General features: G+C 43.3%; 3 protein-coding genes and 1 long non-coding RNA gene across 7 annotated transcripts in view; 2 read left to right on the top strand and 2 right to left on the bottom strand.

Annotated features, from left to right (window-relative positions):
• zc3h18 (zinc finger CCCH-type containing 18) overlaps positions 1–9,104 on the bottom strand; it is a 21,313-nt gene extending 12,209 nt beyond the window's left edge. Inside the window, exons 1-9 of the mRNA XM_053426109.1 lie at positions 8,939–9,104; positions 7,061–7,971; positions 6,596–6,680; positions 5,375–5,523; positions 5,134–5,229; positions 3,587–3,729; positions 3,019–3,048; positions 2,671–2,785; positions 1,658–1,929 (exon numbers count right to left, since the gene is read on the bottom strand). Of these exons, the coding sequence (XP_053282084.1) occupies positions 1,658–1,929; positions 2,671–2,785; positions 3,019–3,048; positions 3,587–3,729; positions 5,134–5,229; positions 5,375–5,523; positions 6,596–6,680; positions 7,061–7,960 (1,790 nt within the window). The 5' untranslated portion in view covers positions 7,961–7,971; positions 8,939–9,104. The remainder of the gene's footprint in view (positions 1–1,657; positions 1,930–2,670; positions 2,786–3,018; positions 3,049–3,586; positions 3,730–5,133; positions 5,230–5,374; positions 5,524–6,595; positions 6,681–7,060; positions 7,972–8,938) is intronic.
• A 6,224-nt stretch (positions 9,105–15,328) lies between these two features.
• On the top strand, positions 15,329–24,712 carry trhr2 (thyrotropin releasing hormone receptor 2). The gene is made up of 5 exons (XM_053426348.1): positions 15,329–15,711; positions 16,614–16,746; positions 17,419–17,570; positions 19,582–19,705; positions 24,137–24,712. The coding sequence occupies exons 1-5, from the start codon at positions 15,329–15,331 to the stop codon at positions 24,710–24,712; spliced, it is 1,368 nt and encodes a 455-aa protein (XP_053282323.1).
• Positions 24,713–38,988: 14,276 nt separating this feature from the next.
• LOC128443883 (NACHT, LRR and PYD domains-containing protein 12-like) lies at positions 38,989–140,157 on the bottom strand. Of its 4 annotated transcripts, none has more exons than XM_053426085.1 (18): positions 140,081–140,157; positions 139,712–139,819; positions 138,823–139,009; positions 138,603–138,722; positions 137,950–138,152; positions 135,858–137,721; positions 124,196–124,369; positions 123,485–123,658; positions 122,932–123,105; positions 85,055–85,228; positions 84,345–84,518; positions 83,799–83,972; positions 62,035–62,208; positions 61,321–61,497; positions 42,401–42,574; positions 41,688–41,864; positions 41,143–41,316; positions 38,989–39,678 (listed from the first exon to the last, which is right to left on the bottom strand). In XM_053426085.1, the coding sequence occupies exons 3-18, from the start codon at positions 138,864–138,866 to the stop codon at positions 39,663–39,665; spliced, it is 4,167 nt and encodes a 1,388-aa protein (XP_053282060.1). In that variant the 5' UTR covers positions 138,867–139,009; positions 139,712–139,819; positions 140,081–140,157; the 3' UTR covers positions 38,989–39,662. The 4 variants fall into 4 exon arrangements, with proteins under 4 accessions (XP_053282060.1, XP_053282061.1, XP_053282062.1 ...); XM_053426086.1 differs by having other exon boundaries at positions 135,858–137,718; XM_053426087.1 differs by lacking the exons at positions 122,932–123,105; positions 123,485–123,658; positions 124,196–124,369; ... (4 more) ...; positions 139,712–139,819; positions 140,081–140,157 and adding exons at positions 86,113–88,045; positions 88,274–88,473; positions 88,920–89,039; positions 89,140–89,326; positions 105,078–105,199.
• LOC128443903 (uncharacterized) lies at positions 73,379–75,076 on the top strand. The gene is made up of 3 exons (XR_008339093.1): positions 73,379–73,665; positions 74,066–74,142; positions 74,398–75,076. It is a non-coding gene; the product is annotated as an uncharacterized LOC128443903 (long non-coding RNA).
• Positions 140,158–144,179: the final 4,022 nt, after the last annotated feature.

The following is a 144,179-nucleotide window of genomic DNA, read 5'->3' as shown; positions in this document are numbered from 1 at the left end:
AAAGCATTAAAAGAAAGACTCAGCAAACAAGTGCATGTTGGTGCATAATTAGCTTTTTGGGGAACTTTGTTAAAACTGTAAAAAAGAACTTCTGAATTATGAGAGGATAAATAAACTGTACGGTAGCATTTGTAAGCTTCTGTGTGTTGAGCTGATGTTATTGTGTGAGATGTGAAATTCTTTGATTTGCTAGTTATCCATAATGCATGATTAGGAGTAGTGAAAAATCATAAAAATAAAAACACAATAAAAACACTCCACCTTCTTTCAGTGAAGGTGGATTTAGAACTTGTCTTCACAGCTTCAGGTGCAAACACAATGACATAGGAAGCAAACCACCAAAACACAAATACCTGAGCGTCACAGCAAATTCAGCAAATTCAGATTCTTATTTGCCTGTTTTCACAATTTGGATACAATCGACAACAAATGACTGCAAATGTGTTTGGACGGTTTTTGTGTTTTTAAACTTCACAGGATAACACAACTATCGGGTTTAATCAGACGACCTATATATTTATGAATTTTCAGCCTTAAAAATCCATCCATTGAGACCTGATGAAACGTACACGTGTATCCACCCTGAAGACCGGGTGCAACATTTGCACACGTGCGTGTTTCATATGTCATGTTTTTCAAAGCCTGATGCAATACGTCGTCATTTGCTGAAATACTCGCGGGAAAAGGCAAACTGCATCGTGGGAAACGGCTCCTATCCTGCAAAACCATCTGAGGCAGGGCGGCGATATCAAAGCAGGTTACGACAGAGTTTCATTGACAATTAAAATACCTGCTGACCAAGGATCAGTTAATAGTTAACATGTTGGAGAAGGAGGTTCAATTATCAACAGATTTCTGCTTCAGAGGCTGAGGATTTAAAGTCAGCTGTTCAGAAGGGGTGAGGTCTCAGGTGAGGTTTTAAGAGTGTGATTCTATTTGGTGCCTCAGGTCTTAAAGGGTTAAACTGTGTTGACGTAGAATGAGTGACGACGACACCGTGCAACATGCAAACTGGAGGGTTCATTCATTCATTCTATTCATTATGTAGAAACGATGCCTCATCAGCACAAACAATCAACTGGACTGAAACTCTTCTCCACCAGGATATGGAAAATACATTCATAAGAATAGCGTTTGGTTGCACAACGATTTCGTCAACAACCGATCCCAAACAGAAAACTATAGAACGGATGTTTTCACATGTTCTTACTACTCAATGAAACCCGACTGACTAATCCGCTCTCATTAGTCAACAAAGGCTGTGACAGAGTTCCCACAACAACATGCAATGTGTGTGTCCCTGACATGGGGCTGACACACGCAGGTAAAACTTCGGCATTGTGCAACCTTCCCTTCACGCCTCAATAAGCGAGCATACTCCAATTTTCCATTGTTAAAATGATTATTTAACCCGGGCACACACATCAACATCTTTAACTGACTGCTTCAACATAAAACGTCTGTTTGAACATGTATGACGCAATAACAAAATATCTGACAAAGTGACGCCTGTCGGTCAACCACACCCAGCCGTTACAGCTGTGTCAAAACAAAACCACTAATGATTAATAGGGTTATTCTCTTGGCTTCTACCTTCTGCTTGGACACTTCAAATAACTTATTCTGAAAAACAAAAAACCAGCAGCTCAACACGTACTTGGGCGGCAGGTCGAGGGGCGAGCGAGGTTTCAGTTTGTCCTCCTCTTTCTTCTCCCTGGGGTCTCGAGGAGGTCTCATCCTCGGCCTCTCCTTCTCGTCACGCTTCATCCGGTCCTTCTCCCACTCTTCTTTCCGCCGCATCCGCTCCTTCTCTCGCTCGCGCTCCCTCTCCCGCTCCCTCTCTCGCTGCCGGCGCTCCCGCTCGCGGTGATCTCTCTCCCTCTCTCGGTCCCGGGGCCGCTCCTGAGGGTCGCGTTCACGCTCTCGCTCCTGGAGAGACGGATATTCACAGTTATTATGAATTCTATGTCTGTGGCCCCATTAATCCTGATATACTGAATGATTGATTGGGAGAGGCAGTGGACTAGTGGAAGAAAAACTTGAGCTATGGGCAGAAAATTGTGAAGACATCAGACTGGAAGGTCTCTGGTGCGACTCCACGGAGTAACAACAACAACAACAACAAAATGAACCTGGATGGACAACATTCAGATCTGTCCAAAAATCCAAGAGGATTCTCCCTACCCCACTGTCTAGTGCCCCTGAGCAAGGCACCTTACTCCCCCAACATCTGCCCCCACAGGGCGCCGTACATGGTCCTGCACCAGATGGGTTAAAAGCAGAGGACAAATTTCCCTCAATTGCACGATTGTCTGTGAATGTGTTTGGGATAAATAAATGTATCTTGATTATGAATCACTAAGATGACAACCTGTGCTTCTCACCTCTGCCAACAAATCAGGTCACAGAAAACTGTTGTTGACCTTTAGCCTGTAGTGTTAACTAGTCATAATTAGTGGATAAATTCTTGAGTTGTGATAAAAACCAAATCTAATCCGGTCGTCCTTGCGTCTTTTTAAATCAGTGACAGTTTCTGGGCATTTCTGGGGGAGACTTGCAGGAAGGGGCCGGGTCAGACCAGAGCCTGCAGTCGCTGCTGGAGCACTTTAAACTTTATTTGTGGCTGTTGAAACAGAGAAAGCTTCTGAGCAGAACCTGGAGGATACTCACGTTGTAGTGGTAGGGAAGTGGAGCCTCTGTGTACTGCACTCTGAAGTTCTCATACTGGCCACCTCGCCACAGCGCCTCCATCTCATAGTCGTAGTATGGATCGTTGTACTGGTCCCTGCAGAGGGAAACACGTTCGAGAAATCATGCAACAGCTCACAAAGGATCCTTATATAGTGATTATACAGCATAGGAACAAAGAACTGGTTTTAATGGTTAGTTTCTAAATGACATTTTACAGAATGTTCCACAGATTTGGTTCCACATGACGTCAAACCATGTTTTAGTAAAGATTTAGCTTCTTAAGTGTTAAGAGTTTGATTAAGATCGTCCATGTGAGTGAACACTCACCCATATACAGGATCTCTGAACTCCATTTCACTGTGAAAACAAAACAGACGAGTATCAGTGCAAACAACTCAATCATAACACATTTTAATTAAGTTACATTCAACCATTCTTCAGACTGAGGCTGTGGATCAGGTGGAGGAGCAGTGAGACCTCAGGCTACCTCCATGAGGTTTCATCGTGGTGACTAAGTTTGAAAAAGTATTAGTGTGGACGTAGAATAAGTTCATGTTTCTTTCTAGTTCCATTATTCATTTATCAAAAAATAAATGAGTGTCTGACTTTTATGAACAGGGGAAAAACGTTCGTGCTTCAGACTGGGTGGTGCCCAAAAAAATGATTTTGCTAGAGGTCAAGTTTGAGGTGTGACTCTTTTGTCACGTGAATTTAGGGAAACTTCTGAAAGAGGAATGTGTGAGAAAGAGCCAATAAAAGAGAAATGGGGAATGTCCGAGCAGCGGGGACAGCAGAAGGCCGAGTTGAGACCGGGTTTCACTGGCTGATCGATTTGCTTCAACCAGCAGAATATTCCACCCAATGTAACATGACAGAGAGATTCTATGATTCCTACTCTCTGATGATGCGGTAGCTGCGTTCTCTGAAGAAATCGTTCTCCTTGTCAAATTCTCTCTCGTCCTCCCCGATGGTCACGTTGAAACGCTTCTCCTCAAAGTCCGGCTCCTGCTCTTTACGGATGGTGGCCTTCTTGAGAACCTGTGGGAAACACAACCAGGTACACGGGGGTCGGTTTAACAGTCCACTGGAGGTGAAGTGTCACTGGGAGCTCTGGTAAAGACAGAGATTTACTACACAGAAGTAAGTGTGTTCTCATGGCACGTAGCGAAACGTATTGAGGTCATAAAATCATATAATGTGACAGGGTAGGAAACAGACTCGTGCAAAAAGAATGAATCGTCCTATTATTATTTATTTCTGATGAGTTGACCAGGTTCATGCAAACAATAAAGTCTCCCACAGCCAGCGAGGGGCCGACCGGGGGGGGTCCGTTTTCAGAGGAGTAAGAAAGACTCAAAAAGTAGGACTGTTTATTCCTAACAAACAAGCAACAGTGTATTTTACCATGAATGTTTCATCGCCTGTAAAACTAAATAAAGCTCAATAAAAATGCAGAACCTCATCCCAAGTCTCTCTAGACCAGGGGTTTTCAACTGGTTTTGTCCCAGGGACCACCATTCTGACTAGAAAGTAATCCGCGGCCCACTGATGTGCCTACGTGTGCGTGTGTGTGTGTGTTTCTGTGTGTGTGTGTGTGTGTGTGCGTGCAAGTGGATAGAAGGAATTTTTAACATTTTTTTTCCCATGTTGGTTTTATTTAAAAACCTCAAACAAATCTACAAAAATGTGTAAATTACAAAAAAAGGGTTGATTTTCAGTGCTTAAGCATTGAAAACAAAAATAAAATGCAGTTTGTAGTTTTACTGCATCTCAGAACCATATTTACGTCAATATATAACGTTCATGACTTAAATGTACAGACATGTAGCTGACATGTTGAGAGAACGTTAAAGTAACGGTGATCAATAACAATCAACATAAACTGGGGCTACAACTGATGACAAAGTAATGCAGATTATGTCACAAATGATAATCAAACAATATCACACAAACAATTGAGGCCTACTTAAATTTAACCTCATGATCACCAGCAGCAAATCCCACCTACTGCGTGAGTAGTTCTTCTGTGTGTGTGTCTAGAGCTCTCCTAAGAAATTGTTTCTCAACCAGTGAACCTGGTAAAGTTGACTGTTATTGAAATTAATTGTTTTGGCTATTATGCAAATTTATTTTACTTATTACAAAGTATTTTTTTCCCGCTATTTTGTTTTATTTAATATTTTCATTATTAATTCTGCCCTTTTAGGCCGTCTTTTTGGGAAAATAAAAATTCCCATCATACAAACTACATCTCCAAGATCTCCTGAGAGTTTTTCTACCTAGATCAACCGAATTTCGCGGACCCCCTGCAATGCCGTCGCGGACCACCAAGGGGCCGCGGACCCCTGGTTGAAAACCCCTGCTCTAGACAAAGTTCTACTGAGGCTCAGCATCACGACAGCCCAGTGGAAGGAAATGGAGACGGAGGGGGGGGGGGTTTACCTCTTTGGCGTGCCGCAGTCCTCTCTCCCATGCACTCTCCACAGGGGGCTCCACTGGGGGAGGAGGTGGAGGGAGCTCCTCCACTGCAGGTCCGGCCTGAAAACACAAACAAACTAATTCAACAGATGCAGATGTTGTGTGACACAGTCCTGGTTTCATCTTCAGAGTGGATTCAATATTTATGTGTTGTATTAACGTTAGAGCACAAAGCAAACATAGGATCTGCAGAAGAGAGACGTACCCAGGGGTTATTGGGTATGAGAGGGTGAGGTCCACCAGGGGGCGCTCCATTAGGTGAGAAGACGTCTGGTTTACTGATGAGGGAATAGTTGCCTTTGTCGTTGACTCCGGGGTGGATGAACCGACAGTTCATGCCCCAGGTACAATTTCCTGGAAGAAAAAAATAATAAAGTTTTACCAAGATTAAGGAAAAAATAAAGAATTAGACGCAGAATATGTTTTTATTATTGATTAAATAATGATTTTGAGAGAGAAGTGTCAACAGGAGATAAGATAAATAACATCAACATGTATTCTTGCACTAATAATTTTCAGTCCTGGTTCAAATCCAGTTGTAAATCAGGTGAAACTTTAAAGATGCAAAATACGTTCCACATTGACATAAAATAAAATATAAATTAATGTTCATCGTGTATCACCTTCAATTTCTCACTTTAAAATTGGAAATAAATTAACCAATGAAAAGTTATATTTGTCCCTGAAACCTTCATTAATGAGAATTTATAGTTTTTTGTTAAGTTAATGTTTTACTCAGAGCAGAGGGAGAATACATAGATCTATAATAAGTACCATGACTCCCCCTGCTGGAGAGCAGCTGCCATGACAAGAACTTAAACCAACTGACATTCCTCACATGCTCTGCTTCCATCACACTGTTTACATCACAGTGCACAAACACAAGGTCCCTCAAATCATAGAAAGCTCCACACAGCTCGATAGCATCGGGGATAATTTCAAAGTGGCTGAGAGAAGAAACTCTGTGAAAGCCGAGTGGTGCAGAGCGACAAAGACCCGAAATATCAAAGTAAATCTACAAAAAAAGACTCGGAACAAAGAGAATCCAGCTGTTGGAGGATTCCAGTCAGAGACCAGATGTGAACCAGCAGAGACGCTGAGGATCAACACACCAGACAAGCTAAGAATGTGCTGAGCTAGAAAGAACCAGCAGAACGTTGTGCAGGTCTGACGTACAGATTCCTTGAGGCTACATCCAAGGTTCACTTCTTTTCTAATGACCTTGTTCAATTAATACACAAGATATTATATTGTGTGTAATAATCTTAAGTACATTGTGTTTGTTTAAGCTTCTGGTTCAGTTGATTAGATCACACTTTTACACCCAGAGCTTCCTTCTCTTGCCACAGATGCTGAGAAGTTTTCATAAACACACGAGTTCTTCACCGGTCGAGCGCTGGTTCACGATCTGCTCTCCATCACCCACCTTTGATGAAGAACCTGCAGATGGGACGTGGCCTGATCTTCCTGTCTGAGGGATCTTTGACTTCCCCCTCCTCCAGGTCATCGTCCTGCCAAACACACAAGAGGGTTTATCAAATCTGACTTTAAAAAGGTATTTGAGACACCATTTATTGACACGACAGAATTTAAGGTGAAAGGAATGAAAATGGGGGGTGTAGTGACCACAGACACAGGAGGAGCAATTAGAAAAATAAGGAGTACTCATTATCCAGATTAAAGAACGATTAGTCACAGGATGTAGCTTCTTTAACGAGCTTTAGTTTGACACACACTGTTTGACAATGACTTGCAGTATCTATGTTCGACAGATCCTATATTCCAGAGTTTTGTAATAATGAGAAAATGTTCTGAATATGACAATGGATGCATTATTCCAATCACCTCCCACTGATCAACATATCACTAAAAGCCAAACCATGACACTTACATCGATCTCTCCTTCATCGATCTCTCCGTCGTCCTCGTCCTTCTTCTTGTCCCTGAAGGAATCTCTGGACATCCGGTCCGGCCCCCTGAAGTCGTCCGATCTCCTGGAGTCACTGTTCTTAGGAGACGGGGGGAGAATACGCTTCTTCTCCTTTTTCTTAACGATCTTGTCCTCACTCTGCTCCTCCTCTGCTTCCTCCTCGTCTTCCTCCTCCTCGTGTGCAGGGACGCTGGGCTCCTCCGGGACCTCCTCGTCGTAATCCAGTTCATGCTCGTCTAGCTCCCGGGAAACAGAAGCTGAGTCCACGTTCGGCTGCTTCACGGTGACAGCTCTTCTACTCTCCCCTTCTTCAGCTCTCATCCTCTTGGCCTCCTCCGCCTGGATTTCTTCCTCCTCCTCCTCCTCCTCCTCCTTTTTATAGTGACTGTATCCTTCCTCCCCATCTTCTACATTGTCGTCATCAGTGAAGCTCTTCACCGGTTCGAAGTCCGGGGACTGTGGCGTGTCAATGACCCTGTCCTCCTCTTCCTCCTCCTCCTCCTCCTCTTCTCCATCTAACTGGTGCCCCTGTGGACCATCTTCATCCCCCTCCATCAGAACAATATTCTCATCCTCCTGTCCCACCCCCCCAGGCTCCTCATCCTCAGGGTCAGAGACGAAGTCAGGCACCACCTCGTCCTCCTCTTCGTCCAACTCCTCCAATTCCAAACCTCTTCGTCGGCTGTCCACTGGCTCTTCGTCATCATCAAGCAGCTCTCCATTCTCCTCCTCGTTGATGATCTCACTGCCTGAGACGACCCTGTCCTCCTCTTCGTCAGAAGAATCCAGCAGAGAGTCGGAGAAGCCCTTCTCCTCCTCGGGAGACTGGGGGGACTGGTTCGGGCTTTCAGGAGAATCCATTAGAGAATATTCTAGTGGAGAGAAAAACACAGTTTGTTAGAAACAGTCAAGAAGTGACTTGTTGAGTTGGTCTGGTCTCTGACTGTCACTTTATACTTCAACACGTCTTGAACAGAATTTATAAAATCCACCTAATATCACATCAGTACAAACAACCAGGTTATTCATCAGTATTCATAAGATTTAACAGTATCATTACTGACCTATAACATTATATTTAATTAGAAGATAGAATCACTACTGGATATACAACCTCCAGTTCATCCTGATGGAATCTGGAGGATTTACTGACCAGCCACTTCTACTTTAAAGTATTTGTTTATAAATCAAGGTTATTTACAGTCAACCTGATGTTACACACATTAGTTTAGACTGACTCACACACAAAACAGATGGGAGAGAAACTTTGAAACTTCTTGGGAAACAATCAGAGGCGGTTCCGAACTAAAAGTAAAGCCTCGTAACTTTTCTTTTGTTTTCAATCAAACACAGGATGAGGCTCATGGACGCGCTGGTGACTGACAGCGGGATTTGTTGTGTTAGCTTCTCTGCTAACTCACAAACCTCCGCTCCCATCAAGCTAACCTCCACAGCGGCTAGCCCCCGGTGTGTGTGAGGGGTTGTGTGTCCGCAGCAACACAACACGGCCGAGTTGTGGAGCGTTACACACGTTCACCTGCAGCAGCCGCGAACTCTTCTGTGCGCTGAGTCGCGCTTGTTGGCAACAAGGCCCCAGAACTTCGCAGCGCCAACACAACGGGCTAACGGGCGAGCACCGAGCCGCCACGGAGCGGTGGCTCCCCCGCAGAGAGGACACCCGACCCCCCGCTGCGGGACGCCACACAGCCGGCAGCGGGGAGCGGACTCTGCAGCGCACCGACCCGGGTCTCTGGTAACAATGCAGCCCTACCCGGAGCTAAGCTAACCGCTGCTGCCGCACTCATGCTAACCGCTAACTACCCCCCCTCTCTCATTCACCTGTCCGACCCGGAGCTGTGTGACGACGGCAGCGCCTCGGTAAGAAGTCCCCTCTCCGGCGGATCGCGCTCCCGCGGCCTCAGATAAACACCGATGCGTGAGTTCAGCTGCTGAGGCGGAGGAATCAAAACTGCCCGCACCGCACAGCGACAGCGGCCATTACAAGTGCGTCATCAACAAGCGACGAGCTGAGGGGAGGTGAAGAAAAAGAAACATCATGTTATATTAAATTATAATAAAATATATTTAATCATTTAAAATGATTTTACTTTATTGCATGAACTAGTTTATATTATAATATTAATTAAAAAATATATCTTAATAGTTCCTCAATGTGTAATTTTTCCACACTTACTTTTATGAAATGATGTTATGACTCCAAAGGTGGGGTTACATGTATAGTTAAGTTATGGATTTCAATATGTCAACAGCATTTCAAGATTTAGTCCAAACAGTAGAAATAGAAACTCTAGAGTAATTATAAATCTCTATAAAATATGTTACTGCTATCAGTATTAAATCTATGAAGAACATTTTGAGTAACTGTAAATATGAGGATCAGCAAGTTTAACATAGCATCAACAATTATTTGTTTGAATTAAAATATGTATATTTTCTGGTCCTGACGCACTAATTGGTTCAGTTACTGACGTATTCTGAATCGGTTTGCTTCCTGGTTTCTGTCACTAGATGGCAACACCGACATAGGTTCACACCCACTGACGTGTCGGTGTTTCAATGTTACTCATTTACCATTTTTTATCTTCTCATGTTTCATATTTCATATTATTAAATCTTTGAACAGTTGGAGGAAACATAATTATGGGAAAATTTAGCAAAAGAGCAGCAGAAGGACAATAAGCATTATGCTCAGTCAGTCTGAGGCCAGTGGACATATTAAATGCAGAATTTTACAGTTTAAGTGTAAGTGTGAGTTATTAGAGACATTCTGGTTTGTCATCTGTAGTTTACGAAGGTTTCAGTAAAAGCTTTATCTTAAATGTAACATCCTCATCCCTGAGGGTGGAGGTGAAACAAACTCTTTGGACATCTTCCTCTCGAGGCCTCAGGATCTCAGCTGTAAATGAGGCTTGATGGTCACGCTTCAGTGGAACACATGAGCCCTAACAGGAGCGGGAAACCAGAGAGCACTGGAGGCTCCCTGAGGAGGAGCCGTCCAGCTGCAGCAGAGACAACCATTCATTTCCTCTCATACATTTCAGAATAAAACTAGGATTTAAAGTGACCCGGCTCAGTTTGTATGTTCTTGATCTTTGCAGTGAATGAATTGCATCATTCAGGATTTCAGGTTTCCCACAATTTACCTGTTTTTGTTCATCACAAATCCTTATTTTAATGTTTCCTTTGTTACTTTTTGAATAAAAATCCTTTTTGTATCTCGACCCTTCTAATGCACAACATGACCTGTACGGTTTGGATTCACCATGAAACACCGGCCGTTCATTTATCACATCTGATGCATGTGAGTCTCATTTTACATCCATTACTAGTGAGAAAGAGAAATATGTACAATACTAACGAGCTGTTAGTTTGCCAGCTTCTTTTCTGGCTAGCTAACAATGGCTAGATCAACAAAATAAAACTTGAACTATAACTTAATAGACTGCATTTGATTTTGTTTATCCAGAGTGTGAGTATGGCTGGTATTCCATTTGACATGGTCATCAAGACGCTACAGGATCAAGCTGGAGTTGTGGGTGTGTCTTGGAATCCAACTCCAACATGGAGAAGGCCCTTAGATGTCGTAGAAGATTCTATTTCCAAGGAGCCCTCTTCTCGAGGAAGAACGAAGGATAAGCTTTTAAAGATTAAAGCAAAGCAACTCAGCCATGCATGAAATAACACAGGGAATGAATTCGGATCTCTTTTGACCCAGGTTGTGCATCAGAAAGGGTTTAATGCATCGCTCGTGTATCGAAGGGTTAAAAATATGACCCCAATACGTCCCAGCCCCCCCGATCTTCGGTGGCGTATTGACACACGGGTCAACCAGTCATTTCATTCGGTCTTGTTTATTACAGTCCTGTGAAGGAAGTCAAGACAACACATCTGCGTGACCCCCTGAATGTAAACATGGGCTGAGACGTCATGATTGACAGCTGACACTGACTTGTGATTGGTTGATCGCGTGTATCGGTGAACCACCGGCACTAAGGCACAGACAGTCATGTCCTGTCACATGGTTTTCTGAGGCAGGCTGTTCTCCTCCTTCAGGAAGCAGATACTGAAAACATCTGGATTTGGATCAATGATTCAGTCATTTGGAGTCGATGCAATTTCATGAGTTTGTTTAGGACAACAAACAACTGTCAAATCAAATGAATCCACTGACAATTCTCTGATTAAACCAGAGTGTGTGTTTTATAACTTTGATCCATTTAGCAGAATTAAATAGTGAGATTTTATTCTGAACGCTGACGTAATCCCAAATTAGGTATCGCACTTTTATTTTGAAGGTGCAGGTGCTGCTTCCCCTGTAGGTCTGTGCAGGAGTGACGAGGCTCAGTCAGAGAGAGAGAGATGCTGTGATGTGTAGTATCAAGACAACAGTTTCAACGTGGCTGTGCAGGCTCCAACTGACATGACACACACTCACACAGACAGACACACACCCTCCAACACGCACACACACACTTATTTTGCGAGGACAGCATGAGGCAGAAGATTCCTGAGGATGTGAAGACGCAGCAGGTAAAATCATTTTTATTTTCTACAGTAGATGTTGAGATTGATTAGAAGTTCATCGTCAGTCATTTTGCTTCTCATCAGTGAGACTGTCATCATCAGGATGAAGCTCCAGACTCACACTCCACCTTAAGTCATCATCGAGTCACTGAGCTCAGAGAGAGGAGAGGAAAAGTGAAATAAATCATGTGTCACTTTATCTTTTTGATATTTAAACATCAGATAATTCCCATTGTGTCAAAAATTCCACAGAAAATAGACATATCGGTGTTTGATATTTTTATTAATATCTTTTATACAATTGAGTCACTTGTAAAGTAATTTATCCTCTTTTCATGATTTTATTATCAATAATTAAAACATCTTTGTTATCCTGAAAATGCAATTTTTTTCCCAAGCAATCTTAAGCTTTTCTTCCTCCTGACGCCGTATAATCCGTTTTTATTTCCATTTAATTAAGTGGCTATTTTGTAATTGGTTTTATGACTTATTCACTTGCTCTTATTCTACCTCTTTTTGATTATCTGCTGCTCTTTCCTCTGATCTTATCTGATCATATAATTCTGTCAGCTAAGGTCCTTATACCTCCGATATCTCACAGGGCCCCTGACACCACATTTCATTTCATTACTCACCAGCTGTTATGGGTTTGGTGCCCTGCTTTGCTCAAAGGCAGCTCTACCACAGGGCACAATCCCCAATTTGCTGCCGTTAATGAGTCATGGACCAGGATTCAGCTGAGCCCATGAGCGACAACGCACTTTATTGTAAACGTTAACGACTGAATTATTAATGACTGCTCCTGAGAGCTGAGGCAGGAGGCGAGAGGAAATGAGACCATCGACTGGACGATCACCTTGAGCCTGGACAGTGGACAGATCGTTGGACGTGGTGGTGGCTTGAAGGGTCGAGGCTCCGGAGCTCAGCGAGCGCACATCCGTGACCTTTGAGAAGCTGCAGGCTCGTGTTGGTGACCTTCCAGACAGAGTTCCTAATTGCCTCATTTTACGTAGAGAAATTAATCTAAGCCAGAGCCACTGGTTTATTTCCACCACAGGTCTGATACTGTGCAACGACCCCGGACATAGGCTGCATCCACACTAACACCTTTTACTTTAAAACACATCACCTCTGCATAGAGACTAAAGAAAGATGGACGCAGAGGCTCCACCTCCTTCCTCTGCTAAAATGAAGCCAAATCAGTCCTGATACGGGCGCCGCCATCTTGTGCTGGTGCCGTCATTTGGAGTCCGTCTCAACACGTGAACATACATGAGTGTAGAACTTTACCTAAAATGAGAGAAACCTTCCGTTAAGTCTACTTTGGCTTTTAAGTCTGTTCAGTGTCTCATTTGCCAACATGGAAGAGCTTATGACCCATACTGCAGCCGACCACCAGGGGGTGATCCAGATGTTTTGGCTTTGCTTTTGGAGATCATGTCATCAATCTTTATTTACAGTCTACGCTGCCGTCTACAGATCGTCCACATCCAAAAGACTTTTTGGAAATGGTTCGAGTCCCATTGACGAGGACAGTTTCTCATCCTGATTGGTTCTTATTAGTCACATGACTCGACTAGCAGCGGTGAATGCAAAGCTTCACCGTCAGTAACTGTTTCCACCTGAAAACGTTCTCTGTCCACACAAGTGTTTAGTTTTAAAACTAACTCACCTGAAAACACACAACATGTGACCACTCCTAGCTGCAGGAATGACTTTTCACAGGAAGCAGCAATAGAGACGAACTAAGAGCAGTTGTATCGTTGTCATATTATAAATTCAGGATTTAACTACACAATAGCAGCACAGAAAGACGGTCATGTGATAGGAGCCTGGAGGCGATCGGGTTGTGTCCAAACATTTCAGTTTCTACCCTCTGAGTTGCCTTAGTAAATAATAAAGTGTAGAAATTACAGATTGTTTTTACGCATTTATCAAATGAGATAATGTCTTAATTGTTTAGCTGGAGGTGCTGGTAGGAGGATTTTGTGAAAGTTATTTTCCCAAATTATAAATTATTCCTTAAGACATTTTCTGGGACTATTACTTGTTAAGATAATACAATAAGATCTTCAATTGATGGGTTGCTTTTCATATGAAAAATGAAATTGTGTATGTAAATTACACTACAGCCAAACGGCGTTCCTGTGTGAATCCTCAGGAACCTGCAGGAGATTAGTTCTACGAGCAGCCGACCTGTGATGGAACCGAGAGTGGAAGCAGTCACTCTGACGACAGGACAGTGGAACTAAATTACTTTTCATTTCATGTCCACCTCAATTTATTAGAGGCAGCCCTCAGGAGGGGCGGTCCGGGATGTGTGAGTGCCGGGGCCGGGGCCGGGAGACGAGTGAGCCGAGCAACAGATGCCTCGTTCAGCTCCACAGTGTTCCGCTGGTTAATTAGCTTTCAGCAGAATGTGAAACCTCCAAACAAACCTCTGGACTTTGAAGAGGAGAAAACACTTTGTCCTCCAATAACCTCAGAATCTATTAAAGCAGTTAAGGTTTTAAGAAATGACTTTGAACAGAGGCTCTTGTGCGTCGGATTGGAGGAATTTAACGGACATGCAGAAGGGGGCATCATTAGTGGATCGTTAGAGGACAAACAAACCTCACACTTATTAGAATATTATGTTTAAATGATTTTAATGGGCTCATTTGAGCTTGTTTACTCCTCGAGTGCAGCATTAGAGGTTATTTGTTACGCTTGCACGCTCAGCAGCACCTAAATGGCTGATTTGAATATTGTCTATTATTCCTCATCCTCAGTGAATCTTATCAGAGCTTCACCAGACGTGGTTTCAGATCTGGTTTCTAAAATATGTGAGGAACCTAACGTGTGACGCATTGCACACAAGGCAGCCATGTTGCAAATGTGTGTATTCATTCCGAACGTGTAGACCACGAAGGCTGCGTCCTCTGGTCTCCTGCCTGTTCCCTCTGGCGCCACCATCAGGACAAACTATCTACTTCAACACAGGAAAAGGAAAATAACTTATAGCTGATCTTCTTTGTTTGTAATTTGTGCAACAACATCACTAAACTCACATGCAGCTTCTTCTCAGTGTCACTTGAAACCACCGGCTTGCATTGTTCTGCTCCTCTTTGCCTCCTGTGTTTCATCCACTTCTCCTCCTCTGTTTGCACAAGCACTTTTGTTTCCTCGCATCATTAATCACCTGATTCCAGACCGACCTGCAGATGAGGGATTCTCAGAGAGAACGTCCCTGTAGTGCACGTGTTCATGTTTGTGTTGAACGAATGAAAGTCCAACGGTTGTTGTCCGGTCATTTCCCCATTCGTCCAATTAATGAAGCCTCTGCTCCTCCTAGGTGACTGGATGGAGGCCCGAGGGGGGTTCGGTCATCCTGGGATCATCATCTTCAAGATGTTAATATTTATCACTCTTTTAAATTAGTTAAAAAAGAGACAGGAGGCAAGAAAACAAGGATTCTGCTTATTTCCACATCTCTGTAATGAACTCAGTCCAAACTGTGACGTTGATGTTTGAGTCGATATCAAAACCTGATGGTTGAAGTAGAATTAGAGTCACTGCTCTAAATGAAGAGGAAGAAACATGGCGACATTTCAGAGTCACGACCTTGATCAGCTTTAATCCAACAAACATAACCTTTGCTTCACACACACATCGGGGGGGTGAAGTCGTCAACACGTTGCAGACATGGCCGACAACGCGAGCTCCAGGATCGACACCCCGACCAACATCTCCCTGAGCGCCGGCGTCGCCGTGTCCGAGCTGCTGGAGTACAAGACGGTGTCGGTGTTCCTGGTGCTGCTGGTGTGTGGCGTGGGCATCGTGGGCAACATCATGGTGGTGGTGGTGGTGCTCACCACCCGCCACATGAGGACTCCCACCAACTGTTACCTGGTGAGCCTGGCCATAGCCGACCTGATGGTGCTGGTGGCGGCGGGGCTGCCCAACGTGGCCGACAGCCTGACGGGCACGTGGGTCTTCGGCCACGCCGGCTGCCTGGGGATCACCTACCTCCAGTACCTGGGCATCAACGCGTCCTCCTGCTCCATCACCGCCTTCACCGTGGAGAGGTGAGGAGGAGCAACCGCCATCGCTCTCAGATCAGTGTTTATGAGCTTCTCCTGGAGAATGTTTGCTTTTTAATGACCTCTGAGAATCAGTTTGTTCTTTGTCTGTTATTTAACACAAAACCACAGACGGGTTATTAAGAAACTTGGTGGAAGGAGGTGATATTGGTTTGGGAAGATGTAGGTTTTTAAGTTTTCATGGTTTACTCAGGGAATAATTCATGGATCTTGCTGGATATATTTAGAGGACGGATATCGATGAGCAATTTGCTGCAGCTTGATTGAATTGAAGGAAGCTGTTGAGCCTTTCAGGTCGTATGAGCTCTGCTAAATGCCATTCTGATATGGTACAGGAGACTATATACAGTATATATATATATATCTATATGTTCCACACTGATGACAGCTGGTGTTTGATGACTCGTGTTTGGGCCCATCTGTGGAATTTCTTAGGACAGAAAAATAAATCGTCTGTCGTCTTACATCAGTTAAATGAATTCAGTCTCTTGATCAACATCTCTAAAAGGTAAACACACAGTGAAACACAGGGACAGAGGCTGTTTAGAGTCTATTCATTTGTCTCCTGTCATTACAACTAGGGCAGGAGAGAATAGAAATATAAAACGCTTGTGCAAATATAGTAATAGTTTGACCACAGTAATAATCTGACTGAATATCTAGTATATTGCTTGACAAGCATAGTCTCTGAATAACGTTGAGCCCAAGAGGAAGGTCCCATCACCCACAGCCACTGCTTTACTGGGAATATGTAAGAAAAGATGGGTTATTTGATAAATGGGCTGGGACGTCATGATTGACAGCTGAGACTATAATCTGTCATAACATTCTCTATACTCACAGAGCAGGTGTGACCTTGTGTTCCACCTCCTTCTCCTCCCCTGCAGGTACATAGCTATCTGTCATCCGATGAAGGCTCAGACCGTGTGCACGGTGTCCCGGGCCAAACGCATCCTCGCTGGGGTTTGGATCTTCACCTGTGTCTACTGCATGCTCTGGTTCTTCCTGGTGGACATTCAGGTTGGACAAATACCCTGTGATTGATTAAATGTGATTAAAACCATCTCTTGTAAACGTGGGTTTTGTGAAACACTAAAAAGGGGACTGACCTTTTCTCTTTGACGTCAGGAGCGTGCCGGAAACCCAGAAGCTCAATCACAAAACAGAGGAAAGAAATCCCTGTAGCACGTTAATCCCAAGATAAAAAGAATGAAGTACACAAACGTCATGTTTTCTGATAGAAGCCTGTGTTTACTGCAGAGTGGTTTGGGACAGGAGCCGGATGTCAGTGGGTGTTTGACCAGTGGAAAAGGAACTAACCTTCAATTACAGACTCAACAACCACGATTGTAAACTGTGGCCACTTTCCAGACAAGTGTAAAAATACGTTGAATGAGTGTGAAGCGCAGAGATTACAGCTTTCTACACACACACACACACACACACAAATTGCTATTGTAACATAAGAGGTGAAAAACAAACACATCAGCTCCACACAGTGTTTCAGTGCATGAGTCACAAACAGCAGCTTGAACGTTTGTTATCACCACAGCCTCTTTTGTAAAGAGCCGGCGTTTCGGCTGCAGGGGAATGTGAACAGCTCTGAAGAGCTCGGTGGCATTTCTGATATTATTATGTGGAGATGTGAGAAGATTATGAGATTCAGAACGTCTGGGACTGTGTGCTCCTCAGGTCGGCCCGGACGGACACGTGCAGTGCGGCTACCGAGTGAAGCGGGAGCTCTATCTGCCCATCTACCTCACCGACTTCGCCATCTTCTACGTCATCCCTCTGCTGCTCGCCATCGTGCTGTACGGCCTGATCGCTCGAATCCTCTACCTCAGGTACGGCAGCAGGTCATATTAAGAAATCATCTCATTAGTTAAGTGACTCATAAGGGTCACGGCTCCCGTTTGACAAAAGATCGGTTCATTCAACCTGTTGCATGAAGTCTCCTGAGCCTCTGAGCTTTGTGAAGTCTGAATGAATAAGACTTGATGTTTCTCAAGGTTTTTTCTATCTTTTAAATCTCAACTTGTTTTACCTTGAAGCCTGAATATTCACAATAGAAATCCTGTGGTATAAACTGGAGGCATTTACGAGACAAGAGTAGATTTATAAAAGGAAAAACACAGGATGCAATGGTCCTGGAAATGTGGAATCTAGGAGAACACCTTTTGAATTGGCTGTAGAACACATTTCAATGTCCCTCTTAAGTGAGGCTGAAGGTAAAGTTTATTTGAACTGTAGGGGCCGGTGGACATTATGGGTGGAGACCAAAATGGAGCCAAAAGGGCACAATTTGGAAAAAAGATGGATTTTGAGGTTATAGATTTTCTGAATGTCGCGATTCTTCACGCTCACTTAAATTGTCGACAAACAAATGACGTTCAGAATTGACGTGAAATAATAATGGCAGCCTTGGTATTGGCTATCAAAAACCAGCTGAACCTTTTTAAGCATTGTAAAGAAAACATAACAGCATCGGTCAAATCACCTCACATGTACTGATCTATTAACCAAACCAACCAACCAACCAACCAACCAACCAACCAACCAACCAACCAAACACCCCTAAACAACCAAACAAGCAACTAACCAACTAAACAACCAACCAACCAACCAACCAAACCCCTAAATAACCAACTAACAACTAACCAACCAACCAACCAACCAACCAACCAAACCCCCAAACAACCAACTAAACAACAAAACAACCAAACCCCTAAACAACCAAACAAACCAACTAACCAACAAAACAACCAAACCCCTAAACAACCAAACAAGCAACTAACCAACTAAACAACCAACCAACCAACCAACCAAACCCCTAAACAACCAAACAAGCAACTAACCAACTAAACAACCAACCAACCAACCAACCAAACCCCTAAATAACCAACTAACAACTAACCAACCAACCAACCAACCAACCAACCAAACCCCCAAACAACCAACTAAACAACAAAACAACCAAACCCCTAAACAACCAAACAAACCAACTAACCAACAAAACAACCAAACCCCTAAACAACCAAACAACCAAACAACCAACTAACCAACTAAACAACTAACCAACCAACCAACTAAGCAAACCCCTAATACCTAAAACCCCAAAACAACCAAACAACCAACTAAACAACCAACCAACCAACCAACCAAGCAAACCCCTAATACCTAAAACCCCAAAACAACCAAACAACCAACTAACCAACAAAACAACCAAACAACCAACTAACCAACCAGCCAAACCCCTAAACAGCCAACCAACCAACCAACCAACCAACCAAACCCCTAAACAACCAAACAACCAACTAACCAACAAAACAACCAAACAACCAACTAACCAACCAGCCAAACCCTAAAACAACCAAACAACCAACTAACCAACAAAACAACCAAACAACCAACTAACCAACCAGCCAAACCCCTAAACAGCCAACCAACCAACCAACCAACCAAACCCCTAAACAACCAAACAACCAACTAACCAACCAGCCAAACCCCTAAACAGCCAACCAACCAACCAACCAACCAACCAAACCCCTAAACAACCAAACAACCAACTAACCAACAAAACAACCAAACAACCAACTAACCAACCAGCCAAACCCCTAAACAACCAAACAACCAACTAACCAACCAAACCCCTAAACAACCAACCAACCAACTAACCAACTAAACAACCAATCAACCAACTAACAAACTAACCAACCAAACCCCTAAACAACCAACCAACCAACCAACTAACCAACTAACCAACCAATCAACCAATCAACCAACTAACCAAACAACCCACTAATCCTCGCCCTTCTCTTGTCTTTGGGACGTGACCCCCGGCCTGTGTGGCTGCAGCCCTCTGCCCAACCACCCGGACGCCAGCGCCACCACGCTGCGGCGGAGTTGTCGGGAAACCCCTGAACCGGGGAAGGGGGGGCGCCCGGGCCGACCGAAGACGGCGCTCTCCTCCAGGAAACAGGTTTGTGGCTCTTCCCTCGTTTCCCCCCCGGTTTCACATTAACCCCATGTTCCGCTCTCCTCTTCCTGTTGTAACATCTCGTCTTAACTCTCAGGTAATTGCGCTGCGATAGCTTCGGTCACATTTGACCCCGGTCACGTCTTCGGATGTGTCTGTGATCTGGTGAAAACAAAGAGGCCATGATTCCCTCTTAAAAGCATCAGAGGAAGTGCTCTGGTTGATATGAGGCCCTGAAGGCAATTGTGATGGTTATTGCTCCTTTTACTCAGACGGAGCCGTCAAAGAGCTTTTAGTGAGAAAGCTCTCTCTCTCTCTCTCTCTCTCCCTCACTCTCTCTCTCCCTCTCTCCCTCTCTACCAGGTATTTCTCTTCTGTATTATTCCTTTGCTCTTGGATGTAGAAATACCGTCTCAGGCGTTTTAGTCCTGAAAGCATCAATCCATCTTCATAAGCTTTTATCCACTCTGGAGTTTAACAACAAGCTCTTTTTATTCCACAGGAGATTGGTTTTATGTCCACGTTCTAAAAGTTGTGTGTTTGAAAGAGTCATAGCAGAGGTTTCTGTTCCCTGCAGAGGACCTGTGTGGTTTTGAATTAGCTCAGCGAGGATTTGCTTTCAGGGATGGTTGGTTCCCTCTGCTGTTGTTTGCAAAGACTGAGCTTCATGAAATTAGTTTCAAATGATTAGCAAATTCTTTTTTTTACTGATTTATTCCAACAATCAACAGCTCTGTACCAATTGTGATCACATCATGGAAGAGCGACTTCGAGCTCCAGCTTTGACTTCTGGGTAGAATCTCTCCCAAGCATATATGAACAACTCATTCAATAACAGACCAAACCCTGAGGCTGCCCCCACCTTTCCTCTAACACTTGTAATCCAACCATTACTTCACTATATAGTGATATAAAATAAGATAATCCTTCAGTAGTTCCACAACAGGGAATTATTTCAGTCAAGGTGAATAAAGATTTTGTTATATTTGCTAGTGTGACTCAGTTCTGGGACATCCCTGTCTCCCCTCATGTCCTCATGTCCTCATGTCCTCATGTCCTCATGTCCTCATGTGGAAGACAGGGAGCCGAGCGAGCAGCAGGCGAAGGGACCAATCCCACAGGAGAGGCGTCTTTTAAAGCAGCTTATATAAAGCGCCCTGCATGAGATTTATTGAACTGATTGAAGGGAATCAGGCTGCTCTGAGATCTGCTGCTATTATCTATAGTCCTGCGATTGAAGCCTGAGTTTGACTCTGTGGCTTGATTTCTATCCTGTGTCATTTTAAAAGAGACTGATCACCATGGCTCAGGTGTTCTGTAAAGCTTTATGAATACAAACTGTTTAAGAGGTGTGCACCAAACAGAAAGGGAAGGGACGAGGGAGGTAGGGAGGAGAAGGATGAAGAGATGCTGGTTAGGGATATGGGGAAGAGGATGAATGTATAAGGGATAGGGATGAGGGACGAGGGATGGGGGGGGAGATGGGGTAAGGAGGATGAAGGGATGAGAGTTGACAGGTGAATAGAGGAGTGGTTGAGTTGTGCCCCAGCTCCTGTTAACTTGAGTTATTAAATAAATAAATAAATAAGCATTGTCAGCATCGCTCCTCTTTAAGATTTAAGATCTTTAAGACCGGATCCAGAGTCTGGAGTGTTCCTGGTGCAGACCCAGAGTTTCCCTGTGTCAGTGTGTTCGTGTCTCTGCATGAACACCGGCCTCCACTGAACACTGAACCCTCGTGCGGCGGCGGTGGAGTGAAGATCGTTATCTGGTGCGTTCAAGGGCCCCGTCGAGGAGCAGCAGATTTGCATAATGTGATTTGGGATTTACGTTGAAGTGTGCAGATGATTCCACTCGCTCAGTTCTTCAATAGGCCCTTCATGCCTCTTTCATTCATCGTGTGATAGGCCGACGTAATCTGATGGCGGTTTGATAAACTTGTGTGTTGCCGAAGAATGGCACTTTCATGATTGGAGATTAACACAGTGTGGTGTTAAGATTACTGAAAAGTTTGAATCTGTGAGAGTTTGCTCATGTCTGCAATCCCCCCCCCCCCCGGTGAGGAGGAGGGAAGCTCGGTCCCCGTTTGGTCAAATCATCAGAGGCTGAATGTTCGTGCTTTGGCTCAGTGTGAAGCTTCAGGGACGTTTCTGTCTGTTATTAACAAAAATACACAAAACACACAAACAAATCTGTTTTTAATGCGGGAGTGAAGTGTTGTCTATACTCAGAACGCCACCCGCTGGATTCCCCCCCTTTATCGCCATGCACGGATAATTAAAAAGCTCTAGTCTCCGCCTCTTTTGTGTCCAATTACACGCTTTGTTGTGCAGAGATTTCACTTTTGTGTGTGTTACACCTGCTGAGCCGCCTGTCACTGGTTCCCAGTCTCCGCCACGGACACAGAGCTTTATCTCAGACAGCAGTTGGCCGGGAGGAGGCGTGTGCATGATACCTGCTATCAACCTGCCACACCTTGTGATGCTATTTATTTATTAACATGTTCTGCTGTGGTGGAGAAAAAACTGCTGAGCGAGCGGCAGCCACGCTTCAGCTGAGTTGACAGGCCTCAGCGGATGTGAGGTGTCGGGGACATTTAGAGGAGCTGCAGAGGGACGTGGAGGACGAGGAGGACGGGTGGGGGGGGAGCGGTGCCGGCTCCTGATAAACATTAATCAACCGAGTCACCCAGGCTGAAGGCAGATAGGGCCATCACCTCATCATGCGTTGTGTCACCTGCTGAAGATCCTGTCAGAGCCGCCGCGGCATCATGAGCTGCTTTCACAAGGGAGCTCCAGAAAATGTCTCCAGAGAAAATTGGGTCTGGACAATTTCTGGCATTTGTGTTTCTCATCTGAAGAAGCAGCAGGAGATTGTCCGGGTTGGTGATCGGCAGATTGTTAAAATGCAGCTGCTAACTTGGAATTAGACCAAGAAGCTGGTGTAATGTTGTTGTTTCAGGGGAATGATCATTACACAAAGCCACAGTGTGAAATAAAGTGTGTTGTCATCGTTTGCTAAACTCTCTTTCTTACACGTGCACGTGGATACGTTTGGGAAAATCTGCACGTTGGGTGCACACATGTACACACACCTATACACACACATGTAATCACACCTATACAGACAAATTTACACAAACCTATACACACACATATACAGACACATGTACACACACCTATACAGACACACATACACACACCTACACACACACCTATACACACACATGTACACGTACACCTATACACACACATGTACACACACCTATACACACACATGTACACACACCTACACACGCGTACACACACACCTATTTACACACATGTACACAAACCTACACACACACATGTACACACACCTACACATGTAGACATATCTATACACACACACATGTACACACACCTATACACACACATGTACACCTACCTACACACACACATTTACACACACACCTATTCACACACATGTACACACACCTATACACACACATGAACACACACCTACACGTGTACACACATCTATACACACACACGTACACACACCTATACCCACACACGTACACACACCTACACATTTACACACACATGTACACACACCTACACATGTACACACACCTACACACTCTCATGCATCATGTGTTGTGTTGAAGATGACTCAGATCATCATGAAGCCATCAGGGGAGTTGTAACGAGGCTTCAGATCTTATTGCTCTGAGCCGTGGAGGCTCGGCTCTGACTCTCAGCTCTGACTCTCAGCTGCTCTCAGACCAGCACAGAGAGTCCATCGCTGTGGACGAGCGTCAACACGATGCATCCGAGCTCCGGCTCCTCATGAATCTGTTTCCACTAATTGATGTCATTAGAATGAGTGTGCTAATGAGCGTCTCATTAGGAGAGGTGGTGGTTTTCACATCAGTTAATGATGAGCCACCATCAGGGGACAAGAGGCCTGAACTGGGGGCCGTCCCACCAGTTCACACACAAATGAAGAAGTTGGTAATTTAACGGTGTTTTAACCCCTTGTAGACTAATGTCGCGAATTTGCCTAGGAAGGTATTGGAAGCACTCTGCCGCCATCTAGTGGTCGGAGTGGAAAGTACATACCAGCCCCTTGTGACTGTCCAGCTAAGTTATTTTGAGGTATTAAACTGTACTTGAAATACTGTTATTATGGAACAACAATGATGTACAGAAAACATATGTTGTTATTCAATTTCAATCAAAAGCAGCATCAAAAACAACGTTATGCCTAATGTCGCTAATTTGCCTCATACCTTAATTTGATATCTACTGTATATGCTATATTGAAATTAACAATCGCCACTCAATTTAGCAACTGTATGACAAAAACAAAAATACTAATTTTTTATATAATTGGATATTAATTTGGGCACTAAGGGGTTAAAGAGGCGTGTCTCTGCTTCTTCGCCCACAGGTGACGAAGATGTTGGCCGTGGTGGTGATCCTCTTCGCTCTGCTGTGGATGCCCTACCGGACTTTGGTTCTGATCAACTCTTTTGTGTCCACGCCGTATCTGGACGCCTGGTTCCTCCTGTTTTGTCGGACATGCATTTACGCCAACAGCGCCATCAACCCGGTGATATACAACGTGATGTCTCAGAAGTTCCGCTCGGCGTTCCGCGGCCTCTACCGGTGCCAGCGGCCGGAAGGAATTCAGAGGACACTGTCCACGATCCAGCCCGGCCTCAGCTCCAGAGACCAGAGAACATCCCACGCCAACAGCAAAGGAACCAGTGAAAAGACAAAGATGATCGTCCTGAGCACCACCACTGAGTTAACTACCCAGCAGAACGGAGGCAGCCACCAGGGGGCGCTCAGCGGCGAGAAGACAGAGCAGTCGTCTGACGTCACAGCCGCTTCGTTCAGGTTCTGTGTGCGTCCTTCAGAGACGTGTCCATCTGGAGATAAAGACGTGGATCATCCGTCCTCAGACGATGCTCCGGGGGACGCTGCAGGCAAACAGACACCAGACAAACTGGAAAGCATGTAAATATTCCCAGTTCCCCATTTTGTGGGAAATGTAGATTTGATCACATGACGACAAGAGAGAGAAGAAATCTGTGAGAGTTTCTTATTTCATGATTCAAATGGTGGATTCCAGCCATGATCATAAACAACAACACAAACAACATAGACAACATAAATCTCCTCGGCCAAATTTAGTTTTTTAAATGTCTTTGTCGAAACATAGAAAAGAGTTTCATTAAAATACTTTAACAATAATATATATTAACCAGTATGTACAGTGGACTAGAGTTCATAAATTAGTTTATTTATTACAGGTCCAGTAATCGGCTCAATCCAACATTTACATTTGATATTACATAAGGTCTTTTTGCATCAGTGAATAATTTCCAGTCTGTGAGTCATGCTCATGTTTTCTGATCAGTCATCTGTGAGTTAAAGAGACAAACGGTCGATGGAGGGAATTTAAACACGAGTTTAATATTTGGACACACACTCGATGTCACGGTCTCAAAACAGAACATTAGAGCGTGCAAACATTTGACAGTAATAACACAGATTTATGATTATAAACCTGAACACGTTGGTCCTGGATTATGAAGATTTTCTGTTTCTACAACAGGATTATTTAAACAAACACAGCAGCACAGGCATTAACAGAACAAATATGGGACATTATGATGCATCTGTTGGAGAAAATACTAAATAAAATGTCCTTATAAAGATGAGTTGAACTCTCCACATAATCATTATACGCCAATATATACATATGCAGTATATTCTATAATAAAAATTTGCATTAAGTACAACTCACAGATTTTGTTGGATGTTAGTTCGCAGCTCGTCACATTTAAATGGTTTGAAAACCACAGAGACGTGTTTCTGTTTGTTTGATAAACCTGTGATCTGCACACGTCACATGGTTCCACAGGAAGAACAGTCTTTAGCTCATTAACAGCAGGTTATCCACTGTAGTATATGACAGAGCCATCAGTTTATAGCATGTGTACCAAAGACATCATGGTCGGATATGATTAACCATATAAAATACTATGTAGCCTGTAAAATACTGCATATAATTATTTAAACTTGACAATCGCTTTATTTTCTATTTATCTGAGAGACGACTTTTATTTTGAGTATTAGGGCCAAGAACATTTAGCAGATTTTGAGAATAAGGTGATGATACTACGAGAATAAAGTTATTATATTATGAGAATCAATTATTCTGTTAATATTTCGACTGCATTCTTGAATTCTCAGCTTTGTTTTCCTTTAATAATAATAATAATAATAATAATAATGACCTAACTTTATTTCCAAGGCAACTCACAAACTTCTTAACAAAGAAGACAAATAGGAACAAGAATACAAAAGACAAGAAACAAATGAAGACAATGTCTTTTAAAATCTCCTCAAACGCTCGGTTGTATCTGGAGGCGACAGTCAGATGAGACATGTTAGTTACTAATGAATATTACCAAGAATTATACATTTTATATAAAGTTAGAATATTTCTGGTTGGTTCTGTCTCTGGACCAGTGGAGACGAACGATATTAAATTTATTCTCTGTGGATCCAGATGTTTGTTTCCTTATCTTAACTCATGATATGTTAAACAGGAGAGACACTGACAGAGGTTTTATTTAATTTAATAATTTCTGTAGATAATAAATTAAAGAAGGTTCAAAAGGAGAGTTTAGGAAGCAACTCTCTCTGATGTGTATTAAACATACATGTGGATGTATATGTTCTGTATGTTCAGTTCACTGATAGATCCATACTGGTCTTATACTGAATATCACACCAGGTTCTGTGGAACTGGAAGCAAATCATTATTTGAATCTTATAGTCGACTGAATGTCTAATATTTGTAAATATATTATTATTTTGAACATCCAATTTCTTACTTTTAAACGTATAATTTCTGAAATGTTGGTTCCATCCCTCATTACCATATTCCTCTGTTGTGGATTCACTGTGTTGGTTGATATCAACTTCCTGGTTCTCTTGTGATAAAGTGACTGTAAATAGCCTTTTTCCTTTAAATAGAGTCAGTACGTTTCTCTTTTCTTATAGTTGCTCTAGCTGATGGTAACGTGCTGTAGTTGTTGTGTAAGTTGTGTGTTTCTGGGTTTCCCTCAATGCGCTGCACGTACACACTGATCCTGCCGGCCTTTATTTTGTTGTTGACAGTATTTACAGGATATTTGAGCTATTTCAAAATGTGTTGTGTAAATATGTTCATGCATGCAGCCGTGCTGATGGGTCATTTAAATAAATGGCCTTAAATATTTGCAGCCATAAAGAAGTTAAAGCTGCTTTAAATGATTTGTTGGGGCCGTGAAGGTGCAATGCAAACAAACTGTAATAAAACGTACTGAGCACCTTCCCTCGAACACAGTGCTGGTTCCACATCCAACTGGTTTCACATCCAACTGGTTCCACATCCAACTGGTTTCACACATTTCAAACGAGAACATGAGTGAAAGCAGCAGGTGTTTTCCCAAACCTTCAAAAGCACAATGTTATTTGTTATTTTCTAAGTGAAAAAAGATTCTGAAGGTGGAATTGACCAAAACTTCTTCTGCTTTTCTCATCGTTCCTACAATTTGTTCCCTTTCTGCTGAACCACTTTCCCTCAGATTCATGGTACAGATCATGGTATACAGTATATCATGGTATAGATCAGGGTATAGTTCATGGTATAGATCATGGTATAGGTCATGGTATAGATCATGGTATACAGTACATCATGGTATAGATCATGGTATACAGTACATCATGGTATAGATCATGGTATACAGTACATCATGGTATAGATCATGGTATACAGTACATCATGGTATAGATCATGGTATAGATCATGGTATAGATCATGGTATACAGTACATCATGGTATAGATCATGGTATAGATCATGGTATAGTTCATGGTATAGCTCATGGTATAGTTCATGGTATAGATCATGGTATAGTTCATGGTATAGAGCATGGTATAGATCATGGTATAGATCATGGTATAGATCATGGTATAGATCATGGTATACAGTACATCATGGTATAGATCATGGTATAGATCATGGTATAGTTCATGGTATAGCTCATGGTATAGTTCATGGTATAGATCATGGTATAGTTCATGGTATAGAGCATGGTATAGATCATGGTATACAGTACATCATGGTATAGATCATGGTATACAGTACATCATGGTATAGATCATGGTATAGATCATGGTATACAGTACATCATGGTATAGATCATGGTGAAGATCATGGTATAGTTCATGGTATAGATCATGGTATAGATCATGGTATAGATCATGGTATACAGTACATCATGATATAGATCATGGTATAGATCATGGTATAGTTCATGGTATAGATCATGGTATAGATCATGGTATACAGTACATCATGGTATAGATCATGGTGAAGATCATGGTATAGTTCATGGTATAGATCATGGTATAGATCATGGTATAGATCATGGTATAGATCATGGTATACAGTACATCATGGTATAGATCATGGTATAGTTCATGGTATAGATCATGGTATAGATCATGGTATAGATCATGGTATAGATCATGGTATAGATCATGGTATACAGTACATCATGGTATAGATCATGGTGAAGATCATGGTATAGTTCATGGTATAGATCATGGTATAGCTCATGGTATACAGTACATCATGGTATAGATCATGGTATAGTTCATGGTATAGATCATGGTATAGATCATGGTATAGATCATGGTATAGATCATGGTATAGACTGGGGCTGCAGGGTGGATTGTTTTTAATTATTTTTATTTTCTTATATGGATGTAATAATCTGTAACGCTTGTTGTTTGGTGATAAATTGTTTACAAATTGTTGTATTATAAGTTTAAATATTATCCGTTACCTTATGTGTAATACGACAGAGTATCAGGGAGGTTTTTAGAATAAAGTCGCGATATTACAAGAATGAAGTCATAATATATAAAAAACTAATTTCATTTCTGAAAGAACTACGAAACTCCTTTTAAATATAAAAGATGAAATACTTTGTTATTTATGAAACTTATAGTTAAGTTTAAAAGTAACAAGTTGCTTCCTATTCTTCAAATTATGGTTTTATTCAAATAAAACTAGAATTGAATTCTCATACATTAGGAATGTTTTTGCAATTTTAGGACTTTATTCTGAAAATCTTTGAAATTTTGTTCCCCTGAAGTGGTTGTTGATGTAAAGTCGGTGTGCATTGTTGTGTGTGTGTGTGTATGTGTGTGTGTGTGTGTGTGTGTGTGTGTGTGTGTGTGTGTGTGTGTGTGTGTGTGTGTGTGTGTGTCTGTGTATGAGACCGAGAAACACACAGCAGAGAATACAATAAGTTTTGGTGGTTCTCAAACCCCTGATGGTTTCATACAGAGTGAAACTGGTGGGATGAGAATTTTTAATTGTTTCCATCGAGTCAACAGACGCCACAGTGACTCATTCACGTCTGTTGTCTGCACACTTTGACATGAAGACAGCGTATTTCCATTTTTGTCTTTTGCACCAATAGTGGCGTTGTAGACCTGCCTTGGACAGGTGTGTGTTTGTGTGTTTGTGTGTGTGTGTGTGACTGTGAGTTTATCTCTGCCTTTCTTTAGCCCTGGAGAGTTGCTGGTTTGTGGTTCTAACGTGTTGTGATCACAGATTATCAAATGTACAGATTTTGAAAAGTGTCTTTCTCTTGTGTTGCTGCAGAAATATGATGTTTGATTCTGTGGTTTATTTGTTCAGTGTCTGTGGTTTTTCTTTCAGTAATTTAACAAAAGTCAATAAAAAAACAATTTCGCATGTTGAATCATCACTGAGTCTTTTCACTGTTTGCAGTACTACGGTGACAACTTGTACTTTGACTGTAGTAATCTGTGAAAATGTACAAAGTAAATATTATACAGAGCAAGAACAATTTGGACTTTTAGGGGCTTACGTTGATATTGATATTAGGGAGTTTAAATTTCTGATATCAATATATTGGACGATTTATATATTAAGCATTAATTACTTAAAAATCTACAATATTATAGATACATTTAATTTTAAAGAAAAAAAACGAATACAACTAAATATATAGAATTAGAATTAGGTAATGAACATATTATTGAGTAAAATAAAAACTTTAACACCAATATATCGGCCAACAGACACAGGTCCGACTCTAATATTGTACAGATATTATGGTAAGCTCCATGAACTCTGTCATCATCTGACCGTCAGTACAATGTGTGTACAAATACACATAAATATTATTATTCATTAGTATGAGTCATGTCAAATGTTTTATTAATTAAACTGTATCTGAGTCACTGCCCAAGAACCACAGACGTCGCTAACATGTAGGAAAATGTTTAAAATATATAACCACATATAATATACTGAGAGAATCTAGTTTCTACTGTTCCACTTCAAAACGTGTGAGAGCTGAATGTGATTCACAGAGGAAAACGCCCCAATCCCATAACTGTCAGTGTGTGTGTGTGTGTCTGTGTGTGTGTGTCTGTTTGTGTGTTTGACTATCTGCTCAGCGTCTGTGCAGAACGAGGTTAGACTTCAGTCTCTGATGCGTCTTCCTGGGGAAGCTCCTCGTCTCTGGTGAAAACAAGTGTCTGGTTTGCTTCATGTGCAGCGGAGCAGACGCCCGTCAGTCTGCGACCTCTGACCTCTGACCTCTGACCTCCGTCTCGTGTCTTCTGCTGCAGAGATTCTCTGGTTTTGGAACATTATGTATTTTTTTATGTAAGTGTCACACTGATGTGTTGATAAAACACTGAAGCTGATCCTTTGCAGCAGATTCATACAGTTATTCTTCAGGCCTGCAGAGTCATGGATGTCGATTCTTTCCCTTTGTGGACATTCAAAGTTCCACATCTCACTGGAACCTTCGTCAAACCTGTGTTTACAGTTCACAACAGACACAGAACTAGTTTCCTGTAACTAGCTCAATATCCTCTCATCAACGTTGTTAATATTGTGTTGATGTTCTCAGCCACAAGCAGCATCTGTTGTACTTGTGTGAGTCCTGGGGAGGATCCTCACATGTGACTCTCTGAGGTGTTTACTCTCGTTGAGGGTGAAGAACTCAGGATATTGCACCTTATTAAGATCTATGAGAAAACTGGAATTTGTTAATATGGGCTACACATATAAAATGTGATTGATTGATTGATTAATTGATTGATTGATTGATTGTTTGATTGATGCCATACATCCATGTTCAAGTGATGGCTGTTTCCAGGTGTGTGGACTGAGTTACTTTTCAAATTAAAACAAAGTGTGGACGAAGCCTTTATACAGTCTTGTCCACTGAATGTCTCTCCTGTTTCTGTTGTTTCCACTTGTCCAGCAAACGTCTTTGTCCTCAAATTGTGTCTTTTACGTTTTCATTTACTTTCCTGCTGCACGTCCACGTGGTTGCATCATTAGATCTTTTCCTTTGTCTCTGAATCTTCTCTGGTTCCTTCACTCAGCTCTGAATCGGATGAATCTGATAAACACTGATCTCATTGAGGAGCGAACACACAGTCTGTTGTTGTTGATCTGCTGAAGCAGCCCCCCCACTCGGCCTCTGACTCACAGGACAACAGCTGTTTTACGAAGAGTAGAAAAGAAGGAAATGTAAAATTATTCCATCACATTAATTAATAAAGCAACACTCGACCATTAGAGTGTGTTTTTACCATTCATGTCAATTCCTGGTAAACTTTGTGTATGAACACTAACTGGGTGGATTTACAATTTAAATGTGGTTGATTCATTTGGCAACCAGGATGAATTAGCATAAGACATTGTGCAGGTGAAGAGGCTCCTTCAGAGCCGGAGCCGGGGACACACACCGGCTTTGAACTTGGGACTCACAGACGCTTTGTTTACTGCGACACACACACACACACACGTGTCAAATGGATTAGAAATGATTAACTTAGATCTGAGAGAATATCATGCATGACTTGAAATGTTGTTTATTGATTATTTTGAGCTTTGGGATCGAGATTTTCAGGATAGTTGAGGGAATTTGAGACGTGTCGACCATGTTTATTTACAGTCTATGTTAAGGACTGACTGGGGGTCAGAGCTTGGCCTCGACCACATCATCATCATACGGTGCTGATGCATCAAACATGACAGCTGAGCTCCACACGTTAAAAGCTACTCCCTCTGTTTCATTTAATTTAATTTCCTTCTCTTTAACTCAGTGACCCCGTCTGTCAGCTGAGAGAGAGAGTGAGTGTGTGTGTGTGTGTGTGTGTGTGTGTGTGTGTGTGTGTGTGTGTGTGTGTGTGAGTGTGTTTGTGTGAGAGAGTGTGATTGTAATTCAATCTAAGTGAGGACCGGTATACAAAGTGGGGACATTTAGGCCGGTCCCCACTTTGTACTCTCGAGGCTGTTTATATGCTTCTCTCAAAGTTTCAAAGGTCCTCAGGAAGATGTAAAACCAAGAAAAGAATTGCCTCAACACCTGTGTGTTTGGACATTGAATACACACACTTTGGCTCTCTACTGCCCCTGGTGGTTGTACAAATGATACAAGGATATATTTAATATTAATAATCCCGGATAATGATCTTTACAAACTGGACACTACTACTATGACCTTAACAGACACACAAATCAAAACAACACTTATTATCACATATTTCATACAAACTAATGTCACTGCAATAAATCAAACTCAAAGTTTGTCCCACAAGCCCCTCCCTCAAATACTCAGATGACTCTGCAAGACTAAGTAAAATCCTCATTTATCAGTAAACTCATTTTAAAGTGCTCACTTCACTTGATTGATATTTTTAAAAGTAATAACTACATTTTTATAATAATTGCGAGATAAAATAGAAAGAAACACAAATATTTTCTGTTTAATTTATATCTATATAGATAAATACACATATATGTTGATTGAGTCAAGGACACATGAGTCCTGAGGAAGCTCCGTGTTCCCGATGAGACGTTCAGGGGGAAGATGGACGGTTGACACTCAGATGAATCTCCAACATTACAGGTGGCAGCAGCGTTCATGTATAATTCATGTGCACTATATATGCTACATGACTATGAATATTACATGATGCTGTGTGTGTGTGTGGCAGGTTCAATTTCTCCCTCCAGGGGAAACATTCACATTAATCAGCAGGTTTACACAGAAACAACCGAACAGATTTCAGTGAAACTCGATGGAACGAGGTCGAGTACGAGGTCAGAGGTCGATCTGCACAAAGGGGCGGGGCCAGGGTTTTCTTTAACGTTGCGAGATGTGATGTTTTTTTCAGACGAGAATAATTAAAAGTAAATCAGACATATGAAGGTGGACTGATTTCTGAGTGTGTGTAATTTGGTGCGGCTCGATTTATGTTAAGGCAATTATAAAAAATCACTTAACATTAATGCAAAACACGTAAATTAAATATAAGGAATATATGTGGGGTGCAGGATTGAATTTTAATTGATTTAAAATAGTAATAAGGTCTTTAATAGGACTATATATCCCATCTGACTAGGGAACGACTCAGGATCCAAAGGAAGCAGTGGAAAGTCTGTCCTCCGTGATGTCACCTCAGATAAATCTGTTTTTCCTTCTGGTTTTATTTTAATTTGTTTTTAAAAAAACCTTCTCACACAAACCTGCTCAGTGTTGCTTCTGCATCCTAATGACGGGAGGATGCACATGCTGAAGTTTTAATGACTGAGTTGCTCTGTGCAGCCGCCACACACAGCCCCCCCCCCCCCCCCCCCCCCCCCACACCTGAGGACTCCAGCCCCGTGTGCAGGCCCCTGTCACACACTCTGTTCTCTGTGACTCACTGTGCAAACACAACCTGTGGCTCCACAGTGACTCACACTTATTAAACCTTATTCACCAGAGAGCATTTCTCAATGTGTCGCCCTCACGTCACTCGGCCTCGCTGCAGAGTGTGTGTGGAGTCAGTGCCGGCAGGAGGAAGGTTCTCTCCTCTCAATATCTTCACTCTCCTGTTGACTTCACAAATCTGAGAGGAGAGATGGCATCGCCGGAGAGGAGGAGGAGGAGGAGGAGGAGGAGGAGGAGGAGGGGGGAGGAGGAGGAGGAGGAGGAGGAGAAGTTTTACTCAAATACTCCACAAACAACGTCAGTGCAGACGTCCAGTGACTGTGTGAACTGTCATCTCAATACTTTAAGTTATATTAATTAGAGATAGAGACAATAGAGGAATAACTACGACGTTTTCATTTGAAATTGCATCAACTCTTCTTCAGATAAGTTTGACGTCCGCTCTGAAACTGAGACGTCTGGAAACTCTGCTTGTTCTGTTTTAGTTTGAAAACTCCCGAGGCTGCGTTTTAATCTGGACGGAAAGAAAACAGACGTTAACAGGAAGTACCTAAATCCCTAGATTACAATGTGAAACCAGTCAGATCCGATGGGAACACTGGAACAGACACATGAAGCCTGGTTCAGACTCTCACACCAGCAAACGTTGTTCATTTTCGTGTGTTTTAAAGAATCTCCCGTTCAACTGAACTCGTACAGAATCCAGCCTGAAGCATTTCCTCTCTTTCTCTGTTTTCTGTGATCACAACACAACATCTGTCGGACACAACAACCCGTCACAACCCTGAGGAGATAACAAGGTCCTCGAGTCGCTCTGCTTCCTTCTTGATTCGGGCTCTGCATTGTGAGAGGAGAGGCAGCGATGGCCTCAGTGCTCGTGTTGATAAGATTATGTGAAACTTAGTTGAACCTCCAGGGAATCGGTTCTGCTGCAGGAACAATCAACCGAGGAGGAAAAACAGCAACAGTAGAAAAACCAAAGGGAGTTAACTGCTCGTACATGTTGGGTTTACAGAAGCAGACGTTCTTCTACACAAATATGTTCTGGCAGTTTGGATGTTATACAGACATGTGAATTATAACTTCTGTCGTCTGTTCATTATGATTCTTTATCGTCAACATATTCCCTCTATACACAGACGTTGACCTTTTGCTTTGTTGTTGTTGGCAGTGAATTTATCTCTGACTTTAGAAAACCAGTCGGTTAATGAGGATTAAACTGAGAAGACGTTGTTCGAGTTCCAGGTTGAAATGGTTTGTGTTTCATTAAAGACTCGACGAGGAGCTGAGGGAGTTTAATGTTGTCCTGCTTCTTTCTGATAAAGATTGTTACTGGAGCTAAAGAAACAATATGTTCAGTGCAATGAAGTAAAAACCTGCTTGAAAGGTCAAGAGATGTTTGTAATTTTTAATTAATGATGTTGTTTTCTCATCATTTCAGACATGCACTGAACTCTACAGATGTTTGTGTTTTCTTTTGTGTTTTGGAACTTCAGTTTATTTACTTTAAGCCTTAAGTTTGAATATGATGAATCATGTACATTTACTAAGAAAAGAAATGAAGTTGCAATATCAGAATTAAAAGAAAACAAGCTTTAAAATATCAAATCATTCAGATACCAACATCTTTGCTAAAAAATTATTCAGATGTAACATTTGGGATAAAAAGGATAGGCAATCAATTCTTAAATCTTAAATCGAACAGTCATTTTAACTGCATTGGATCCAAGCCAGTGATCATGTTGTGAAGTGACGAAGCAACATTCTTCCTCCTTTATACTAATAATGCTGATTCATGTTAAAGATAATGAGCTGCAGTATCTCCAGCGTCCCTCAAACCTCAGATCCACACAAACAAGCTGCTCCCTCACTGCACAGATCTAATTAGACTGTCGGTGTCTTCTCCGAGTCCGAGTCTGACCCCGGGGCCTTTTCTCAGCTCTCACATCGCTCGTTCACTAGGATCAGAAAGAACAAGAATAACCAGGACGTTCCACCTTCTCTGTTCCCCTCGGTTCACATGTAGTCGGAGGTCGTCTTCTTTTTCAGAGCGCACATGAATCTCGAAGAAAAACGCTCTCCCTGCCACCGCCTCCTGTAGATTACAAAGCAACCAGGCAGCCGACGACCGGGCAGAGGAGAGTCGCCCAATCTCAACATCAGGAGAGCAGCAGGAGGAGCAGGAGGAGCAGGAGGAGGAGGAGGAGGAGGAGGAGGAGGAGGAGGAGGAGGAGGAGGAGAGTCTCTGATTTCTCCCCTGTGCTATCACCGGCTGGCAGACAGAGCTCTGAGGATAAAGCCACAGAGGAGCACAGATAATATTGATGTTATTAATATGTGCAGGTCTCTGTGCAACTGTTGAAATGTGAAAAGCCACATTTCTAAACAACAAACTGAACATGAACTCCTGCTCTGCTGCTGCAGCCGGTTTGTGAAGTGATGGAGGAAAGTGTCGTCAGAGAGATGTTCCCAAGCAACACGGTTAAAAACCAAGGTTCTCTGAGGAAAGATCAACTCCACAGCAGCAAGTGGCTCATGCATCACTTCAGTTTCCCATGAATCATAAAATATGATGGAAGGTGTTTGAGTTTAAGTCTCGATAACATCTTGTTGTTTAATTGGCTCATTAATAAACATCTCTCAGCCACGCACGGGTGAGGGATCAGTGAACCGGAGAAATCTAAATCTCTGGAGCTCACCTGCGTATCAACTGCTTCTGGATCAGCGGCTGCTTCCTTCAGACGACCCAGCTGCACATGTCGGCTGCGTCCTCCATCTTCCACGTGGACCACAGACAGTCTGGTCCTCTTATCAACCCCAGAAACTGACCAACAGACCGATAAGTTGATTAAAAACAATGAAAACATGATTATTTAACATGCACACCATCAGCTGTTCGGTTGTGTGATTATATTACACATATATTACAGTTCAGTGAATCGTTCCAACACATTTATTGACTTTATCCTGTTCAGTGTATTTAAAGCAGGAAGGATTTCACTCTGCACCACAGACTGTTTGTAAGAAGCTCCGAGATCCTGCAGCTGGTGAAACACGTTAATTGGCTGAAAATGAGTTTGGTTCTGTAGCAGAGTTGCTGATTGGTTGACTCCCCCCCCCCCACTCTCCAGCTCTCTGACCTGTATGTAATGGTGATCACGTGGTCGGAGCGATCAGTGGCCATCGCACCACTGCACGGCTTAAAAACGGCAAATTATAGGAAAATAAAAGCAGGAGAGTGTTTGTGAAAATGTGTGAACAGCAGGCGGAGGCCGAGCGGGAGCGGGGGGGAAGAGAACGAGACAATGAGTGAGTGACGGTGAGTAAATGTCACGCTTAGTTTGGCATTTACAGTCTCCACAGGGCTGTAAGTGACACAGCTACTCAGCTCTCAGCCGACTCATCACAGTTACAGGCAGTGGGAGTGAATGTGTGTGTTTCTACGATGTAGTAACACAACGATACACTTTTGCACTTTGTATTTCAATTGTTTCTGAATCAGATGGAGGCTGATAATAGGATTCAATTCACACCTGATATTATAATGTGTCTGATATACGCACAGATCTGCACCACAGCCACCACCATGTCAAATATAATGAAATCCCCTGAGGCTGCTCCTGATGTTTCCTGTGCACAGCAACATGAGTTCACTGTGACCTTAACCTTTGACCTAGGACCACCGAACGTGTAATCAGTTAATTATTGAGTCCAAGTGAACATTCGTACAGAATTTGAGGAAATGTCCTCTTTGTGTATTTGAGATATCCTGTTCACAGGGGCAATGGGGCGGATGGATGGAAAACCCTCAAACTGTTTCTGGACGCTGGCTGTCGCCGTCGCTGAAACAAAAAATATGGGGAAAATATTTTTGTGGATTAAATAAAGATTACAGAAAGTAGGAAGAAGGGAAATCGTGTACAAGGCTCTTGAAAATATCCACAATTCATATTAAACTCCACACATCACAGCAATTATCATCAAATACAATGTATGGTAAATAACTAAATAAATATTGTACGGGGTCGATTGTTATTATTCTGACTTGTGTACTTACATAGGCTTCATTCAAGGTAACTGGACCTTTTGATTTCATCACATCAGGAGAAACACACAGTTTGCCCGTCAGCTCAGTTGTGATGCTGCACAATATGAATAAAACTCATTATTATTATAAAACGTATATATTCTTGTTAGTATTTAAAGAGTGTGCTCTCCAGCTGCAGGTCGCTCCATCTCTTCCCCCCTCAGCTCTCTGCTCTCGGCCCAGACGAGGGTTGATAATGTGGATGAAAACACCTCGTTGAGGACGATGGAGGTTGAAGAGGATCCCGGTGTTCTCGGCACAACGCGCCCACACCGATGTCCTCCAGCGTCCTCCAGCGTCCTCCAGCCTCTCGGGCTGTCCTCTCGTCCCCACACTTATGTGACGGCTCCAGCGAGCGAGTATTGACATGGAAATTGCAGCGAAGCCACAACTGCTCCCCTTGAATTCAGAGGAGACGCCGCCTGGTTCAGCAGATAAAGCTGCAGTCACAGGAACAAAAGAGAGAACAGGGTCTCCGCTGCTCGGACGCTGGAGAGGAATCTGTTTATGCTGAGATGATGACTTGTGTAGTTTCATCTGACAGAGAACTACAGATGACTAATGTACAGAACACACACCTGTGCCGTGAAGCAGAAGTTATAATAGAATGTTCATCGATAGTTAATGATCTGACGACTGGAACCACTTGGTTTCAGCTTCATGAAGTCGAGTGTGAGAACATGGAGATCGACCGACTTCTGCTCCTGAGTCGAGCAGATGAGGATTAACAACTGAGTTATTACAGAAACACCACGGTGGTCGACATCATTAACACTGAGATACTTAGATATATATTTTAATGTAATAGAAATGTTAAAAATATATACTGAAATGTTGTTAAAGTAGTATATAAGCCTACATACTATAACTATTTGACTATACAGTATGTTTATTATCAACACACACACAAACATTAAAAGCATGTAGTTATACTAAAGACAAAACAAATCATAACTAAATACTATTATTCGATACTATTTTCATAAGATATGTATATTTGTGTTTAAGTGTATAGTTGTTGTATTCTATAGAGTAAAAACTGTGCTTATATTTTAGTCAGTCAGAATCACTGTGATGCTGCAAACTGGTGATTTTTATTTTTGTAACTATTTTTTTGTGAACAATCTCAAATCAATATCGTTTGTCTGCTTCAAGCATCGGCAGAGAAAATGATTCTCATGATTCTCTGAGAGGCTGAAAAGACCTGGAACATTGAGAGAGAGAGAGAGAGAGAGAGAGAGAGAGAGAGAGAGAGAGAGAAAGCGAGAGAGAGAAAAATAGAGACTTTTGACTTTTCATGAAATAAACATAATAAATAACACTTTGATCATGTCATATTTTATAAAAGAAAACTACATGTCACACACACACATGGAATTTAAAAATGAAGGACCAGTGAACCGTCCTCCTCTATTGAACATAGAACCTGTACAGACCAGAGATTTCCAGGAAGACCAGGCTCAGACCCTGAGCTCCACTGACCCATAAAAAAACCTCACTCTTCTCCCAGTCTTTATATACAGTCACTGATTATCTTTATATACAATATATTTATTTCAATGTGTTTAACTTAGTGTGGAACTAAATCAATTTGTGACGTGAATCCAGGAACTTTAAGATCATAAACAAACATCTACACAGAATGTGGTTCTACACACATGGAGACACACTGAGGGACAAAGGTGGACAATAATAAAGACAAACTTAAACACACTGTATGTGAATCTTTATAGAGGGGTTATATATTCTGCTTGTGTTGTGTCATTTCAATAAACACATTCTTCATGTGAATAAACACAATCGGGGCACGAAGGTTGCTGGTTTGAATCCGGTTCAGATGGGTCTTCCTGTGTGGAGTCTGCATGTTCTCCCCGTGTTTTCTCCAGGTGCTCCGGCTTCATCTCACAGACACATGCAGATTAGGGGTTGTGTAGATTGGAGACTACACACAAGCTGCTGCTGCTTCAGCCTCTGGATCCTCAGGACACAACTCAGCCTCCGTCCACACACACTGTCCTCTTCACACTGTCCTCTTCACACTCACCTTCACATAGACCTCCACCTGTTGAGAGAAGAAGACATCAGTGTCACAGAGACTCACTTCATCAGCTGTGAGTCAGTGATGCAGCTCATCCAGTAGAAAGAGCAGCAGGGACTTCAGTCCTGTTCAGAGGTGGAGCAGCTTCCTCTCTGCTTCATGTTCACGTGTTGGAATGAACACGCTAAGAGCTCAGTGTGTGTCCTCTGCATGTCAAAGTGCAGAGTGCACACCTGAGAGGTGGATTTACTGCTGTTACAGGTGAAGCCATGTTTCACTGTGTGTTGATGAACATCTGCTTCTGACAAACTGGGACCAGAGGAGACAGATGGACCTCAGCAGAGGTTCTGCTCTGTATAAAGAGCTCCTGGTTACCATGTGATGAGGAGAGGCTTCAGTCCCACTGATCTCAGAGCTGTGACAAAGATCCACCTGATCAGTTCTTCACTGATGAAGTGAGAGGACAAACTGTCTCAGATCAGATGAAGACGTCTCTGTCCCTCGTGTGAGGCTGTCAGCTGTGGTCCAGCTTGTGTAAGTTACAGCGCCCCCTGGTGGCATCTGGTAAAAATATATCATGTGACCACGACATAATAACGTGTGAACGAGATAAATAACTCGAGACCACGAGATCTGAATCTGTTGTTTACTAACAAGACAAGTGGAAGACAAGAAGACAAACACTGTCTCACTGTATCTGAGGACACACACTGTCTCACTGTCTCTGAGGACACACACTGTCTCACTGTCTCTGAGGACACACACTGTCTCACTGTCTCTGAGGACACACACTGACTCTGAGGACACACACTGTCTCTGAGGACACACACTGACTCTGAGGACACACACTGTCTCTGAGGACACACACTGTCTCTGAGGACACACACTGACTCTGAGGACACACTTTCTCTGAGGACACACACTGTCTCACTGTCTCTGAGGACACAAACTGTCTCTGAGGACACACATTGTCTCTGAGGACACACACTGTCTCACTGACTCTGAGGACACACACTGTCTCAGGGGAAACACAATGTCTCTGGGGACACACACATGGACCTGTCTCCAGGAAGCTGAGGTCATCTGGTGTTTTGGGGACAGGATGAGTCTGGAGACATTGAGATGTTCTGGGTGAGTTAGAGATCAACTGAACCAACCAGACTTTGATTTAAACTTCCCTTATCCGTCCCTTTAAGGAGAGTGTGCACCACACAACAGTGTAGAGTCACTGTGGTCAGTGGGCGGAGCTTCTATACGGGTTGATCTCCAACTTAACCTGGAGCAGGTTAGCTGTTCATCAGAAGTTACCATGGTGATTGACCTTGTTAAGAAGTGGACGAGCTTCGTAGAACTGAAAAAACTAAACCTGAAGTTAACTTGATCACCACAAATCCTGCTTGGTAGCACAGACCCTGGATCTGTGATACTGACTGTGTTTAGTAACATACTGATGAAAGCAGCGTGGACTGACTCCAACCATCTACTGACCTCAGAATCTCCAGTCGACAGGTTGGACTCTGCTGTAGATCAAGCAGCTCCTTCACTCCTGAGACCTGCAGCCTGTTTCTTCTCAGATCCAGTTCTCTCAGATGAGAGGGGTTTGACCTCAGAGCTGAAGCCAGAGAAGAACAGCTGATCTCTGACAGACTGCAGTGACTCAACCTGGATAAAGAATAAAACTTTGAAGTAAACTGAGTTCATGTGTGAAAATAACAGACACATAATCATTTCACACAGACTCATAACATGGAAGATAAATATGAAATCAGACCAGTTGGACTAAAATGAGTCCTGATTCAGTACAAATAGATTATTTGGACCCGGTCTCTGTCCTGCAGATCAGTTTAGGAAATCCAGAACTAAACTCAGTGTTTTAACAAGTAGCTGAATATTTAAAATGTCACAGATTAATTAATGAATGGATTCAAGTTATGTATGAAGAGGAATTATGTTAAATTAGAATGAAATGATAAATTATGTATAAATGCGTTTTTATAGATATGAGATCTACAAAAGTCAGTCAGTGAACTGACCTCAGAGTCTCCAGTCGACAGGTTGGACTCTGTAGAAAACCACACAGCTCCTTCACTGCTGAGTCCTGCAGGTTGTAGTTGTACCTCAGATCCAGTTCTCTCAGATGAGAGGGGTTTGACCTCAGAGCTGAAGCCAGAGAAGAACAGCTGATCTCTGACAGACTGCACTGATACAACCTGGATAAAGAAATATGAATATTAGAATGTGTCCTCCTGTTGTTGTGGATCGTCATCATGTCAACACAGACTCTCAACATGCTGCTGACCTCAGTCCAGTCTGTGACCTGAAGATAAATATCAGATCAGACATGTTGGACCATTGTTTCATTCATCAGCTTCTTCTCTGTGTGTTGGTCACTGAGCAGGTTTGTGTAATTAAACACTGTTTAAAGTAGAGATGGCTCCTGATGTCACTTCCTGTTTGTTTCTATACTTATCAACTGTCCAACGTGTTTCAATAAGAATGAGTCTTATTTTGAAAACCTGAGGAGGACGAGTGCTCGGCCTCAGTCCACATGTTATTTACTGACACTTTCTTAGTGATCAGGAGCAGGTGAGTGCAGGTGAATGGAGTTGATGAGGTGGACGTGACTGACAGGCTGGGTGAGTGACAGATGACTGAGGGACAGTGAGCAGAGCAGAACTGAGACAATTTAAATAAATAATGACCCAATAAGAAAGAAAGTCTGAAAAGTGAAGAAGGATTTAAGGACCTCAGAGTCTCCAGTCGACAGTTTGGACTCTCCAGTCCAGAACACAGCTCCTTCACTCCTGAATCCTGCAGCTTGTTGAGGCTCAGATCCAGTTCTCTCAGATGTGAGGGGTCTGACTTCAGAGCTGAGGCCACGACTTCACAGTGAGTCTCTGAGAGTTCACAACCACCGAGTCTGTAATTAAAGAAAATATCAAATCTATGAGAATTAAATCAGAAAACACAACATTCATACAAAACGTGATCATGTGACCCTCACCCTGGTAAATCCCCTCTTTGTTACAAACTCCTCAAGAGAATCCTTTCAGATTTGGTTCAAGCGTTCATTCAGACTAACAGAGGAACTCATTAGATTCAGGTGGTCAGAGGTCAAAGGTCAAGGTCACAGAACATGTTCATGACCTCTTGAACATGATGTCTCAAGTCTGTCTTCAGGGGATTTCTTCACATTTTGACTCAAAGATAAACTGATTAGATTTCAGTGGTCAAAGGTCAAAGGTCACAGTGACCTCATATTTTTGTGAAGTCAACATGTCAGGAACCTGGAGGGACGGACACTGCACTGGTTGGTGGTGGAGGACAAACGCAGAGTGGGAACTCTGGTTTCACAAGAAAGAAGAATAAACTATATTTCCTGCTTCTTCAGTTTCAAGGAACCGTCAGTGATTCTCATCCAAACACTGAGTCAGTGATCGTCTCCTCAACCTGTGCTAGCTGTTTGATTAGATATATCAAACAGATATATATATATGTATCTATCTTTATATATATATATAGATAGATACAGTATATACAGCAACCTCCCTTGGACCCCACATGGTCGTTTGTCTGAACCATCAAACTCCAGCACAGTGATCACATTGGATTTCACTCTCCACATCTGATCTAGTTGTTCTCATATGTACATGAGAACAATGAGAATGTATACGTTCATAATAATAATAACTTTATCACAAACACAAACACACACACACACACACACACACACACACACACACACACACACACACACACTGAGTGTATTTGAAGAACGACTCATCTCCACTGATTGAACATGTTATTGATCATGTCTGGACTCACCGAGCCTTCCTGCAGTTCCTCACAGCTGGGATCAGTCTCCGTCGACCCTGGACTGATGTGTTGAACTTCATCAGATCCAACTCATCCAGAACCTCCTCTGACATCTGCAGCATGTAGGCCAGAGCTGAGCAGTGGATCTCAGAGAGTCTCTCCTTTGATCTGTTCTCTGACGTCAGGAACTGTTTCATCTGCTGATGAACTGAGTGGTCGTTCATCTCAGTCAGACAGTGGAAGATGTTGATGCTTCTGTCAGGAGAAATGTCATCACTCTCCATCTTCTTCAGGTTGTTGATGACTCTCTGGATGATCTTTGGATTGTTCCCTGTCCGACCCAGCAGGCCTCCTAAGACTCTCTGGATGATCTTTGGATTGTTCCCTGTCCGACCCAGCAGGCCTCCTAAGACTCTCTGGTTGGACTCCAGACTGAGGCCGTGAAGGAAGCGAACAAACAGGTCCAGATGACCATTTGTACTGGTGAGGGATTTCTTCATGGTTCTCTTCAGGAGGTCATCCAGAGAGAAGGTAGTGTCTGTGTTCCCATATGTTCCCAAGAAGTTCTTGAGTTCTTCTGTGTTCCTCTTGGTGTAACAGTGGAACATGTAGACTGCAGCCAGAAACTCCTGAACGCTCAGATGAACAAAGCAGTAGACTGATTTCTGGAAGATCACACACTCTCTTCTGAAGATCTCAGTACAAACTCCTGAGTACACCGAGGCCTCTGTGACATTAAGACCACACCGCTCCAGGTCTTCTTGGTAGAACATGATGTTTCCTTCCTCCAGATGTTTAAGTGCCAGCCTCCCCAGCTTCAGGAGAACGTCTCTGTCAGTCCTCTTCTTACCGTACTTGTTGTTCTTCCTCTTTGTCTGAACCAGTAGGAAGTGTGAGTACATGTCAGTCAGTGTCTTGGGCAGCTCTCCTCTCTGGTCTGTGGTCAACATGTGCTCCAGAACTGTAGCACTGATCCAGCAGAAGACTGGGATTTGACACATGATGTGGAGGCTCCTGGACGTCTTGATGTGTGAGATGATTCTGCTGCACAGCTCTTCATCACTGAATCTCCTCCTGAAGTACTCCTCCTTCTGGGCCTCAGTGAAGCCTCGTACTTCTGTGACCCTGTCAACACATGCAGGAGGGATCTGATTGGCCGCCGCAGGTCTGGAGGTTATCCAGACGAGAGCTGAGGGAAGCAGATTCCCCCGGATGAGGTTTGTCAGCAGCACGTTGACTGATGACCTCTGTGTGACCTCAGACACAAGCTCCCTGTGGTTGAAGTCCAGAGAAGGTCTGCTTTCATCCAGGCCGTCAAAGATGAACAAAGGTTTACAGACAGCGAGCGTCTCTGCAGTGAGCTTCTGTAACGCTGGATGGAAAACATGGAGCAGCGTGAGAAGACTGTGCTGCTGGTCCTTCACCAGGTTCAGCTCCCTGAACGAAAGCACAGCCAGCAGACCCACATCCTGGTTTTCTAAACCCTCTGCCCAGTCCAGAGTGAACTTCTGCACCGAGAAGGTTTTTCCAACGCCAGCGACTCCGTTGGTCAGGACGACTCTGATGCTGCTCTGCTGGTCAGTGGAGGCTTTAAAGATGTCGTGGACCTTGATGGGAGTGTCCTGGAGGATCTTCATCTTGGAAGCCGTCTCAAGCTGCCTCACCTCATGTTGAGTATTAACCTCTTCACTCTGTCCCTCTGTGATGTAGAGCTCAGTGTAGATCCTGTTGAGGAGGGTTCTACTTCCTGTTTCATCACTTCCTTCAGTCACATGTTCACATCTCCTCCTCACACTGAGCTTATGTTCATCTGAAACCTCCTGCAGACCACGATCTGCTGAAAGACAAGAAACAATGTGAGAGACAGAGAATCTGAGAATCTGCTGATTGTTTTCATCAGATACAGAAAACCCACAGAAAATAAAAGCTTTTTAACTTTGTGCTTTTCTAACGATGTTAAATGTTGATGCTGTATGAAGGAACAAAATAAAACCACATGTGCTGTTGTCAGAAGTGAAGACATCAGCAGACACATGTACAGTGCTGCTCTGACCGGCTGTCTGACCTCCAGCTCCTGTTCTGGATCTTTGTCCACACTGGGGACAGGAGGAGTCTCCTGAAGAACCAGACTGGTCCCAGTATGAGGTGATGCACTGTCTGCAGAACCAGTGTCCACAGCTGGTGGAGACTGGATCCTTCAGGACGTCCTGACACGAAGCACAGCAGGACGACTGCTCCTCCTCAGAAACATGACTCCTCTTCCTCTCCCTGTGAAGACATGTCCTGATAACTCACATGTCACAGTCACAGGTTGTCATCACTTCTGTCAAGGAGGTTTTGTTTTCACCCAGTATGTTTGTGTGTTGGTCGGTTCGTTAGTGGGATTATAAAAAACAACAGATTACCAGTAAACTTGGTGGAAGGTTGTGGTCTGTGAACCAGATCGGGGGGGGGTCCTCTTTCACAGATATGTTCAGAGGACTGATGTTTACCAGTGTGTGGAATTTGGTGGAGATCCAAATCAAAATGAGTCTCTAGTGGATTTCAAAGTGGTTTCATAAGGAGCGTGTTGGTTCTTGGTGGAGGTCTGAGCTCTTTGAGTGATTCTGAGAGATTAGTCACCAACTTCAATGAAGCTGTGTCCTAATGCAGGGGCCACACTAGAGGAAACTAGATCCTCTTCAGAGCAGGTCACAGTAGAAACAGTCTCTTACTCTGTGTGTGAGGGTCCAGGTTCATTACTGAAGTTTAGAGGAGTGTCCATGGACCAGTTACTCTTCAGAGACAGACAGCTGGACCCTGGAGACTCTGCTCTCAGTCTGTGGTCCTGACCTCTGCAAACACAAACATGTTTTTATTCAGAACACATCATTCACTGGTTCATTCTGTGAGGATTCAGTTTGGAGCTTCACATGTTTGTAGCAGGTCTCTTACTTTGTGTGTGAGGGTCCAACTTGCTCTGAAGTGTCCTCGTCCATGTTGCACCGGCTGCGGCTCAGTTGTGGTTCAGGCCACGCTGCTCTTCTAGATATTCAAGGTCTGGTCTATTTCCTTCTGGTTCTGCGCTCAGTTTATAGCAGAACACAGTGAAATGATCTTTCACACCAGTTTCAATGTTTATCTGTTGAAAATGTCACAAACACAAATATTTGCAACACTTCCTGTAGCCTACCCATTTCAAAATAAAAGCACACCAGCGTTTCTGTCGACTGAGTCAATTTATTATTTTTAAATGTTTTATTGTGAAATAGATGCAGGGCTTCATAGTTCGAAGTATTGGTATGTATTTGAGTACACAGGACTACTTAAATACAAGGAAATACAGTGATCACTTCAGAAACCTCAGGAAGGCTGGAGTTACATTAAAAGTAAAAAACTTCAGGTGAAGGACAATAGTCTTACTAATAATCTCTCTCTCTCTCTCTCTCTCTTTCGCTCTCTCTCTCTCTCTCTCTCTCTTGAGCATTTCCTGATCTACACTCAGACAAATCAACCACATTGAAGTGAATTAATACAAGCTTGTAAAAGTTCATGTGTCCTTCAACCACCAGGAAACTCAACATAGTATCATGTTCACGTCATAAAGGCTGGAAATTAATAAATGAATGAGAGCACATCAGTCACAGCTTGAAGCAGCCTCTGTATCTCCACTCAGTTCTATGGCTTTGTGCCCAAATGAAGGTCAAACACAAGATCTTCAACTTTATATTCACTTTAAAACTCACACAAAACCAGTATGAAGTTATGTGTGTGTGTGTGTGTGTTTGTGTGTGCGTGTGCGTGTGCGTGTGTGTGTGTGTACTCACACCTCAGCCAGTGAGTCCAGACCTTTACTGGGATCCACGGTGAAAACACGTTGTGTTATTAAACACTTGATGAACAGATGAAGATAAAAAGTGAAACTGTGAGTTAACTCTGTTAATTAGTCCTTTGAAGGCTCTTTGATCCAGACCTGCTGTTCACATCTGTCTCTGGGATCCGATCACATGACGTCTGTCACCAGGTGTGAACTGACAAACTTAGAGTCATGTGATCAGCAAACGGATGTTAACAGCAGGTGTGAGAGTGAGACAGTGAAACTTTCAGAAAGTTGTGTTCACACTCACCTGCTCACTTTCCTTCCTTCTGCTCATCCAGGTGAAAATGGAGTCTGACCGCTCCCTGTTCTCATGCTCCTCCACCCTGTTGAACCAGTTCACTCTTGAAACCAGTCGAACTGGTTCACAGTTCATGTTTTTTTGTGATGTTATGATGTAGATAACAAACTTAGGATTATGTCTTTAGTGAATAATGGACGGTGTGGGATCATGAATCACTTTCACACTGAGTCCTGACTGGGAGCGTCTCCTGGGACTGAGCCGTACAATGTACAACTCTGGAGTCAAACACGTCTTCATCATGTGAACTCGGTGAAGACGTGTTTCCTTGTGATCGGGCTGATCCGTCTTGTCACGTCATGTCACATCTATACAGTCCTGTCACAGTGTTGGTTTATAGATCTATAGAAATACAGCTGCATTGTGATGCATCATTTGAATGTTGTGTATTTCAAAAACTTGACCACAGCCTTGATCATCTTTTCATTGGATTTATTTGACATGTAAGTTGTCATTTAGTGTTTTATTCACATACAGTATGAAACAAGTTGATCTCAAAACTTATTGGAGAATCGTGACGTTAAAAAACAGTTGGGGGGGCGCTGCTGAGCTTTGATGGAGTAGGACGTGAGTTTGGAGGCTCCTGCCGATTTCGATTTAAAAATGTAATTCATCTGCGCTTTTTGTTCACATACTTGGTCTTGTTTTGCTCATCGGTACTTTTTTGTTGGGAAGTTTAACTCTGAGCTTCCTAATATGTCGGGAAAAAACTCTAAAACCCGCAATTCGATTCAAACGCAACTGCGGCCTGGTCCCCAAGCCGCGACCACGTCCTCAGGTGACCCGTTGGCTCCTGCAGTGGCTGCCTCGACGCACGCTGACCTTGACACCACGGCCCTCAGGCTCGAGTTGCTGGCCTCGCTCAGGAAAGATATTGCTGACATCTTTAAAAAGGAGCTCCAGGATGCTCTCGGTGATGCGTTGACTACTATCAAGCACGACCTGCAAGCAGTGAAGACACAGCTGGCGAATGATAAAGCTGCTACCGATGCTACCATGTCCGAGCTAAAAGGTACGGTCGGGGGGATGGAGCTAGCGCTCACTGAGTGCTCCGATGACATCGCCGAGATGAAAACTACTATCAAGTCCCTCACTGCTAACGTGGCCATGCTGGAGAATAAGTGTGAAGACCTGGAGTCCAGATCACGGCGTAACAATATAAGAATAGTGGGTGTACCGGAGGGTCCCGACACCTGTATCACCTCTGCTGTAGCCGCCTTACTGAAGGATGCGTTCGGGCTGGCAAAGGAGCCAGTTTTGGACCGGTCCCACCGGACCCTCCAACCCAAACCCAAGCCCGGAGATCGTCCACGAGCCATTGTGTGCAGACTTCACTATCACGGTGACAGTGTTGACATTTTGCGCCGCGCTAGAGAGCTGCGACAGATTAAAGTCGGAGACTTGTCAATGTCGGTCTTCCCTGACCACACTGCCAAGACAGCTCGGGCTCGGGCTGCATTCAACGAGGTCAGACGCCAACTCCGTGGCATTGACGGCGCTCGGTATGGTCTGATGTATCCAGCGCGACTTCGCATCACATACAACGGGGTTGAGAAGGACTTCGTTTCAGCGGCGGTAGCCAGCAACTATGTCAAGACCTTGATTTCTGAGTGAGCTCTAATACCTTTTCAGTTCTGTGTCCTTTTATTGTTCAAAGCTTGTGCTCACTAGACTGAATAAGCCACCTGTGCAGTATTAGGTGGTTCTCTGATATATGCACTAACTAGGTTGGTGTCACTATTGTTTGTTTATAGCACGCATTTTTATTTTATATAACGGTTACACCGTATTTGGTATATTTGTACTTCAGATCAGATCAACAATACCTCGTTTTATGCTTTCTGTATTTGTCTGTACAGGGCTGAGGGCCTTCTGTTATTTGTTAATCTATATATTCACGTGCCTTGTTGTATCAATCTGATCTATGTGCAGAGTTTTTTGGAACATTCACCTTTAGTTGAAACGATATGTTGTATTGTGAGCTTCTCCAATTTCAATATAATGGGTTATCATTGCGCACACACTGTTAAATAGTGTCGAAATCGGCGGGAGATACTTCTTCTCTCTTTCTCTTTTATTTTGGTTTGTTTCGCGTAGTCTCCGAGTTGTGCAACGCTATTGTGTACGGCTTTTGGTTATTGTGGGAAACACTGCTGTCTCCTTTGTTCTGTAGTTATATGGGGACTTTGGGTGTGTTTGTGTTAAGGGGTTTGTTGGGGAAAGGGTGTCCCACCTCAGCTCTCAATGAACATTTGCATTTTTTTTTTTTAAATGGTTAATGGCAATATAGATCCCAGCATTGCTGGGTCAGGCACACCTCTCAGATTTATCAGTTGGAATATCAGAGGTATGGGTAATCCTGTAAAACGATCTAAGGTTTTTGCACATTTAAAACGTTTAAATTCTGATTTAGTATTTTTGCAGGAGACTCACCTTCGCACCAAAGATCACCATAGGTTACATTGCCCTTGGGTGGGTCAAGTCTTCCACTCAAACTTTAATTCGTAAGCTAGAGGAGTCGCGATTTTGATTAAAAAAAAAGTTCAGTTCTCATCCACTGATGTTATTGCTGATAGGAATGGCAGATACCTCATGGTTGCTGGTACCCTAATGCAGAGAAAGGTTTTGTTGGTAAATGTATATGCCCCAAACTTCGATGATGTCGAATTCGCTAACAGATTGTTGAGTAACATCCCCTATTTGAATACACACCTGCTGATTTTCGGAGGGGATCTAAATTGTGTTTTTGACCCAAGCTTGGATCGGTCTAGTCCTCGTAATCTGTCTCAATCCGCTATGTCTAAAACATTCCCTGATTTTATGAAACAGAATGGTCTTATTGATCCGTGGAGATTTCGTAACCCCTCTACTAAAAAATTCTCTTTCTTCTCCCAGGTGCACCATTCATATTCGAGGATTGATTATTTTTTTATTGACAGTACGCTTAATTCATGTGTAAATTCTTCTGACTATTTAGGTATTGTAATATCTGACCATTCACCTTTGTTATTAGATATTCAATTTTCTAACTATAAACGTAGCCCTCCACTTTGGAGATTTAACTCTCTTCTTTTGGCAGACAAAGAGTTTTGCGAACTCATTTCAAATTCTATTGATGAATTCTTATCTTTCAATCAAAATGACTCCTCTTCATATTCATTGCTATGGGAGACACTTAAATGTTACCTGAGAGGTCAAATTATTTCTTACTCTGCTCTTTCTAATAAAAAGATAAATGCTAGGCTTAATGTTCTTACTTCTGAGATTAGTAATCTTGATCAAAGATATGCACTGAACCCTTCTCCAGAACTGCTTAAGCAGCGTGTTGATTTGCAAGCAGAATTCGAACTCCTTTCAACTAAAGAGGCAGAGCGCTTGTTACTATGCAGTCGTGGCACATATTATGAACATGGCGACAAAGCAAGTCGTTTACTGGCACATCAGTTACGACGTCAGGCCACCTCCCGTTTGATACCTAGTATTAAAAACAATGATGACACTATTACTACAGATCCCCTGGAAATTAATGTTAATTTTAAATTATTTTATTATTCATTATATAAATCTGAATTTCCTACAGACAATACTAAAATGGATGAATTTCTTCAGAATCTTTCAAATCCCGTCGTTGATACAAATACTGCCAGGCATCTCGACTCCCCACTCTCCCTTGAGGAAGTATTAAATGCAATTAAAGCTATGCAATCTAACAAAGCCCCTGGCCCTGACGGGTTTCCGATTGAATTTTTCAAAACATTTATTGGTAAATTGGCACCTTTACTTTTATCCGTATTCAATGAATCCTTAGAAAGCGGTTCATTACCACCTACCCTGACTCAGGCCACTATTGCGCTCCTTCTTAAAAAGGACAAAGATCCAACCTCCTGTGGTTGCTACAGACCATTATCTCTGCTTAATGCTGATGTAAAGGTGTTGGCTAAAGTAATTGCATCCCGCTTAGAGAATGTGCTTCCTCATATTATATCCGAAGAGCAAAATGGTTTTATAAAGGGACGTCAATTGTTTTTTAATATCCGTACACTTTTCAACATAATTTACTCAAAACATTCTGCTAAACTTCCTGAACTTGTGATTTCGTTAGATGCTGAAAAGGCATTCGATAGGGTAGAGTGGGAGTACTTGTTTGCAGTTTTAAAGAAATTCGGATTTGGTGATAAATTCATTTCTTGGATTCGTCTTCTTTATTCATCCCCTAAGGCCAGTGTTCATACCAATGATGTTTATTCTGATTATTTTGCCCTCGAACGTGGATGTCGCCAAGGTTGTCCTTTATCACCTTTGCTTTTCGCCATCGCTATTGAGCCTCTGTCTATTTCATTAAGATCTTCCCCTTTATTCAAAGGAATCATCCGTAATGGAATCGAACATAAATTATCACTGTATGCGGATGATTTGTTACTGTACATAACTGATCCTACTCTTTCTATCCCTGCTGTTTTAAGTACTTTGGAGAACTTCAGCACCTTCTCAGGTTATAAATTGAATCTGGGGAAAAGTGAGTGTTTTCCCATTAATACTGCAGCATGTCACATTCAACAATCAGATTTACCTTTTCAACTTAGTCCATCAGGGTTTAAATACCTAGGTATTAATGTAACTCGCTCTTTATCCAGCCTTGCATCTGCTAATTTCACTCCTCTCACTGAAAAGATTTCATCAGATATTCAAAGATGGGGTAACCTCCCCCTTTCATTAATTGGCAAGATCAATGTTGTTAAAATGAATATTTTACCAAAATTTCTATTTTTATTCCAGTCGCTTCCTCTTTTTTTGCCAAAACATTTTTTTGACTCACTGGATAAGATGATACGTTCTTTTATTTGGGGTGGGAAACCACCTAGGGTTCGTAAATCTATTTTGCAGAGATGCAGACTTAGTGGAGGACTTGCATTACCTAATTTTCAAACTTACTATTGGGCTGCTCACATTCATAAACTTTGCTATTGGTTAAAATCTCCTGGATCCTCTTGGTGTAAATTAGAATTATCATCCTGTAGGGGGTCTTCTATACCTGCTCTACTTTATTCCTCTTTACCTACAAGACCGTCTTTATATACCGATAATCAAGTGGTTCTTAACACTCTCAAAATCTGGTATCAATTTAGACGGTACTTTAAATTTGTAGCTGCGTCTTCCCTAGGTCCTTTAAATAACAACCATTTATTTCCTCCATCACTTTTGGACTCGACATTTTCAGTGTTGCACAACAAGGGTATTACACAATTCAGATATTTATATGTAAATGGTGTCTTTGATAGTTTTGCAAATTTGTCATCTCGTTATGACCTCCCTGTTACTCACCTGTTTCGCTATTTTCAAACTCGCAACTTTGTGGCTAGGTGTTTTCCTAATTTCCCCTCTTTGCCTACAGAACACCAGTGGGAAACCATGCTATCATTTGTTCCTCATAACAGAGGAATCATTTCAAAGCTGTATGATATTATCTTAGCTTTTAGCGACCACTCTAATGCTAAACTTAAGTGTACATGGGAAAGGGAACTGGGAATACAAATACATGAGGAGTCCTGGGAGCAGGCCATAGAGAGGATACGATCTACCACTTCTTGTGCTCGTCTTGGACTTATTCAATTTAAGGTCCTATACAGGACACACTTTTCTAAGTCTAGACTGTCTGAACTGTATCCAGAAGTGGAAGACAAATGTGATAAATGTTATAGCTCTCCTTGTCACCTTAGCCACATGTTTTTTCTTTGTCCGGATCTGAAAGGTTTCTGGGCGGGTTACTTTACTATTATGTCCACTGTGCTTGGAGTAAACCTCCAACCTTGTCCTCTGATTGCTATATTTGGGATTCCTGACTCTTCACTTGTACTTAACCGTACACAAAAGGACATCATAGCTTTTACATCCTTATTAGCAAGGCGTTCCTTGTTGTTACACTGGAAATCTGCTAAATATCCTTCTATCTCCCAGTGGCTCAAAGACGTAATGTTTTTCTTAAAACTTGAGAAAATTAAATATACGTTGAGAGGATGTACAGTCAAATTTTTCCACAAATGGCAACCCTTTATTTCCTATTTCACTAATTTGAGGGTACTTCCCAACTGAATGTGTGCCTGTTACTGTTGTATCTTTTATTATTGCATCAATAACAAGTAATATGTGAGTTGATCATGAGGTGCTGAGTGTGGACGTGGGTGGGGGGGTTGTTCATTGTTTTTACACGGTACTCTGTACTAATTTAATTCAATCTGATTATCTTCTTCTATATTCATATGTGTTTATGTGTCCGTGTGCATATCCATGTGTTTAAAAGAAAAAAGGAAAGGAAATTGTATCTCTTTCATTGGAAGTATTGTAATGTATCTTTCTAATAAAAATATTTTGAAAAAAAAAAAAAAACAGTTGTTATTTGCTTCAAAGAAAAACACACGTTTGTTTAAGTATAAACACAAAACACTAAACTCTAACACATGAAGGAAGAAAACCATAGAAAATAGAGTTCTTTGATATACATCATCGTTATTAATAATTATTAGTTACATGGCAGAACTGATAAGATGCACAGACCAGGTATTTTCAAGCAAGGTCCATTTCATGTGTGTGTCTCCACTCAGGCCTTTAATCCACCCACTGTAGTAAGTATGAGGTCTAGATCTCATCAGTGTAGATCAGCAATACATAAATACATGTAGAACAAATACAAGTTTACATGAGGCAGAGAGAGAGAGAGAGACAGAGAGAGGGAGAGAGAGATTCTGCAGGAGGAAAAACTCCCCTCAAATAACATTTGAATATTATAAATAATAAGATACAGAGACTTAATGAAGGATGCGTCAGGTGATAACGAGCAGACTGCCCAACTGCATGAATATGGAAATATAGAAATGACTCGTTGTGACTTTCTGCAGAATCTGAAAAAGTGAAGTAATGATCCTCATCTGCTTAGTGACAGTGAACTGGTTTGAGTCCAGTTCATCGGATTCACTTTGTCAAAACCATCCTGAAGATCACACTGTATATTGTCTTCTTATATTAGTTTTTATTCCATTCATATTAGTGTATATTTCTATATTCATTTTATATTTCCTTCCTTTAATTCTATGGAGTTTAACGACAGTATTGTGAGAACTTTACTTTTGTCCACTTCTTAAATCTAGGTCACTTCTGTGTTTTCTATCCTCCTCTGTTCTTTAATGAGGCTGAATATAGTTTTATTTAAAGGGGACATATTATAAAAAATCCACTTTTGTAGTGCTTCTACACGTTAATGTTGGTATCTGGCATGTCTACCGTCCCAAAAACTCTGGAAAAAAACAACTCCCGCAATTTGTTGTGGTTCCTCTATGTAAGAAACTATACGATAGAGTGCGTCGAATGGGAATACGACCAGAATTGACGTCACAGTCGGTCTACATGGCATAGCCCCCCCCCCTGGAGGCGGAGATCTGGTGTAGGAGAAGACCGGGTTACGTTACGAGCCACAGCACCCTCCTCAGCTCGAGGCGGCGGGTGTTGGCTGGGAAGCTAGCCGAGGGGGGACGCTAACCAGCCGGTGAGCGGGGTGAGAGGCGGAGATCTGTCCAAGAAGCAGAGCCTGCGGTCGGGGTAAGTCACATGACAAAGCCCCCTCCTCAGCTCGGGCTCGTTAGGTGATGTTGGGCTGTGGCTCCATGTCAGCGGCTCGCTTCTGATGGACCTGTCAGTGTTTGTTTACGGTTAGCAGCAGCCGCCTGACTGATCTCCCCACGGACAGGGGATCGTTGACGGTGCGTGTCTCGTGTCGCAGTGAGTGTCTTCAACTAGAAAAGCTGTTGTTTTGTTTCGGTAATTGACGGTGACATGTAAGCTAGGTGGCGTTAGCCTCATAGCAATCAGTGCCCGGCTTGCCAGCCGGCGGCAGCAGCAGCCGGCTGCTCGGTCCCCGGCTGTTGGTTCTGTACCCGGGCGGCTCACTGCGAGGCTGGCGATGCTCCCGCTGACTTCACACGTCTCACCGGCTCAGGGTTCCCCACGTCTGAAGGGTATGTCTCATTTTCATCATTGATCATTATCGATCTGTGACAAATCTCCAGCCTTTGTGTGCCCTGTGTGTGTCCCGCTACGGTTAGCAGCAGCGGGCTAACGCTAGTTTGTTGTTAGTTTGTGTTTAAAGTTGCAGCACTTTCTGGAATGGCTGCTTGTGAACGTATTTACAGCAGTATTGCATGTGGAACCCCAGCCAGGAAGCATCTGACTGGGAGGTGGGGGGGGAGATCCCATTTCGGCTCCGGAGTGGAGGAACAATGCTCTCGGAGTCGTAGCTTGTGTGTGTGTGTCTGGCGCTCCGTGCATGCAGCAGGTATACATAGAAAACAATGCACTCGGAGGCTAACCCGAGTCGTAGCTTCTGTGTGTGTCTGTCTTTGTTAGAAAATAGCACTGGAACGTGTTCCAGGACCCCCCCGGTCTCCGGCTGCATTGTACCCGTGCTAAGGCGCTCGCTCAGCGGACAGCCTCTCCTGTGATGCCCGGGCTGCGAAGCGGCGGATGAGGAGGAGGGGGGGAGAGAGCTGCGCCTTATAACTTTTGTGACCCGCACAGATTTACTCCACGCACCCCGAGCTGCACGAACCGGTGCCGGTCACCATCAGCTCGTTGCCGCCTCCGTCGCTCGCTTTAAAATAGACTCATACCCTTTGTCTGTGTGTCTCTGTGTGTGTGTGTGTGTGTGTGTGTGTGTGTGCGCGCGCTCAGAATATATGGCCTGTATGAATAAATATACACATACAATTATATAGTGTATACACACATATCTAATGCATGTATTTAAATAATGTACATCTTTATCAGAAGGTGTAGTAGTTTGAAAATTGTAGCTTCAATGAAGAAACACAACAAACAGATACAGAAATATATGTGTAGGACAGTGACTTAAAATGATTTTAACAACCTTAAATATGCTAAGGGAGATAAAAGACGTGAAACTGGATGTGTGTGCGTGTGTGTGTGTCTGTGTGTGTGTCTGTGTGTGTGCGCTCAGAATATATGCCCTGTATGAAGAAAATACACATACAATTATAATGTATACACACATATCTAATGCATGTATTTAAATAACTCAAAACAGGTCAATCTGTTTTAAATGACCCTTGTGGTATTTTGACCAAAATTTTTTACAGACATTTCATTAAGACCCCAAGGAACCATATCAACTGTGGTGAAATGGGTATAATATGTCTCCGTTAAACTATAAAACATCAATTTCATTTCTTTATGGAGTTGATAATGAAATCTGAAGCCTGAAACATGCTTCTGCGACTGCGTCTGCGTCTTTTCACGCCGCTGTGGCGCAAGACTCGTTGTCATTCATGCTTCCCCAACCGTTGCGCGTCTTACAAAGCAATTCCGCGTCAGAACACTAGGCGGAGTAATGCTTTTTGTCGAAGACGACCTGAGAGACGCCTTCTTTCTTCTTCATCGATTGTTTATTTACATAGCTACTTCGGCTCCTTGTAGCCTTTTTCAGGCGGACAAATACGCCAGTCAGTGACGGGTTATACAAGTGGACATACTTTCGGATCTCTTCTGCCAAACGCTCTTCTATTTGGTCCATATTCATTCTTCTAAATCTCCCGTTGTTTCTGCCTGTATTATGGGGCATGAAACCGGAAATGCAGCTCCAGAAGGGATATAGAGCAGACCAATCACAGCCTTGCGGGCTGTGTGAGCTTGCGGAGCTTTGCCGTCAATTTTAGAAAAGTGGGGCGACACCCGTCAGCACGTAAGAAGGGATACATAAGCACGTAAGGGACCCGGAAGGGCTCTTGCGCTTACGGGCCCGTGAAAACGCAGAAGCATGTTTCAGGCTTTAGGAATCATGGTTAATATTTATAATAATCATAATAATAACTTTATCTGTAAAGGACTTATCTAAACAGTAGGCTTTATTATCGCAATGGGAGGTCATGCTTACATTTATACAAAATATTAAATATATACACACATTCTTGAACATACATCAGTGGGACAAGGATGACCTTAAATGACATGTAACCCAGGTCTTATGACTTTAAAATCATTTAAAAAAATATATATATAAATTATTTTCCGAAACCGGAAGTGCAACTACTACTTCCGGTTTCGGCACTATAATTATCCGGGTCAAGAGGCGCACTTCCTATTTAATGGCTTGGCAGTGCGAAGGTGAGTTGAGTCCTCTGTGTTGTATGAGTAGTATAGCGTGATGCTAGTTAGCCTGTGTGTTTGTGTGTTGACTCTGTCTGTGTCCGTTAGCTTAATGCTAACAATGCTAACGAACCCCCTTTGGGGAATCCATGATCAATTAGTAATGTTTGTTTGTATTTACTTGCATTTGTGTTGTACTTTGATTGAATGTTTTGTTCTTTGTTAAGTCAATTAGTATATAATGAACTATTACCTTAGTCAAAGGTTTGTATGATTTAAATGTAATCCTGACTTTTTTTGGACTAATTCTTTTATTTCCTTCAATGGCTCTTTGCTGGCTGAGCAGTGCGAAGAGTGAAGCTACCGGTAACTCAACGTGTGCAGTGTGAAACTACCGGTAACTCAGCGTTGGAACAACCGGTAAACTGATCAGGTCAGGTTTTCACCCCCCGCCTTTCTTTTTTCCCCCTGACAATTGATTGCGAGCTATCCCCTTTATGGACTTTTCAGAACCAACCTTTCCCTAAAGGCCTCCTTGCCCTGCGAGCGGTAGGAGAGAACTCACCGTAACCTTTTTTTTCCCCTCCTTGGAACAACATTTTTTGGACCAACAGACTTTAATTAACTGACTCATAAAGTATAAACACAAAATACTAAACTCTCACACATGAAGGAAGAAAACCATAGAAAATAGAGTTCTTTAATATACATCATCGTTATTAATAATTATTAGTTACATGGTAGAACTGATAAGATGCACAGACCAAGTATTTTCAAGCAAGGTCTATTTCATGTGTGTGTCTCCACTCAGGACTTTAATCCACCCACTGTAATAGGTCTGAGGTCTAGATCTCATCAGTGTAGATCAGCAATACATAAATACATGTAGAACAACTACAAGTTTACATGAGAGAGACAGAGAGAGAGGGAGAGAGTGACTTTTGACTTTTAAGTTAACTTTTATTTAAATCATTTCATGAAATAAACGTAATAAATAACACTTTGATCATGTCATATTTTATAAAAGAAAAGTACATGTCACACACCCACAAAGAATTTAAAAATGAAGGACCAGTGAACCGTCCTCCTCTATTGAACAAAAAACCTGTACAGACTGGAGATTTCCAGGAAGACCAGGCTCAGTCCCTGAGCTCCACTGACCCATTAAAAACCCCTCACTCTTCTCCCAGTCTTTATATACAGTCACTGATCATCTTTATATACAATATATTTATTTCAATGTGTTTAACTTTTTGTTGAACTAAATCAATTTGTGACGTGAATCCAGGAACTTTAAGATCATAAACAAACATATACACAGAATGTGGTTCTACACACATGGAGACACAAAGGTGGACAATAATAAAGACAAACTTAAACACACTGTATGTGACTCTTTATAGAGGGTTTATATATTCTGCTTGTGTTGTCATTTCAATAAACACATTCTTCATGTGAATAAACAAAATCGCGGCAGGAAGGTTGCTGGTTTGAATCCGGTTCAGATGGGGTCTTCCTGTGTGGAGTCTGCATGTTCTCTCCGTGTTTTCTCCAGGTGCTCCGGCTTCATCTCACAAACACATGCAGATTAGGGGTTGTGTAGATTGGAGACTACACACAAGCTGCTGCTGCTTCAGCCTCTGGATCCTCAGGACACAGCTCAGCCTCCGTCCACACACACTGTCCTCTTCACACTGTCCTCTTCACACTGTCCTCTTCACACTGTCCTCTTCACACTGTCCTCTTCACACTCACTTCCACCTGGTGAGAGAAGAAGACATCAGTGTCACAGAGACTCACTTCATCAGCTGTGAGTCAGTGATGCAGCTCATCCAGTAGAAAAAGCAGCAGGGCCTTCAGTCCTGTTCAGAGGTGGAGCAGCTTCCTCTCTGCTTCATGTTCACGTGTTGGAATGAACACGCTAAGAGCTCAGTGTGTGTCCTCTGCATGTCAAAGTGCAGAGTGGACACCTGAGAGGTGGATTTACTGCTGTTACAGGTGAAGCCATGTTTCACTGTGTGTTGATGAACATCTGCTTCTGACAAACTGGGACCAGAGGAGACAGATGGACCTCAGCAGAGGTTCTGCTCTGTATAAAGAGCTCCTGGTTACCATGTGATGAGGAGAGGCTTCAGTCCCACTGATCTCAGAGATGTGACAAAGATCCACCTGATCAGTTCTTCACTGATGAAGTGAGAGGACAAACTGTCTCAGATCAGATGAAGACGACACCGTCTCTGTCCCTCGTGTGAGGCTGTCAGCTGTGGTCCAGCTTGTGTAAGTTACAGCGCCCCCTGGTGGCATCTGGTGAAAATATATTACGTGACCACGACATAATAATGTGTGAACGAGATAAATAACTCGAGGCCACGAGATCTGAATCTGTTGTTTACTAACAAGACAAGTGGAAGACAAGAAGACACCCACTGTCTCACTGTCTCTGAGGACACACACTGTCTCATTAACTCTGAAGACACACTGACTCTGAGGACACACACTGTCTCTGAGGACACACCCTGTGGTGGACACCTCTGACGTCACTCCTCAATAAAGACACATGGACCTGTCTCCAGGAAGCTGAGGTCATCTGGTGTTTTGGGGACAGGATGAGTCTGGAGACATTGAGATGTTCTGGGTGAGTTAGAGATCAACTGAACCAACCAGACGTTGATTTAAACTTCCCTTATCCATCCCTTTAAGGAGAGTGTGCACCACACAACAGTGTAGAGTCACTGTGGCCAGTGGGCGGAGCTTCTATACGGGTTGATCTCCAACTTAACCTGGAGCAGGTTAGCTGTTCATCAGAAGTTACCCTGGTGATTGACCTCGTTAAGAAGTGGACGAGCTTCGTAGAACTGAAAAAACTAAACCTGAAGTTAACCTGATAACCACAAATCCTGCTTGGTAGCACAGACCCTGGATCTGTGATACTGACTGTGTTTAGTAACATACTGATGAAAGCAGCGTGGACTGACTCCAACCATCTACTGACCTCAGAGTCTCCAGTCGACAGGTTGAACTCTGCTGTAGATCAAGAAGCTCCTTCACTCCTGAGGCCTTCAGGAAGTTTAGTCCCAGATCCAGTTCTCTCAGATGAGAGGGGTTTGACCTCAGAGCTGAAGCCAGAGAAGAACAGCTGATCTCTGACAGACTGCAGTTAATCAACCTGGATAAAGAATAAAACTTAACTGTAAATTAAACTGAGTTCATGAGTGAAAATAACAGACACATATTCATCTCAGCACAGACTCATAACATGGAAGATAAATATGAAATCAGACATGTTGGACTAAAAACGAGTCCTGATTCAGAACAAATAGATTATTTGGACCCGGTCTCTGTCCTGCAGATCAGTTTAGGAAATCCAGAACTAAACTCAGTGTTTTAACAAGTGGCTGAATATTTAAAATGTCACAGATTAATTAATGAATGGATTCAAGTTATGTATGAAGAGGAATTATGTTAAATTAGAATGAAATGATAAATTATGTATAAATGCGTTTTTATAGATATGAGATCTACAAAAGTCAGTCAGTGAACTGACCTCAGAGTCTCCAGTCGACAGGTTGGACTCTGTAGAAAACCACACAGCTCCTTCACTCCTGAGTTCTTCAGGTTGTAGTTGTACCTCAGATCCAGTTCTCTCAGATGAGAGGGGTTTGACCTCAGAGCTGAAGCCACAGAAGAACAGCTGATCTCTGACAGACTGCACTGATACAACCTGGATAAAGAAATATGAATATTAGAATGTGTCCTCCTGTTGTTGTTGATCATCATCATGTCAACACAGACTCTCAACATGCTGCTGACCTCAGTCCAGTCTGTGACCTGAAGACAAATATCAGATCAGACATGTTGGACCATTGTTTCATTCATCAGCTTCTTCTCTGTGTGTTGGTCACTGAGCAGGTTTGTGTAATTAAACACTGTTTAAAGTAGGGATGGCTCCTGACAGTCACTTCCTGTTTGTTTCTATACTTATCAACTGTCCAACGTGTTTCAATAAGAATGTGTCTTATTTTGAAAACCTGAGGAGGACGAGTGCTCGGCCTCAGTCTACATGTTATTTACTGACACTTTCTTAGTGATCAGGAGCAGGTGAGTGCAGGTGAATGGAGTTGATGAGGTGGACGTGACTGACAGGCTGGGTGAGTGACAGATGAATGAGGGACAGTGAGCAGAGCAGAACTGAGACAATTTAAATAAATAATGACCCAATAAGAAAGAAAGTCTGAAAAGTGAAGAAGGATTTAAGGACCTCAGAGTCTCCAGTCGACAGTTTGGACTCTCCAGTCCAGAACACAGCAGCTTCACTCCTGAATCCTGCAGCTTGTTGAAGCTCAGATCCAGTTCTCTCAGATGTGAGGGGTCTGACTTCAGAGCTGAGGCCACGACTTCACAGTGAGTCTCTGAGAGGTCACAACCACCGAGTCTGTAATTAAAGAAAATATCAAATCTATGAGAATTAAATCAGAAAACACAACATTCATACAAAACGTGATCATGTGACCCTCACCCTGGTAAATCCCCTCTTTGTTAAAAACTCCTCAAGAGAATCCTTTCAGATTTGGTTCAAGCGTTCATTCAGACTAACAGAGGAACTCATTAGATTCAGGTGGTCAGAGGTCAAAGGTCAAGGTCACAGAACATATTCATGGCCTCTTTAACATGATGTCTCAAGTCTGTCTTCAGGGGATTTCTTCACATTTTGACTCAAAGAGAAACTGATTAGATTTCAGTGGTCAAAGGTCACAGTGACCTCATATTTTTGTGAAGTCAACATGTCAGGAACCTGGAGGGACGGACACTGCACTGGTTGGTGGTTGAGGACAAACGCAGAGTGGGAACTCTGGTTTGACAAGAGAGAAGAATAAACTATATTTCCTGCTTCTTCAGTTTAAAGGAACCGTCAGTGATCCTCATCCAAACACTGAGTCAGTGATCGTCTCCTCGCACTGTGCTGTTTGATTAGATATATCAAACAGATATATATATGTATCTATCTTTATATATATATATAGATAGATACAGTATATATACAACAACCTCCCTTGGACCCCACATGGTCGTATGTCTGAACCCTCAAACTCCAGCACAGTGATCACATTGGATTTCACTCTCCACATCTGATCTAGTTTTTCTCATATGTACATGAGAACAATGAGAATGTATATGTACATATTAATAATAACTTTATCACACACACACACACACACACACACACACACACACACACACACACACACACACACACACACACACAGATTGAACATGTTATTGATCATGTCTGGACTCACCGAGCCTTCCTGCAGTTCCTCACAGCTGGGATCAGTCTCCATCGACCCTGGTATGATGTGTTGAACTTCTCCAGGTCCAACTCATCCAGAACCTCTTCTGACATCTGCAGCATGTAGGCCAGAGCTGAGCAGTGGATCTCAGAGAGTTTCTCCTTTGATCTGTTCTCTGACGTCAGGAACTGTTTCATCTGCTGATGAACTGAGTGGTCGTTCATCTCAGTCAGACAGTGGAAGATGTTGATGCTTCTGTCAGGAGAAATGTCATCACTCCTCATCTCCTTCAGGTTGTTGATGACTCTCTGGATGATCTCTGGATTGTTCTCTGGATTGTTCCCTGTCCAACCCAGCAGGCCTCCTAAGACTCTCTGGATGATATTTGGATTGTTCTCTGGATTGTTCCCTGTCCAACCCAGCAGCCACACTGAGACTCTCTGGATGATATTTGGATTGTTCTCTGTCTGACCCAGAAGGCCTCCTAAGACTCTCTGGTTGGACTCCAGACTGAGGCCGTGAAGGAAGCGAACAAACAGGTCCAGATGACCATTTGTACTGGTGAGGGATTTCTCCATGGTTCTCTTCAGGAGGTCATCCAGGGAGAAGGTTCTGTCTATGTTCCCATATGTTCCCAAGAAGTTCTTGAGTTCTCCTGTGTTCCTCTCGGTGTAACAGTTGAACATGTAGACTGCAGCCAGAAACTCCTGAACGCTCAGATGAACAAAGCAGTAGACTGATTTCTGGAAGATCACACACTCTCTTCTGAAGATCTCAGTACAAACTCCTGAGTACACCGAGGCCTCTGTGACATTAAGACCACACCGCTCCAGGTCTTCTTGGTAGAACATGATGTTTCCTTCCTCCAGATGTTTAAGTGCCAGCCTCCCCAGCTTCAGGAGAACGTCCCTGTCAGCCTCCGTCAGCTGCTGTGGAGTCGTCTCATGTCCCTCACCGTACTTGTTGTTCTTCCTCTTTGTCTGAACCAGCAGGAAGTGTGAGTACAGGTCAGTCAGGGTCTTGGGCAGCTCTCCTCTCTGGTCTGTGGTCAACATGTGCTCCAGAACTGTAGCACTGATCCAGCAGAAGACTGGGATTTGACACATGATGTGGAGGCTCCTGGACGTCTTGATGTGTGAGATGATTCTGCTGCACAGCTCTTCATCACTGAATCTCCTCCTGAAGTACTCCTCCTTCTGGGCCTCAGTGAAGCCTCGTACTTCTGTGACCCTGTCAACACATGCAGGAGGGATCTGATTGGCCGCCGCAGGTCTGGAGGTTATCCAGACGAGAGCCGAGGGAAGCAGATTCCCCCGGATGAGGTTTGTCAGCAGCACGTTGACTGATGACCTCTGTGTGACCTCAGACACAAGCTCCCTGTGGTTGAAGTCCAGAGAAGGTCTGCTTTCATCCAGGCCGTCAAAGATGAACAAAGGTTTACAGACAGCGAGCGTCTCTGCCGTGAGCTTCTGTAACGCTGGATGGAAAACATGGAGCAGCGTGAGAAGACTGTGCTGCTGGTCCTTCACCAGGTTCAGCTCCCTGAACGAAAGCACAGCCAGCAGACCCACATCCTGGTTCTCTAAACCCTCTGCCCAGTCCAGAGTGAACTTCTGCACCGAGAAGGTTTTTCCAACGCCAGCGACGCCGTTGGTCAGGACGACTCTGATGCTGCTCTGCTGGTCAGTGGAGGCTTTAAAGATGTCGTGGACCTTGATGGGAGTGTCCTGGAGGATCTTCTTCTTGGAAGCCGTCTCAAGCTGCCTCACCTCATGTTGAGTATTAACCTCTTCACTCTGTCCCTCTGTGATGTGGAGCTCAGTGTAGATCCTGTTGAGGAGGCTTCTACTTCCTGTTTCATCACTTCCTTCAGTCACATGTTCACATCTCCTCCTCACACTGAGCTTATGTTCATCTGAAACCTCCTGCAGACCACGATCTGCTGAAAGACAAGAAACAATGTGAGAGACAGAGAATCTGAGAATCTGCTGATTGTTTTCATCAGATACAGAAAAACTACAGAAAATAAAAGCTTTTTAACTTTGTGCTTTTCTAACGATGTTAAATGTTGATGCTGTATGAAGGAACAAAATAAAACCACATGTGCTGTTGTCAGAAGTGAAGACATCAGCAGACACATGTACAGTGCTGCTCTGACCGGCTGTCTGACCTCCAGCTCCTGTTCTGGATCTTTGTCCACACTGGGGACATGAGGAGTCTACTGAAGAACCAGACTGGCCCCAGTATGAGGTGATGCACTGTCTGCAGAACCAGTGTCCACAGCTGGTGGAGACTGGATCCTTCAGGACGTCCTGACACGAAGCACAGCAGGACGACTGCTCCTCCTCAGAAACATGACTCCTCTTCCTCTCCCTGTGAAGAAATGTCCTGATAACTCACATGTCACAGTCACAGGTTGTCATCACTTCTATCAAGGAGGTTTTGTTTTCACCCAGTATGTTTGTGTGTTTGTTGGTTCGTTAGTGGGATTATAAAAAACAACAGACAACCAGTAAACTTGGTGGAAGGTTATGGTCTGGGAACAAGATCGGGGGGGGGGGGGGGTCCTCTTTCACAGGCATGTTCAGAGGACTGATGTTTACCAGTGTGTGGAATTTGGTGCAGATCCAAATCAAAATGAGTCTCTAGTGGATTTCAAAGTGGTTTCATAAGGAGCGTGTTGGTTCTTGGTGGAGGTCTGAGCTCTTTGAGTGATTCTGAGAGATTAGTCACCAACTTCAATGAAGCTGTGTCCTGATGCAGGGGCCACACTAGAGGAAACTAGATCCTCTTCAGAGCAGGTCCCAGTAGAAACAGTCTCTTACTCTGTGTGTGAGGGTCCAGGTTCATTACTGAAGTCTAGAGGAGTGTCCATGGACCAGTCACTCTTCAGAGACAGACAGCTGGACCCTGGAGACTCTGCTCTCAGTCTTTGGTCCTGACCTCTGCAAACACAAACATGTTTTTATTCAGAACACATCATTCACTGGTTCATTCTCTGAGGATTCAGTTTGGAGCTTCACATGTTTGTAGCAGGTCTCTTACTTTGTGGTTGATGGTCCAACTTGCTCTGAAGTGTCCTCGTCCATGTTGCACCGGCTACGCTGCTCTTCTAGATATTCAAGGTCTGGTCTATTTGCTTCTGGTTCTGCGCTCAGTTTACAGCAGAACACAGTGAAACGATCTTTCACACCAGTTTCAATGTTTATCTGTTGAAAACGTCACAAACACAAATATTTGCAACACTTCCTGTGATGCCCAAATAGATGCAGGGCTTCATAGTTTGAAGTACTGGTATTTATTTGAGTACAAAGGACTTCTTAAATACAAGGAAATACAGTGATCACATCAGAAACCTCAGGAAGGCTGGAGTTATATTTAAAGTAAAAAACTTCAGGTGAAGGACAAAAGTCTCTCTCTCTCTCTCTCTCTCTCTCTCTCTCTCTCTCTCTCTCTCATTTCCTGATCTCCACTCAAACCAATCAACTACATTAAAGTTAATTAATACATGCTTGTAAAAGTTCATGTGACCTTCAACCCCCGGCCACTAAGAGAAGGAAACTCAACATCTAGTATCATGTTCACGTCATAAAGGCTGGAAATGAATCACAGAACTTTATAGACAGTAACACTGAGAGCACATCAGTCACAGCTTGAAGCAGCCTCTGTGTCTCCACTCAGTTCTATGGCTTTGTGCCCAAATGAAGGCCAAACACAAGCTCTTCAACTTTATATTCACTTTAAAACTCACACAAAAGTTAAACCTGTATGAAGTTATATGTGTGTGTGTATGTGTGCGTGTGTGTGTGTGTGTACTCACACCTCACCCAGTGAGTCCAGAGCTTTACTGTGATCCACAGTGAAGACTCTGGACTGGTTGGTGACCACTGCTGTAACGTGTGATGGTGAAAACACGTTCAGTGAAGCTGTGAGTTAACTCTGTTAATTAGTCCTTTGAAGGCTCTTTGATCCAGACCTGCTGTTCACATCTGTCTCTGGGATCCGATCACATGACGTCTGTCACCAGGTGTGAACTGACAAACTTAGAGTCATGTGATCAGCAGACGGACGTTAACAGCAGGTGTGAGAGTGAGACAGTGAAACTTTCAGAAAGTTGTGTTCACACTCACCTGCTCACTTTCCTTCCTTCTGCTCGTCCAGGTGAAAATGGAGTCTGACCGCTCCCTGTTATCAGGCTCCTTCTCCCTGTTGAACCAGTTCACTCTTGATTCCACCCAGTTCAAAGTCCAGTTCATACCCATGAAGATTAACTGGTTCACAGTTAATGTTTTATTGTGATGTTATGATGTAGATAGCAAACTTATGATTATGTATTTAGTTAATAATGGACGGTGTGGGATCATGAAGCCAGATCTTCACTTTAACACACATTTAAACAGTCCAGTCACAGTGTTGGTTTATAGATCTAGAGAAATACAGCTGCATTGTGATGCATCATTTGAACGTTGTGTACTTAAAAAAACTTGACCAAAGCCTTGATCATCTTTTCATTGGATTTATTTGACATGTAAGTTGTCATTTAGTGTTTTATTCACATACAGTATAAAACATTTTGATCTCCAATCTTATTGGAGAATCGTGACGTTAAAAAAACTGTTTTTATTTGCTTCAAAGAAAAACACGTTTGTTTAAGTATCAACACAAAATACTAAACTCTTACACATGAAGGAAGGAAACCATAGAAAATAGAGTTCTTTAATATACATCATCGTTATTCATAATTATTAGTTACATGGCAGAACTGATAAGAGGCACATACCAGGTATTTACAAGCAAGGTCCATTTCATGTGTGTGTCTCCACTCAGGCCTTTAATCCACCCACTGTAGTAAGTATGAGGTCTAGATCTCATCAGTGTAGATCAGCAATACATAAATACATGTAGAACAACTGCAAGTTTACATGAGGCAGAGAGAGAGGGGGGGGGGGGGGAGAGAGAGAGAGACAGACAGACAGAGAGATTTTGATTTTTTAAGTCACTTTTATTTTCTCAGTTTAGCTCCAACAAACAAGTTACTATAACATATCAATAAAATTGAACGAAAAGAAAAAACAATAATACAATATTCAAACCAAAAAAAATTGCCAAAAACCAGCTGCTCTTTTTTGAGTTCAAACAAAGAACGTCCACATTTAAAACTCGGGAACAAAAGGTTTTCATCGGTGTAGTATATTCCTTTAGCTAATAGATATCCATAGCACAGTTACAAACCATAAGTGGTAAGTTAATATTCAGCGACTGAGTTTCTCTAACATAAGTATAGATCATAATGACATGTTAATATCTTAAGGCGCCTTGAATCTTAAGTTCAAACCTTTAAGTATTATCTCCAGATGTGTTCAGTGTGTTTCTCCTTGTCTGAACTATCCTTGAACTGCCTATGGAATAATAAGAGGAGAGATGGTTTTCAGCGGGTCCTTAAATCTTAAGGTACGACACATTCCCAAATTTAGACAGAAGGCCCGGTTAAGTGACGTCATTAAATCTCTAGGTTTGTGGTAAACAACTCCCCTATAAAACGCCTTACCTTACCTAGATTTTCACTTTTCGGCCTGTGTGTTATCTCCGAGTTTTCTAGAAACTCGTCCTGACCTGTAATACTCTTGTGTAATAAACATTATACTTGTAAGTACTGAGTCCGAGTCTCCTCTCTTCAAACATCGACTTCAACAAGACTCTACTGCGGGAAAGATACGATAGATTGGCGTCACGACAGAGACGAGCTGTGACCTGCTGCACCTCCAACAGCTTCAAGCAGTGAGGATTTCTCATTTTGACTGGACGCTGGCTCGTTCAATGTTGCTGTTCTATGTTTGCTGTAAGGTCGCACCGTTGAAAAACCTGATTTTGGGGATGTTCTTGTTGTGTTGATGTCTGAGGAAAAGATCCGTGCTAAATTTGACTTTATTTGCGAAGTATACGTCGCAAATTAAGGGGGGGAAAAGGTGTAACAGTTAAAAAGGACTGAAATAACGAAGAGGACATAGTTTAGAATAGCTAAGATTGTAAAGATGAGGTGGTAATCTTTGCAGAATTAAGAAAAATGGTACCTCAATTTCTTAATGGTAAATCGCGGTAATTCCATTGAGTTACAATAATGCTAAGGCATAGACAGGAATTGAGTTATAGAGAAAAATTGGGACAACCTGGGCCCAGGTCAATTCGTATAAATAAATAAATGTAAAGTGGTAAGAAACAAGGAAAATAAGATTAAGGAATTGATCAACGAGCCGCAGAATCTGGATAGTCGAGCCCTCAGTGAAGGAGCTAAGTAGAATGGGCCTGAGTTTAAATAACTGGGGAAGTAGACATAACATCCGAATGCATGCTCCCACTCTGACATTTGTTGACGAACAGTGTCTGATGCAGCCTCTCATCGGATGATCTACATCTCAAAAGGTAGCAAAAATTAAGATAATGGAAATAAGGAAAAAGCGCCGAAAAGCATGCTCCGTGGTTTGTCTGTCGGTTGGTCTTGAGACTGTGTGTGCGTCTGTGTACAGGGGCTCTTTGAGATGTGTGTGTAAGTGGTCTGTGTGTGTGTGTGTGAGACAAAAATGCAGAAGGGATATGCTGTGTAACTGTTAAGTTGTTTTTGAGATAAGTGCTGTTTGTGTTCTTGAATTGAAATATGCAGTGTTTTTTGGATGTGTGTGTGTATTTACGATGAGCCTCGTAATTACACAATGAGCTCCTACTAAGGGGACTTTTGAACTAGTGGTTTAATGACACCATGAGCTTCCTGTATAGCAGACGTTATCAAACGATGAGCTTCAATCGGAGGACTTAATTTTTATAACCACATCTTTCATGAGCTGCCCTTATAGCAGACGTAAGAAAATTATGAGCCTCATTAGGAGGACTTAAATTAATATAACTACACCTTTCATTCCCACACCGGTTTGTAGTGTTTTCTAGTGCTGTGAGAGTTGGTGTACGTTGGTCTGGGGGAGCTTGCCCTCAGTGCTGTGGTGTGTGTGTGTGGGGGTCTTTGTGTCTACATGAATATCCCGTTGCACCTTTTCTGTTGGAGCAAAAGGGTTTTTTATTGTGATTTACATTCTCTTGCGGGGCCATGGACAGACTCGCACATTTTAAAGAATTCTCTCTCTCTCTTTTTCTCGCTCACGCAATAAAGATAAAGTGTGGGGAAAGGGTTCTATGAATTCCTTTAAACAAATAATGGGAACTACATGTATGCTATTTGCAATAGAGATCATCATGGACTCTCAAAACAGAGGAGAGAGAGAGTTGTTTAAAGTGATTAGGCAACTTTAACATTTGTTTAAATGTAAAAGGAGCTTTGACAATTGAACGGCGAGTCCCTGAAGGGGAACAGGGACTGAGTGGAGTTTTCCCTGTTTTAAATTGGGAAGTATATGATTCTTGCTTGACTTGAAAGGGGAGTCACTGAGGGGGAGCAGGGACTGAAAGGAGTTTTTCCTCGGACCTCTCCTCGGCTCTCCTGAGAGAAAGCATCTGTTCAGAAAAGGGGGAGTATACATCCTCTAAGCATGAAGAGGAATTTTCAAGGTCTCCTCTCTGCCATTTACAGAAAGGAGTTTAAAAAAAAAAAAATAGGGTGTAAGCCAAAAACACAATTTGTTTATTTGTAGTAAACTTTTTGAACTTTTTGTTTCATTTGGTTTTCACTAAAAATTCGACAATACTTATTTAAGGGTTTAATTTGGGAACACATTGGGTTTAACTTGACATTTTAAACTTTATATACTAGATAATGATAGTTTGATAGGAGGAGAGATAAGTCAGAATTTATTTTAAGGTGATAATGTGAGGAAATTGTTTGCATTGATTAGTGACTGCCGACATATTTTTATTAAATATGTCCATATTCTACACTACGGGCTGATATAAATGAGATTAACATGTCTGTTTTTCCTCACTGGGATTGGCACATGTGCTGTGCACAGACTGCACATGAAAATCAAACAGTTAAACTGCTTTACGAAAGAAGTTATTGATACAGCCGTGAATACATAATACAATATTGAGAACTTTAAAGATATTATTAGAATGAAATAAACTAAAGTATACATGGATGATGCATGGTATGAAATTACAACTGCTGGTAGATAACGTGTGCAAGTGTAATGCTCACACTTTTATTAATGGCCCAGAGTGAATTCAGCAGCAAAAACAGCGACTCACCAGCCACTATCTGTCTCAAACTCTCTCTGATAATAAAAGTTAACGCATGAGATGAATCATGTTTAGAAAGGATGTTGGCTGAAATTTTACAGCACTGGTTGACAAAGGCGTATAACTGTGTCTAAAACAACAGCAGTGTGATTTCTCCTACAGTATTATAGTTGATGCATTTTGAATACATATGACTTGATGTATTTTAGTGTGGTGCTTTCTCTTAAGTTATCCATTAATGACAAAAGGGGGGAAATGTATCTATATACATATACAAACTGTCCAAATAGTTTATGACTTGGACTGTTTTAATGATCTCAGCTGTGAATGACCTGAAAGCTGTCGGACTCATTTTCTAGCTTATCTCCCAGCTAACGGGTACAAATGTGTACAAATCATATTGAATCGCTCATAAGATACTAAATCATGATCTGTTTCTTTTCCCTTACGATGAGTGGGAATTGAGGTGGAGAGACGAGAAGGCAACTGTCCAGTGCATCACGGACTGAGGCCTGCTGACATCTGCATGTGCAGCCCCTGTCTTCAGTTTGAACAAGGCCGGTACAGTTTTATCCACAAACTCTTTAGCAAAAACCTGAATTTTACATATTTGTATGTGTTCTCATCTATAGTTGATATTGCTGATAATTATTTTAACCTACTTTCATTTGTGAGCTATTATAGGAGATTGATATAGCACATTCATCTGCTTACATGCACATGAAAGACTACATGCTGTAGTCAGTCAAAACAAGATATGAGGATTGGCAACGGACTGACCAGTTAATGCATTTAATTAATTAATGAAATAGGATTGTTTGGTTTAAACTCTACTGAGAGTTGCAAATGCAAGTTTTACTGTTTGAGCATGGTTTATTCTGATCGGGGCTGTGTTGGAGATTCAGTCACTTGTGGGAGTGCGTGATCTTGTTGTCAAATATTAGAAGGGAACTTTTGTGTTGTGTTGTTTTTGATTCCTTCGCAGTTGTTGAATTAATTTCATTTTTTATTGGTTGTGGTGAACTATTGGCTTTACCACGTGATTGATTGATTTGTTGATTGATTGGTCAAGTTGTTAATTGGTTTAAAAAATCAGCTTTAAGTAGCTTTAAATTTTAGCAAGAGTAAGCTGTTACTATGTGGAGAAAGGACACTCAAAGTCCAAAACCAATTACTCCTGTTGATGTGGTACAGAAAAATAATCCTTTAGTTAAAGACATCGCTAACGTTTCAAAGATATCCAAGAAATGGCATCAACGCTGGCCTAAAATTGACCGACCATGGCCGGTAGAGGGGACTATGAACCCAGATGTAATCAGAATAGTGCGAGTACTTGTGTCTACATACAAGGCTGAGCAAAAGAGGGGTAAAAAGGGGCAAAAACGCAGCAGAAAGAGACAAATGGAGCTTGACATTCTCCAGTTGCTTGAAAATGAGGGACAGAAATTGATCAAAGCTGCAAACGATAAGAAAGCTAGGGACATAGACAATACGAGACAAACAGAAAGACAAATAACACTGAAGAACCAGGTAGAGGAGTTGCATACCCAGAGGGAAAAGCTGCAGAAAGAGGGCTCTAAACTATCAGTCATGAAAAACAATCTTAGCCCAAGAAAACAATTGACACCCAAGAAGATGCTTCCAGTGGTCGTCCGAGGGCAGAATTTGGAGTATAAGCCTTGCAGAATACAGATATGTCATGGTGGGAGAACAACTTGCCATGGGAGATATTAAAAGACTCTTGGCTAATCTCCTTGGAGTTCATGCTATGGGAGATATTCTACAGAAAGCAGGACTTGATCAATATGTGGGAACTGCTGTGAATGATTCAGAGCTGTTTTGTGCAAATAGAGGTCGAGTGTGTAGAGCGCTGAAAGAGACGTTTCCGACAAATGTACATCCTGACAACATTCTTATTGAACCACTGGGACAGGAAGAAAACCCGAGAGCCTATGTGTCCAGAGCTCATCAAGTTTGGAGAAATATCACAGGAAATGACCCTGATTTTAATCAAATGGAGCAGTCAATTTTGAGAGCCAAAATACAGAAGGGGTTGCCCCTACCAGTGAGGAGGGAAGCATGGAAAAAGGTGTTTATACCATAGACTGTATATATAGATGGACGGAGGGTCCGTGACGTCACCCATTGGTTTCTGCAGAGTGAGAATGAGGCTAGTAGGAGGCGTTCCCCCAGCGCCATCTTGCCGGTGCTTACTCCTCCTCGTTCCTGGCTAACGAATCAATGGGCAAGGAGGAGGAGCGCGAGTGAAGACTGACAGCCGAGCGATGCTCGCGGAGCTCAGCGTTTCCAGGTTAGCTCAGGGCTAAGGAGCTAGGCTACATGCTACCCGACGCTGCTAACCGGTTAGCGCTGTGCTGTAGCTGGTCCGGCTGGTCACGATCTTTACGAACTCACTAGAGGTAAGTTACCTTGAAACTACAACAACAAAACCTATTGCTTTATCTATCATAATCATATCCTTACATGCCTCAAGTGGTTTTTAATATGTAATTGTTATAAAAATTACCGTTTATTTAACTCATCTAATCGAAAGATTGAAGCAAGTTAACTACAGAGTTGTGTTTGGTTGTGACTTGATTTTAATAAGTTAATATCAATACACTACATGTGTAAGCTGCATGTGATAGTAACTATGTTTCACAAATGTGTTGATACAGGCTGGTATATTCTCCATTCCCATCTAGTTTATTTAGTCTTTATGGAATTTTAGAGTGAATTGGTCAGATTAGATAAGATTATAATCTCCACACACCAGTGTTGTAAACAGTTCTCATTAATTATATAATTATTTTTCCACAGAGGGAAGTGGAGAGACTTGATGTGGACTGTTATCAACAGCTCTGTGGGAGATTATCACCTTGAATATTACAGATGAGGTAGAAATACATTTTATCCATTTGTACTAAGTTTTTATTTCTTTCAGTACATTACATTTCATTTGGCTGACACTTTGATCCAGACTTACTTACAATATGTGCATTCAACTATGAGGGTACAAACCCAGAGCCCAGTACATTGGTTCTGTCTGAAATCTGTGGTGATGAACACAGAATAAACTGTAAGAACCAGTCTTTGCTGGAACAAACACAACACAAAACATTATTTTATAGTGAGTTTCTTCTTTTCATCAGATGAAGCACTGCACCACCGGATCTGTCCTCAGCAGCAACATGGTGGAGATCGGCAGCTTCAGGCTGGTCAACACGAGGACGACCTGCACAAGCTTCAACGGCCCAACACTTCACGTTTTCTCCCTCAACTAAAGATGGCCTGCAACTGTTTAGAGTTGGCAATCATTGCTATGTGTCATGGATAATAGATTTAATTTCTATCTTCATTATGGTTGGTTAAAAAAATTATTATCTTTTACAATCTGATTTGATACACTTTAGATAAAAACCCAGTGCTTTATTTTTCTAATTCCCCATAAGAGACACAACACCGTCAGCACAGCTGAGTCCTTCAGGCTAGAAATGTACAGTACACAGTTCATGCTAAAATTGTAGTTGCCATGTAACAATCAAGTTGCTTGATAACTCAGAAGTTATTAAAACATTTCTGTGTACCCTTTTGTCAATGCTCAAGTGATGTCTCTTAAGTGTTGACTGCAGAGACTCAGAATCCAGTTCTGTCTCTTCATGTTGATCACCCACAGGTCTAGCCTCTCAGGATCACCTAGATGGAAACTACACGTACAAAAAAATAGGTAAAAAACAATATCTGTCAGGTTACCATCTTCATACTTATGTATATGCAAACAATAAAATGTCAATAACTTCAGTCTTTTTAGATATCCCAGTTCACATAATCCATCTGTTGCATTGCCTCTTTTTGTGTTATTATGGGCCTATTTGTTGAAGTTATTTCATATTCATATAGTTACTATTTCATGCCATATTCACGTTTCTAACACACAAGTGAGATAAGTTTAATAGAGTTTGAAAGCGGTAAATGATGGAAAGTATTTCACTGAAACCACTGATGACACATCATCTAGTGAAACAAATATATATAAATATAATAACTATTATTATCATCATCTACCCTTGCCAGATGTATATAGCCTTAACATTAACAAATAGGGTTAGTCTCGATAAAAAACTCATGCTAAAGAGATAATATAGCATCATTTAAGCTTTCATTCCTGTGACCAGGCTTACATATGTGGGCAGTAGTTTTATGTGACGTACCAACATTGATCGCTGTAACTAAAACTCCCCATTTCTACATTGAAACACTTCTCCACTATGTCTAGAATGCGCACCGGTTTACTGTGTCTAGCATTCACGCTCCATAATGTAGCATGAGGACCGCATCGGGCTGTGCTGCTCAGAGAGGAACCTACAGTCTATGCGGCGAACACAAGCTTAAACAACATTAGCTTAATCTCGACATAAACTAACAAGCCATGCATGGTGAGCAATGCTACCTGCTAATTATTGCTACGGTTCTAATTATTGAATTAAATAAAAATCGATTTTCACTCACCGGAAGAACTTGACAACAGAGCTGTGAGACGGTCTGTTAGCACAATGAACTGCACAGCAAGCCATGGTTTGTGTCGAGTGCATCGACGGGGATCCGCCGACAGGAACCTACGAGTGGACCGAGCAGCTTGCAGGTGGCTTGAGGGGAGCTAACGAGCGGCTAGTGACAAGCTGTGCCCGCATCGTAGCCTGTGCCCAGGTGTCAATCAATAGACCACGCCCCTAATTATGCGTACTTTTAAACCTCAATATCGCTTAAACGGGGGAGTTAGAAAAAAATTCACCCCCCTCAGAGTTGTCATGAATGAAGAACCTCGCGATTGAGACTAAAACCAGAGGTTGAACCATGCTGGAAACAGGTTTAATTCTGCTGTAAAGTTGGGCATTTTAACATTGGAGTCAATGAGACTTTCTGTTTCTTGGAGCCAGCCTCAAGTGGCCACCCAGTGAACTGCAGCTTTTTACACTTCCGTATTGGCCTCATCGCTCAGCCCAGGATGTTGCCCCTTGGTTTATACAGATCATATAGCCCATCATGTGGTGCTGTATAGGACAAAGGAGCATAATCAGAAACAACAAGACCAAGAGGTTCTTAGAAAACTCCATCAAATACAACTGGTGGATAATAAGAAAATTAATAAGCAAGTTCTGGTTCTACAGAATCAGGCTCCACTAGATCAGTCATTACTGCAATCACAGCTGAACCAGGTTCAGCTCCAAACGTTCCAGCCACCATCGGTGGCTCCAGTCATCTCCTACCAAGAGTCAGCTTTTGACCAAGCGCAAACCTGGAGGGGAAGTTTCAATCCAAATTTTGAACATTATTCAGAAGAATGTTATAATTGTGGACAGTTTGCCTGTGAGTGCAACAGCTGGACAGACTATGGTGGAGGAGAATATTGAAGAAACATCAGTGAAAGAAAGAAAGGAGGATGACATGATTTGTGATTCATCCAAGATTTCTAAGTTGTCAACGTCGCAGTACAACAGTGTGCTTCATTTGTTCCAAATACTTACAATCTTTTAGCAAGTTCATAGTTTCTCATTACATTAGTGATGTGTTTCCAGAGGGGAAATGGATTAATGTGACTTATATTTTCACATTTTCTTATAGAGTGTTAATCTATATTGATGTGTATCTGTTTTGTATGCAAAGATACTGGTTTTCTTTTCTTCTCTTTCATTCTAGAACATTTTGGGGGAGGACCACTATGAGAGTGGTGAATGTTCAGGGACTCTGATGTGTTGAATGGATTCAGACACTTCAAACATGAACAACACCAATGGACTGAAGGACTCTGAACAACGATACAATATCCAGATTCAACACGTCATCGATACTACAACTGGGAGTCAATGCTGATGAGAGACTGCAGTGTTCTATATTTTGTGTTTTTTCTTATATATTGCATGAGTAATATTAAAAGTGAATTATATTCTCTGTGTGTTAATAACCTGGAAAATTATGTTTTCTGTTATTAGGTAAATATACTGGGACCTCAGATGTTTTCTTTTTCGTGATGGTTAGGGAAAGTGGTGTTAGGAAGGAAAAGGTCCATTGGAAGAATTGATGGGTCGACCAGCCTGACCTTGGACATTATTTTGTTTTTATTTGCTGAGAGTTCCATATGTATTTGCTTAAAGTAATTTCCTTACACAATTTGCTAAGATTCCTAATTTCAGTGGTGTAGGAATACTATGTATGGTCGCCCGAGGCAGAGGGACCGTGAGAGAATTTTCCTGTCTAAATTGTTTGATGGATTTTCAGGAAAGATAGCTGCCTGACAGGTTTTTCACTCTCACTCCTACACACAGTTGATTTATTATTGGAATTATACACCTGTATGTTTTCGAGACTTTGTTAAGTCTACGGGGAAATATGTAGTTTATTCCTTTAGCTAATAGATATCCATAGCACAGTTACAAACCATAAGTGGTAAGTTAATATTCAGCTACTGAGTTTCTCTAGCATAAGTATAGATCATAATGACATTAATATCTTAAGGCGCCTTGAATCTTAAGTTCAAACCTTTAAGTATTATCTCCAGATGTGTTTAGTGTGTTTCTCCTTGTCTGAACTATCCTTGAACTGCCTATGGAATAATAAGAGGAGAGATGGTTTTCAGCGGGTCCTTAAATCTTAAGGTACGACACATTCCCAAATTTAGACAGAAGGCCCGGTTAAGTGACGTCATTAAATCTCTAGGGTTGTGGTAAACAACTCCCCTATAAAACGCCTTAACTTGCAGAGTCAAGGCAGATTTTCACTATTCGGCCTGTGTGTTATCTCCGAGTTTTCTAGAAACTCGTCCTGACCTGTAATACTCATGTGTAATAAACATTATACTTGTAAGTACTGAATCCGCGTCTCCTCTCTTCAAACATCGACTTCAACAAGACTCTACTGCGGGAAAGATACGATATCGGGAAGAGGATCACTGGAGTCCGGCTGAATGAGTCCATCACAGCGATCAACTGGAGGTCAGGGTGAGTCAGCTGCTGGTTCCAGCCTCTCAGCAGGAGGCTGACCACCTGACTGACCTGATCCTCCAAACGTGAGGCCAGACCTGCAGCGTAGTCCAGGTGAGGGCCACACCGCTCCAGTATGGCACGGGCTACTGGTCTCCAGACCAGGTCGGATGAGAGTTTCTTTAGACCAAAACGTAAAGGGTCAAAACAGACAGAGGAAAACATCAAGTGGCCAATTGGGCTCGGATTTTTGCCATTATTTTTTTCAGGCGGTAAAACTCCTGTTTTGTGAACCACGGGTCATCCTCATCCTTCAACACGGAGTGTCTCACTGAGTGGAGGAAAAGTTTCAAATCAGGGAAGAAGTCCTCTACTCTAACCAGTCTTGAGCCCTTAGTCTGTTGTAAAAAGGTCTGGATGCTGGTGAAGGTGTAAACACCTTCTTCATCCACCTGCCTGTTCTCCTGTGTTCTGACTGAGAGGAAGAACACGGTGGGTTTTTCTTTGAAACTTTTTTAGCTTGGTCACTATTTGTCTTGTTTTCTGTTTTTTTTTTCTTTTGGCTGACAGTTTTTTAAACTCTTCCTCATCAAAAAATCCTCCTCATCAGAGAGCTCTGCCTCTGCTCCTCTAGTGTCTGTTTGAGTGTTTCTGACCTCGTTCTCCTGATGGACGTCCTCACTGTCCTCCCCCCGTGAACCTGGTGTGTCGCCCCGCGGCTCCATCAGGACAGGGGCCCCGATGCAGGAGCAGCCGAGCCTTCCCCCGCCAAGGCAGACGGGGGCTCAGGTGCAGGAGCAGCGGAACCATCAACGGCCAAGGCAGGAGGGGGCCCCGGTGCAGGAGCAGCCGAGCCACCACCCGCAAAGGCAGGAGGGGGCCCCGGCGCAGGAGCACCGGAAACACCACCAGCCAGGGCAGGCGGGGGCCCCGATGCAGGAGCAGCGGAACCATCGACGGCCAAGGCAGGCGGAGGCCCCGATGCAGAGGCAGCCGACTGGCCCCCACCGGCTCTGTCCGGGCACAAGCGGATCAGGTGTCCCTCCCTCCCACAGCCAAAACATTTCATGTTCCCTGATGTAACGTGCACTGTGTAGTTGAACTCCTCAATTTTAAAACTAAAGACCAGGTTCAACTCTTCCTCACTCTTCTTCAGCACCATGAATACGTGTCTCCTAAAAGACACGACATGTTTGAGATATGGAGATTTACTATATATGGGGATCATTTTTATAGGGGACATTAATTGTCCATGTTTGGCCAGTTCTTTCTCTAATAGATAATTTTTCAGGAATGGGGGGACATTAGAAATGAGAACCTTCTTGACCGTATCATCCAGGGACAACACAGGTGTGAAGGAGCCCTGAATCACCACTCCCCTCTCCAGTAGCTGGTTAGCTTATTCCATGCTATCCACAAACACCACCACAGCACTGTTCATACGTGAGGCCGACTTCACACTGTCATACCCCACAACCTCACCCACAGCCAGACCGACCTCCTCCACCGAGCAGTCCACAGCTGGACACAGTTTGATGCCGTGTCGGCGTGTTAGCTTGTGGAGGCCGGAGCCTCCACCTGCAGCAGCCATGCTGCACAAACACAAACACACAACTAACAACTAAAAACTGCTGCTCATGACACTGTCACTCACACAGAAACAAAAAACACCTAATATAAGTGCAGAGGGAAAAAGACCAAAGAAAAGAGGTAGAAAAATCAAACACTTTGAACAAACTTTCTCCAGCTCACTCACCACACTCAGTCCCAACATGCACTCCGAGAGAGAGAGAGAGAGAGAGATACTGAGAGAGAGAGAGCGAGAGAGGGAGAGAGATAGAGAGAAAGAGAGAGGGGGGAGAGAGATAGAGACTTTTGACTTTTAAGTTAACTGTTCAGTCAGTTAACTGTTCAGTTAATAAACTGCTCAGTCCCGGGCTCCACTGACCCACTAAAAACCCCTCACTCTTCTCCCAGTCTTTATATACAGTCACTGATCCTCTTTATATATATATTTCAATGTGTTGAACTTTGTGTTGAACTAAATCAATTTGTGACGTGAATCCAGGAACTTTAAGATCATAAACAAACATATACACAGAATGTGGTTCTACACACATGGAGACACACTGAGGGACAAAGGTGGACAATAATAAAGACAAACTTAAACACACTGTATGTGAGGACAAACTGTCTCAGATCAGATGAAGATGACACCGTCTCTGTTCCTCGTGTGAAGCTGTCAGCTGTGGTCCAGCTTGTGTAAGTTACAGCGCCCCCTGGTGGAAATATATTACGAGACCACGACATAATAACGTGTGAACGAGATAAATAACTCGAGACCACGAGAACTAAATCTGTTGTTTACTAACAAGACAAGTGGAAGACAAGAAGACACACACTGTCTCTGAGGACACACACTGACTCTGAGGACACACACTGTCTCACTGTCTCTGAGGACACACACATGGACCTGTCTCCAGGAAGCTGAGGTCATCTGGTGTTTTGGTGACAGGATGAGTCTGGAGACATTGAGATGTTCTGGGTGAGTTAGAGATCAACTGAACCAACCAGACGTTGATTTAAACTTCCCTTATCCGTCCCTTTAAGGAGAGTGTGCACCACACAACAGTGTAGAGTCACTGTGGTCAGTGGGCGGAGCTTCTATACTGGTTGATCTCCAACTTAACCTGGAGCAGGTTAGCTGTTCATCAGAAGTTACCATGGTGATTTACCTGGTTAAGAAGTGGACGAGCTTTGTAGAACTGAAAAAACTAACCTGAAGTTAACCTGATAACCACAAATCCTGCTTGGTAGCACAGACCCTGGATCTGTGATACAGTTTAGTAAAATAAAGACCAGGTTCAACTCTTCCTCACTCTTCTTCAGCACCATGAACACGTGTCTCCTAAAAGACACGACATGTTTGAGATATGGAGATTTACTATATATGGGGATCATTTTTATAGGGGACATTAATTGTCCATGTTTGGCCAGTTCTTTCTCTAATAGATAATTTTTCAGGAATGGGGGGACATTAGAAATGAGAACCTTCTTGACCGGATTAGCCAGGGACAACACAGGTGTGAAGGAGCCCTGAATCACCACTCCCCTCTCCAGTAGCTGGTTAGCTTATTCTATGCTATCCACAAACACAACCACAGCACTGTTCATACGTGAGGCCGACTTCACACTGTCATACCCCACAACCTCACCCACAGCCAGACCGACCTCCTCCACCGAGCAGTCCACATCTGGACACAGTTTGATGCCGTGTCGGCGTGTTAGCTTGTGGAGGCCGAAGCCTCCACCTGCAGCAGCCATGCTGCACAAACACAAACACACAACTAACAACTAAAAACTGCTGCTCATGACACTGTCACTCACACAGAAACAAAAAACACCTAATATAAGTGCAGAGGGAAAAAGACCAAAGAAAAGAGGTAGAAAAATCAAACACTTTGAACAAACTTTCTCCAGCTCACTCACCACACTCAGTCCCAACATGCACTCCGAGAGAGAGAGAGAGAGAGATACTGAGAGAGAGAGAGCGAGAGAGGGAGAGAGATAGAGAGAAAGAGAGAGGGGGGAGAGAGATAGAGACTTTTGACTTTTAAGTTAACTGTTATATAAATCATTTCATGAAATAAACGTATTAAATAACACTTTGATCATGTCATATTTTATAAAAGAAAACTACATGTCACACAACCACACAGAATTTAAAAATGAAGGACCAGTGAACCGTCCTCCTCTATTGAACATAGAACCTGTACAGACCAGAGATTTGCAGGAAGACCAGGCTCAGTCCCGGGCTCCACTGACCCACTAAAAACCCCTCACTCTTCTCCCAGTCTTTATATACAGTCACTGATCCTCTTTATATATATATTTCAATGTGTTGAACTTTGTGTTGAACTAAATCAATTTGTGACGTGAATCCAGGAACTTTAAGATCATAAACAAACATATACACAGAATGTGGTTCTACACACATGGAGACACACTGAGGGACAAAGGTGGACAATAATAAAGACAAACTTAAACACACTGTATGTGACTCTTTATAGAGGGTTTATATATTCTGCTTGTGTTGTGTCATTTCAATAAACACATTCTTCATCTGAATAAACACAATCTGGGCAAGAAGGTTGCTGGTTTGAATCCGGTTCAGATGGGGTCTTCCTGTGTGGAGTCTGCATGTTCTCCCCGTGTTTTCTCCAGGTGCTCCGGCTTCATCTCACAAACACATGCAGATTAGGGGTTGTGTAGATTGGAGACTACACACAAGCTGCTGCTGCTTCAGCCTCTGGATCCTCAGGACACAGCTCAGCCTCCGTCCACACACACTGTCCTCTTCACACTCACCTCCACGGAGATATCCCCCACCACCTGTTGAGAGAAGAAGACATCAGTGTAACAGAGATTCACTTCATCAGCTGTGAGTCAGTGATGCAGCTCATCCAGTAGAAAGAGCAGCAGGGACTTCAGTCCTGTTCAGAGGTGGAGCAGCTTCCTCTCTGCTTCATGTTCACGTGTTGGAATGAACACGCTAAGAGCTCAGTGTGTGTCCTCTGCATGTCAAAGTGCAGAGTGGACACCTGAGAGGTGGATTTACTGCTGTTACAGGTGAAGCCATGTTTCACTGTGTGTTGATGAACATCTGCTTCTGACAAACTGGGACCAGAGGAGACAGATGGACCTCAGCAGAGGTTCTGCTCTGTATAAAGAGCTCCTGGTTACCATGTGATGAGGAGAGGCTTCAGTCCCACTGATCTCAGAGCTGTGACAAAGATCCACCTGATCAGTTCTTCACTGATGAAGTGAGAGGACAAACTGTCTCAGATCAGATGAAGATGACACCGTCTCTGTTCCTCGTGTGAAGCTGTCAGCTGTGGTCCAGCTTGTGTAAGTTACAGCGCCCCCTGGTGGAAATATATTACGAGACCACGACATAATAACGTGTGAACGAGATAAATAACTCGAGACCACGAGAACTAAATCTGTTGTTTACTAACAAGACAAGTGGAAGACAAGAAGACACACACTGTCTCACTGTCTCTGAGGACACACACTGTCTCTGAGGACACACACTGTCTCTGAGGACACACACTGACTCTGAGGACACACACTGTCTCACTGTCTCTGAGGACACACACATGGACCTGTCTCCAGGAAGCTGAGGTCATCTGGTGTTTTGGGGACAGGATGAGTCTGGAGACATTGAGATGTTCTGGGTGAGTTAGAGATCAACTGAACCAACCAGACGTTGATTTAAACTTCCCTTATCCGTCCCTTTAAGGAGAGTGTGCACCACACAACAGTGTAGAGTCACTGTGGTCAGTGGGCGCAGCTTCTATACGGGTTGATCTCCAACTTAACCTGGAGCAGGTTAGCTGTTCATCAGAAGTTACCATGGTGATTTACCTGGTTAAGAAGTGGACGAGCTTCGTAGAACTGAAAAAACTAACCTGATAACCACAAATCCTGCTTGGTAGCACAGACCCTGGATCTGTGATACAGTTTAGTAAAATACTGATGAAAGCAGCGTGGACTGACTCCAACCATCTACTGACCTCAGAGTCTCCAGTCGACAGGTTGGACTCTTCTGTACATCAAACAGCTCCTTCACTCCTGAGTCCTGCAGGTCGTTGTAGCTCAGATCCAGTTCTCTCAGATGAGAGGGGTTTGACCTCAGAGCTGAAGCCAGAGAAGAACAGCTGATCTCTGACAGACTGCAGCTCCTCAACCTGGATAAAGAATAAAACTTTGAAGTAAACTGAGTTCATGTGTGAAAATAACAGACACATATTCATGTCAGCACAGACTCATAACATGGAAGATAAATATGAAATCAGACATGTTGGACTAAAAACGAGTCCTGATTCAGAACAAATAGATTATTTGGACCCGGTCTCTGTCCTGCAGATCAGTTTAGGAAATCCAGAACTAAACTCAGTGTTTTAACAAGAAGCTGAATATTTAAAATGTCACAGATTAATTAATGAATGGAATCAAGTTATGTATGAAGAGGAATTATGTTAAATTAGAATGAAATGATAAATTATGTATAGATAGTTTTTATAGATATGAGATCTACAAAAGTCAGTCAGTGAACTGACCTCAGAGTCTCCAGTCGACATGTTGGACTCTGTAGAAAACCACACAGCTCCTTCACTCCTGAGTCCTGCAGCCTGTTCCAGCTCAGATCCAGTTCTCTCAGATGAGAGGGGTTTGACCTCAGAGCTGAAACCAGAGAAGAACAGCTGATCTCTGACAGACTGCAGAACCTCAGCCTGGATAAAGAAATATGAATATTAGAATGTGTCCTCCTGTTGTTCTGGATCGTCATCATGTCAACACAGACTCTCAACATGCTGCTGACCTCAGTCCAGTCTGTGACCTGAAGATAAATATCAGATCAGACATGTTGGACCATTGTTTCATTCATCAGCTTCTTCTCTGTCTGTTGGTCACTGAGCAGGTTTGTGTAATTAAACACTGTTTAAAGAAGGGATGGCTCCTGATGTCACTTCCTGTTTGTTTCTATAATTATCAACTGTCCAACGTGTATCAATAGGAATGTGTCTTATTTTGAAAACCTGAGGAGGACGAGTGCTCGGCCTCAGTCCACATGTTATTTACTGACACTTTCTTAGTGATCAGGAGCAGGTGAGTGCAGGTGAATGGAGTTGATGAGGTGGACGTGACTGACAGGCTGGGTGAGTGACAGATGACTGAGGGACAGTGAGCAGAGCAGAACTGAGACAATTTAAATAAATAATGACCCAATAAGAAAGAAAGTCTGAAAAGTGAAGAAGGATTTAAGGACCTCAGAGTCTCCAGTCGACAGTTTGGACTCTCCAGTCCAGAACACAGCAGCTTCACTCCTGAGTCCTGTAGCTTGTTGAAGCTCAGATCCAGTTCTCTCAGATGTGAGGGGTCTGACTTCAGAGCTGAGGCCACGACTTCACAGTGAGTCTCTGAGAGGTCACAACCACCGAGTCTGTAATTAAAGAAAATATAAAATCTATGAGAATTAAATCAGAAAACACAACATTCATACAAAACGTGATCATGTGACCCTCACCCTGGTAAATCCCCTCTTTGTTAAAAACTCCTCAAGAGAATCCTTTCAGATTTGGTTCAAGCGTTCATTCAGACTAACAGAGGAACTCATTAGATTCAGGTGGTCAGAGGTCAAAGGTCAAGGTCACAGAACATATTCATGGCCTCTTTAACATGATGTCTCAAGTCTGTCTTCAGGGGATTTCTTCACATTTTGACTCAAAGATAAACTGATTAGATTTCAGTGGTCAAAGGTCAAAGGTCACAGTGACCCCATATTTTTGTGAAGTCAACATGTCAGGAACCTGGAGGGACGGACACTGCACTGGTTGGTGGTGGAGGACAAACGCAGAGTGGGAACTCTGGTTTGACAAGAAAGAAGAATAAACTATACTTCCTGCTTCTTCAGTTTCAAGGAACCGTCAGTGATTCTCATCCAAACACTGAGTCAGTGATCGTCTCCTCACACTGTGCTAGCTGTTTGATTAGATCAGATATATATATGTATCTATCTTTATATATATATATATAGATAGATACAGTATATATACAACAACCTCCCTTGGACCCCACATGGTCGTTTGTCGGAACCATCAAATTCCAGCACAGTGATCACATTGGATTTCACTCTCCACATCTGATCTAGTTTTTCTCATATGTACATGAGAACAATGAGAATGTATATGTACATATTAATAATAACTTTATCAAACACACACACACACACACACACACACACACACACACACACACACACACAGACACACACACACAGACACACACACACTGATTGAACATGTTATTGATCATGTCTGGACTCACCGAGCCTTCCTGCAGTTCCTCACAGCTGGGATCAGTCTCCATCGACCCTGGTCTGATGTGTTGAACTTCTCCAGGTCCAACTCATCCAGAACCTCTTCTGACATCTGCAGCATGTAGGCCAGAGCTGAGCAGTGGATCTCAGAGAGTTTCTCCTCTGATCTGTTCTCTGACGTCAGGAACTGTTTCATCTGCTGATGAACTGAGTGGTCGTTCATCTCAGTCAGACAGTGGAAGATGTTGATGCTTCTGTCAGGAGAAATGTCATCACTCTCCATCTTCTTCAGGTTGTAGATGACTCTCTGGATGATCTCTGGATTGTTCTCTGGATTGTTCCCTGTCCAACCCAGCAGGCCTCCTAAGACTCTCTGGATGATATTTGGATTGTTCTCTGGATTGTTCTCTGTCCGACCCAGCAGCCACACTGAGACTCTCTGGATGATATTTGGATTGTTCTCTGTCCGACCCAGCAGGCCTCCTAAGACTCTCTGGTTGGACTCCAGACTGAGGCCGTGAAGGAAGCGAACAAACAGGTCCAGATGACCATTTGTACTGGTGAGGGATTTCTCCATGGTTCTCTTCAGGAGGTCATCCAGGGAGAAGGTACTGTCTGTGTTCCCATATGTTCCCAAGAAGTTCTTGAGTTCTTTTCTGTTCCTCTCGGTGTAAAGGTGGAACATGTAGACTGCAGCCAGAAACTCCTGAACGCTCAGATGAACAAAGCAGTAGACTGATTTCTGGAAGATCTCACACTCTCTTCTGAAGATCTCAGTACAAACTCCTGAGTACACCGAGGCCTCTGTGACATTAAGACCACACCGCTCCAGGTCTTCTTGGTAGAACATGATGTTTCCTTCCTCCAGATGTTTAAGTGCCAGCCTCCCCAGCTTCAGGAGAACGTCCCTGTCAGCCTCCGTCAGCTGCTGTGGAGTCGTCTCGTGTCCCTCACCGTACTTGTTGTTCTTCCTCTTTGTCTGAACCAGCAGGAAGTGTGAGTACAGGTCAGTCAGGGTCTTGGGCAGCTCTCCTCTCTGGTCTGTGGTCAACATGTGCTCCAGAACTGTAGCACTGATCCAGCAGAAGACTGGGATTTGACACATGATGTGGAGGCTCCTGGACGTCTTGATGTGTGAGATGATTCTGCTGCACAGCTCTTCATCACTGAACCTCCTCCTGAAGTACTCCTCCTTCTGGGCCTCAGTGAAGCCTCGTACTTCTGTGACCCTGTCAACACATGCAGGAGGGATCTGATTGGCCGCCGCAGGTCTGGAGGTTATCCAGACGAGAGCCGAGGGAAGCAGATTCCCCCGGATGAGGTTTGTCAGCAGCACGTTGACTGATGACCTCTGTGTGACCTCAGACACAAGCTTCCTGTGGTTGAAGTCCAGAGAAGGTCTGCTTTCATCCAGGCCGTCAAAGATGAACAAAGGTTTACAGACAGCGAGCGTCTCTGCAGTGAGCTTCTGCAACGCTGGATGGAAAACACGGAGCAGAGTGAGAAGACTGTGCTGCTGGTCCTTCACCAGGTTCAGCTCCCTGAACGAAAGCACAGCCAGCAGACCCACATCCTGGTTCTCTGAACCCTCTGCCCAGTCCAGAGTGAACTTCTGCACCAAGAAGGTTTTTCCAACGCCAGCGACGCCGTTGGTCAGGACGACTCTGATGCTGCTCTGCTGGTCAGTGGAGGCTTTAAAGATGTCCTGGACCTTGATGGGAGTGTCCTGGAGGATCTTCATCTTGGAAGCCGTCTCAAGCTGCCTCACCTCATGTTGAGTATTAACCTCTTCACTCTGTCCCTCTGTGATGTAGAGCTCAGTGTAGATCCTGTTGAGGAGGGTTCTACTTCCTGTTTCATCACTTCCTTCAGTCACATCTTTACATCTCCTCCCCACACTGAGCTTATGTTCATCTGAAACCTCCTGCAGACCACGATCTGCTGAAAGACAAGAAACAATGTGAGAGACAGAGAATCTGAGAATCTGCTGATTGTTTTCATCAAATACAGAAAAACTACAGAAAATAAAAGCTTTTTAACTTTGTGCTTTTCTAACGATGTTAAATGTTGATGCTGTATGAAGGAACAAAATAAAACCACATGTGCTGTTGTCAGAAGTGAAGACATCAGCAGACACATGTACAGTGCTGCTCTGACCGGCTGTCTGACCTCCAGCTCCTGTTCTGGATCTTTGTCCACACTGGGGACAGGAGGAGTCTCCTGAAGAGCCAGACTGGTCCCAGTATGAGTTCCACTGTCTGAAGAGCCAGTGTCGAAACCTCGTGGAGACTGGATCCTTCAGGACGTCCTGACACGAAGCACAGCAGGACGACTGCTCCTCCTCAGAAACATGACTCCTCTTCCTCTCCCTGTGAAGACATGTCCTGATAACTCACATGTCACAGTCACAGGTTGTCATCACTTCTGTCAAGGAGGTTTTGTTTTCACCCAGTATGTTTGTGTGTTGGTTGGTTCGTTAGTGGGATTATAAAAAACGACAAATTACCAGTAAACTTGGTGGAAGGTTATGGTCTGTGAACCAGATCGGGGGGGGGTCCTCTTTCACAGACATGTTCAGAGGACTGATGTTTACCAGTGTGTGGAATTTGGTGCAGATCCAAATCAAAATGAGTCTCTAGTGGATTTCAAAGTGGTTTCATAAGGAGCGTGTTGGTTCTTGGTGGAGGTCTGAGCTCTTTGAGTGATTCTGAGAGATTAGTCACCAACTTCAATGAAGCTGTGTCCTAATGCAGGGGCCACACTAGAGGAGACTAGATCCTCTTCAGAGCAGGTCCCAGTAGAAACAGTCTCTTACTCTGTGTGTGAGGGTCCAGGTTCATTACTGAAGTGTGGAGGAACTCTCATGGACCAGTCACTCTTCAGAGACAGACAGCTGGACCCTGGAGACTCTGCTCTCAGTCTGTGGTCCTGACCTCTGCAAACACAAACATGTTTTTATTCAGAGCACATCATTCACTGGTTCATTCTCTGAGGATTCAGTTTGGAGCTTCACATGTTTGTAGCAGGTCTCTTACTTTGTGGTTGAGGGTCCAACTTGCTCTGAAGTGTCCTCGTCCATGTTGCACCGGCTGCGTCTCAGTTGTGGTTCAGGCCACGCTGCTCTTCTAGATATTCAAGGTCTGGTCTATCTCCTTCTGGTTCTGCGCTCAGTTTACAGCAGAACACAGTGAAATGATCTTTCACACCAGTTTCAATGTTTATCTGTTGAAAACGTCACAAACTCAAATATTTGCAACACTTCCTGTAGCCTACCCATTTCAAAATAAAAGCACTCCAGCGTTTCTGTCGACTGAGTCAATTTATTATTTTTAAATGTTTTATTGTGAAATAGATGCAGAGCTTCATAGTTTGTGGTACTGGTATTTATTTGAGTACACAGGACTTCTTAAACACAAGGAAATACAGTGATCACATCAGAAACCTCAGGAAGGCTGGAGTTACATTAAAAGTAAAAAACTTCAGGTGAAGGACAAGAGTCTCTCTCTCTCTCTCTCTCTCTCTAAAAAAGTATTTTTGCAACTTGAGCATTTGTCTCTGGGATCCAATGAAATACACTGACTGTAAAATAATATGAATGAATAATATAAATGTTGCTGAACACTCACCAGCCTCAGACTTCACGTCTCCTCCGTCTGCTCCTTGAAATTAGAACGAGTCTGAACACTTTCACTTTCACTGGAGGCTCCTCCCCCTCCTCCTCCGCTCTGCAGTTACTGGAAATCACATGACTCTGATTGTGTGTGTGTGTGTGTTCCTCACACCTCAGCTAGGGAGTCCAGAGCTTTACTGGGATCCACAGTGAAGACTCTCGACTGGTTGGTGACCACTGCTGTAACGTATGATTGTGTAAACACGTTGTGTTATTAAACACTTGATGAACAGATGAAGATAAAAAGTGAAGCTGTGAGTTAACTCTGTTAATTAGTCCTTTGAAGGCTCTTTGATCCAGACCTGCTGTTCACATCTGTCTCTGGGATCCGATCACATGACGTCTGTCACCAGGTGTGAAATGACAAACTTAGAGTCATGTGATCAGCAGACGGATGTTAACAGCAGGTGTGAGAGTGAGACAGTGAAACTTTCAGAAAGTTGTGTTCACACTCACCTGCTCACTTTCCTTCCTTCTGCTCGTCCAGGTGAAAATGGAGTCTGACCGCTCCCTGTTCTCAGGCTGCTCTTCCCTGTTGAACCAGTTCACTCTTGAAACCAGTTGAACTGGTTCACAGTTCATGTTTTATTGTGATGTTATGATGTAGATAACAAACTTAGTAACTTAGCCTTGATCATCTTTTCATTGGATTTATTTAACATGTAAGTGGTCATGTAGTTTTTTATTATCATACAGTATAAAACAAGTTGATCTCAAAACTTATTGGATAATTCTTGACATTAAAAAAACAGTTTTTATTTGCTTCAAAGAAAAACACGTTTGTTTAAGTATAAACACAAAATACTAAACTCTCACACATGAAGGAAGAAAACCATAGAAAATAGAGTTCTTTAATATACATCATCGTTATTCATAATTATTAGTTACATGGCAGAACTGATAAGATGCACAGACCAGGTATTTACAAGCAAGGTCCATTTCATGTGTGTGTCTCCACTCAGGCCTTTAATCCACCCACTGTAATAAGTATGAGGTCTAGATCTCATCAGTGTAGATCAGCAATACATAAATACATGTAGAACAACTGCAAGTTTACATGAGGCAGAGAGAGAGAGAGGGGGGGGGGGAGAGAGAGAGAGAGAAACTGACAGACAGACAGACAGAGAGATTTTGATTTTTTAAGTGACTTTTATTTTCTCAGTTTAGTTCCAACTGTGAGGACCCAGCCGGTGAGCAGTGCCCCACATGGCTGAGGACAGCCAGGCAGCGTAAGCTAAGGGGCGTGGTGTTAGATGGGCGGTACTACCCAAAGGATCCCCATAGGAAACTCCTCCCCTCCCAGGTGGCCCTGATTGCCTCTCACAGGTGGAGGGAATCAGCCAGGCAATCAGGAGCCATCTTAAAAGCTCAAACGAGGAGTGAGACGGGCTGGAGCTGGAGAGGAGTGAGACCAAGACGTGTTTGCCAGACAAATCTCAGGGTAAGAGGCCAGCGGCCTGCCTTTTGTTTGATGAAGAAGAGTAACTGCTGTCTCTCTCTATTGGACCAGGAAGAGCCCGATGGAGCCCCTGATGGCACCTGCCAGTCCGGCGAAGATTGTTGAGTTACCTTTATAAGCCCTCTCCCTTTTCCCTCTCAGTTTAAATAAACTCTTTATGTTCATCACAACCCCTGCGTCTGACTGCTCTCTTTTTCCAGTTTTGTGTACCCACTGTTCACTCTTGTAAAGCCAGGCTCCCACACAACAAACAAGTTACTATAACATATAAAAAAATTGAACGAAAAGAAAAAACAATAATGCAATATTCAAACCCAAAAAAATGGGCAAAAACCAGCTGCTCTTTTTTTGACTTCAAACAAAAAACTTCCACATTCAAAACTCGGGAACAAAGGTTTTCATCAGGAAGAGGATCACTGGAGTCCGGCTGAATGAGTCCATCACAGCGATCAACTGGAGGTCAGGGTGAGTCAGCTGCTGGTTCCAGCCTCTCAGCAGGAGGCTGACCACCTGACTGACCCGATCCCCCAAACGTGAGGCCAGACCTGCAGCGTAGTCCAGGTGAGGGCCACACCGCTCCAGTATGGCACGGGCTACTGGTCTCCAGACCAGGTCGGATGAGAGTTTCTTTAGACCAAAACGTAAAGGGTCAAAACAGACAGAGGAAAACTGACAGGGTTTAAACATCAAGTGGCCAATTGGGCTTGGATTTTTGCCATTTTTTTCAGGCGGTAAAACTCCTGGGGGTCAACCTCATCCTTCAACACTGAGTGTCTCACTGAGTGGAGGAAAAGTTTCAAATCAGGGAAGTAGTCCTCTACTTTAACCAGTCTTGAGCCCCTAGTCTGTTGTAAAAAGGTCCGGATGCTGGTGAAGGTGTAAAAACCTTCTTCATCCACCTGCTTGTTCTCCTGTGTTTCCGTTAAACGTTCCTCTGACTGAGAGGAAGAACACGGTGGGTTTTTCTTTGAAACTTTTTTAGCTTGGTCACTATTTGTCTTGTTTTCTGGGTTTTTTCTTTTGGCTGACAGTTTTTTAAACTCTTCCTCCATCAAAAAATCCTCCTCAGAGAGCTCTGCCTCTGCTCCTCTAGTGTCTGTTTGAGTGTTTCTGACCTCGTTCTCCTGATGGACGTCCTCCCTGTCCTCCCCCCGTGAACCAGGTGTGTCGCCCCGCGGCTCCATCAGGACAGGGGCCCCGATGCAGGAGCAGAGGAACCACCACCCTCCAAATCAGGCGGGGGCCCCGATGCAGGAGCAGCCGAGCCACCACCCGCCAAGGCAGGCGGGTGCCCCGGCGCAGGAGCACCGGAAACACCACCAGCCAGGGCAGGCGGAGGCCCCGGCGCAGGAGCAGCCGAGTCACCACCTGCCAAGGCAGGAGGGGGCCCCGGCGCAGGAGCACCGGAAACACCACCAGCCAGGGCAGGCGGGGGCCCCGATGCAGAGGCAGCCGACTGGCCCCCACCGGCTCTGTCCGGGCACAAGCGGATCAGGTGTCCCTGATCATGTTCCCTGATGTAACGTGCACTGTGTAGTTGAACTCCTCAATTTTAAAACTAAAGACCAGGTTCAACTCTTCCTCACTCTTCTTCAGCACCATGAACACGTGTCTCCTAAAAGACACGACATGTTTGAGGTGTGGAGATTTACTGTGAATGGGGATCATTTTTATGGGGGACATTAATTGTCCATGTTTGGCCAGTTCTTTCTCTAATAGATCATTTTTTAGGAATGGGGGGACATTAGAAATGAGGACTTTCTTGACCGGATTAGCCAGGGACAACACAGGTGTGAAGGAGCCCTGAATCACCACTCCACTCTCCAGTAGCTGGTTAGCTTATTCTATGCTCTCCACAAACACCACCACAGCACTGTTCATACGTGAGGCCGACTTCACACTGTCATACCCCACAACCTCACCCACAGCCAGACCGACCTCCTCCACCGAGCAGTCCACAGCCGGACACAGTTTGATGCCGTGTCGGAGTGTTAGCTTGTGGAGGCCGGAGCCTCCACCTGCAGCAGCCATGCTGCACAAACACAAACACACAACTAACAACTAAAAACTGCTGCTCATGACACTGTCACTCACACAGAAACAAAAAACACCTCTACTATAAGTGCAGAGGGAAAAAGACCAAAGAAAACAGGTAGAAAAATCAAACACTTTGAACAAACTTTCTCCAGCTCACTCACCACACTCAGTCCCAACATGCACTCCGAGAGAGAGAGAGAGAGCGAGAGAGGGAGAGAGATAGAGAGAAAGAGAGAGGGGGAGAGAGATAGAGACTTTTGACTTTTAAGTTAACTGTTATATAAATCATTTCATGAAATAAACGTAATAAATAACACTTTGATCATGTCATATTTTACAAAAGAAAACTACATGTCACACAACCACACGGAATTTAAAAATGAAGGACCAGTGAACCGTCCTCTTCTATTGAACATAGAACCTGTACAGACCAGAGATTTGCAGGAAGACCAGGCTCAGTCCCTGAGCTCCACTGACCCATTAAAAACCCCTCACTCTTCTCCCAGTCTTTATATACAGTCACTGATTATCTTTATATACAATATATTTATTTCAATATGTTTAACTTTGTGTTGAACTAAATCAATTTATGATGTGAATCCAGGAACTTTAAGATCATATACAAACATATACACAGAATGTGGTTCTACACACATGGAGACACACTGAGGGACAAAGGTGGACAATAATAAGACAAACTTAAACACACTGTATGTGACTCTTTATAGAGGGTTTATATATTCTGCTTGTGTTGTGTCATTTCAATAAACACATTCTTCATGTGAATAAACACAATCGGGGCAAGAAGGTTGCTGGTTTGAATCCGGTTCAGATGGGGTCTTCCTGTGTGGAGTCTGCATGTTCTCCCCGTGTTTTCTCCAGGTGCTCCGGCTTCATCTCACAAACACATGCAGATTAGGGGTTGTGTAGATTGGAGACTACACACAAGCTGCTGCTGCTTCAGCCTCTGGATCCTCAGGACACAGCTCAGCCTCCGTCCACACACACTGTCCTCTTCACACTGTCCTCTTCACACTGTCCTCTTCACACTGACCTCCACGAAGATATCCCCCACCACCTGTTGAGAGAAGAAGACATCAGTGTCACAGAGACTCACTTCATCAGCTGTGAGTCAGTGATGCAGCTCATCCAGTAGAAAGAGCAGCAGGGACTTCAGTCCTGTTCAGAGGTGGAGCAGCTTCCTCTCTGCTTCATGTTCACGTGTTGGAATGAACACGCTAAGAGCTCAGTGTGTGTCCTCTGCATGTCAAAGTGCAGAGTGGACACCTGAGAGGTGGATTTACTGCTGTTACAGGTGAAGCCATGTTTCACTGTGTGTTGATGAACATCTGCTTCTGACAAACTGGGACCAGAGGAGACAGATGGACCTCAGCAGAGGTTCTGCTCTGTATAAAGAGCTCCTGGTTACCATGTGATGAGGAGAGGCTTCAGTCCCACTGATCTCAGAGCTGTGACAAAGATCCACCTGATCAGTTCTTCACTGATGAAGTCAGAGGACAAACTGTCTCAGATCAGATGAAGACGACACCGTCTCTGTCCCTCGTGTGAGGCTGTCAGCTGTGGTCCAGCTTGTGTAAGTTACAGCGCCCCCTGGTGGCATCTGGTGGAAATATATTACAAGACCACGACATAATAACGTGTGAACGAGATAAATAACTCGAGGCCACGAGATCTGAATCTATTGTTTACTAACAAGACGAGTGGAAGACAAGAAGACACACACTGTCTCACTGTCTCTGAGGACACACACTGTCTCTGAGGACACACACTGACTCTGAGGACACACTTTCTCTGAGGAACAACACTATCTCTGAGGACACACACTGTCTCTGAGGACACACACTGTCTCACTGTCTCTGAGGACACACACATGGACCTGTCTCCAGGAAACTGAGGTCATCTGGTGTTTTGGGGACAGGATGAGTCTGGAGACATTGAGATGTTCTGGGTGAGTTAGAGATCAACTGAACCAACCAGACGTTGATTTAAACTTCCCTTATCCGTCCCTTTAAGGAGAGTGTGCACCACACAACAGTGTAGAGTCACTGTGGTCAGTGGGCGGAGCTTCTATACGGGTTGATCTCCAACTTAACCTGGAGCAGGTTAGCCGTTCATCAGAAGTTACCATGGTGATTGACCTGGTTAAGAAGTGGACGAGCTTCGTAGAACTGAAAAAACTAAACCTGAAGTTAACCTGATAACCACAAATCCTGCTTGGTAGCACAGACCCTGGATCTGTGATACTGACTGTATTTAGTAACATACTGATGAAAGCAGCGTGGACTGACTCCAACCATCTACTGACCTCAGAGTCTCCAGTCCACAGGTTGGACTCTTCTGTAGATCAAACAGCTCCTTCACTCCTGAGTTCTGCAGGTCGTTGTAGCTCAGATCCAGTTCTCTCAGATGAGAGGGGTTTGACCTCAGAGCTGAAGCCAGAGAAGAACAGCTGATCTCTGACAGACTGCAGCTCCTCAACCTGGATAAAGAATAAAACTTTGAAGTAAACTGAGTTCATGTGTGAAAATAACAGACACATAATCATTTCACACTGACTCATAACATGGAAGATAAATATGAAATCAGACATAAAAACGAGTCCTAATTCAATTCAAATAGATTTTTTGGACCCGGTCTCTGTCCTGCAGATCAGTTTAGGAAATCCAGAACTAAACTCAGTGTTTTAACAAGAGGCTGAATATTTAAAATGTCACAGATTAATTAATGAATGGATTCAAGTTATGTATGAAGAGGAATTATGTTAAATTAGAATGAAATGATAAATTATGTATAAATTCGTTTTGATAGATATGAGATCTACAAAAGTGAGTCAGTGAACTGACCACAGAGTCTCCAGTCGACAGGTTGGACTCTGTAGAAAACCACACAGCTCGTTCATTCCTGAGTCCTTCAGGATGTTGTTTCCACTCAGATCCAGTTCTCTCAGATGAGAGGGGTTTGACCTCAGAGCTGAAGCCAGAGAACAACAGCTGATCTCTGTCAGACTGCAGCTCTTCATCCTGGATAGAGAAATATGAATATTAGAATGTGTCCTCCTGTTGTTGTGGATCGTCATCATGTCAACACAGACTCTCAACATGCTGCTGACCTCAGTCCAGTCTGTGACCTGAAGATAAAAAATATCAGATCAGACATGTTGGACCATTGTTTCATTCATCAGCTTCTTCTCTGTGTGTTGGTCACTGAGCAGGTTTGTGTAATTAAACACTGTTTAAAGTAGGGATGGCTCCTGATGTCACTTCCTGTTTGTTTCTATACTCATCAACTGTCCAACGTGTTTCAATAAGAATGTGTCTTATTTTGAAAACCTGAGGAGGACGAGTGCTCGGCCTCAGTCCACATGTTATTTACTGACACTTTCTTAGTGATCAGGAGCAGGTGAGTGCAGGTGAATGGAGTTGATGAGGTGGAGGTGACTGACAGGCTGGGTGAGTGACAGATGACTGAGGGGCAGTGAGCAGAGCAGAACTGAGACAATTTAAATAAATAATGACCCAATAAGAAAGAAAGTCTGAAAAGTGAAGAAGGATTTAAGGACCTCAGAGTCTCTACTCGACAGTTTGGACTCTCCAGTCCAGAACACAGCAGCTTCACTCCTGAATCCTGCAGGTTGTTGAAGGTCAGATCCAGTTCTCTCAGATGTGAGGGGTCTGACTTCAGAGCTGAGGCCACGACTTCACAGTGAATCTCTGAGAGTTCACAACGATAGAGTCTGTAATTAAAGAAAATATCAAATCTATGAGAATTAAATCAGAAAACACAACATTCATACAAAACGTGATCATGTGACCCTCACCCTGGTAAATCCCCTCTTTGTTAAAAACTCCTCAAGAGAATCCTTTCAGATTTGGTTCAAGCGTTCATTCAGACTAACAGAGGAACTCATTAGATTCAGGTGGTCAGAGGTCAAAGGTCAAGGTCACAAAGCATGTTATGGCCTCTTGAACATGATATCTCAAGTCTGTCTTCAGGGAATTTCTTCACATTTTGACATGTCTGGAATCTGGAGGGATGGACACTGCACTGGTTGGTGGTTGAGGACAAACGCAGAGTGGGAACTCTGGTTTGACAAGAAAGAAGAATAAACTATATTTCCTGCTTCTTCAGTTTAAAGGAACCGTCAGTGATCGTCTCCTCACACTGTGCTAGCTGTTTGATTAGATATATCAAACAGATATATAAATATGTATCTATCTTTATATATATATATATATAGATAGATACAGTATATACAACAACCTCCCTTGGACCCCACATGGTCGTTTGTCTGAACCATCAAACTCCAGCACAGTGATCACATTGGATTTCACTCTCCACATCTGATCTAGTTGTTCTCATATGTACATGAGAACAATGAGAATGTATATGTACATATTAATAATAACTTTATCAAACACAAACACACACACACACACACACACACACTGATTGAACATGTTATTGATCATGTCTGGACTCACAGAGCCTTCCTGCAGTTCCTCACAGCTGGGATCAGTCTCCATCGACCCTGGTCTGATGTGTTGAACTTCTTCAGGTCCAACTCATCCAGAACCTCCTCTGACATCTGCAGCATGTAGGCCAGAGCTGAGCAGTGGATCTCAGAGAGTTTCTCCTCTGATCTGTTCTCTGACGTCAGGAACTGTTTCATCTGCTGATGAACTGAGTGGTCGTTCATCTCAGTCAGACAGTGGAAGATGTTGATGCTTCTGTCAGGAGAAATGTCATCACTCTTCATCTCCTTCAGGTTGTTGATGACTCTCTGGATGATCTCTGGATTGTTCTCTGTCCGACCCAGCAGCCATCCTGAGACTCTCTGGATGATCTCTGGATTGTTCTCTGTCCGACCCAGCAGGCCTCCTAAGACTCTCTGGATGATCTCTGGATTGTTCTCTGTCCGACCCAGCAGGCCTCCTAAGACTCTCTGGTTGGACTCCAGACTGAGGCCGTGAAGGAAGCGAACAAACAGGTCCAGATGACCATTTGTACTGGTGAGGGATTTCTTCATGGTTCTCGTCAGGAGGTCATCCAGAGAGAAGGTAGTGTCTGTGTTCCCATATGTTCCCAAGAAGTTCTTGAGTTCTTCTGTGTTCCTCTTGGTGTAACAGTGGAACATGTAGACTGCAGCCAGAAACTCCTGAACGCTCAGATGAACAAAGCAGTAGACTGATTTCTGGAAGATCACACACTCTCTTCTGAAGATCTCAGTACAAACTCCTGAGTACACCGAGGCCTCTGTGACATTAAGACCACACCGCTCCAGGTCCTCTTGGTAGAACATGATGTTTCCTTCCTCCAGATGTTTAAGTGCCAGCCTCCCCAGCTTCAGGAGGACGTCCATGTCAGCCTCCGTCAGCTGCTGTGGAGTCGTCTCATGTCCCTCACCGTACTTGTTGTTCTTCCTCTTTGTCTGAACCAGCAGGAAGTGTGAGTACAGGTCAGTCAGGGTCTTGGGCAGCTCTCCTCTCTGGTCTGTGGTCAACATGTGCTCCAGAACTGTAGCACTGATCCAGCAGAAGACTGGGATTTGACACATGATGTGGAGGCTCCTGGACGTCTTGATGTGTGAGATGATTCTGCTGCACAGCTCTTCATCACTGAACCTCCTCCTGAAGTACTCCTCCTTCTGGGCCTCAGTGAAGCCTCGTACTTCTGTGACCCTGTCAACACATGCAGGAGGGATCTGATTGGCCGCCGCAGGTCTGGAGGTTATCCAGACGAGAGCCGAGGGAAGCAGATTCCCCCGGATGAGGTTTGTCAGCAGCACGTTGACTGATGACCTCTGTGTGACCTCAGACACAAGCTCCCTGTGGTTGAAGTCCAGAGAAGGTCTGCTTTCATCCAGGCCGTCAAAGATGAACAAAGGTTTACAGACAGCGAGCGTCTCTGCCGTGAGCTTCTGTAACGCTGGATGGAAAACATGGAGCAGCGTGAGAAGACTGTGCTGCTGGTCCTTCACCAGGTTCAGCTCCCTGAACGAAAGCACAGCCAGCAGACCCACATCCTGGTTCTCTAAACCCTCTGCCCAGTCCAGAGTGAACTTCTGCACCGAGAAGGTTTTTCCAACTCCAGCGACGCCGTTGGTCAGGACGACTCTGATGCTGCTCTGCTGGTCAGTGGAGGCTTTAAAGATGTCGTGGACCTTGATGGGAGTGTCCTGGAGGATCTTCTTCTTGGAAGCCGTCTCAAGCTGCCTCACCTCATGTTGAGTATTAACCTCTTCACTCTGTCCCTCTGTGATGTAGAGCTCAGTGTAGATCCTGTTGAGGAGGGTTCTACTTCCTGTTTCATCACTTCCTTCAGTCACATGTTCACATCTCCTCCTCACACTGAGCTTATGTTCATCTGAAACCTCCTGCAGACCACGATCTGCTGAAAGACAAGAAACAATGTGAGAGACAGAGAATCTGAGAATCTGCTGATTGTTTTCATCAGATACAGAAAAACTACAGAAAATAAAAGCTTTTTAACTTTGTGCTTTTCTAACGATGTTAAATGTTGATGCTGTATGAAGGAACAAAATAAAACCACATGTGCTGTTGTCAGAAGTGAAGACATCAGCAGACACATGTACAGTGCTGCTCTGACCGGCTGTCTGACCTCCAGCTCCTGTTCTGGATCTTTGTCCACACTGGGGACAGGAGGAGTCTCCTGAAGAACCAGACTGGTCCCAGTATGAGGTGATGCACTGTCTGCAGAACCAGTGTCCACAGCTGGTGGAGACTGGATCCTTCAGGACGTCCTGACACGAAGCACAGCAGGACGACTGCTCCTCCTCAGAAACATGACTCCTCTTCCTCTCCCTGTGAAGACATGTCCTGATAACTCACATGTCAAAGTCACAGGATGTCATTACTGTCTGTGAACCGGGGGGGGGGGGGGGGGGGTCCTCTTTCACAGACATGCTCAGAGGACTGATGTTTACCAGTGTGTGGAATTTGGTGCAGATCCAAATCAAAATGAGTCTCTAGTGGATTTCAAAGTGGTTTCATAAGGAGCGTGTTGGTTCTTGGTGGAGGTCTGAGCTCTTTGAGTGATTCTGAGACATTAGTCACCAACTTCAGTGAAGCTGTGTCCTAATGCAGGGGCCACACTAGAGGAAACTAGATCCTCTTCAGAGCAGGTCCCAGTAGAACCAGTCTCTTACTCTGTGGGTGAGGGTCCAGGTTCTTTACTGAAGTATGGAGGAAGTATCATGGACCAGTCACTCTTCAGAGACAGAAAGCTGGACCCTGGAGACTCTGCTCTCAGTCTGTGGTCCTGACCTCTGCAAACACAAACATGTTTTTATTCAGAACACATCATTCACTGGTTCATTCTGTGAGGATTCAGTTTGGAGCTTCACATGTTTGTAGCAGGTCTCTTACTTTGTGGTTGAGGGTCCAACTTGCTCTGAAGTGTCCTCGTCCATGTTGCACCGGCTGCGGCTCAGTTGTGGTTCAGGCCACGCTGCTCTTCTAGATATTCAAGGTCTGGTCTATTTCCTCTGGTTCTGCGCTCAGTTTACAGCAGAACACAGTGAAATGATCTTTCACACCAGTTTCAATGTTTCTGTTGAAAACGTCACAAACACAACTATTTGCAAAACTTCCTGTAGCCTACCCATTTCAAAATAAAAGCACTGCAGCGTTTCTCTCGACTGAATCAATTTATTATTTTTAAATGTTTTATTGTGAAATAGATGCAGGGCTTCATAGTTTGAAGTATTGGTATTTATTTGAGTACACAGGAATACTTATATACAAGTTAATATTGTGATCACATCAGAAACCTCAGAAGGGCTGGAGTGATATTAAAAGTAAAAAACTTCAGGTGAAGGACAATAGTCTTACTGATTCTTTCTCTCTCTCTCTCTCTCTCTGAGTGTGGTGGTGTAGTGCGTGCGAGTTGAGAGCGGTGGCAGTAAATGAGCGGGTTTGTGCGATTTTGATATCTTTATTGATAATTCTGATTATAGTTATATAGTGTATTGTTGGTTATAGTGTTGGTGGTGTTGCGGTGTACACGGAGGAGGTGTTAGGTGGTGTGTGTGTGTGTGTGTGAGTGTGTGTGTGTGAGTGTTTGCAGTCAGCTGCGGGCCGGCGTGCTAAACGCCGTGGACCTCGCCAGGTTGACCCGGAAGCACGGTATTAAGATCGCTCCGGCGTTCCTGTGCTCCGTGGAGGAGTGTAGTCTGGCCGTGGGGGGGGTAGTCGGCACCAGCAGCGTGAAGTCCGCTGCGAGGATGAACAACGCGGTTGTCATTTTTCTGGACAGCGTAGAGAAGGTGAACACGGTGGTGGCGAACGGGATTGAAGTGAACGATACGTTCGTGTCTGTTCTGCCTCTCGCACACCGGCGGTAAAAGTGACTCTTTCCAACGTCCCCCCGTTCATAAGAGATGAGACGTTGTTGAGAGAATTAGCAAGACACGGTAAGATCGTGTCTCAGGTTAAGAAAGTGTCCTCAGGATGCAAGTCCCCGCTGTTAAAACACGTGGTGTCCCACAGAAGACATCTGTTTATGATACTTAATAACAGGACTGAGGATCTGAACCTGGTGTTCAAGATAAGAGTGGAGGAGTTTGATTATGTGATTTTTGTGTCTTCAAACAACACAAAGTGTTTCAGCTGTGGAAAAGAAGGACACCAAGCAAAAGGGTGTCCTCAGAGAAATAAGACAGCTGACACTCAGGAACAACAGGAGGGGACAGGGGGGTTCAGCAGGAGCGTCAGGTGGGGGAACAGGAGGAGGCAGGCCAAGTCAGTGATATGGACATGGAGAGAGACGAGGAGGTGCTTAAAGTTCCTCGTCTTAAAAGAAAGACCAGGAGCGACAGTGGAACCTCCAAAGCTAAGAAAGGGACAGTGAAGAAAGGAGGGAGAGGAGCAGCAGAGTCTGAGTCTAACATGGAAACCGACTCTGCTGACAGTGAATCCTCCGACTTCAAGACAGGAAGCCAGAAGAGCTCAAGAAGCTACAGTGCAGGGAAGATGAAAGTGTTTCTCCAGAAGACAAAAAACATGAAGGGTTTGAAATTAGAGGATTATTTCTCTGATAAAGAGCAGTTTTCAAACTCGGCCCGGCTGCACATGAGCAGCAAAGGCAGAGGAGGTTTCACTGACCAGGAGATGTACAGACTCAAGAAAATAGTTCAGAGAATTAGACAGGGAAAGAATAATGATGATGATGATGATGAATAAAGTACATCCTGATTACCAACCAGTCCTGTTTTTTTGTGTTTTTTTTATATTTTTCAATATGAGTCTTTTAAACATCAGTTCTTTGAATGTAAACGGAGCCAGAGATGCTGTGAAGAGGTCTCTGATGTTCCAGCAATTAAAGCTGAAAGGGACTGAAGTGATATTCCTACAGGAAACACACAGTGACACTAATAATGAGAACGACTGGAAAAGAGAGGGGGAGGGGCAGGTGGTTCTTAGCCACCTAAGCACAAGCAGTGGGGGGGTGGGCATCATCTTCTCCAAGAGCTTCGCACCGGAGTCTTTAGAAGTGGAGGAGGTGGTGGAGGGCAGACTCCTGGTGGTGAGGGCAAAGGTCGAGCAGTTTTATGAATGTTTATGCTCCGGTCTCAGGACCCGACAGAGTCGGTTTTTTAAAAGTTTTAGACATGGCTTTAAGCAAAGTAAAAGTTGATGATTTTTTATTTTTAGGAGGAGATTTTAATTTTACAGAAGATGATGTTTTAAACAGGAACCACCTGGAGCCCCACAGAGCTTCACAGAGTGCACTGAGGCAGCTGCTGCAGGCCCATGATCTGTGTGATGTGTGGAGAAGAATGAATGACAGTAAGAGACAATACACCTGGACTCATTGCAGAGGGAATCTCATTTCCATGGCGAGGTTGGACCGGTTTTATTGTTTTAAACATAATTTTAGCATCTTCAGAAAGTGCAGTATACTCCCAGTTGGTTTTACAGATCACTCGCTGGTTGTGTGCAAAGTTTTTATCTCTAAATTAAAGTCTAGAAGCGCATACCGGCATTTTAACACGTCTCTTTTATGTGATGCACATTTTAAGGATGTTTTTAAGTTTTTTTGGAGCGGTTTTAAAGAAAGAAAGAATGATTTTAATTCTTTAAAGCTGTGGTGGGACTGTGGTAAGGTTGAGATAAAGCAGCTCTGTCAGCAGTATACCCTCAATGTAACAAGAGACATAACCAGATCTATGGAGGATCTAGAGTCGGAGATTATGGTGGTTCTGAATTTAATAGATTCCACTGGAAATCGAGATCATATTAAAGATCTCAAGTCTAAAAACCCTAACCCTAACCCTGGTTTGGACGGCCCCCTGTCGATGCAGGAACTCTACACGGCCCTGCAGAGCATGGCGGGGGGGAAGGCCCCAGGCATCGACGGCATTCCAGTCGAGTTTTTTAAGGAGTTCTGGAGCGAGATGGGGGAAGATCTTTTAACTGTTTTTAACGAGAGTTTTAGAGACTTGGTGCTGCCGATAAGCTGCAGGAGGGCAGTGATAACTCTCCTGCCAAAGAAAGGAGACCTTCAGGAGATCAAGAACTGGCGTCCGGTGTCGCTGCTATGTACTGATTATAAGATCCTGTCCAAAGCGCTGGAAAAACCTTCCGGAGGTGATGCAGGAAGTGATTCATCAAGACCAAACTTACTGTGTGCCTGGTAGGTCTATCCTGGACAATGTGTCCTTGATTTGTGATATTGTGAACTTCTCTAGTTCTTCAGGCATAAAAACTGATCTCATTTCTCTGGACCAGGAAAAGGCTTTTGACCGGGTTGAGCACCTGTACTTCTGGAAGACTCTGGAGAGGTTCGGCCTCAGCCCAGGTCTCATAGCTATGATCAAGGTCTTGTATCAGGACATTGAGAGTGTACTAAAGATCAATGGAGGCCTGAGTGCACCTTTTAAAGTATACAGGGGGGTGAGACAGGGCTGCTCGCTCTCAGGGATGTTATACGCACTTTCTATTGAGCCAATGCTAAAGAAGATAAGAGTTAATATTAAAGGGTTGATTTTAAGTGATTTAAAAAAAAGTCAAATTTTATCAGCATATGCGGACGACATTATCGTTTTTGTAAAAAATCAGGAGGACGTCCAGGAACTGGGAAAAATTGTGCACATTCAAAGCAGAATATCCACTTTTAGATTATAGTTTTTACAGAAGTATATCGTAGGTCCACAGGATGTTGTTTGGAGACAAGTGACGAGCAGCATCCTGAGGGGGACAACTGGGCTGGTTTTAGACATGCAACTGTTCTTAATGGATTTTAAGCTTTGTAAACTGTATGGATTATCTCCTTTTTATCAGTCCCTTTTTAAGACATGGAGCCTTTTTAAATGGAAAAGGCTGGAACCTACAAACTCTCTACACTGGCTTTTAGAAGAGCCGCTGATCAACGGAGCCAGGCTGGATGTCCAGAGCAGCTCCACACCAGGCCTCACCAGCATGCTGTGCACCGCCGGAGCTGTGACCCTGAGGGCGATCGTCGATGCAGCAGGTCCTGGACTAACAGACATCCCGGTGGTGGCGTCCCTCATCGGGCAGAGATCCAGGCGACAGACAGAACGCAGTTTAAATGAATGGATTAAAAGACTCACGGACGAGGAGGTGAAGATGCTGAAGGATTACTCTGATGGAGCGGAAACCCCTGATGACAGCGACCCCCTTTCCGGAGCTAGGTTTAAACCCAAACCTGGATGGGCTCTCTGGACTTTTTTAAAATAAAACAGACTGGAAACAAGTGGACCTGTACACAGCAAAAGGAAGAGCCATCTATGAATGCTGTGTTTTAACCCTGAACAGAAGCAAGCTGGATGTGAGGCCTGACACGGTGTGGAGGAGGAGACTGGATCTGGACATCAATGACAAACCGGTGTGGAGGGTTTTATACAAACCACATTTAAGGAAGAGAAGTGGTGACCTGCAGTGGAGGATTCTTCACGGAGCCATTGCGGTTAACAGTTTTATATCCGTCATCAACCCAACAGTCATGTGCAATTGTCCTTTTTGTGGAGAAGCAGAGACAGTGTTCCATGCTTTTTATGATTGTGAAAGACTCTGTTTCCTTTTTACTACACTGCAGAAGGTTTTTAAACAGTTTGGGGAGATGTGGAGTAAGAAGGCCTTCATTTTAGGAGTAGGGTATAGGAAAACAAATGAGTGCAAGTGGAAACTTTTAAATTGGATTGTAGGAGAAGCTAAAATGTCCATTTACAGCAGCATGAAGAACAGAGTGGAGGACAGGGCAGGACAAGAAGCTCTTCCTGTTTTTATCTCGCTGCTGAAAGCAAGAGTGTGTTTAGATTTTAGGTTTTCTAAAGAAATGAAGGACATGGATGGCTTCATCAAACAGTGGTGTTTTAATGATGTAGTATGTTCTGTGGTTGATGATGTTTTAGTATTTAATATTACTTTCTAGGTAGGTTTTAGTATTGTTCTGAATCGTACTGTACATATCCATTGAAACATTGACAGCGTTTTTGTATAAGCTTTGAAAATAAAGGTTTCAAAAATCAAATCAAATCTCTCTCTCTCTCTCTCTCTCTCTCTCTCTCTCTCTCTCTCTCTCTCTCTCTCTCTCTCTCTCTCTCTCTCTCTCTCTCTCTCTCTCTCTCTCTCTCTCTCTCTCTCTCTCTCTCTCTCTCTCTCTCTATATATATATATATATATATATTTCCTGATCTATGCTCAAACCAATCAACTACATTAAAGTTAATTAATACAAGCTTGTAAAAGTTCATGTGTTCTTCAACCCCCGGCCACTAAGAGAAGGAAACTCAACATCTAGAATCATTTCACGTCATAAAGGCTGGAAATGAATCACAGAACTTTATAGACAGTAACACTGAGAGCACATCAGTCACAGCTTGAAGCAGCCTCTGTATCTCCACTCAGTCTATGGCTTTGTGCCCAAATGAAGGTCAAACACAAGCTCTTCTTTGTACATTGACAAACATTTTGCCTCATTTACTCAACTAAAAGACAAGTTTTCCCTTCCGTCAACACACCTCTTTAGATACCTTCAGGTTAGAAACTACGTCCGCCAAAGCCTGACTAAATTTGAATCTCTCCCTGACGAAAGTAGGATTTATATTTTCTGGCTTGGCCCACCGGATTCAAAAGGCTTGATTTCAAGCTTTGTCAGGGTATTCTATGAACAAGTGAACTATGCCACCCACTCTTTGAAAAAGGCTTGGGAGGAGGAACTGGGTCTCCAGAATGATGACATTGTTTGGCAGGAGGGTCTCAGCAGAGTCCAATACTGTTCTATTAATGCGAGACATCACTTAATCCAGTTTAAGGTTATGCATAGACTCCATTATTCGAAAACCAAACTACATAGAATATATCCTACTGTCTCTCCTTTGTGTGATCGGTGTAAATCTGCTGACGGATCCTTAAACCACCTTTTCTGGACGTGTTCAAAGCTGTACGACTTCTGGTGTGCAATATTTAAGTGGTTTGCTGAAATGTACAACTGTGTGTTCAAACCTGAGCCAGAGGTGGCACTGTTTGGCTTCTCCCTGTCTCTTTTGCCTCGAAGTATTCCAGTACAGCACACCATCATGTATGGAATGTTAATTGCAAGGAGACTGATTCTAAGGCTGTGGAAGTCAGAAGCAGTGCCACTCTTCAAGACGTGGCTATCGGAACTTTTTTCTCTATTACACATGGAGAAGATCCGATATAGTTTGACAAACAATCTTAAACAATTCTACAAGATCTGGCAGCCATTCCTGGACCATCTTGCTCAATTTGATGGAGATCTAGAGCAGCTATGAGACTCACAATAGGCCACTCACCTCTTTTGTTTTTTTGTAATGTTTTTAGTGTACTAGTGATGCATCAATACATTTAATTGTCTTGAGTTGTACGCCCTGTTTGTTAGTTTTGTTTGTTTGTTTGTTCTGTTCTGTTTTTATGCCTTTATTTTATTTTATTTCAATTGACTCTTTTTTTCTTTCTTTCTTTCTCTACCTGAAAAAACCCTAATAAACATATTGAACAAAAAAAAAAAACACAAGCTCTTCAACTTTATATTCACTTTAAAACTCACACAAAACCAGACTGAAGATGTGTGTGTGTGTGTGTGTGTGTGTGTGTGTGTGTGTGTGTGTGTGTGTGTGTGTGTGTGTGTGTGTGTGTGTGTGTGTGTGTGTGTGTGTGTGTGTGTACCTGGCTCTGCAGGGCGATGTTCCTCACACCTCAGCCAGTGAGTCCAGAGCTTTACTGGGATTCACAGTGAAGACTCTCGACTGGTTGGTGACCACTGCTGTAACGTATGATGGTGAAAACACGTTGTGTTATTAAACACTTGATGAACAGATGCAGATAAAAAGTGAAGCTGTGAGTTAACTCTGTTAATTAGTCCTTTGAAGGCTCTTTGATCCAGACCTGCTGTTCACATCTGTCTCAGGGATCCGATCACATGACGTCTGTCACCAGGTGTGAACTGACAAACTTAGAGTCATGTGATCAGCAGACGGATGTTAACAGCAGGTGTGAGAGTGAGACAGTGAAACTTTCAGAAAGTTGTGTTCACACTCACCTGCTCACTTTCCTTCCTTCTGCTCGTCCAGGTGAAAATGGAGTCTGACCACTCCCTGTTCTCAGGCTCCTCCTCCCTGTTGAACCAGTTCACTCTTGATTCCACCCAGTTCAAAGTCCAGTTCATACCCATGAAGATAAACTGGTTCACAGTTCATGTTTTATTGTGATGTTATGATGTAGATAACAAACTTCTGATCATGTATTTAGTTAATAATGGACGGTGTGGGATCATGAATCCAGATCTTCACTTTAACACTGAGTCCTGACTGGGAGCGTATCCTGGGACTGAGCCGTACAATGTGATTCATCATGATCACACACAACTTCATACTGGTTTTGTGTGAGTTTTAAAGTGAATATAAAGTTGAAGACTTGTGTTTGACCTTCATTTGGGCACAAAGCCATAGAACTGAGTGGAGATACAGAGGCTGCTTCAAGCTGCTGACTGATGTGCTCTCAGTGTTACTGTCTATAAAGTTCTGTAATTAATTTCCAGCCTTTATGACGTGAACATGATACTATCGGTCTGATCCGTCATGTCACGTCATGTAACATTTAAACAGTCCAGTCACAGTGTTGGTTTATAGATCTATAGAAATACAGCTGCATTGTGATGCATCATTTGAACGTTGTATATTTCAAAAACTTGACCAAAGCCTTTATCATCTTTTCATTGGATTTATTTGACATGTAAGTTGTCATTTAGTGTTTTATTCACATACAGTATAAAACAATTTGATCTCAAATCTTATTGGAGAATCGTGACGTTAAAAAAACAGTTTTTATTTGCTTCAAAGAAAAACACACGTTTGTTTAACTATAAACACAAAATATTAAACTCTCACACATGAAGGAAGGAAACCATAGAAAATAGAGTTCTTTAATATACATCATCGTTATTAATAATTATTAGTTACAGAATTGATAAGATGCACAGACCAGGTATTTTCAAGCAAGGTCCATTTCATGTGTGTGTCTCCACTCAGGCCTTTAATCCACCCACTGTAATAAGTATAAGGTCTAGATCTCATCAGTGTAGATCAGCAATACATAAATACATGTAGAACAACTACAAGTTTACATGAGGCAGAGCGAGAGAGGGGGAGAGGGGGGAGAGAGAGAGAGGGAGAGAGAGAGAGGGAGGGAGAGAGAGAGAGAGACTTTTGACTTTTAAGTTAACCTTTATTTAAATCATTTCATGAAATAAACGTAATAAATTACACTTTGATCATATCACATTTTACATAAGAAAACTACATGTCACACACCCACACTGAATTTAAAAAAGAAGGACCAGTGAACCGTCCCCCTCTATTGAACATAGACCCCCACTGGGATGTAAAAGCTTCCAGGTTACTGGTCAGGCTGTAGAAGGCATGTTCTATTTTCACGTGAGTTGCTACCAAGCCTTTAAAACACTTCACCACATCTGTCCAGCCTTCACCCAACATCTGGTTCTTCCTGCTCTTCCAGGTGGCCAGTTTAGCCAAACAGGAAGTTAACCAGGACGAGCGTTTCAAACAGGAAGTTAACCAGTGCGATAGTTTCTCTGTTTCTTTTTTTGTATTTAGGCCCAAAAACAAACAAAGGGAGAGAAAAGTTCCCTCAGCCAGTGCTGAACCAGACCAGAAGAAAGTCACGAGGGGACGCTGCACATCCTTAACCAGACCTGGAGGGGGCACCAACAAAATAAGTCTGTGCCAAAGAGACGAGGCGACCAAGTTATTCACCATCAGAACTCTCCCCCTGTAGGACAGATAAGGTAGCAACCATTTCCATTTGGACAACTTTGCTTCCACCTTTTCCAGCACCCCCTCCCAGTTCTGCCTCTGAAAGTATCACTCCCTAGATGGACTCCTAGAACCTTCAATCCTTTCCTTCCCCACCGGATATTTCCAGGAAGACCAGGCTCAGTCCCCGGGCTCCACTGCCCCATTAAAAACCCCTCACTCTTCTCCCAGTCTTTATATACAGTCACTGATCATCTTTATATACAATATATTTATTTCAATGTGTTTAACTTTGTGTGGAACTAAATCAATTTGTGACGTGAATCCAGGAACTTTAAGATCATAAACAAACATATACACAGAATGTGGTTCTACACACATGGAGACATACTGAGGGACAAAGGTGGACAATAATAAAGACAAACTTAAACACACTGTATGTGACTCTTTATAGAGGGTTTATATATTCTGCTTGTGTTGTGTCATTTCAATAAACACATTCTTCATGTGAATAAACACAATCGGGGCAAGAAGGTTGCTGGTTTGAATCCGGTTCAGATGGGGTCTTCCTGTGTGGAGTCTGCATGTTCTCCCCGTGTTTTCTCCAGGTGCTCCGGCTTCATCTCACAAACACATGCAGATTAGGGGTTGTGTAGATTGGAGACTACACACAAGCTGCTGCTGCTTCAGCCTCTGGATCCTCAGGACACAGCTCAGCCTCCGTCCACACACACTGTCCTCTTCACACTCACCTCCACGGAGATATCCCCCACCACCTGTTGAGAGAAGAAGACATCAGTGTCACAGAGACTCACTTCATCAGCTGTGAGTCAGTGATGCAGCTCATCCAGTAGAAAGAGCAGCAGGGACTTCAGTCCTGTTCAGAGGTGGAGCAGCTTCCTCTCTGCTTCATGTTCACGTGTTGGAATGAACACGCTAAGAGCTCAGTGTGTGTCCTCTGCATGTCAAAGTGCAGAGTGGACACCTGAGAGGTGGATTTACTGCTGTTACAGGTGAAGCCATGTTTCACTGTGTGTTGATGAACATCTGCTTCTGACAAACTGGGACCAGAGGAGACAGATGGACCTCAGCAGAGGTTCTGCTCTGTATAAAGAGCTCCTGGTTACCATGTGATGAGGAGAGGCTTCAGTCCCACTGATCTCAGAGCTGTGACAAAGATCCACCTGATCAGTTCTTCACTGATGAAGTGAGAGGACAAACTGTCTCAGATCAGATGAAGACGACACCGTCTCTGTCCCTCGTGTGAGGCTGTCAGCTGTGGTCCAGCTTGTGTAAGTTACAGCGCCCCCTGGTGGCATCTGGTAAAAATATATTACGTAACCACGACATAATAACGTGTGAACGAGATAAATAACTCGAGGCCACGAGATCTGAATCTATTGTTTACTAACAAGACGAGTGGAAGACAAGAAGACACACACTGTCTCACTGTCTCTGAGGACACACACTGACTCTGAGGACACACACTGACTCTGAGGACACACTTTCTCTGAGGACACACACTGTCTCACTGTCTCTGAGGAACAACACTATCTCTGAGGACACACACTGTCTCTGAGGACACACACTGTCTCACTGTCTCTGAGGACACACACATGGACCTGTCTCCAGGAAGCTGAGGTCATCTGGTGTTTTGGGGACAGGATGAGTCTGGAGACATTGAGATGTTCTGGGTGAGTTAGAGATCAACTGAACCAACCAGACGTTGATTTAAACTTCCCTTATCCGTCCCTTTAAGGAGAGTGTGCACCACACAACAGTGTAGAGTCACTGTGGTCAGTGGGGGGAGCTTCTATACGGGTTGATCTCCAACTTAACCTGGAGCAGGTTAGCTTTCATCAGAAGTTACCATGGTGATTGACCTGGTTAAGAAGTGGACGAGCTTCGTAGAACTGAAAAAACTAAACCTGAAGTTAACCTGATAACCACAAATCCTGCTTGGTAGCACAGACCCTGGATCTGTGATACTGACTGTGTTTAGTAACATACTGATGAAAGCAGCGTGGACTGACTCCAACCATCTACTGACCTCAGAGTCTCCAGTCCACAGGTTGGACTCTTCTGTAGATCAAACAGCTCCTTCACTCCTGAGTCCTGCAGGTCGTTGTAGCTCAGATCCAGTTCTCTCAGATGAGAGGGGTTTGACCTCAGAGCTGAAGCCAGAGAAGAACAGCTGATCTCTGACAGACTGCAGCTCCTCAACCTGGATAAAGAAATAAAACTTTGAAGTAAACTGAGTTCATGTGTGAAAATAACAGACACATAATCATTTCACACAGACTCATAACATGGAAGATAAATATGAAATCAGACATAAAAACGAGTCCTAATTCAATTCAAATAGATTATTTGGACCCGGTCTCTGTCCTGCAGATCAGTTTAGGAAATCCAGAACTAAACTCAGTGTTTTAACAAGAAGCTGAATATTTAAAATGTCACAGATTAAATAATGAATGGATTCAAGTTATGTATGAAGAGGAATTATGTTAAATTAGAATGAAATGATAAATTATGTATAAATGCATTTTTATAGATATGTGATCTACAAAAGTCAGTCAGTGAACTGACCTCAGAGTCTCCAGTCGACAGGTTGGACTCTGTAGAAAACCACACAGCTCGTTCATTCCTGAGTCCTTCAGGATGTTGTTTCCACTCAGATCCAGTTCTCTCAGATGAGAGGGGTTTGACCTCAGAGCTGAAGCCAGAGAAGAACAGCTGATCTCTGACAGACTGCAGCTCCACAACCTGGATAAAGAAATATGAATATTAGAATGTGTCCTCCTGTTGTTGTGGATCGTCATCATATCAACACAGACTCTCAACATGCTGCTGACCTCAGTCCAGTCTGTGACCTGAAGATAAAAAATATCAGATCAGACATGTTGGACCATTGTTTCATTCATCAGCTTCTTCTCTGTGTGTTGGTCACTGAGCAGGTTTGTGTAATTAAACACTGTTTAAAGTAGGGATGGCTCCTGATGTCACTTCCTGTTTGTTTCTATACTCATCAACTGTCCAACGTGTTTCAATAAGAATGTGTCTTATTTTGAAAACCTGAGGAGGACGAGTGCTCGGCCTCAGTCCACATGTTATTTACTGACACTTTCTTAGTGATCAGGAGCAGGTGAGTGCAGGTGAATGGAGTTGATGAGGTGGACGTGACTGACAGGCTGGGTGAGTGACAGATGACTGAGGGACAGTGAGCAGAGCAGAACTGAGACAATTTAAATAAATAATGACCCAATAAGAAAGAAAGTCTGAAAAGTGAAGAAGGATTTAAGGACCTCAGAGTCTCCAGTCGACAGTTTGGACTCTCCAGTCCAGAACACAGCAGCTTCACTCCTGAATCCTGCAGGTAGTTGTCACTCAGATCCAGTTCTCTCAGATGTGAGGGGTCTGACTTCAGAGCTGAGGCCACAACTTCATAGTGAGTCTCTGAGAGTTCACAACGATAGAGTCTGTAATTAAAGAAAATATAAAATCTATGAGAATTAAATCAGAAAACACAACATTCATACAAAACGTGATCATGTGACCCTCACCCTGGTAAATCCCCTCACTCCTCAAGAGAATCCTTTCAGATTTGGTTCAAGCGTTCATTCAGACTAACAGAGGAACTCATTAGATTCAGGTGGTCAGAGGTCAAAGGTCAAGGTCACAAAGCATGTTATGGCCTCTTGAACATGATATCTCAAGTCTGTCTTCAGGGAATTTCTTCACATTTTGACATGTCAGGAACCTGGAGGGACGGCACTGCACTGGTTGGTGGTTGAGGACAAACGCAGAGTGGGAACTCTGGTTTGACAAGAAAGAAGAATAAACTATATTTCCTGCTTCTTCAGTTTAAAGGAACCGTCAGTGATCGTCTCCTCACACTGTGCTAGCTGTTTGATTAGATATATCAAACAGATATATAAATATGTATCTATCTTTATATATATATATATATATATAGATAGATACAGTATATACAACAACCTCCCTTGGACCCCACATGGTCGTTTGTCTGAACCATCAAACTCCAGCACAGTGATCACATTGGATTTCACTCTCCACATCTGATCTAGTTGTTCTCATATGTACATGAGAACAATGAGAATGTATATGTACATATTAATAATAACTTTATCAAACACAAACACACACACACACACACACACACACACACACACACACACACACACACACACACACACACACACACACACACACTGATTGAACATGTTATTGATCATGTCTGGACTCACAGAGCCTTCCTGCAGTTCCTCACAGCTGGGATCAGTCTCCATCGACCCTGGTCTGATGTGTTGAACTTCTCCAGGTCCAACTCATCCAGAACCTCCTCTGACATCTGCAGCATGTAGGCCAGAGCTGAGCAGTGGATCTCAGAAAGTCTCTCCTTTGATCTGTTCTCTGACGTCAGGAACTGTTTCATCTGCTGATGAACTGAGTGGTCGTTCATCTCAGTCAGACAGTGGAAGATGTTGATGCTTCTGTCAGGAGAAATGTCATCACTCTTTATCTCCTTCAGGTTGTTGATGACTCTCTGGATGATCTCTGGATTGTTCTCTGGATTGTTCCCTGTCCAACCCAGCAGCCACACTGAGACTCTCTGGATGATATTTGGATTGTTCCCTGTCCAACCCAGCAGGCCTCCTAAGACTCTCTGGATGATATTTGGATTGTTCTCTGGATTGTTCCCTGTCCAACCCAGCAGCCACACTGAGACTCTCTGGATTATATTTGGATTGTTCCCTGTCCGACCCAGCAGGCCTCCTAAGACTCTCTGGTTGGACTCCAGACTGAGGCCGTGAAGGAAGCGAACAAACAGGTCCAGATGACCATTTGTACTGGTGAGGGATTTCCTCATGGTTCTCTTCAGGAGGTCATCCAGGGAGAAGGTACTGTCTGTGTTCCCATATGTTCCCAAGAAGTTGTTGAGTTCTTCTGTGTTCCTCTTGGTGTAACAGTGGAACATGTAGACTGCAGCCAGAAACTCCTGAACGCTCAGATGAACAAAGCAGTAGACTGATTTCTGGAAGATCTCACACTCTCTTCTGAAGATCTCAGTACAAACTCCTGAGTACACCGAGGCCTCTGTGACATTAAGACCACACTGCTCCAGGTCTTCTTGGTAGAACATGATGTTTCCTTCCTCCAGATGTTTAAGTGCCAGCCTCCCCAGCTTCAGGAGAACGTCCCTGTCAGCCTCCGTCAGCTGCTGTGGAGTCGTCTCATGTCCCTCACCGTACTTGTTGTTCTTCCTCTTTGTCTGAACCAGCAGGAAGTGTGAGTACAGGTCAGTCAGGGTCTTGGGCAGCTCTCCTCTCTGGTCTGTGGTCAACATGTGCTCCAGAACTGTAGCACTGATCCAGCAGAAGACTGGGATTTGACACATGATGTGGAGGCTCCTGGACGTCTTGATGTGTGAGATGATTCTGCTGCACAGCTCTTCATCACTGAATCTCCTCCTGAAGTACTCCTCCTTCTGGGCCTCAGTGAAGCCTCGTACTTCTGTGACCCTGTCAACACATGCAGGAGGGATCTGATTGGCCGCCGCAGGTCTGGAGGTTATCCAGACGAGAGCCGAGGGAAGCAGATTCCCCCGGATGAGGTTTGTCAGCAGCACGTTGACTGATGACCTCTGTGTGACCTCAGACACAAGCTCCCTGTGGTTGAAGTCCAGAGAAGGTCTGCTTTCATCCAGGCCGTCAAAGATGAACAAAGGTTTACAGACAGCGAGCGTCTCTGCAGTGAGCTTCTGTAACGCTGGATGGAAAACATGGAGCAGCGTGAGAAGACTGAGCTGCTGGTCCTTCACCAGGTTCAGCTCCCTGAACGAAAGCACAGCCAGCAGACCCACATCCTGGTTTTCTAAACCCTCTGCCCAGTCCAGAGTGAACTTCTGCACCGAGAAGGTTTTTCCAACGCCAGCGACGCCGTTGGTCAGGACGACTCTGATGCTGCTCTGCTGGTCAGTGGAGGCTTTAAAGATGTCGTGGACCTTGATGGGAGTGTCCTGGAGGATCTTCCTCTTGGAAGCCGTCTCAAGCTGCCTCACCTCATGTTGAGTATTAACCTCTTCACTCTGTCCCTCTGTGATGTAGAGCTCAGTGTAGATCCTGTTGAGGAGGGTTCTACTTCCTGTTTCATCACTTCCTTCAGTCACATGTTCACATCTCCTCCTCACACTGAGCTTATGTTCATCTAAAACCTCCTGCAGACCACGATCTGCTGAAAGACAAGAAACAATGTGAGAGACAGAGAATCTGAGAATCTGCTGATTGTTTTCATCAGATACAGAAAAACTACAGAAAATAAAAGCTTTTTAACTTTGTGCTTTTCTAACGATGTTAAATGTTGATGCTGTATGAAGGAACAAAATAAAACCACATGTGCTGTTGTCAGAAGTGAAGACATCAGCAGACACATGTACAGTGCTGCTCTGACCGGCTGTCTGACCTCCAGCTCCTGTTCTGGATCTTTGTCCACACTGGGGACAGGAGGAGTCTCCTGAAGAACCAGACTGGTCCCAGTATGAGGTGATGCACTGTCTGCAGAACCAGTGTCCACAGCTGGTGGAGACTGGATCCTTCAGGACGTCCTGACACGAAGCACAGCAGGACGACTGCTCCTCCTCAGAAACATGACTCCTCTTCCTCTCTCTGTGAAGACATGTCCTGATAACTCACATGTCACAGTCACAGGTTGTCATCACTTCTGTCAAGGAGGTTTTGTTTTCACCCAGTATGTTTGTGTGTTGGTTGGTTCGTTAGTGGGATTATAAAAAACAACAGATTACCAGTAAACTTGGTGGAAGGTTGTGGTCTGTGAACCAGATCGGGGGGGGGGGGGGGGGTCCTCTTTCACAGACATGTTCAGAGGACTGATGTTTACCAGTGTGTGGAATTTGGTGCAGATCCAAATCAAAATGAGTCTCTAGTGGATTTCAAAGTGGTTTCATAAGGAGCGTGTTGGTTCTTGGTGGAGGTCTGAGCTCTTTGAGTGATTCTGAGAGATTAGTCACCAACTTCAATGAAGCTGTGTCCTAATGCAGGGGCCACACTAGAGGAAACTAGATCCTCTTCAGAGCAGGTCCCAGTAGAAACAGTCTCTTACTCTGTGGGTGAGGGTCCAGGTTCTTTACTGAAGACTGGAGGTTCTCTCATGGACCAGTCACTCTTCAGAGACAGACAGCTGGACCCTGGAGACTCTGCTCTCAGTCTCTGGTCCGGACCTCTGCAAACACAAACATGTTTTTATTCAGAACACATCATTCACTGGTTCATTCTCTGAGGATTCAGTTTGGAGCTTCACATGTTTGTAGCAGGTCTCTTACTTTGTGTGTGAGGGTCCAACTTGCTCTGAAGTGTCCTCGTCCATGTTGCACCGGCTGCGGCTCAGTTGTGGTTCAGGCCACGCTGCTCTTCTAGATATTCAAGTTCTGGTCTATTTCCTCTGGTTCTGCGCTCAGTTTACAGCAGAACACAGTGAAATGATCTTTCACACCAGTTTCAATGTTTATCTGCTGAAAACGTCACAAACACAAATATTTGCAACACTTCCTGTACCCTACCCATTTCAAAATAAAAGCACTCCAGCTTTTCTGTCGACTGAGTCAATTTATTAATTATTAAATGTTTTATTTTGAAATAGATACAGGACTTCTTAAACACAAGGAAACACAGTGATCACATCAGAAACCTCAGGAAGGCAGGAGTTACATTAAAAATAAAAAACTTCAGGTGAAGGACAATAGTCTTACTAATAATCTCTCTCTCTCTCTCTCTTTCTCTCTCTCTCTCTCTCTCTCTCTCTCTCTCTCTCTCTCTCTCTCTCTAGCATTTCCGGATCTACACCAATCAACTACATTAAAGTTAATGAATACAAGCTTGTAAAAGTTCATGTGACCTTCAACCCCCGGCCACTAAGAGAAGGAAACTCAACATCTAGAATCTTGTTCACGTCATAAAGGCTGGAAATGAATTACAGAACTTTATAGACAGTAACACTGAGAGCACATCAGTCAGCAGCTTGAAGCAGCCTCTGTATCTTCACTCAGTTCTATGGCTTTGTGCCCAAATGAAGGTCAAACACAAGCTCTTCAACTTTATATTCACTTTAAAACTCACACAAAACCAGTATGAAGTTATATGTGTGTGTGTGTGTGTGTGTGTGTGTGTGTGTGTGTGTGTGTGTGTGTGTACCTGGCTCTGCAGGACGATGTCCCCCACACCTCAGATAGTGAGTCCAGAGCTTTACTGGGATCCACAGTGAAGACTCTCCACTGGTTGGTGACCACTGCTGTAACGTATGATGGTGAAAACACGTTGTGTTATTAAACACTTGATGAACAGATGAAGATAAAAAGTGAAGCTGTGAGTTAACTCTGTTAATTAGTCCTTTGAAGGCTCTTTGATCCAGACCTGCTGTTCACATCTGTCTCTGGGATCCGATCACATGACGTCTGTCACCAGGTGTGAACTGACAAACTTAGAGTCATGTGATCAGCAGACGGATGTTAACAGCAGGTGTGAGAGTGAGACAGTGAAACTTTCAGAAAGTTGTGTTCACACTCACCTGCTCACTTTCCTTCCTTCTGCTCGTCCAGGTGAAAATGGAGTCTGACCGCTCCCTGTTCTCATGCTGCTCTTCCCTGTGGAACCAGTTCACTCTTGATTCCACCCAGTTCAAAGTCCAGTTCATACCCGTGAAGAACTGGTTCAAAGTTCATGTTTTATTGTGATGTTATGATGTAGATAACAAACTTATGATCATGTATTTAGTTAATAATGGACGGTCCGGGATCATGAATCCAGATCTTCACTTTCACACTGAGTCCTGACTGGGAGCGTCTACTGGGACTGAGCCGTACAATGTGATTCATCATGATGTTTAAATGAGCCTCAGAAACTCTGGAGTCAAACACGTCTTCATCATGTGAACACGATGAAGACGTGTTTCCTTGAGATCGGTCTGATCCGTCATGTCACATTTATACAGTCCAGTCCCAGTGTTGGTTTATAGATCTATAGAAATACAGCTGCATTGTGATGCTTCATTTGAACGTTGTGTATTTCAAAAACTTGACCAAAGCCTTGATCATCTTTTCATTGGATTTATTTGACATGTAAGTTGTCATTTAGTGTTTTATTCACATACAGTATAAAACAATTTGATCTCAAATCTTATTGGAGAATCGTGACATTAAAAAACAGTTGTTATTTGCTTCAATGAAAAACACACATTTGTTTAAGTATAAACACAAAATACTAAACCCTCACACATGAAGGAAGGAAACCATAGAAAATAGAGTTCTTTAATTTACATCATCGTTATTAATAATTTCATGTGTGTGTCTCCACTCAGGCCTTTAATCCACCCACTGTAGTAAGTATGAGGTCTAGATCTCATCAGTGTAGATCAGCAATACATAAATACATGTAGAACAACTACAAGTTTACATGAGGCAGAGAGAGAGAGGGGGAGAGGGGGCAGAGAGAGAGAGAGAGAGGGGGAGAGAGAGAGTGAGAGAGGGAGGGAGAGAGAGAGAGAGACTTTTGACTTTTAAGTTAACCTTTATTTAAATCATTTCATGAAATAAACGTAATAAATTACACTTTGATCATATCACATTTTACACAAGAAAACTACATGTCACACACCCACACTGAATTTAAAAATGAAGGACCAGTGAGCCGTCCTCCTCTATTGAACATAGAACCCCTACTGGGATGTAAAAGCTTCCAGGTTACTGGTCAGGCTGTAGAAGGCGTGTTCTATTTTCATGTGAGTTGCTACCAAGCCTTTAAAACACTTCACCACATCTGTCCACTCTTCACCCAACATCTGTTTAGCCAAACAGGAAGTTAACCAGGACGAGCATTTCAAACAGGAAGTTAACCAGTGCGATAGTTTCTCTGTTTCTTTTTTTGTATTTAGGCCCAAAAAACAAAAAAGGGAGAGAAAAGTTCCCTCAGCCAGTGCTGAACCAGACCAGAAGAAAGTCACGAGGCGACGCTGCACATCCTTAACCAGACCTGGAGGGGGCACCAACAAAATAAGTCTGTGCCAAAGAGACGAGGCGACCAAGTTATTCACTATCAGAACTCTCCCCCTGTAGGACAGATAAGGTAGCAACCATTTCCATTTGGACAACTTTGCTTCCACCTTTTCCAGTCCCCCCTCCCAGTTCTGCCTCTGAAAGTATCACTCCCTAGATGGACTCCTAGAACCTTCAATCCTTTCCTTCCCCACCGGATATTTCCAGGAAGACCAGGCTCAGTCCCCGGGCTCCACTGCCCCATTAAAAACCCCTCACTCTTCTCCCAGTCTTTATATACAGTCATTGATTGTTTTTATACAATATATTTATTTCAATGTGTTTAACTTTGTGTGGAACTAAATCAATTTGTGACGTGAATCCAGGAACTTTAAGATCATAAACAAACATATACACAGAATGTGGTTCTACACACATGGAGACACACTGAGGGCAAAAAGGTGGACAATAATAAAGACAAACTTAAACACACTGTATGAGTCTTTATAGAGGGTTTATATATTCTGCTTGTGTTGTGTCATTTCAATAAACACATTCTTCATGTAAATAAACACAATCGGGGCAGGAAGGTTGCTGGTTTGAATCTGGTTCAGATGGGGTCTTCCTGTGTGGAGTCTGCATGTTCTCCCCGTGTTTTAGGGGTTGTGTAGATTGGAGACTACACACAAGCTACTGCTGCTTCAGCCTCTGGATCCTCAGGACACAGCTCAGCCTCCGTCCACACACACTGTCCTCTTCACACTCAGCTCCACTAAGACCAGTCCCACCTGTTGAGAGAAGAAGACATCAGTGTCACAGAGACTCACTTCATCAGCTGTGAGTCGGTGATGCAGCTCATCCAGTAGAAAGAGCAGCAGGGACTTCAGTCCTGTTCAGAGGTGGAGCAGCTTCCTCTCTGCTTCATGTTCACGTGTTGGAATGAACACGCTAAGAGCTCAGTGTGTGTCCTCTGCATGTCAAAGTGCAGAGTGGACACCTGAGAGGTGGATTTACTGCTGTTACAGGTGAAGCCATGTTTCACTGTGTGTTGATGAACATCTGCTTCTGACAAACTGGGACCAGAGTAGACAGATGGACCTCAGCAGAGGTTCTGCTCTGTATAAAGAGCTCCTGGTTACCATGTGATGAGGAGAGGCTTCAGTCCCACTGATCTCAGAGCTGTGACAAAGATCCACCTGATCAGTTCTTCACTGATGAAGTGAGAGGACAAACTGTCTCACTAACTCTGAAGACACACTGACTCTGAGGACACACACTGTCTCACTGACTCTGAGGACACACACTGACTCTGAGGACTCACACTTTCTCTGAGGACACACACTGTCTCACTGACTCTGAGGACACACACTGTCTAACTATCTCTGAAGACATACTGACTCTGAGGACACACACTGTATCTGAGGACACACACTGTCTCATTGAGTCTGAGGACACACACTGTCTCTGAGGACACACACATGGACATGTCTCCAGGAAGCTGACTGAGGTCATCTGGGGCCGGTATTTCAAAATGATCCGACAGGATTAATCCACCTGGATTGGATTAAATCCTGATCAGATCCTAAAAACGGGTATTTCAAAGCAAATCTGATCCTGAAGATTCAGATTCAGATTTGGCAATCCAATCCTGCCTTTGATCCGGATTAAAAGCTGCTGTTGAGTATTTCAAAACTTAAGTGGGAAATCTGGATCAGTTTGATCCTAAAAATCAGGATCACCCTGATCCCACCTCAGAGGTGGATTTGAGGGAGATTACATGTTAAAATTTGAACAGTTGAAGTGTAACTGCTCCCAAAGTTCTTTGTTTAATACAACTAAGCTTCACTGCTGTTTGATCAATGTTTATTTCCTTTTCACGTTCCTTTTTTTTTTTCTGCAAACATGCACGCTGTTCACTGCAATGCTTTAACAAATCGGCGTCAGAAGTGCAACACAGAATAAACATTACACTACTGCGTGTAAGTGACATTACAAACTCCAATTAACAAGGAATTATGAAGGAAAAACAATGTGATTTATTAAACAAACAGTGTTAAACTATGCAGTATACATTTCAGTCTTTTAACTGCTTTTCCAGCAACTGAATTCTTAACTTCACTTCTTCTTGTTTAAGAAGTGTTAGTTTGATTTGTTCATTTGTTAGAATTATTTGTCTCTGTCAAATGTTTTTATTCACATGCATTCAGCACACACACTTAATTTTCATAGCCAAAGCTCAAAAAGTAATGCCATTTGGAGCAAGTCTGTGCAAGTCTCTTCCCACAGACATCTGTAAAGAAAATCTAATATTAAGGTTTTAGGGCTGTCCCCTTTGTTAACAACTGTTTCCTAAAAAGATATGTACAACACATTTTAAAATCTACACACAATGCCTTGCGAGTGAATGCATTCAAATGGACTGTGGACCGCGACATACAGACGCTAGCCTATTTACTAGCTTGTTAGCTCCTTAACACAGGAGTCAATGGAGCAGCGTTAGCTCGCATTAGCGCGAACTCTGCTTAATTAGAGATCGCCGAGCTCTTCTTTCAACTTTGTGCTGATTTACATAATTGGTTAACTCAATATAATGATTGCCTTTCATCTAGTCTGAGGACGCATCAACACTGGCTAAGATTATACTTTAATTCAGAGACAATAGTTGAGCTAGCTTCTCCTTTTTCTGTAAAATGTTGGCTCCATTTCCTGTTTCCTGTCTGTGATCCAGGGGGCGGGACGGATTTGGACATCCCAATCTGCCGGTATCAGGATCACTCTGATCCAATCCAGCAAAGTTTTGAAATACCGGGATAGATCAGGTTGATCCGTGGCTGAGGACAGGGGGATTTGGTTATCCGGATCATTCTGATCTGGATTACAAGTTTTGAAATACCGGCCCCTGGTGTTTTGGTGACAGGATGAGTCTGGAGACATTGAGATGTTCTGGGTGAGTTAGAGATCAACTGAACCAACCAGACGTTGATTTAAACTTCCCTTATCCGTCCCTTTAAGGAGAGTGTGCACCACACAACAGTGGAGAGTCACTGTGGTCAGTGGGCGGAGCTTCTATACGGGTTGATCTCCAACTTAACCTGGAGCAGGTTAGCTGTTCATCAGAAGTTACCATGGTGATTGACCTCGTTAAGAAGTGGACGAGCTTCGTAGAACTGAAAAAACTAAACCTGAAGTTAACCTGATAACCACAAATCCTGCTTGGTAGCACAGACCCTGGATCTGTGATACTGACTGTGTTTAGTAAAATACTGATGAAAGCAGCGTGGACTGACTCCAACCATCTACTGACCTCAGAGTCTCCAGTCGACAGGTTGGACTCTGCTGTAGATCAAACAGCTCCTTCACTCCTGAGTCCTTCAGCCTGTTGTCCCTCAGATCCAGTTCTCTCAGATGAGAGGGGTTTGACCTCAGAGCTGAAGCCAGAGAAGAACAGCTGATCTCTGACAGTCTGCACCACTCCAACCTGGATAAAGAATAAAACTTAACTGTAAATTAAACTGAGTTCATGTGTGAAAATAACAGACACATATTCATGTCAGCACAGACTCATAACATGGAAGATAAATATGAAATCAGACATGTTGGACTGAAAACGAGTCCTGATTCAGAACAAATAGATTATTTGGACCCGGTCTCTGTCCTGCAGATCGGTTTAGGAAATCCAGAACTAAACTCAGTGTTTTTAACAAGTAGCTGAATATTTAAAATGTCACAGATTAATTAATGAATGGATTCAAGTTATGTATGAAGAGGAATTATGATAAATTAGAATGAAATGATAAATTATGTATAATTGCGTTTTTATAGATATGAGATCTACAAAAGTCAGTCAGTGAACTGACCTCAGAGTCTCCAGTCGACAGGTTGAACTCTGTAGAAAACCACACAGCTCCTTCACTCCTGAGTCCAGCAGGTCATTGTTACTCAGATCCAGTTCTCTCAGATGAGAGGGGTTTGACCTCAGAGCTGAAGCCAGAGAAGAACAGCTGATCTCTGACAGACTGCAGTCCTCCAACCTGGATAAAGAAATATGAATATTAGAATGTGTCCTCCTGTTGTTGTGGATCGTCATCATGTCAACACAGACTCTCAACATGCTGCTGACCTCAGTCCAGTCTGTGACCTGAAGATAAATATCAGATCAGACATGTTGGACCATTGTTTCATTCATCAGGTTCTTCTCTGTGTGTTGGTCACTGAGCAGGTTTGTGTAATTAAACACTGTTTAAAGTAGGGATGGCTCCTGACAGTCACTTCCTGTTTGTTTCTATACTTATCAACTGTCCAACGTGTTTCAATAAGAATGTGTCTTATTTTGAAAACCTGAGGAGGACGAGTGCTCGGCCTCAGTCCACATGTTATTTACTGACACTTTCTTAGTGATCAGGAGCAGGTGAGTGCAGGTGAATGGAGTTGATGAGGTGGACGTGACTGACAGGCTGGGTGAGTGACAGATGACTGAGGGACAGTGAGCAGAGCAGAACTGAGACAATTTAAATAAATAATGACCCAATAAGAAAGAAAGTCTGAAAAGTGAAGAAGGATTGAAGGACCTCAGAGTCTCCAGTCGACAGTTTGGACTCTCCAGTCCAGAACACAGCAGCTTTACTGCTGAATCCTGCAGCCAGTTGTGACTCAGATCCAGTTCTCTCAGATGTGAGGGGTCTGACTTCAGAGCTGAGGCCACGACTTCACAGTGAGTCTCTGAGAGTCGACAACCATGGAGTCTGTAATTAAAGAAAATATCAAATCTGTGAGAATTAAATCAGAAAACACAACATTCATACAAAACGTGATCATGTGACCCTCACCCTGGTAAATCCCCTCTTTGTTAAAAACTCCTCAAGAGAATCCTTTCAGATTTGGTTCAAGCGTTCATTCAGACTAACAGAGGAACTCACTAGATGCAGGAGGGCAAAGGTCAAAGGTCAAGGTCACAGAACATGTTCATGGCCTCTTGAACATGATATCTCAAGTCTGTCTTCAGGGGATTTCTTCACATTTTGACTCAAAGAGAAACTGATTTGATTTCAGTGGTCAAAGGTCAAAGGTCACAGTGACCTCATATTGTTGTGAAGTCAACATGTCAGGAACCTGGAGGGACGGAGACTGCACTGGTTGGTGGTGGAGGACAAACACAGAGTGGGAACTCTGGTTTTACAAGAAAGAAGAATAAACTATATTTCCTGCTTCTTCAGTTTAAAGGAACCGTCAGTGATTCTCATCCAAACACTGAGTCAGTGATCGTCTCCTCACACTGTGCTAGCTGTTTGATTAGATATATCAAACAGATATATATATATATATAAATATATATGCAGTGATACATATATATATATTAGAGCTGTGAAAAACAACGCGTTAACGCGTTATGATTAAATTACAGGATGAATTCGTAAAAAAATTTTTTAACACATTTAACGCATGCGCAGAAGGACCTTCCAAAATACCCACATTTCCGCCCAATCTGCACTAGTCGCCGCTCTAATGCAGTCAGACGGCAGCTGCCATTCAAACAAACAAACAACACCTTCTGGATGGGAAGATCGTTCTCCAAAAAAAACAAAGATGGAACATTCAATAAAACCAAGGTGATATGCACACTCTGCGGGAAGACGTTCTTGTTTCACCGTAGCAAAGCCGCTTAAAGTACCACCTCAACGCGAAGCATGCGTTGGTCCGCGAGGGACGTTCAAGTGGAATCCGCCAAACCAGACTCACTCGCAGGAAACATTGTGCAAAAGAAGCGGTCAGCTTTACTGTCAGAGAATGTGAACAAGTTAGTTTGCCTCACCAACTGGCTAAAGACCGAGTAGCTAAGAGGGCCTTTAGAGGCATTAGATTGTGCCCTGGTGTGGTTAATGGTTGTTTGAAAAAAATAGAAAAATTTTCAACCATACTATAAAAAGAATGGCTAAGAAACCCACATAATTTCTGTTTGATTTAAAAAGAAAAGAAAAAAGTTTTATTCAACCATACAATGGCTTAGAAGCCCGAATTCTGTTTAGGATGAATGTTCCATATGGAATAGCAAAGATAACTGCTAAAGAACTGCTGAGTTGCAGCACTATTGTTTTGTTTATTTATGAATAAAAAAAGAAAACATGTTAAATGTATATATGTCTTTTGTCATAAATCTTTTTGTTCTCACAAAAATATACAGAGAAAATCGGTAAGGTGAAACCTGTGATTAATTTGATTAAAATGTTTAATCATTTCACAGCCCTAATATATCTATATATATATATCTATATATATATATCTATATATATATATATATAAATATTGTTGGGACATGGTTTTTGTGCAAACCACAGGCATCCTTTCAGTCAAACTTGAAAAAAACATGCCGCATGTGCTGGAGTGGACTCAATCCCCCAAGATGCCACAGGTTCCATTGATCTTAGAAAGTCAAGGAACTCAGTCTCCCAGAGGATGTAACAGGATGCTGCATGTCCTGGGGTCTGGGCAATGTCACACAAAGGTGTCAAGAACCACCAGGGTCAACTCCTATTGGTCACTCTGGTCCAAGACCTGTGAGGTCACCGGGGCCAATATAAGGAGAGGTCTCCCCAAAATCGTCCTCTCTTCTCTCATCCCTACAAGGACGGAAGGCTGCTACAGCCTCTCTCTCCTACATCGCCAAGGGGGGGGCCTGGCTGATCCAGCTTCCTTCTCTTTCCATCCACCCACCGAGGACAGCAGGGCTTTCCAGCCGTTTCTCCTGCATTGCTGAGGAGAGGGCCTGGCTGCCCCAGCCTAATCTTCTCTTCCCACCAGAATCAGAATCAGAATCAGAATCAGAAGTATTTTATTGCCAAGTAGGTTTACACCTACAAGGAATTTGCTCTGGTAATTGGTGCTTACAATTAACATAGAAACATAAAAACGCAATAAATACAACATACATAGGAAAGCAATGAAAAATAGAAAACCAGTATATATTTACTCACTGTTTACTTCTTATTTACTCACTTATTTCCAATATCTATACAAAGTAACATTTATTTCGACATAAACATTTCTGAATAAAAATATATAAAAGATAAAAGATGTAAAAAGTGATATGCAAAATGCAAAACAGTAAACAGTGTGTATAGTATAATATGATGTAATGTGTTAATTTAACACATCCTAAAGGTGTGGGGGCGGAATAAAAGTCTGAGTCAGGTGGGGGTCCCGGGCCTTGTTTATGAGGCCAACTGCAGCCGGGAAGAAGCTGGTCTTGTGGCGGGAGGTTTTGGTCCTGATGGACCGCAGCCTCCTGCCCGAGGGAAGAACCTCAAAGAGTTTGTGACCCGGGTGGGAGGGATCAGCCACAATCTTGCCTGCCCGCCTCAGGGTCCTAGAGGCAAACAGGTCCTGTAGAGATGGCAGATTGCAGCCGATCACCTTCTCAGCAGAACGGATGATCCGCTGCAGCCTCCTTTTGTCGTTGGCAGTGGCAGCAGCGAACCAGATGGAGATGGAGGAGGTGAGGATGGACTCGATGATGCAGGTGTAGAAGTGCACCATCATTGTCTTTGGCAGGTTGAATTTCTTCAGCTGCCGCAGGAAGTACATCCTCTGCTGACCTCTTTTGGTGATGGAGCTGATGTTCAGCTCCCACTTGAGGTCCTGGGAGATGATGGTGCCCAGGCAGCGGAAGGACTCCGCAGTGACGACTGGGGCGTCTCTCAGGGTGATGGGGGTGGGTGGGGCTGGGTTCCTTCTGAAGTCCACAACCATCTCCACTGTTTTCAGAGCGTTGAGCTCCAGGTTGTTCCGGTCACACCAGGTCACCAGATGGTCAATCTCCCACCTGTAGGCGGACTCATCCCCATCAGAGATGAGCCCAATGAGGGTGGTGTCATCCGCGAACTTAAGGAGTTTGACGGAATGGTGACTGGAGGTGCAGCTGTTGGTGTACAGGGAGAAGAGAAGAGGGGAAAGAACACAGCCTTGAGGGGAACCGGTGCTGATGGATCTGAGTTCAGAGAGATGCTTCCCCAGCCTCACGCGTTGCCTCCTGTCAGACAGGAAGTCTGTGATTAACCTGCAGGTGGAGTCAGGCACACTCAGCTGGGAGAGCTTCTCCTGTAGCAGATTCGGGATGATAGTGTTGAAGGCAGAGCTGAAGTCCACAAACAGGATCCTGGCGTAGGTTCCTGAGGAGTCCAGGTGCTGGAGGATGAAGTGGAGGGCCAGGTTGACTGCATCGTCTACAGACCTGTTGGCTCTGTAGGCAAACTGCAGGGGGTCCAGGAGAGGGTCAGTGATGGCTTTGAGGTGGAACAGCACGAGGCGCTCGAATGCCTTCATCACCACAGAGGTCAGGGCGACGGGTCTGTAATCGTTGAGTCCAGCGATCTTGTTTTTTTTGGGGACAGGGATGATGGTGGAGGTCTTGAAGCAGGCTGGTACGTGACATGTCTCCAGTGAGGTGTTAAAAATGTCAGTAAACACCGGAGACAGCTGATCAGCACAGTGCTTCAGGATTGATGGAGAGACAGAGTCTGGCCCGGCTGCTTTGCGGGGGTTCTGTCTCCTGAAGAGTCTGTTGACGTCCCTCTCCAGGATGGAGAGAGTCGTCGCTGTGGTAGAGGGGGGGAGGGACTTAGAGGTGGGAAGTTGTGGAGAGGTGGAGGCCCTTGCTTTGGTGGGGGAGCAGCAGCTGATGGGCTGTAGTGTTGTGTCATGGGGGATGGTTTCAGGACTTTCCCATTGTCTTTCGAAGCGACAGTAGAACTCGTTCAAGTCGTTGGCCAGGCGTGAGTCGTTAGTGGAGTGGGGGGCTCTGGGCTTGCAATTTGTAATCTGCCTAAGCCCTCTCCAGACAGAGACAGAGTCATTGGCTGAGAACTGTTGTTGAAGTTTCTCAGAGTACAGTCGTTTAGCTTCTCTCACCTCCTTGCTAAACCTGTATTTAGACTCTATATACCTGACTCTGTCCCCGCTCCTGAACGCCTCTTCCTTCTCCAACCTTAACTTTTTGAGTTTAGCTGTGAACCAGGGTTTGTCATTATTGTAAATCACCCTGGTGCGTGATGGAACACAGCTGTCCTCACAGAAGCTGATATAAGAAGTCACAGCCTCTGTGTACTCATCTAGACTATTAGTAGCAGTCCTGAACACATCCCAGTCTGTACAGTCAAAACACGCCTGAAGATCCTCCACAGCTTCGCTGGTCCACAACTTTGAAGTCCTCACAACGGGTTTACAGAGTTTTAATTTCTGCCTGTATGCAGGAATCAAATGGACCATGACATGGTCCGAGAGTCCCAGTGCAGCCCGGGGGACGGCGTGATAAGCACTGCTTACTGTGGTGTAACAGTGATCCAGAATGTTCTCCTCTCTGGTCGAGCATTTAATAAATTGTTTATATTTGGGAAGTTCACGGGTGAGATTTCCTTTGTTAAAGTCCCCGAGGACAATAACTAAGGAGTCCGGGTTAGTCCGCTCCACACACAGTATCTGGTCAGCGAGCGTGCGTTGTGCCTCTTGCACGTTTATTTATATTATTTTTTTATTCGCCTTTATTTAACCAGGTCGGTCCCGTTGAGATACAATGACCTCTTTTGCAAGGGAAGCCTGGACAAGACAGCAGCATACAAAATGTCAAACAGTCACAAGACACACACAAATCACATAACACAGATCAAACAAGATAAGTTCCCTGTTCCCTTAAGATAAGGCAACAGGACTAAAGCTCCGGATTCCCACCAAAACAAGAACAAGTGTGGTATGAAGCCGCTCCAATTTCTCTCACACGAGTCTTCAAAGTGTCAAGGTTTATGAGCTCCTTTAACTTTAGGGTTTTTTGCAGTACATTCCAAGCAGCAGGTGCAGCGAACTTAAAACAGTGCTTACCAAATTCAGTGTTTACTTTGGGCATAATTAATAAATAAAGCTCATTTGAACGTAAGCAGTAATTGCTCTGGGATTTAAAGATGTACTTACATAAGTAGTGGGGGAGCAGACCCAAGATAGCTTTATAAATAAAAATATGCCAATGTATAAGGCGGCGTGCTGCCAGAGATGGCCACTCAACTCGAGCATATAAGATGCAGCGGTGAGTGAGGGCTTTACAACCAGTGACAAACCTTAAGGCACCATGATATACAGTGTCTAGAGAACGCAGACAGTTTGCTGGGGCATTCATATATAAGAGATCACTGTAATCAAGTACAGGGAGGAAAGTGGTAGCAATCAACTTTTTTCTGGTAAAAAAAGAAAAACAAGATTTGTGACGGAAGAAGAATCCCAGTTTCACTCTTAATATTTTTACCAGATTTTCTACATGTGGTTTAAAAGAAAGTCGATCATCAATTAAAATGCCGAGATACTTGTAACAGTTCACAAGTTCAATTTCATACCCTTGCAATGACAAAATGCTGGGTGGAGACACAGGCACTTTTCTGCCATTGGAAAATATCATCAGTTTGGTTTTGGCGGCATTCAAGACAAGTCTAAGTTCAATGAGCTGATTTTCCACAAGGTTAAAAGCAATTTGTAGGTTGCCAAGGGCTTCGGCAAGAGTGGTGCCACAACAGTATATAACTGTGTCATCAGCATAAAAATGAAATTTGGCATTTGGGACGTTACTGCCCAATGTATTTACATAAATAACAAACAGAATCGGGCCAAGAACTGAGCCCTGTGGCACACCAGTAGAGACATTTAGCAGTGTGGATGAGCTGCCTTCAAAACAAACACATTGTTTTCTATTAGACAGATAATTATTAAACCAGCCAACAGCCTGCTCAGATAAACCTATATCAAGCAGGCGTTGCTTCAGAATGGAATGATCCACTGTGTCAAAGGCCTTAGAAAGGTCAACAAAGAGAGCTGTGCACACTTTCTTTTGATCCAGCCAGTCTAGTATATCATTAGTGAGTTTGAGTGAGGCTGTAGTTGTGCTGTGTTGTTTCCTAAAGCCGGATTGGTATGGGGAGAGAATGTTGTTAGTATGGAGAAAATCTTTCAACTGATTGTTTACTAGACCTTCAAGGACCTTTGACAGGATGGACAACTTGGAGATGGGTCGATAATTATTCAAGCAAGTAGGGTCCTCTCCTTTCAAAAGGGGAAGGACGTAAGCGACTTTCCAAATTTCAGGAATACAATTTGTGGTGATAGTTAGGTTAAAAAGATATTGGAGCGGTTTGGCAATAAAATCAGCTGCTAACTTTAAGAAATATGGTTCCAAGTGATCTGGACCTGCAGATTTACTGATATCAAGAGAGCAAAGAGCTCTATGGACCTCTTCCACTGAAAACAACCTAAAAACAAAGGAAGGTTGACCAGCAGGGATAAGGCCTTGAGACATGTTTCCAACATCTGGGGCAGAAGACGCAATATTAAGGGCAGGCATAGCAATCGTGGAAGAAGACCGAGAGAATAAGGAGCCAGAGGCAGAAAAATGAGTATTAAAACAATCAAGTATAGTTGCCCTGTCAGTTACAGTGGTAGCATCATTAACAATACAGGGTGGGAGTTCGCTATGATTTTCAGTGGCTGAGATAGATTTGATCACTTTCCAAAATTTTTTAGGGTCGTTTAAATTTTTCGTTATTGCAGAGAGATAAAAGCTAGATTTTGCTTTTTTAATAAGAAAGGTAAAACTATTTCTGAGTTGCCTAAATATAAGTTTATTTGCCTCAGACTGTGTCTTTCTGGCCTTAGCCCATGCAAGATTTCTATTATGCAGTAGATCGGCTAAATCGGGCGTGAACCAGGGATAATCCCTCCCCTTAACCTTATATTTTCTGAAGGGAGCATGCTTATCAAGCAGGGAAGATAAACCTTCAGAGAAAAATTGCCATGCAGTCTCTACATCATTAATTAATTCAATACGATCCCAGTTAAGATCATATAAATCACGGAAGAACGCCTGTTCAACAAAGGCCCTCATATTACGTTTTATCAGAATACGAGGTTTGGATTTTGGAACTTTGGCATTTCTGACTGCAGCAATCACACAGTGGTCACTAATATCATTTGCAAAAACACCTGACATCGAATACTTGTGTGGTACATTAGTCAAGACCAAGTCAATTAAAGATGATTTATCTGGACACTTCAAATTTGGGTGTGTGGGGCTTTCAATGAGCTGCGTAAGATTCAATGAAACACAGGAATCTTTGAAGGCATCAGAGTTAGAATTTAGCCAATCCCAATTTAGATCACCAGTTAATATTATTTCATTATAGGTCAGTTCAGCTAATAGCTGATTCAGAGAAGTTAGCGCTTCAGCAGTAGCTGATGGGGGTCTATAGCAGCCCACAACAGTGATGGAAAACCCATTTGAAATATCAAGTTTTATGGCTAAGAATTCAAACTGTTTACTGATTGATTTGGACTGCAGGACATTTACATTAAATTTTGATTTACAATAAATTGCAACCCCGCCCCCTTTCCTAGGACGGTCAGCCCTAAATACATTATACCCTTTGATGGCGATTGCTTTGTCAGAATAAGATTTACTGAGCCACGTTTCCGACAGAACAATGACATCTGCATCAGTTGATTTTGCCCAGATATGCAGCATATCAATCTTTGATGGCAGACTACGAATATTCAGATGTATTAAACCTAGCCCGGTCCTATCCTTAAATTCAGCAGGTGTGTTACAAATAGCAATGCCAGGACCAGGATTTGGCTGGATACCAGAAATCAAGAGTAAAAGTAGCAACAGAAATCTTTTCCTACTAATTTCAGGGTTGCTAGGTGTTTCTGTTTTGGAGTGTAATCTAGCATGCAACATGACAAGAGATTTATCAGACTGTAAAAAGTTTGATTCCAGGACAGAGGTGTAAACAAGACATAACCATTGTGCAAAGACAAAAGGATCCAAATAAGAATGGGTCAGCACTTGTTCACTTCGTTCACTGAGCAAGTTATTGGTTTCAGGGTTTGGAATGATTGGAGGAGAGAGCACAATACCTGATGTGCACTCCCCATGGTAGCAGGTTAACCCAGAATCCGAGAGAATCACAGTGGCGATGAGGACCATGAAAAGAGAACACATAGTACCAGCACAGAGTTCAGTCCCAAAGAGAAAACCAGGGGCAAGAAACGGTGTATCCGAGCAGGATAATGAAGCGAGCCTCAGGCTGCAGGGCAGGGTAGATGGAACAGGCCTCAGGCTGCAGGGCAGGGTAGATGGAACAGGCCTCAGGCTGCAGGGCAGGGTAGATGGAACAGGCCTCAGGCTGCAGAGCAGGGTGGATGAACAGGCATCAGGCTGCGGTGCAGGGTGGATGAACAGGCATCAGGCTGCAGGGCAGGGTGGATGCAACAGGCCTCAGGCTGCAGAGCAGGGTAGATGGAACAGGCCTCAGGCTGCAGAGCAGGGTGAGTGGCACAGGCCTCAAAAGCAATCCAGAATGGATGAAGCGGATCCCAAGGCAGTGTACAAGAGACTGCTGTATGCTGCTGTTAGCAACAATCTCAAGCCCAACCACAGCAGCAACAGGCAGAAAGTCAATCACACCTCACAGTTCCAAGAAGCTGAGAACAGGCCACGGCTACGGCTAGCAACTCAGGGCACAATCAGAAGGAACAGGCCGAAGCATAAGAGGCAGAGCAGCCTTCTAAAGCAGACAAAAACATGAATAATCCACAGACCTTTGAGAGTTGACCGTTCATCAGCACAAAAATCCTAAAAAATCCTTAAAAAAATCCTAAAAAATCCCAAATAAAAACAATAAAACAAGACAGACACCTGACAGAGACAAAAGACATGCGGCCATCTTGGATTCACGTTGGCTTGCGGTGGGATGTAAACACCGATCCCAACTACCGGAGGTCAAAGGTGCCGCCCCCAGGTCATCTTCTCAAGGAAATCTCCTCGCCCATCAAGCGACGCGATGTCCTGCAGGAAAACTTCAACAAGCAACGGAGCTTCACAGCTCAACAGAACCGCTAAGGCAGAACCCTTCCGACAAACCCAGGTGACGTCACAGAACTGCAACTGGACTGCAACTTCTTTTCCCCTTTCCCTCGGACTGGTAACATAATCTGGTCTTAATAATTATACTACGCTAAGCAAGACTGTTTATTTGATCGGTGTGTGTTTATAAGTTTGATATGTGGTGTGATATTGTGGCAACAAGTTATTTGAAAGTAATTGTTAGTTAGGCCCTTCACAGGCCTCCTTAGTAGATCTCTCTGACTCTTGCATTATCTGATTAACATCTACACAGACACATGTATAGTCTCCACCTAGTTAAACCCACCCCCGTAGAGCAACCTCAGAAGAATGGGGGGGGGGGGGGGCTCTTATCTTAGGGTATAAGCTACCATTTTGAAAGCATTCTAGAAAGGTGTGAAATTTGGTCAGCCATTTTGGGAGACCCCTAATTTACATTCACACACACACTCATATTTAGTCAGTTAGTCATTAGTTAGTTTGATGGTTTAGTAATTTGTGTTTTTATACTTTATTATGTTCATAATAAATGTTCTTCTTTCACAATTGTTATTTCATTAATATTGAGTTAATTAATAAGTGAATTTTGCCAACCGTAACACTGTCAAGAACTCCATAACCTTCCCTGTTCATTATATAATCTTTAATGGTAAAATATTGAGATTTCTAATTGAACTAGATCTAAATGAGACTGATCTTAATCAATAAAATGGCTATCTTTTCCCTTCTATGAAGGGTGGTGCCCAGCGAGAACTTTAACCAATTAAAGTTATGATTTAATATTAATATTTTAAATATTAATGTTTTATATTTTATTTTGATTAACCAAATTTATTGAGTGCATAACGGCACACCATTCTATGGTAATACTTTTTAAGCACTATTGCACAACAATATATATCTATATATATAGATATATATAGATATATAGGGGAGAGCGGGGTAATGTGGGACATTTTTTACATTTGCTGCCCTTTAGGCGAGCTAAAATGATATATCAGTAAAATGTACATATTTCTTGTGTCCCACTTTACCCCAGCTACTCTCTTTTTCCACTTTAAAACTACCATAACAACACATGTTGTAATAGTTAAAATCCTGACAGCTAGATTGACAACCACTAATATCGGACTAGTAACAGAATCATGGGGATTGGTCAATTAAGCACATTTATGATTATTATGATTCATGTGATCTCTTGCACACCCTAACTTACCTGCAAATTGTTTCTCTGTCCAATTGGCAGGGACAGGGATATTGTTTTTCTCTGAGTATTCAAATGCCAGTTCACGGCACTTAACAGTTTGTTTTGACACAACAGTTGATTAAGTTCAAAGCAAGAAAATTTACTTTTACATGCAAAAAACTAATTTTTGTGAAAAAACATACTTTCCACAGCACCAGCACCAACTTCTCCTTCATGGCAAGGGGGAATGGGAGGGGCCTAAAAACATAATGGTCAAATGACCACAAATGTTTTCCGTTGCCTAGATACAGGGGGTGTCTCACATTACCCCGCTCTCCCCTATGTATATACAATAACCTCCCTTGGACCCCGCATGGTCATATGTCTGAATCCTCAAACTCCAGCACAGTGATCACATTGGATTTCACTCTCCACATCTGATCTAGTTGTTCTCATATGTACATGAGAACAATGAGAATGTATATGTACATAATAATCAGGCACGTGCACAGATAGACCCCTAGTGGTGCTCAAGCACTGGCCCTTTTGCCCTGGATGAGAAAAGTGCCCTTTTTGTTGGAGCCCAATTTTGTCTTCATTCATTAATATTTAAGAAAAAAAATGACTCTCTCTGTTATCAATTCCCCCCAAATGTGTTTTGATATCGGACGAGCATTTATTTGACTTCTTGTGAGAATTTCGCCCCGACATGCTAAGGGGCGCTCATAAGCTGTCAGTTGGCCTTGTTTTGTCTTTTTTTGCCTTTTATTCATTAAGATTTATTCAATTTGTTAATTTGAGTTAGTTTGTTAAAAAAAATAAATATATAAGTTGAAAATATCCTACTGTGTTTTTTATTTATTGTTATTTTTAATTTCATAAATCATTCTGGCGATGGGTGCCCTTTTGTTATGGTTTGAGCACCTGCCCCCCAAAATGTCTGTGCACATGCCTGATAATAATAATAACTTTATCACACACACACACACACACACACACACACACACACACACACACACACACACACACACACACACACACGCACACACACTGAGTGTATTTGAAGAACAACTCATCTCCACTGATTGAACATGTTATTGATCATGTCTGGACTCACCGAGCCTTCCTGCAGTTCCTCACAGCTGGGATCAGTCTCCGTCGACCCTGGTCTGATGTGTTGAACTTCTTCAGGTCCAACTCATCCAGAACCTCCTCTGACATCTGCAGCATGTAGGCCAGAGCTGAGCAGTGGATCTCAGAGAGTTCCTCCTTTGATCTGTTCTCTGACGTCAGGAACTGTTTCATCTGCTGATGAACTGAGTGGTCGTTCATCTCAGTCAGACAGTGGAAGATGTTGATGCTTCTGTCAGGAGAAATGTCATCACTCTTCATCTTCTTCAGGTTGTTGATGACTCTCTGGATGACTCTCTGGATGATCTCTGGATTGTTCCCTCTCCGACCCAGCAGGCCTCCTAAGACTCTCTGGATGATATTTGGATTGTTCTCTGTCCGACCCAGCAGGCCTCCTAAGACTCTCTGGTTGGACTCCAGACTGAGGCCGTGAAGGAAGCGAACAAACAGGTCCAGATGACCATTTGTACTGGTGAGGGATTTCTCCATGGTTCTCTTCAGGAGGTCATCCAGGGAGAAGGTTCTGTGTCTGTTCCTATTTATTCCCAAGAAGTTCTTGAGTTCTTCTGTGTTCCTCTTGGTGTAACAGTGGAACATGTAGACTGCAGCCAGAAACTCCTGAATGCTCAGATGAACAAAGCAGTAGACTGATTTCTGGAAGATCACACACTCTCTTCTGAAGATCTCAGTACAAACTCCTGAGTACACCGAGGCCTCTGGGACATTAAGACCACATCGCTCCAGGTCTTCTTGGTAGAACATGATGTTTCCTTCCTCCAGATGTTTAAGTGCCAGCCTCCCCAGCTTCAGGAGAACGTCCCTGTCAGCCTCCGTCAGCTGCTGTGTCGTCTCATGTCCCTCACCGTACTTGTTGTTCTTCCTCTTTGTCTGAACCAGCAGGAAGTGTGAGTACAGGTCAGTCAGGGTCTTGGGCAGCTCTCCTTTCTGGTCTGTGGTCAACATGTGCTCCAGAACTGTAGCACTGATCCAGCAGAAGACTGGGATTTGACACATGATGTGGAGGCTCCTGGACGTCTTGATGTGTGAGATGATTCTGCTGCACAGCTCTTCATCACTGAATCTCCTCCTGAAGTACTCCTCCTTCTGGGCCTCAGTGAAGCCTCGTACTTCTGTGACCCTGTCAACACATGAAGGAGGGATCTGATTGGCCGCCGCGGGTCTGGAGGTTATCCAGACGAGAGCCGAGGGAAGCAGATTCCCCCGGATGAGGTTTGTCAGCAGCACGTTGACTGATGACCTCTGTGTGACCTCAGACACAAGCTCCCTGTGGTTGAAGTCCAGAGAAGGTCTGCTTTCATCCAGGCCGTCAAAGATGAACAAAGGTTTACAGACAGCGAGCGTCTCTGCAGTGAGCTTCTGTAACTCTGGATGGAAAACATGGAGCAGCGTGAGAAGACTGTGCTGCTGGTCCTTCACCAGGTTCAGCTCCCTGAACGAAAGCACAGCTAGCAGACCCACATCCTGGTTCTCTAAACCCTCTGCCCAGTCCAGAGTGAACTTCTGCACCGAGAAGGTTTTTCCAACGCCAGCGACTCCGTTGGTCAGGACGACTCTGATGCTGCTCTGCTGGTCAGTGGAGGCTTTAAAGATGTCGTGGACCTTGATGGGAGTGTCCTGGAGGATCTTCTTCTTGGAAGCCGTCTCAAGCTGCCTCACCTCATGTTGAGTATTAACCTCTTCACTCTGTCCCTCTGTGATGTGGAGCTCAGTGTAGATCCTGTTGAGGAGGGTTCTACTTCCTGTTTCATCACTTCCTTCAGTCACATGTTCACATCTCCTCCTCACACTGAGCTTATGTTCATCTGAAACCTCCTGCAGACCACGATCTGCTGAAAGACAAGAAACAATGTGAGAGACAGAGAATCTGAGAATCTGCTGATTGTTTTCATCAGATTCAGAAAAACTACAGAAAATAAAAGCTTTTTAACTTTGTGCTTTTCTAACGATGTTAAATGTTGATGCTGTATGAAGGAACAAAATAAAACCACATGTGCTGATGTCAGAAGTGAAGACATCAGCAGACACATGTACAGTGCTGCTCTGACCGGCTGTCTGACCTCCAGCTCCTGGTCTGGATCTTTGTCCACACTGGGGACAGGAGGAGTCTCCTGAAGAACCAGACTGGTCCCAGTATGAGGTGATGCACCGTCTGCAGAACCAGTGTCCACAGCTGGTGGAGACTGGATCCTTCAGGACGTCCTGACACGAAGCACAGCAGGACGACTGCTCCTCCTCAGAAACATGACTCCTCTTCCTCTCCCTGTGAAGACATGTCCTGATAACTCACATGTCACAGTCACAAGTTGTCATTACTTCTGTCAAGGAGGTTTTGTGTTCACCCAGTATGTTTGTGTGTTGGTTGGTTCGTTAGTGGGATTATAAAAAACAACAGATTACCAGTAAACTTGGTGGAAGGTTGTGGTCTGTGAACCAGATCGGGGGGGGAGTGGGGGGGTTCCTCTTTCATGTTCAGAGGACTGATGTTTACCAGTGTGTGGAATTTGGTGCAGATCCAAATCAAAATGAGTCTCTAGTGGATTTCAAAGTGGTTTCATAAGGAGCGTGTTGGTTCTTGGTGGAGGTCTGAGCTCTTTGAGTGATTCTGAGAGATTAGTCACCAACTTCAATGAAGCTGTATCCTAATGCAGGGGCCACACTAGAGGAAACTAGATCCTCTTCAGAGCAGGTCCCAGTAGAAACAGTCTCTTACTCTGTGTGTGAGGGTCCAGGTTCATTACTGAAGTTTAGAGGAGTGTCCATGGACCAGTCACTCTTCAGAGACAGACAGCTGGACCCTGGAGACTCTGCTCTCAGTCTGTGGTCCTGACCTCTGCAAACACAAACATGTTTTTATTCAGAACACATCATTCACTGGTTCATTCTGTGAGGATTCAGTTTGGAGCTTCACATGTTTGTAGCAGGTCTCTTACTTTGTGGTTGAGGGTCCAACTTGCTCTGAAGTGTCCTCGTCCATGTTGCACCGGCTGCGGCTCAGTTGTGGTTCAGGCCACGCTGCTCTTCTAGATATTCAAGGTCTGGTCTATTTCCTTCTGGTTCTGCGCTCAGTTTACAGCAGAACACAGTGAAATGATCTTTCACACCAGTTTCAATGTTTATCTGTTGAAAATGTCACAAACACAACTATTTGCAACACTTCCTGTAGCCTACCCATTTCAAAATAAAAGCACTGTAGCGTTTCTGTCGACTGAGTCAATTTATTAATTATTAAATGTTTTATTGTGAAATAGATACAGGACTTCTTAAACACAAGGGAACACAGTGATCACATCAGAAACCTCAGGAAGGCAGGAGTTACATTAAAAATAAAAAACTTCAGGTGAAGGACAATAGTCTTACTAATAATCTCTCTCTCTCTCTCTCTCTCTCTCTCTCTCTCTCTCTCTCTTTCTCTCTAGCATTTCCTGATCTACACCAATCAACTACATTAAAGTTAATTAATACAAGCTTGTAAAAGTTCATGTGTTCTTCAACCCCCGGCCACTAAACGAAGGAAACTCAACATCTAGAATCATGTTCACGTCATAAAGGCTGGAAATGAATTACAGAACTTTATAGACAGTAACACTGAGAGCACATCAGTCACAGCTTGAAGCAGCACTCTGTGTCTCCACTCAGTTCTATGGCTTTGTGCCCAAATGAAGGTCAAACACAAGATCTTCAACTTTATATTCACTTTAAAACTCACACAAAACCAGAATGAAGTTATATGTCTGCGTGTGTGTGTGTGTGTGTGTGTGTGTGTGTGTGTGTGTGTGTGTGTGTGTGTGTGTGTGTGTGTGTTAGTGTGTGTGTGTGTACCTCTGCAGGTCGATGTTCCTCACACCTCAGCCAGTGAGTCCAGAGCTTTACTGGGATCCACAGTGAAGACTCTGGACTGGTTGGTGACCACTGCTGTAACGTATGATTCTGAAATCACGTTGTGTTATTAAACACTTGATGAACAGATGAAGATACAAAGTGAAGCTGTGAGTTAACTCTGTTAATTAGTCCTTTGAAGGCTCTTTGATCCAGACCTGCTGTTCACATCTGTCTCTGGGATCCGATCACATGACGTCTGTCACCAGGTGTGAACTGACAAACTTAGAGTCATGTGATCAGCAGACGGATGTTAACAGCAGGTGTGAGAGTGAGACAGTGAAACTTTCAGAAAGTTGTGTTCACACTAACCTGCTCACTTTCCTTCCTTCTGCTCGTCCAGGTGAAAATGGAGTCTGACCGCTCCCTGTTCTCATGCTGTTCTTCCCTGTGGAACCAGTTCACTCTTGATTCCACCCAGTTCAAAGTCCAGCTCATACCCATGAAGATTAACTGGTTCACAGTTAATGTTTTATTGTGATGTTATGATGTAGATAGCAAACTTATGATTATGTATTTAGTTAATAATGGACGGTGTGGGATCATGAATCCAGATCTTCACTTTAACACTGAGTCCTGACTGGGAGCGTCTACTGGGACTGAGCTGTACAATGTGATTTATCATGATCACATATAACTTCATACTGGTTTTGTGTGAGTTTTAAAGTGAATATAAAGTTGAAGAGCTTGTGTTTGACCTTCATTTGGGCACAAAGCCATAGAACTGAGTGGAGATACAGAGGCTGCTTCAAGCTGTCACTGATGTGCTCTCAGTGTTACTGTCTATAAAGTTCTGTGATTCATTTCAAGCCTTTATGACGTGAACATGATACTAGATGTTGAGTTTCCTTCTCTTAGTGGCCGGGGGTTGAAGGTCACATGAACTTTTACAAGCTTGTATTAATTAACTTTAATGTAGTTGATTGGTCTGAGTGTAGATCAGGAAATGAGAATGAGAGAGAGAGAGAGAGAGAGAGAGAGAGAGAGAGAGAGAGAGAGAAAGAGAGAGACAGAGAGAGAGAGAGATTCTGCAGGAGGAAAAACTCCCCTCAAATAACATTTGAATATTATAAATAATAAGATACAGAGACTTAATGAAGGATGCGTCAGGTGATAACGACCAGACTGCCCAACTGCATGAATATGGAAATATGGAAATGACTCGTCAGCCGATCTCCACACGACTTCTTGTGACCTTCTGCAGAATCTTTACAAGTGAAGTGAGGATTCTAATCTGCTTAGTGACTGTGAACTGGTTTGAGTCCAGTTCATCTGATTCACTTTGTCAAAACCATCCTGAAAATCCAGATTAAGAAGGAACCAAACCAGCAACTGTGTTAATCCTCAGACTTTAATCTGACCGACCAGTGTCCATATTAACCCACTGTATATTGTCTTCTTATATTAGTTTTTATTCCAATCATATTTGTATATATTTCGATGTTCATTCCTATAATTCTATGGAATTTAACGACAGTTTTGTGAGAACTTTACTTTTGTCCACTTCTTAAATCTAGGTCACTTCTGTGTTTTCTGTCCTCCTCTGTTCTCTAATGAGGCTGAATATAGTTTTTTTTAATAACCTGGGTTTTAATGTCAACTGTTCCCTGTTGATAGTGAGAGTCGTTTCTTGAAATGACCCAATATCAGAGGCCCAGGTTCCCTCAAGTGGCTGGAACAGAAACCGAAGAAGAGGAGGATGAAGAGGGGAATGAAGAGGAGGATGAAGAGGGGAATGAAGAGGGGGTTTGTGTAGCAGAGTCACACAGAGAGATTCAGACTATAGAACTTAAATATTTGTATGTATGACTGATTCAAGACAGAACAAAAACTTCTGTCTTACAGGAAAAAATATCTAAAAGGTGTATTTATGTGCATCTTTTATTTAATGAAAATATTTGTTCGTATTTGAATTTTCTTTTTATTTATTGTTATCTATAAATAAAGTTTACAGTTAAACTATAAAAAATCTATTTCATTTCTTTGTGTTGTTGATAATGAAATCTTAGGAATCATGGTTAATATTTATAATAATCATAATAAATAAATAACTTTATCTGTAAAGCACTTATCTAAACAGAAGTTTTTATAATCGCAATGGGAGGTAATGCTTACATTTATATTAAATATTAAATACATATACACATATTCTTGAACAAACATCAGTGGGATAAGGATGACCTAAAATGACAGAGGCCATTTTAAATATTATTCAGTCTGCTAACAAGGAGGCGGGGTTTATGACCTATTCCACAGCCAGCCTCCAGGGGGCGATCAAGAGGAGTTGGCTTCAGTTTTGGGAGCCGTCATGTCGCCCATCTTTATTTACGGTCTTTGTTCTGTACGTACTTGGTTTCATGGATTTAATTAATCAAAAGAGACTCAGACGATGGATTAATTAAAGAATAAATCACTCACTGCTGCAAACAAATACACAGAGAAACTAAATGAATGTTAATTTCAACCAAACAGACTTTTTAAAGCTGTGACTTGGTAGAACTGCAGAAGAAGAAGAATCGTGTGCAGCTCCAGCTCAGAAGCAAACCGGTCTTTTCATGCTCTGCTCGCTGTGGTGAAGCTTTTTAGTTCCTCTCTGAAGGTCGTCTTTGATTTGTTCTCTGCACCGAGCTTTTCATTCTCCACCTCAAACCCCACGTCTTCACAGAGAGTGCTTTTTACTGCGGCAACTAAAAACAAATGGATTTCAATGTCCATCATTCAGGTGAACAAAGCCGACGTCTCCCAGACAATTAGAGGAAGAAGAAGAAAAGAAGCAGTGAGAGGGGAAGTGCTGATGATTTCACCCGGTAAACTCAGTGGTCATTTTGTCAACCACACATACATATATATATGTATATACATACATACATACATATATATATACATACATACATATACATATATACATTTCCTTCTAAAAACACATTTAAATTCACTTAGATCCAGATGTTTATTTGAATTTGCACCAAATTACACTCATTAATATAGATATCGGCCGGATCTGTTGTGTCTCTGCACCGGGAACACTCACATGGTTTCAAGTTGTCTGTTTGTCGGTTTCATTGTTGTGAACACAATATGTGAAGAACGCCTCGAGGGAATTTCATCAAACTCAGAACAAACTACAGTTGGACTCAAAGATGAACTGTGATGTCTTGTTCTTGTGAAACATCAGGAGCATCTGTCAATTTACTGATTCAGTCTCTGATCCACACTAATGTTCTCCATCTTTTATTTACTATAAAAAGGGAAAATGAAGATCTGCTCTGCTCTGTTTCTGTTTCTCTTTCTTCTGCACCGACCACAGAGTCTTTCATCTGATCCAACACCAGCTGTAAACCAGACGATGGTCCGAACAACTGCTCAGCACCGCCCACAGGTTCTGAGAGTGAGTCAGCGCCGCCCACACGTCTGACTAACGGAGACGCCTCCTCGGACTCGGAGCTTCCACCAGAGCCTCTGAAACCAGGACAATGACTTCGAGATGATCTGTTATTTTTGGACTTTAGATATTTGACGTTTGAGGAGGCAGCAGGAGTTCAGGGAGAAAGATGAAGTGTTCATTTGTATTTGAATAAGTCAGAACCATAGAAAGATAAAGACGGAAGACTCGTCTCCAGTTCCTCACATGATCAGAATGCATCAAGGTGCCACAAAGACATGAAGCCAAATCTGAGTCAGTCTCCCCTGTCAATCATGGCGTCTCAGCAAGTGTTCATATCATCAAATAACTAAAAGTACTACAGAAAATGTCAGAAATGTATTTGTACTGTGAACTTTCAGTTTGGTCCATGTCCCATCTGCTAACATGGAGGAGGCAGGGCTTATGACCTTATGGCGCCACATTGACCCGATGAAAGCTCGAGTGGCGCCTCTGAAGGATGAAGCCCCGGATCCGAGACGCAGCTCCTGATGGAACGATCCTTCGTGAAGCCGCTGGAAGAGAAACGATTAACGATCTCTGCTGGATTATGATTTGTGACTGAAGTGTGTGTCGTTAACTTTCATTTAACCAACAAGACGGAACAGCACTCAAACAAGTTCTGTGTCTCAAACTGATTTAATGAGATCAAATACATGAACGTGGAGGTTTTCAACACATGGTTGCCATGGAGCACATGGAGAAATCACACAGAGTCTTTTCATCCTTCACCCGATGTGTGGGGGGGGGGGGGGGGGGGGGGGGGGGGGGGGCTGCTCCTCGTGTCACCGCGGCCTGAAGACGCTCAGCCACATCGACGCCCACATTGCATAACTGGTACAGCGTGTGTACGAGGTGGAGACGCAGCGGGTGAGCCGCTCACCACAGGCTCGAATCACAGCATCGAACAATTTACACACTGAGGACGCGTCCGAGGGGAAACACAGAGGGGAACTGTCAGTAAATAAATATATATATAAATATATAGAT

This window comes from Pleuronectes platessa, chromosome 7, assembly GCF_947347685.1.
Source record: "Pleuronectes platessa chromosome 7, fPlePla1.1, whole genome shotgun sequence".
Taxonomy (NCBI): domain Eukaryota; kingdom Metazoa; phylum Chordata; class Actinopteri; order Pleuronectiformes; family Pleuronectidae; genus Pleuronectes; species Pleuronectes platessa.
Note: the sequence above shows the minus strand (reverse complement) of the source record. Positions and strands in the feature narration are given on the sequence as shown.

What these genes read in the sequence shown, in the direction of transcription:
- LOC128443883 (XM_053426085.1), bottom strand. Translation starts at nt 138,866, where the DNA reads ATGGACGAGGACACTTCAGAGCAAGTTGGACCCTCAACCACAAA. An exon ending in TGTCGACTGGAGACTCTGAG is followed by an intron (nt 85,229 to 122,931) that starts GTCAGTAGATGG and finishes CTTTAATTACAG; the next exon opens with ACTCGGTGGTTGTGACCTCT. An exon ending in TGTCGACTGGAGACTCTGAG is followed by an intron (nt 84,519 to 85,054) that starts GTCCTTAAATCC and finishes TTCTTTATCCAG; the next exon opens with GCTGAGGTTCTGCAGTCTGT.
- trhr2 (XM_053426348.1), top strand. Translation starts at nt 15,329, where the DNA reads ATGGCCGACAACGCGAGCTCCAGGATCGACACCCCGACCAACATCTCC. An exon ending in ACCGCCTTCACCGTGGAGAG is followed by an intron (nt 15,712 to 16,613) that starts GTGAGGAGGAGC and finishes CCTCCCCTGCAG; the next exon opens with GTACATAGCTATCTGTCATC. An exon ending in CGCTCTCCTCCAGGAAACAG is followed by an intron (nt 19,706 to 24,136) that starts GTTTGTGGCTCT and finishes CTTCGCCCACAG; the next exon opens with GTGACGAAGATGTTGGCCGT.